This window comes from Spermophilus citellus (genome assembly GCF_964194105.1).
Source record: "Spermophilus citellus genome assembly, chromosome: 3".
Taxonomy (NCBI): domain Eukaryota; kingdom Metazoa; phylum Chordata; class Mammalia; order Rodentia; family Sciuridae; genus Spermophilus; species Spermophilus citellus.
Window position 1 is genome coordinate 178,468,225 of NC_138184.1, and position 144,179 is coordinate 178,612,403.

The 144,179-nt window shown below is 36.3% G+C and overlaps 1 protein-coding gene and 1 long non-coding RNA gene across 3 annotated transcripts; one reads left to right on the plus strand and one right to left on the minus strand.

Moving 5' to 3' along the window:
* Window positions 1-5,179: 5,179 nt before the first annotated feature.
* Window positions 5,180-36,974, minus strand: LOC308645112. The gene is made up of 3 exons (XR_014021158.1): window positions 36,591-36,974; window positions 6,502-6,592; window positions 5,180-5,760 (listed from the first exon to the last, which is right to left on the minus strand). It is a non-coding gene; the product is annotated as an uncharacterized lncRNA (long non-coding RNA).
* Window positions 36,490-85,980, plus strand: ZNF800 (zinc finger protein 800). 2 transcript variants are annotated; one of them, XM_081287117.1, is made up of 6 exons: window positions 36,490-36,629; window positions 37,095-37,213; window positions 42,401-42,496; window positions 50,272-50,415; window positions 51,367-53,059; window positions 80,334-85,980. In XM_081287117.1, the coding sequence occupies exons 2-6, from the start codon at window positions 37,153-37,155 to the stop codon at window positions 80,491-80,493; spliced, it is 2,154 nt and encodes a 717-aa protein (XP_081143243.1). In that variant the 5' UTR covers window positions 36,490-36,629; window positions 37,095-37,152; the 3' UTR covers window positions 80,494-85,980. The 2 variants fall into 2 exon arrangements, with proteins under 2 accessions (XP_081143243.1, XP_081143244.1); XM_081287118.1 differs by lacking the exon at window positions 80,334-85,980 and adding an exon at window positions 54,313-62,991.
* Window positions 85,981-144,179: the final 58,199 nt, after the last annotated feature.

Genomic DNA, 144,179 nt, shown 5'->3' on the forward strand with positions numbered 1-144,179 from the left:
TCTTTAGTTGTTCATGCTACTTGGGGCCCTTGAGTCAGGACAGAAAATAATAAAAGTAATCATTCTAAAATTTTACTGCATTGCTGTTTTATTATTTGTTTTTATAAAGTCTGATGTGTTTTATAGTACTTTCATTTTATAGCTGAGAAAAGTAGAGTTCAAAGAAGTTAAGTGATTCATAGAATCAGTAAGTGGCAGAACTTGGCCTTCATCCAGGGCTTTTGACTCTAATTCTGAGCTTCCTTCACTAAATCATAGTGAAAAGACAATAGCTCAGTATTTGGGAAATGACAAAAATGAACATAAGAAAAAAATGACCATATTTGGGATTTCAAAAAGTTAGTCTAGCAACATTAAACACAGAGTAATCTCTTGGGTAGGAAATTGTAAAGAAATAGAATGCCAAACTTTGTTCTAGCTCAGTAGATTGATACAAGTCAACTCGATAAAAGGCTTTGCTTCATTGGTTTCAGAAATGACAACCACAGCAATACGAAGCATGGGGACTCATAAAATTCACAGGAAGTACCTAAAAGAAATCTAAATGAAAAACATTTAAAGATGAAAACAATAGATCTATGTTAAGGAAAATGCATCTTAAAGAATTGGAGTGAGGAAGGAAAAAAAAAACCAACTTCAATCTTGGTTATTGCAATAAAGAGGGAACAGCTAAAATATGAATCCCTTTTCATTACAAGATAACTGCCAATCAACCAAGAGCATCAGCCTATGGAACTGAGGATCATTAAGCACGACAGAAGATTATATACAGTGACTCTGCGTATTATATAAAGAACTTTTCTGTAGATGCCAGAGCATATTTTTTTTTACTTAGAGTAGGAAACATTTCACGTTTTAAAAAAAACTTTTAGAATGAAAATAAGTCTATTTGGACTTCTTCCCTGGAATAATTCCCATCTAATTCCAATTTAATATAGTTAGTCCATCTGTCACCTATTAGAAGGCAAAAAAGAAAGGTAATAAAAAATATCTCTGTTCAATCCTGTTTATTAAAAGTGCTTTCTGTGTCATTAGCAAAACCTTTCTTTACCTATTAATAGTGGATCTGGCCACAGCCATTATGAATGATGACTTTCTATTAAATTTAATAGAATTTCATATACTTGTTTAACTGTACCTTAATATTTTTCTTGAAATATAAAGACAGAATCAAATTGATCCATAATTCCTTTCCCTAGAGATAATCACGGTTAACATGTTAGTGTAATCCTTATTTAGAGTTCAGAATATTTAATGGAATAGATAATGCTTCAAAAGAATTTCTTCATAGGGATGACACTTTTAAAAAAAGGAATGATAAATAAAAACTTTGACAAAAAGTACCATGATTTGTGATTATATAATTATTTAATCAAGAGATTATTATTTCTCAATGCTCACAGACTCTTGGTGTTTAAGGGCAACTAAGAAATCAAAATAAGCATCTCTTTAATAGGTGGTGCTATGTCTTTGGTGCCAATTTTCTCTTTGAAAGCATTTTACTAATGATTTTGGAGTTCAATATTTAAAGACCTTTTCAAAAATTTTTGGTACTTACAGAATTTTGGTTTGAAAACATACATCTGAATCACCTACTTACTAGAACACAGGTTTCTGAGTTTCTGATTTAGTACACCGGGATGGAAGGCATGTGACAAGTTCCCATTCTAGGGGTTGCTGCTGGTGCTGGCCACAGGACCACACTTGCAGAATCCCTGATACACGCTGTAGCCTAGAGGATGCAATTTCTCCTAACACTGCAATGAATACTTTCATGCTTATAACTTAGCACCTTCCATTTATGAAATTTCATATCACAGTGATAAACTGTATGCCTCGTTAAAGATTTCAAAAGTGATATTTTACAGTCTGGATTTAATGAGAATGTCAGGAGGAAGTCTTAAAGAGGAAAAGTAGTTCTTTTAAAAGAAAACTTCCTAAATTCCATAGTTCCTACTCACATACACATTGTCTATAAAAGGATTTTGAATGTTCCCCACACAAAGAAATAACAAATGTCTGAGGTGATAGAGATGCTAATTGCCACAATCTGACCATTACAATTTATATATATCTGACCATTACATATATATGTTTATATATTTATGTATTGAAATGTCACACTGTGCCTCAAAAATGTGTAAAATTACTGTATGTAAATTTAAAAATCTTGAAAAAAAACTTTTTAAAATGCCTGGACTTCAGAATGATAGGTTTGGGATTCCAGTTGTGAATAAATGAACAAATGGGGAGGAATAAAGAACATTGAGGGCATATTCAAGTTTATGAATCTGTAGGTATGGAAAAAAAACTTTTCCCTGTATTCTAAACTGCACTGAGTTTTCCTCTTCAAACCTTAAACCCAATCATTGTAGCCTCATCTCCTGTGACCCATCATTGATCCTCAAACGCCTCAGATATTTTACATACTCAAGTCCTTTGATGGCTTATGAAATGTTTGTAAATAAATTGCAGAGCATGAAACAGGTCCGGGGATCTCAGGGATTTTTCAGGCAACCATGCACCAGCCTAGTACCTTTCTAAAATTTGACTTCTAAAACATCTTTAGGGTAATTGAGGCAGTATTCTGGTTTGGGAGTCAGGTGACCTCCATTCTAGCTTCAGTTCTGCAATGAGTTAGTTGTTAATTTTAGGCAAATTGCTTAACTCCTTCCAGGGCAATATTTAAGAGGTTAGGTGTTTGGTGTCACCTAAGATTAAATTCCAGGATCTGATGTTCCCTGGAACCAAATACCTGTCGAAATGGAGATAACAATAAATCCACAGGTAGGGTTCATATGAATATATATCTATTTATCTATCTATCAAATCTATCTATCTATCTATCGTCCTCCCTCTCTCCCTTACAGTATCTACCACACTGGGCACTCAGTGCAGCTAGTTATTATTAGCATACATAAAATGATAGAGTTGGATATAACAGTTGATGTTTGGGCACTTCCCTGCTCTATAATGGTACAATTTGAAGTGAAAATATATTGTTAAAAACTAATGATGGCTGAATTAGTTTGTTAGGGCTGCAGTAACAAGTGTTACAAAGCAGGTGGCTTAAATAACAGAAATTTAGTTTCTCTTAGTTCTGGAGGCTAGAGGTCTGAGATCAAGATGTCAGCAGGTTGGCTTCCGCTGAGGCCTCTCTTCTTGGCTTGTAGACAACTGTTTTCTTCTTATGTTTTCTATCGGGCTTTTCTTTGGGCATCTGTGTCCAAATTTCCTGTTCTTATAAGACACTGATAATATTTGGATTAGCCTTATTTTAACCTCATTTAAAGCCAATTACCTTTCTAGAGAGTCTACATTCAAATTCAGTCACATTCTGAGATACTGGAGTTGAAGACTTTAACATACAAATCTGGGAGGGGGGACATAATTCAACCCATAACAATATCTAAGCATATGATTTTGGCTTTTTTTCTCCCCTACTGGGTTTATTAATTAATTATGGTGAATTTATAATTTGTGATGATTATAATGAATTTATCCTTGTCAAGTCATTTCAAAGTGAACTTTTAACTTTCCAAAAGCAAAAAGCAGAATAAACCAAAAATACCACCACCACCACCACCAACACCACCAAAACCCAAAGGCAAGCAATTGGTTGCAACTTTGCTTTTGGTACTGGTGTCCTCACTTTCTACAAATGAATGCCAATTATCCAAAATTAAATGCATTAGTGTTGCAAGAAGCAATTTTCCCATTCTATGTTTTCTCCTATGTGAACATCCATTAACCAGCAAATTAATGCTCTGGTGAGCAGTTGCCTTGCAAAGCTCTGAGATCCACTGGACCTCTTGTTTCTGCTTCATGCTCTTAACTCATTAGATATTAATGATTGCCAGGCCAGTGAGTGTGGTTAAGATATATGATGACATCGTTCATTGGCAAACCAAGAACTTTGATATAGGAGTTTGGAAGAATGCATCAGCCTACCTTGACTTGGGAGCTAAAACAGCAGGGAAATTCTAGGTGTCAAAGAGATCATGCTTAAACAGATACCAAATTTAGTGCCTGGGATGAACTTGTTGATCAGGGAATATTGTTATTCATTCTACCAAAAAGTCTAGTTTGTTGCGGGTTTAAGCATGAAATGATTTTATTTTTTTTCCCAAATTGTGCCATGCCTCAGGGGAGGGTCTTTTGAGGCATGGCAGTATAATTCTACAGCTTCAAAGATACAGCAGTTATTAGAACAAGTCTCTCAACCAGGTTTTAAATGTTAAGCTCATATGAGGCTGAAATCTCTACCACCACCTACACCATATAGATGAGACTTTTGACTCTCCAGTTGTTTGATGCTGGTGGTGGTAGCAATCATGGTGGAGATGCTGCTAGTAGTGGTGTTGATGGTGGTGGCAGCAGTGTTGGTGGTGTCTGCAGTGGCTGGAGTAATGGTCTTGTGGCCTGGCAGACTAGAGTATGGATGCTATCTGATGCCTGTCCCTTCATCCCTCCTTTCTTACCACTGCCCTTCTGGTTTCGGGGTGGGAAACAAGTAGGAAAGTGTGTGGCAGAGGTCTCCTTAGAGAATGGCCAGGAGTGAGATAGTTGATAGTACTCTGTTGGTTGTAAGTGAGTAATTGATTCTCCAACACTGACTAGGGCTTATAAATCCACATTTTGTGGTAGCAACAATATCCTGATTCCTCTGAGGTGTATGTATTAGCCAATTTTCAGCACTGTGACAAAGTACCTGAGAAAAACAACTTAGAGGAAGACAAGTTTATTTTGGCTCATGGTTTCAGAGATTCAGTCTGTAGTTATCTGGCTTCACTGCCTTGGGCCTGAAGCAAGGCAAAATATCATGGTGGAAAGGAATGGCAGAGGAAAGCTGCTAACCTCATGGAAGCTGGGAAGCAGGGGTGGGAGAAAGAGGCTAGGGACATAGTTCCCAGGGGCACAGCCCTAAGGGCCTACTTCTTTCAACTAGGTTCTATCTCTTACAGTTTCCCTTTCCTCCCAATAATCCATTCAGCTATGAATCCCTCTAGGAATTAACGCATTGATGAGGTCAGAGCCCTCATGACCCAATCACTTCCCAAAACTCCACTTCTGAACATTGTTGTACTGGGGACTAAACCTTCAACACATGAGTCTTTGGGTGGACATTCCAGATCCAAACCATATCAGTGTATTTATTGGTTTTCAAAGGGTGCAAAGAGCCAAGTGTGGTGACCCACACCTGTAATTCCAGTGACTTGGGAGATTAAGGCAGAAGAAGTCCAAGTTTGAACCAGTCTAGGCAATTTAATGAGACCTTGTCTCAAAATAAAAAAAATTAAAAAAGGTCTGGGGATGTAGCTCACTGGTAACACATCCCTGGGTTCAATTCCTAGTACCAAAAACAAGCAAACAAACAAACAACAGACCCAAAGGGCGTGAAGAGGAACCTGGTCTTTCTGCAGTCCCTAGCATGGCAGGTCTGGCTTGGACTCCACAAATGTCATGACTGGTGCCCCTGCTATCAGTGGTCTCCTCCACTTGCTTTGTGCTGTTGGGGTCCCTCAGTTGTTCAGTAGAATAGAAGCAAGGTGGAGCATTGTCATCTTGCCCTTCGAGGCTGCCAAAAACACCCTTCCAGGCAAACCTGCTCTCAGATCTATCATCAGTCTTGGAAGTAGCATCAGGCACTTGGTCAATCCAATGACTGATCTGCACTTGGACAGATTCTCCCTCTATCCTCCAGTTTTGTTGATAGGGAGAGTTTGGGAATCTTCAGTCTTTCTGATTGCCTTTCTTTAGCTTTTCAGAGGCAAAGGAAGAGAATGGCTTCATTTCAATAAATTTACAGCTTCCTAAATAGTGATCTTCTCCCTCCCAGGTATTCCCTTAGTTCTTTCAGAATAGTGGAAGCCCTCTGGACTGGTGCTTTGCCTTAAAAAGCTATGGCTTTGACTCAAACTATGGAGGTTTTATGGATCTTCCTTTTCAGTGGTAGATCATAGTTACCAATTCTATCCCCTAGAACCTAAATCCATACTATTGCTTTTTTTTGTTCCCCTAAGCAGAAATAGAAAATAAAGGATTAGATCAGATAGCCTTGAAATCCCGTCTAACTTTGAGATATAAAAATTGCTTGATAAAGAAGAGAGATTACATCTCAAGGAACAGTCTTGTTAAAGAAAGTGTAATACTAGATTTTATAGGGTTGGAACTACAAATATATTGGGTTATGCTCCAAATACAATCAGACTATGTGACTACTTAACAGTTTTTCATTTACTAGACTTAAGATTTCTGTAGTAGCTAATCATTCATTCTATGGATGAAGAAATTGAAGTTCAGAGAAATTAAGTGATTGTCCAAGTTATGTGAACCTCTTAAGCAACAACCTCAGGACGTAAACATGATTGCTCTTATTCCAACCTTTGTACTATGTTATAAAACACATTTTCCCAAACTATACACAGGTAGTTTTAACTGTAGTAACAAATAGACAAAAACACATGAACTCAACATAATAAAAGTTCATTCCTCTCTTACCTAACAGCCCAGGGCAGTTGTTCAGGTCAGTGGAGTGGTTCCTTCCATACCATCATGCTGGGTCCTCTCTCCTAGCAGGCTTCTATTTTTTCTTTAAACATCAGGTTTATTCCAATAAATCAGAAGACATCAAAATCAAAAAGATGTACAGAAAAAGAAACGATTAAGATCATGAAGAGGAAGCTTACAAAATGGGAGAAAATCTTTACCAGCTACTCCTCTGACAGGGGATTAATATTCAGAATATATAAAGAACTCCAAAATGCACGTGCGCATACACACACACACACACACACACACACACACACACACACTACCCCAATCAATGAATGAGCAAAAGAACTAAAACAGAGATTTCTCAAAATAAGAAATACAAATGGCCAACAAATATATGAAAATTTGTTCAACATGCCTGACAATCAGGAAAATGCAAGTTAAAACTACATTGAGATTCCATCTCACTCCAGTTAGAATGGCAATCATCAAGAATACAAGTAACAATAAATGCTGGTGAGGATATGAGGGAAAGGTAGACTTATAAATTGTTGGTAGAACTGCAAATTAGTATGATCACTTTGGAAAGCAGTATGGAGATTCCTCAAACTACTAGGAATAGCACTACCCTATGACCTAGGTTATCACACTTCTTAGTATTTATACAAAAGAATTAAAATCAGCATTCTATGCTGATATAGGCACATCAATGTTTATAGCAGCACAATTCACAATAGTCAAGTTATGGAACAAGCCCAGGGGCTTGTCAACATATGAATGAATAAAGAAAATGTGGTACAAATATACAATGGAGTTTTTCTCAGCCAAAAAGAAGAATGAGGTCTGGGCCTGTGGCTCAGTGGTAGTGTACTTGCTTGGCATATGTGAGGCACTGGGTTTGATTCTCAGCACTGCATATAAATAAATAAAATAAAGGTCTATCAACAATTTAAAAAACTTAAAAGGCTTAAAAAATCTTTAAAAAAGAATGAAATTATGGCATTTGCCAATAAACGTATGAAACTGGAGAACACCATGCTAAGTGAAATAAACCAGACTCAGAAAGTCAAGGTTTGAATGTTTTCTGTCATATGTAGAAGCTAGAGTACAGTAAGGTTAAAAAAAAAGAGTATGCGTGTGTGGGGGAAAATCTCATGAAAATAGAGGACAGATCAGTGGAACAGAGAAAGGAGATCAAGAGGGAGGGAGGAGGGACAGAAAAAGGGAGGAAATGTGGAATGAATTTGACAAACGTATGCTACATATATAGATGAATATGCCACAGTAAATTGCACTTTTATGTTTATCTATAGAGCACCACGTTTATCAAAACAATAAATAAGTAGAAGGAAAATTAGTAGAATAGAGGAAAGGAAATAGAGGGAGGGAGATGAGGATAGAAAGAGGATACACTGGGGACTGAAATGGAGCAAATTAAATTCCATGCATGTATGATTCTATCAAAATGAACCCCACTATTATGTATAACTCTAATGTACTAATAGAAGCAGTTTTAAACAGTCAGGTGTACTTACATTTAATTTACATGCATTATATTTCTCCTTTTTTTAAGCATACCAAGAGTTTTGACAAATGCAGACAGTTGTGTAACCACCACATTGCTCCAAACAGTAAACAATACTCATTTATAGTCAATTTCCTTTTTCCCCTATTGATTTCTATCCCTATAAATTTGCTTTTTCCATAATATCATGTGGATGCAATCACAGAGTAAGTAGACTTCTGTGTCTAGATTTTTTTTCTCCTTAACATAATCCTGTAAGTGTTTCTAAAAATTTTTGTGTCCTTGGCCACTTAGGCAGTCTGATCGAGCCCCAAAACTTTCTTCTTGGAATAATGTATAGATATGCATAAAATAAAAAAAATAAGATCATATAATAAAATTATGCTGAAATATAATTATTAGAATATTAAAATAACCAATTAGTGATATAGTGACCTATACTTTTTATTAACTGCTGTCATATCAAGTAGTATTGATAATACTAGTTAATAAGTCTGAATCTCAGATACAAATCCTGGTCTTCTCATGCCAAATCCTATATGCTTTGTAGGATGTTTTTGGTTTCTCTTATGATGTCATGTGATTGAAGAAAGACTACAAAGATCTGCTTGCATGAAAAATGTTCTTCCTTTTCTATGGAGCCCCTGTGCTTGTGGTTTAATGTTCTGTGGCTGCTGTCTTGAAACCTTTAACAATCAGTCTGATGGGACAATGTAGCATTTGCTGGTGATGTTGAGCCTTCATGCACACAAAATGTTACCTCCTACTGCCTCCCCATTTGCCCTTGTCAGGTGCACTAGGATTCTTCTTTCCACCCCCTGATGCTCTAGGCCCACCTTGCGTCTTCCTTGCTAGTCACTCTCATGGCCACTGCCACTCTCTCCTGGGCCAGCTGCCAGATCACCTCAGCAGATGGAGGAAACCTTATTTCTCTTGTTGCCTTCTGCCCCTGCAGGGGTTCTGGGTGTGGGTTCAAGGAGGGTCAGAATCTGGTACATGTCCTATAGTGTTTCAGGGAAGGACAAGGTGGCAGCTGTCTCCATCCTAGAGTGTTAGTACCATGGCATGCCTGCCGGGTAACTAGGCCGGCGCCTTTTGAATACACGTAATCTAGGTACTGAGCATATGGTAGCAAGGAGGTTACAATTCTTTGGGGTTGCCTGTCTCCCATGAATTGGGGTGCTTGGTATGGGGCCCTGTTTTGGCATTTTGCACTGGACCCTGCATATTTAATGGCTGGCCCTGCCCAAGGATCCAAATAAAAGCTACTATACTGACTTAGACAACAGAGCATCATCATTGTTTCCAGAAGTTCTTTTTTTTTTTTTTTTGATAAATGGATTTATCTAGAAGGTGTGGAAGGATGATGGGTAACTCCTTTATCTGTCTTCTACTACCACAAAGCATTAGTTTTGCTAATTGTGATCAAAGAAGTCATCTTAGAGAGTCTGACCCTAAAGAAATTCAGAATTTACAGATTTCTCCAAGTGAGATCATATAAACCCTGAGTGGCAGAGGCAGGAAGGGCCAAACAGCAAGGCTCAGGCAGAATGACCAGAGGACCCAAAGGATGCTGGCAGTTGGGACATGGTACAGTGCCTCAGGCATGCTGTGCAAGGGGAGGAAGGGAAAGGACTAGCCAAAAAGGCACTTCTCCTTTGCGTCACAATTTTGCCTGGATTGAATTTGGTTTTGAAGATTCTTAATCTTGAGGGAAATGACATCAGGAAGCCAAGGTGTACATCAGCAGTGTTTATATGCTCAAATAAAAAAATTGGCATTAAAGTTTGGCTGGAACTTTGCATATTATCTCATGACAAGTAGCCATATCTCTATTGATACTATATTTTCTTTCACAAAACCCACTCTGACCGACTTATGAATACTTAAAATTGTTCAAGACTTCTGGCATTTTTTTCTTCAATACCAAGAAGAAAAATAAGCAGGACTAGAAACTGAAACTAGAAGTCATACTTGCTATACACTTCAAAAGCACTATTTTACTTCCTTTCCCACAGTCACAATTTCACAGATTAAAAGCATTGTTAACTTTTAGCCAAAAGGTAAATGTTATGAGTTGAATTGTATTTCCTTGCTCAAAATTTATATTTTGAGGTCCTAACCCCTAGTATCCCAGAAAGTGACCTTATTTGGAAGTAGTGTCATTGTAGCATAATTACATACTTGAGATGAGGTCACACTGGAGTAGGGTGGGTCCCTAATGTAATATGACTAGTGTCCTTATAAAAAGGGGAATTTGGACACATGCACACACAGGAAGAACACCCTGTGAGGATTGGAGGAGCTGTTTCCACAAACCAAAGAAATAACAGCAGCCAGGAGAAAGGCCTGGAATAGATTCATTTCTAGTATCTTCAGAGGGTTTCGTACTTCTTGCTTCCAGATCTGAGACAACAAATTTTTCAAGTCATTCAGTTTGCAATACTTTATAATGCTGCTCCTGAAAACTGATACAAAAAGTAAACATATTGCTGAATTGGTAAGAAAAGAAGTCATATTCCATGAAGATTCTTCATTTGATCAAGAAGTGAGTGATTTAGACTAGAGAAAAGAAACACAAAGTATGTGCTAGTAAAGTAAACAGAATAAACCAGAAATTGTAATCACATAATCAGACAGAAAATGACCCAAATAACCTTAAATTCTTCTACTTAAGTTACTATTCTTAATGAATCACAGACTCCTCTGTCTGCAAGGGATAAAGAAATCTAGTACGTTCAGTTCTATCTATTTCTGAGAGAAACAAATAATTTTTTTCTTTTTGAACGCTTTGCATGAAAAGATTCTCCAACCCTTCTCTGGATTTTCTTCTTGCTGGTAATCCTGACTTATATATTCCATAATCTATAATTTATACCCAACCCTTCCCAAAATAATTTGAGGCAGTTGATGACTCTCTCCAGTCTGGAATATCAGAGACATGTCGGTGGCTGGATTAATAATACAATGTTTATTAAACAATTCACATGTACCAATGTGACTCTAGTTTCTGTAAAGCCATGTGATAGTTACTGGAGATGTTTTGATATTGGACTTAATACAATGTTATTAAATCATTTATTAAAACAAATAAAATGGGAGGACTTAGGCAGAGAAGGCAAGATGCGTAAAGCTTCAGTACTTCAAGTTCATGCCCCAGCAACTGGATTCCTATTCTGTTTGGCTTTTATTAGTTGGAGGCTGTAGAGGTCCAGACACAGCTGAGCAACCACATTACTTAAAGATAATCAATACATAGAGTGAGGATATAAAGGAGTTAGACTTTTAAGATCATTAAGCCACTGACCTAGGTCTTTATTTAAATTCTAGTATTGTGCTGCTAATTCCATAAATCTCCAGATTCCTTTTAGTGGTAAAAGATGAATTTAATGATATCTGGTACCATGGGGATGCATAAAGTAAGACTAGGTACATTCATTTGCTCAGGATTTCAAAGAAAACCAGAAAGGCTTTTGTGTGTCTCTTGAGTTGGTACTGGGCCTCTTACAGTCAATTCTCTGCATAGCAGTTGGAGTTTATAGAATCAAACACAATTATGTTACCTCCTACTTTGCTTAAGTCCTTTATAGTTAGCAACCATTAAAGCAACACATTTTAACCTGTCTCTTAAATCATGAGTTTTGTTGTTTTCCACCTCTGAAGCCAAGCCTTGGGGCTTGCTATGCTGGGGATGAGAGGGTAATTACCTGACTCCATTAATCTTGAAGTCAGGCTTGGGTTAGAGATGACTATCTAAATTTTTTCAGCATATCAAGAACCAAGCACACTCACCTGACATCATAGAGCCTTCTGGTGCACAGAGAAGGTGCACTTTCCACCTATGAAAGTCAGAGGAGGATCTGTAGACCATGGGTTCCAACCCTGTCAGACCAAAGTCCCAAGTTCATAAGTAAGGTCTTGTAATGCTTCCTTTATTATTTTGAAAAGAAAACATAAACTACCTCCACAAATAATTCCAAAAAATCAATTTAATAATCTAAGCCTAATATAGAAGAGAAAGAAAGGGTAAGTAATTTATTGGAAAATAAAAAGTCTTTCAATGTGTAAATGCCTAGGCATGTCTAGGCAAGAAGATGTAATGAAGGGATCAGCTGCTTCTATCTTGTAATAATGAAAGTTTGAATGTAAGAGAAGAAACTTTTGTATCAGACATCTGAGAAAATGAAAGAGCAGAAGTATGAGTGAAAATGAAAATATAAACTAGAATTAGGATATATAATCATAGACCAGGCTTATTTGCATATGATAAAAGAAAGGGGATAATCATAGTTGAAGTATTGAAAGAGCGGAGACAAATTACAGGCAGTTGAAAAGAAAAAAATAAGGAAATATGATATTCATACAAATGACTTTGGTCTTTTTGTTAGTATAATGTAAAATAAGTCCCATCTCCTGTCTTAAAATTCTACTGTGTCCAATCTTTGGTATTTAAAAAGACCATTGATAATATATCTTTAGCTAGGCAAAGAGAAAGAAGGTAGATTGGAAAAGAGAATAGAATTAGAAAAGGCTACCAAGAAATTCTGTGAACAAAATCAAAGTAAGATTGAAAAACAACAGAATATTAAAAATTATGTAATTTTAATATGTAATTTTCACAACATGGATTTTTATACAACATTAAATATGTCAGTTGGGAGTGATAAAATATTTTTTAAAACAACACTTTTTGGCGGGGGGGGCAGGTATGGGGATTGAATTCAGGGGCACTCAACCAGTGAGTCACATTCCCAGCCCTATTTTGTATTTTATTTACAGACAGGGTCTTACTGAGTTGCTTAGGGCCTCGCTTTTGCTAAGGCTGGCTTTGAACAAGATTCTCTGCCCCCCAAGCCATAAAACAACTCTTATTGTTAATATTCAATGAGATCTCTGTGTTTCTATAAAGGCTGAAAAGGGTATCATATCTATCTGAGACATTTACATGTCACAGGAACAAATGCAGACTGATTTTTAAAAAAGGCATATTGCACTAAGCAATTCAAGTACCACGAAGGCACTGCCACTGATGAAATGATGTTCTGAAATAATGAATAAATCTTCCAAATTAAACAAGGTATGACCTATGCTCAGTTTACATGGTAATTGCTTCCCTTGAATTCACTGGATATTACAACCAAAAAAGAAATTCTTCATGATTCTATATAAATTGGAGCTAAATTCTAGGCTCAGATAATGGTAAGGAATGTTTTTAGTTTTATAAAAGGATAGTGGGATATTCCAAAGGCATGATATTTCTCCAGAGAAGATAACCAAATGACCAATAAACATATCAAAAGATGCTCAACTTCATTAGCCATCAGGGAAATGCAAATCAAGCCACAATGAGATACCACTTCTCATCAACTAGGATGCCTACAATAATAAAAAATACAACAAGCATTTATTAGGGTGGAGAGAAATTGGAACCTTCATATTTTGCTGGTGGGATAGTAAAATGGGGCAGAGACTTTGAAGAACAGTCTGGCTTTTCCTTAAGAGTTAATTGTAGAGTTACTGCATGACCCAGCAATTACACTCCTGGGCATATACCCAGGAAAAATAAGAACATATGTTCATGCAAAAACTTGTACCTGAATGTTCATAACAGTTTTATTCAAATATCCCAAAGTGGAAACAACTCAAATGTCTATCAGTGGATGAATGGATAAATAAAATGTGGAATAAATATTAACGCAACAGTATATTATTCAGCCACAGAAATGAGGTACTAATGCATTACACACACATGAACCTTGAAAACATTATGCCAAGTGAAAGGAGTCAGACACAAAAAGCCACATAATGGCATTATTCAATTCATATGAAATATAGATAATAGGTAAATCCATAGAGATAGGAAGCAGATTTCTGGTTGCTTAGGGATAGGGATTTGAGGAGAAGTGAAGATTGATTGCTAATAGGTACAGGATTTCTTTTTAAATATTCTAAGATCACTGTGGTGATGGTTGCACAATTCTGAATACACTCAAAACCTTTGATAGTGGGGAGGGACAGGGAGAGGTTGATCAATGGACACTAAGTTGCAGTTAGGTAGGAGCAAGAAGTTCTGGTGTGCTCTTGCATGGTAGGATGATTATAGATAACGATAAGGTACTATATATTTAAAAAAGCTAGGAGAGAGGAATTTTAATTATCATAAAGAAATGATAAACATTGGAAGAGCTAGACTGTTTAATCTGATTTAAACATTGCACAATGTATACATGTATTGAAACATCACGTTTCCCAGTAAATATGTATGACTTTTATGTTTTTCTGTATCAGTTAAAAATAAATTTAAAATTTAATATGTAAGTAATTTTTTTGAGGTTAGAACTTTTCATTTTTTATTTGTTCTTTTTAGTTATGCATGACAGTGGAGTCTATTTTGACATATTTGTACAAATATGGAGTACATCTTATTCTAATTAGGATTCCAGTCTTGTGGTTGTACATGATGTGGAGATTCACTCTGGTGTATTCATGTATGTACATAGGAAAGTTAAGTCAGAGTCATTCTACTAGTTATATTTTAAAATTGAAAAACCAAATGCTGAATGTTTTCTTTGAAATAAGGAGGCTGATTCATAGTGGGATGGGGACAGGGAGCATGGGAGGAATAGATGAACTCTAGGTAGGGCAGAGGGGTTGGAGGGGGAAGGAGGGGACATGGGGTTATAAATGAAGGTGGAATGTGATGATCATTATTATCCAAAGTACATGTATGAAGACATGAATTGGTGTGAAGGTACTGTGTATACAACCAGAGATATGAAAAATTGTGCTCTATATGTGTAATAAGAATTATAATGCATTCTGCTGTCATATATAAATAAAAATAAAAAATGAAAGAAATAGATTCTAAAACCGTGTGTGTGTGTGTGTGTGTGTGTGTGTGTGTGTGTGTGTTGGGGAATCTGTTGCTCTTGGTGTTAAGAATCAGATTTATTTAGTTTTTCTGTCTTTTTACATTTTGTATACTGTTAATTTCTGAATTAACCAACTTAATAGTGTTCTGATTTTAGGTTACTAAATAGCCTAAAGCAAAGATTTTTCCTAGTTTTGGATTTAGGCATTTCAAAATCTCACTGAAGAGAAGCGGGAGGGGGAGAGAGAGAGAGAGAGAGAGAGAGAGAGAGAGAGAGAGAGAGAGAGAGAGAGAGAATTTTTTTTAATATTTATTTTTTAGTTCTCGGCGGACACAACATCTTTGTTGGTATGTGGTGCTGAGGATCGAACCTGGGCCGCACGCATGCCAGGCGAGCACGCTACCGCTTGAGCCACATCCCCAGCCCCATGGTGCACTTTTGTTTAAAACTCAAATTTTGAAAAAACTTACTTCAATGGACATATATTGTTGTATCTTATTCTACATGATTTACATGGATTGGGCCTTCATTCTTCCTTCATAACTTTCTCCTTTATCTCACTATTCATTCCTCTCTATAAATCCATGAAGAGGACTATATTTATCAGACAAAAAACACTTAAAAATTAAATTATGGAAACTATGAGTTAAAGTGGCAACAGATAAGAAAGACCATTGAAGTTAAATAGCAGGAGTAAGCTATAAAAATATAGACAATGGCAAATATAGCATAAGTTTGAAATAAAGTTTGAGTTCTTTAGGTCTATGGGAATCTGAGAACAGAACTTTAAAATATACATCAGAAATAGCAATGAGAGGAAAATAAAAGCCCTCAAGCCATTTTATTTTTTTTTTAAAGAGAGAGAGAGAATTTTTTTAATATTTATTTTTTAGTTCTTGGCGGACACAACATCTTTGTTGGTATGTGGTGCTGAGGATCGAACCCAGGCCGCACGCATGCCAAGCGAGCGCCCTTACCGCTTGAGCCACATCCCCAGCCCAAGCCATTTTAATATTGAACATCTATTGCCACATCTAGAATCATCATAGCTATGTTAAATTACTGCACATTCCATTTAATCTGAAGAAAATGCAAAAAATAAAAGACCCTCTGAATAATACTTTACATAGGTGACTTATACAGTATGTGTATCTCAGTAAAGCTATTACTTGAAAAAAATAGAGCTGGGCATGGTGCCGCATGCCTGTAATCCCAGTAGCTTGGGAGGCTGAGGGAGGACTATTGTGGGTTCAAAGCCAGCCTCAGCAACTTAGCAAGGCACTTAGCAACTCAGTGAGACTCTGTGTCTAATAAAATATAAAAAAGGGCTGGGGAAGTGGCTCAGGTGTTAAGCACCTCTGGGTCAATCCCCAGTGCCAAAACAACAATAAAAAAAAAGTAGAGGCAGAATGGTTCTAAACACTGTGAAAAGCATCTAATGCCCTTGATCCTGTTCAATTAAGTGTCAGTTGCACCACCCAATCATTGTGACAATACTACCATCCCAGAATTCCAAACCATCCTCTAATGAGAATCACTAAATTACAGAAGAATTTATTTAAAAAATCCACCCATTTTGGTGCACTACAAGGGTGGAAACAGAAATGATAGTGGGAAGATTTTTGGACAAGTTCTCAACTCTTTATTCTGAGCCTTGCAACTCAAGAGAGGAGATGAGACATGCTGGCCTTCTCCTCATCTCCCCTATTGTGGACAAATACATCAGATAAATGGGGGAGAAACACTAGGAGAAGATGGGTTAATTCTCTATTAGCTATTGGGATTCTGGGAGGAAACTGCAGGCAGGGTTATCTGGTATTCACTTGGAGAGGTCATATCATAGTTAAAAAGGTGGTGTGGGCAGAGAGAGGTATAGTTTGCATTCTTGTTTTTCCCTCAGTTCCCATGTGGACTGGATGCTGAGTTTAGTTTTGGCAGGTCTGCTATGGATAGTCTTGGCCAGGAGCTGGATGGAGTAAATGGCTAACACACAGTTGCCAGCATGATCCTAGGAGAGGCTAATCTGGGACCAAGGGGACTCTATTGGGTCTAAACAGAGTGAAGAACAGGCCAGAAGTTCATTTTCTATACATGTTCATAGTGGACACTAGCAGAACATCCCACAGACCCAGAAATTCCACTCATTGCTATACATCCAAGAAGAGTTCAATGGCAGAATCAATGAAATTAGGTGGAAGATGGGGAAAAAAGGATCACTTTGAAGTTTATTTTAACCCTGGCATTGTAAAAGAACCAAATTTTCATGCCTCTGAACTCATGAAAATTACTTGACCTGTTAATGCCAGTGCTGGCATTAATAGGTCAAACAATTGGTTTATGTCTCAGGCATTCATGAACTGAGACATAAACCGGTTACTTGACCTGTGAAAATAGCCAGAAATGAAAGAACACATAATATATTCACTTATATTAAAAGTTCTGTATAGGCAAATCCATAGATGATAGAGAGCAGATTAGTGGCTTCCAGAGACTAGAGAGAGAAAGGAATAGAGAGTTAACTGATAATGGCTAGAGGATTTCACTTTGGGGTGGTTAAAAGTTTCTGGAATTAAATAGGAAAGGTGATGGTTGTGCAATTCTGTAAATGAGGTAAATCCCACTGAATTATTCATTTTAAAGGATGAATTCAAATATATGTCAATTATGTTGCAATTTTAAAATATACATATGGATATGTGTATATATATTATAGACACACAAGTTTGTTCAAATTTGCTGTATTTCTACCTATATGAGTTCAGAGGCATGAAAATTTGGTTCTTTTATGATGCCAGGGTTGGAATAAACTTCAAAGTGATCTTTCCCCCCGCCATCTTCCACCTAAGTTCATTGATTCTGCCTCTTCAATATAGCTTTTCTTGGTAATGTTGAAGCAACTAAATCAAATAAATTAATCTTGAAAGTTTTTTCCTAGCTTCTAACCTAATCCTACTACCAAACTTTCAACTCATCTGCAAATTTAATTTTTATAGCAAATCAAGCTATGGGGATCTTTAAGATAAGAACTAGATGTAATAACTATGAATGCTTTTACTGATTTAGACATTCACTATACATCTGAAGACTGTAAAGAGCCAGCTCATTAACTTCCATAAATGATTTTTGATTATTCAAATGATTATGTTCTCTTAATGAATCAGATTCATGTAATTAATTTGTATCTATATGTTATTCATAGTGAAGACTATTATGCATATTTGTACAAACTCCATAAGTGTAACTAGTAATGAATTTTTGGTAGAAATATGGTTTCTTGAATTATGTAAATTGGGTACTCCTAAGTTGATAATGTTGGTTTTTCTGATGAATGAGAGACAAAATTTTTTATTAGTTTCGTGTTTTTAATCTGAAATTAATGAAAGCATGTGCATGAAAATAGTAGACTTAATTTCAACTGTGGGCAATTAGAGTAGACTAAAAACTCCATGAGGGTAGGGATCTAATTGTCTGTCATTGTTTTTCACTGTTGTATCTCCCAACCTGTAGTACTGTGAATGGCAAATAGTAGGTGCTCAATAAATACCTGTTACCTGAATGAATGACAGTACTCTAGTGTCACATTTGATATTTATAAAGGCTAAAATAACAATGCCTCCTACCAGTGCTGGCATTAATAGGTCAAGTAATTGGTTTATGTCTCAGTTTATGAAAGTCTGAGACATAAACCAATTACTTGACCTATTAATAAGAACAACTAGTGAGTAAAAACAATATATTCTAACTTAATCAGCTTACTTTTTCTTGGCCTTTTTAATTCAGGTCTCTTATTGCGTAGTTCATGTAAAAAATGTTTATTTATTTATTTTTCTGCCTGTATGAGTTCAGAGGCATAATGATTTGGTTCAATTACCTGTATATCCTTTTCATTTCTGCACAATTCCAGGGTATGAATCAACTTCAAAGTAAACCCCTTTCCCCAGCTTTCCATCTAAGTTTGAATTTCTTTTATAATATTTCTACCGAGGGACCAGCCAATGGTTCTAAATGATGGGTAACTTACCACCTCCTGAGGCCATCCATTCAATTTTAGGACAGTTTGGTTAGACAGTTTTCTATTCCCTTGCATTGATATTGATCTGGCTGTGCTCCTCATACTCTAGCAAGGATGGGTATGTAGAACACATATATTTTCTTTTCTATCTAACACACCTATGTGTATTTGCAGTCTTTGCTGGCTAAGTGAAACCTCTCCACTTTGTACTTCCACGAAGGACGTAATTTCATGTCCTCTGTATCTAAGCACTCTCCAAGTGAATGTGTCTCCATTTGTTGATTTTAAAAAAAAACTAGTTTGTAGTATGTAGACAAATACTGGTTTCTAGAGAGTCAGACGTGTCCCAGACATTATTCCTCCCCACCCCTCACTCCTGGAGTATAGTAACAATTTTGTGAATTTTCAAATTTCTGCATCTCTCATATATCAGATCTCAAGTATTTTAGTTTGGAGAAAAATTATTCTTTCCTAGGTCACAGAAAAAGTTAGTGGAGAGAATATGTATCACCTGTTATTTCTATGTTCAGAAGACACACGAAGGCTAAACTAAATCTGATTAATGGTTTTGCTTTGCTTATAGGAGGAATAATGAATCTAAAGTGGCCAGCCTAGTGTCGGGTATGAAGAAATGACTCAATAAACCTTAGCTAGCTTTTCCTTTCTTCTTGCTACCTCTTGATATATTTTTTATTGAATTATTTTCTGCCTCTTTTTAACACAAGGATAATGCAGGATTAACTAGTAGACAATGAAATATCTTCTTTAGACTTATTTTTAATTCCCAGAATCAGAATTTCTGTGTTTTCTTTAAGAAAAATCCTAAGGGACAGTTAGATTAAATGCAAACCCAAATATGCTCAAAATTTTCTAGCCTTTAGATTTTCATTTTATCTATCTAGTTGTGCATTATTTTCTATCTTCATTTACAAATAAATACAAATTCATTTGTATCTTCATTTATCTAGCTGGGTTGAGTATTTAAAATGAGAAAAAATTTGAGGGAAGGGGAGGGGGGATAGTAGGGGATAGGAAAGGTAGCAGAATACAACAGTTACTAATAGGGCATTATGTAAAATTGTGGATGTGTAACCGACGTGATTCTGCAATCTGCATTTGGGGTAAAAATTGGGAGTTCATAACCCACTTCAATCTAATGTATGAAATATGATATGTCAAGAGCTTTGTAATGTTGTCAACAACCAATTAAAAAAATAAAAAAATAAAATTAAAAAAATGAGAAAAAATTTTAAAAGTGAGGAGTTTTTATAATACCTTGGTCGTATTATAGTTCTCAGTTTATCAAGTGATTAAGATAAAAGAACTAACATTGATGGGGGAATTTTAGAATATTCTATTATAGTTCCTTCCCCCCCCCAAAAAAAAAAAAAACTTCTGAGAAATGTAAAGAAACTTTGTTCCCATAAGTGAAACTGCCATCACTCAGAGCTCTGGCATGCTATCTCTTCTAGCAATAAGAGCATTAAAAACACAATGGTGACTCACTCTTTTCCCAAAGGTTATTTATTTTAGAAAAGTGAGTGACAGTAGATTTAGGTATTCTCTCACAAAGTACCAAGAAGAAAGTGCCATTGTATGCCAATGAAAACAGCAAAGATGTGGACTCCAGTATCAAGTGGTCACTGGATGATTTAGTGCCCTCTGACATCACAGGTTTTGCTGAGATTCTGAACAATGGAATCAGTGGGGCTTTCTCCTACCTGGAAACTATTGTTCTTGCATAGAAGGAGTGAGTACTTCCCTGATGTCCCTTTCAAATTCCTTCACCAATCTAACCTTTTCTTTACTCTTTAGATGACAGTCATAACACTGAAATTGCTTTATCAACAGTCTGCTGACTGTCAATAGCTAATGATTTGTAACTAGAGCAAACACTCATCAAGTTTCCTGATATCCTGTGAAATATTTTCTTATGTTGATTCTAGAGATTTCTCAGTTACTACTTGCATTTGAGAAAATGGGAGTTTGATTGAGAAAAATTAATGTCAACTTAAAAAGATAAAATATGTGATTATTATGTTCATTGGGGTGCCACTTTAGAAACCATTTTAAAATAAAAGAACTAAAAAACACATAAGCACCATCATCTAATTAGAATATTCTATTCATGCAGTGTTTAGCTGTAAGTTATGGTTTTGTTGATGATTTGTTCCACTGGTGCTAAGTCCTGAGACACGAGTATGGATTGTGAACTTTTAGCTTGGTTCCCATAAACCAAAAGTGAACATCTTTTCTTATACTTTGTCATCAGATAGGAGGCATAATCTCACTGTTCCAGAGAAGATTTTGGATTTGGTAGTTTCAATCAAGATGCTAATGAAGTCAGACTGACAATTTCATGCATATAAAAGAGCTAACTTCATTGTGTCCCACAGTCTTGAGCTTTAGCCTTGTTTTTACCCCTTGTAGATAAACCTCTTTGCCCATGAGGAGAAGCAGTTGAGAGAATGAATGAAAAAGTCAAAATGCCTTTTGATGATATGATTTCAAATACAAAGCTCTGCAGTGATTACCTATTCAAATTCAATCACATAGCATTTACAACTTGTGATTTAAGATGAATTACTATCCAAATATATAACAAAAGGTTACCTATTAGGTTCCTTGACAAAATAGGTCTTGGTAACATTATAATATTTACTTGGAAAAAGTGACATATTATTCATCATCTATTATTTCTCTTCCCTAAATTCAAGTGAGTTGAAAACTGATGCTATTTATATTCTCCTGCCCCTGTCAAATTCTGCTGTTGTCTTCCTGACCTACTTCTTAGAAACCTGATGAGTTCTATGGCCATGGTCATCTCTCTTGTGCTTATCTTGTGTTATCATCATGAAATAATACACATTTTATGCATTTCCCTTATTAGACTGGGAACTCTTCAATAATTAGACTAGAAATTCCAAGAGTATAAGAACATCCTATCTTATTCATGACATCCTAGGACCTAGTACACGGACACTAAGATTAACGTTTTTATTAACTAAAGGGAAAAAATCTTGTCTTATTCATTTGTATATTCATGGTTTCTCATGATGTTGGAATATAATAGTCGATAAATGTGATTTGAATGGATTTACTGACAATAAATCAGCACCAAGGATAATTATAAACTTTGTCTAATTTTGTATTGTATGAGAAATACCCCTCCCAAAGTTTCCAGTTACCTAACTGATCATTAGTTCATTAGTTTCTTATTATATTATTGACTCAATTAACAGTTAATCTTTTACTTCTTTTTTGACACTGATAACTTCTAAAAACTAAGTAGGATTATCAAGATCATTTAAAAAAGAAGCTTCTGTAATAAAACATTTGTTACCTCCCCACAAATTACTTACTAAAAACAAAAGGAAAAATATTAACTATACAGGGGAGAAACTAAATAACCCCTTAAACCAGTGATCAAGATTAATACCTAATGGATATCACATTGCCTCTGGAAGTGATATCCTGAGAAGATACCACATCCTTTACATGGCATTTTATTAAAAAATATCTAAACTCAACAGAAATAGAGTCAAATCCATACTGACTTATACGACAAAACACACTGGTTTGTACTATTCAAAATATCATTGTCAAGTAAGACAATGAAAGGCTCAAGAACCGTTTCAGAATAAAGGGGAGACATGACACCTAAATGCAATGTGATCCAGGACTGACCTCCTACTTAAGAGAAAATTCCATAAAAGGTATAATTAGGCTAACACGAGTATGGATTGTGAACTTTTAGCTTGGTTCCCATAAACCAAAAGTGAACAACTTTTCTTATACCTTGTCATCAGATAAAATTATAACATGGACTGTAGATTAAATGACAGTTCCTGAATTTGTCCTGTGATCATGTAAGAGACTAATAGCCCTCCTTTCAGAAACTACACACTAAAATAATAAGGGATAATAATAATGGGCATCATGTATACAACCTACTTTTAGATGGTTCCAAAAATCATATATGTATATGGAATGGGGGTGGAGGTAGTGGAGAAAAATAAAATAACCATGAGATAATATTACAAAATTGATGAGTCTGGGTAGAGGGAGCTTGGGAATTATTTATTATCATTCTCACAATTCAATTAAATTTGAAATTATTTCAAAAATTAAGTTTAATAATAACAACAAAAATAACCACTCCTCAAATATTAGAAACAAAATCACAGCCTTTACATGATGCTAGTAGTTTCAAATATCCAGTTATGGCATATATTCTATAGCATTTCTAATTCTATACCTTAGGAGATTCCAAATTGTCTTTTTATAGTTGTTCATTACATAAAATGAATGTCATATTAGACACAGGATCTAATTACATCAAAACACTAAAGTTGATTTTTTCCCCACTAAACTTTTTAAAGTATGCATATATTGAAAAAATGTTGTTAGTACAATTTAAATAAAACAATATACCAATATAACCCATACCTCTATCATCTTCCTTTGAAACTCCTTTGTGTTCCACATTCTCTCCCTGCCCCTTTAATTCTTTGCTTTGTTGGTTTCTGCAAAGGGTAAAAAGTCCAGTGTGTTCAGAGCATAGTGTATGCTGTTATAATAGTGCATATTGTATACTGTGTTCTAGGTCCTTCTGTGGCTTTCTTCATTAATTATTCTCTCACAACCCTGAAAGTACTATACAGCTGAGACAACTGAGACTCAGGAGAGGTTCTCACTTGCTTAGAGTCACAAAAATTGTGACTTCTGTGAAAAACTTTGGATTCCAAAATACCTGCTCTTCTTAAGGCTCCTTGATAAAATTTGGCTTATTCATGTATGCAGCTGGCAGTCAAAAGGGATTTTTGAGTTATGCAGTAACATCAGCTTTGTTTGGATTTTAAGTATCTTGATATTGCGGGATATTAGAGTGAAGGAGATTTAGGAGGTAGAGAGATTCTGGAAGTCATTACTTCAGTGGTTCAAAAATGAGGATTGAGACTACAAGATTGATAGTGTGTATGGAGAGAGAAAACTGTTTTATTGGTGGAACCAATAGCTTCAAGTTCTAGTTTCAGTGACGCGGATGAGTGAGAAAAGAAACCTTGGATACAGGCATCCAAAGGTTGGACTGCATCTTTGCACGTGCTCCTCTAACTCCAAAGCTTCTACCTTGAGCTCCTGAGCAGACAGCAACACTGTTATTAAAATATGGAAGAGGAGGAACAGGTTTGGTGAAAAGATAAATTCAATTTTGTTCCTGCTTATTTTAAGATGCCTGAGGATATTCAGATAGTCTGTCTCATGGGTAGTTAGAAATATAACTTAGAGGCTCCAGGGAGAGATCTGAGCTGGAGATAAAATTTTTGGAATCATCAGAGTATATGTAACTTGCTGCACAGGTTCTGAACTCAGATCTAGGGTTAAATCCTAACTCAGACATGGTTTTCTTGTTTGTGAAATATAATACATCCAACCCAGGATCTTCATATGAGTTTGATGAAAAATGCATAGTATTTAATATGTCTGAAATCAGTGACAGATTTATCATTAGCTAATATTAAATTACATTGCAGAATTACTTATGAAAAAACTCTACTATAAAAAGTAATTTTCTGTGGAATTCACTTAAATGCTTTATGAAATACATTAGAATGAAATACCGGTAAGGTATGGTTTGGTGCCCACAAAACAGCATGGAGCATCTATGCATCATGGTGTCACCTGGCCAGCAGGACTTAAGAGTACCTTTAGTACCATGAATGGAGTATACAGAGCCATTATCAGGGGGTCCCAAGTGGGCACTTTATCTCCAGGGAAGACACCCTGTTTTAGTCAATATTTAGCTGCTGTAACCAAAAGTCCTAACAAGAAAATTTTAGAGGACAAAAAGTTCATTTGAGGGTCCATGGTTTTAGAGGTCTCAGTCCATAATAGATAGTGGATTCCATTGCTCTGGGACGGAGGAGAGAAAGACCATGATGGTGGAGGGTTTGGCAGAGAAAAGCAGCTGGGAATATTACACCAGGAAGCAGAGAGCAAGCTCTGCTCATCAGAGACAAAATATGGACCCCAAAGGCACACCCCCAATAACTCATCTCCTCCAGTCACATCCTACCTGCCTACTTGCTGCCCAGTTAATCTCTGTCAGGGGGTTAATGCACTGATTAGGTTAATACTCTCAAAACCTCATCATTTCACCTCTGAACTTTTTTGTATTGTATCACACACGAGCTTTTGGGTGACATGTCTAAACCAGAACATACCCAGTTATAACCTACTCTTTTTCTTCCTTAAAATAAGCATTTTGGGGAAAGTATTATCTTCTTTTTTCATCTTATTTGTACTTAGATGTTAAATTCTACATAACTAAAAACATATTGACAGTTTAATATATGTTCTCCTACATCAATTTGTATATGGCTCTTTCTAAATGCTCAGTCTATACTGTGGGCTGTGCTTAGATTTGTACCTAATTATAGATTTACTTATGTATTGTAAAATGTCACTTTATAATCAAAGCTAGCAAGAGTATATAGATCCTGTAAGAACTATGATTGGTTCTCCTTGATGCTGGATTGTTATTCTGTTATAGTGGGATCTGTTTAGAACAGATGGGAAACTAAGAATGGATCTAAAAGAAAGTAAAGAAATGATGAGAAAAACAAGACCAGTGAGGAAAGTTAAAGAATTACCAAAGTTTATCTTCGGAAGGTCACTAAATTGACCCAATGTCAATCTAAAGAACATATTTGACTAGTATTTGTTTTGTTGTTCCTGAAGGCATACTGAACAAATCAGTTCTAATAAGTTATCATTCTTGAGGTAATTATATATTGTGATAAATTATATGCAAAGTTCATTACAATAGCTCCTTCCATTCTTGAATGTGTACTCCTTTGAATGTGACTTTGCTGCTTTTCTCATCAAGAGGGAGGAGTCTCTCTCTCCAGTTTCCGAATCTCTGGCTGTCTTTTTACCTCCTTTGATGAAGAGCATGGGATGGACATGATGTCATGTAACTGCCAAGCTCAGAGCCTTAAGAGGTCTTGCAGCTTCCATTCTACTGGCTTGGCTTGCTGCCACATGAGGAAGCCCAGGCTATTCTCCTTGAAGATGAAAGGCTACAAAGGGAGAGTTCCAGTCAACAGTCAACACCAGCTGCCAGCCATGACTGTACCCAGTCAAGCTACCAGATGACTCCAGCAGCTGCATGACTCCAGACAAGGCTAGTCCAAATTACTGATCTAAGAATTGAGAGCACATTCAAAGGCTTTAAATCACTAATTATGGGTGGTTTGTTATGCAGCAATTAAATATACACACACAGATATATATGCATGAATGTGTATTGAGGATAGTGTTCTCTCACCTTGAGAATAAGAGGCAATTATTTTTAAACTTAAAGTAGACTTAGGGTTAATCATTAGGAACTAATTCCAGACTTTTAAGGATCAAAAGGGTCTACAAAGAAACTATTAGAGTTAATAAATGAATTCAGCAAAGTGGCAGGATATAAAATCAACACGCATAAATCAAATGCATTCCTGTATATCAGCGACAAATCCTCTGAAACGGAAATGAGGACAACTACTCCATTCACAATATCCCCCCCAAAAATAAAATACTTTGGAATCAACCTAACAAAAGAGGTGAAAGACCTATACAATGCAAACTACAGAACCCAAAAGAGAGATATAGAAGAAGACCTCAGAAGATGGAAAAATATACCCTGTTCATGGATAGGCAGAACTAACATCATCAAAATGGCGATATTACCAAAAGTTCTCTATAAGTTCAATGCTATCCCAATCAAAATCCCAACCGCATTTCTTGTAGAAATAGATAAAACAATCATGAAATTCATATGGAATAATAAAAGACCCAGAATAGCAAAAACAATGCTAAGCAGGAAGTGTGAATCAGGCGGTATAGCGATACCAGACTTCAAACTATACTACAGAGCAATAGTAACAAAAACAGCATGGTACTGGTACCAAAACAGGCGAGTGGACCAATGGTACAGAATAGAAGACACAGTAACCAATCCACAAAACTACAACTATCTTATATTTGATAAAGGGGCTAAAAGCATGCAATGGAGGAAGGATAGCATCTTCAACAAATGGTGCTGGGAAAACTGGAAATCCATTTGCATCAAAATGAAACTGAATCCCTTTCTCTCACCATGCACGAAAGTTAACTCAAAATGGATCAAGGAGCTCGATATTAAATCAGAGACACGGTGTCTGATAGAAGAAAAAGTCGGCTATGATCTACATACTGTGGGGTCGGGCTCCAAATTCCTCAATAGGACACCCATAGCGCAAGAGTTAACAACTAGAATCAACAAATGGGAATTACTCAAACTCAAAAGTTTTCTCTCAACAAAAGAAACAATAAGAGAGATAAACAGGGAGCCTACATCCTGGGAACAAATCTTTACTCCACACACTTCAGATAGAGCCCTAATATCCAGAGTATACAAAGAACTCAAAAAATTAGATAATAAGATAACAAATAACCCAATCAACAAATGGGCCAAGGACCTGAACAGACACTTCTCAGAGGAGGACATACAATCAATTAACAAGTACATGAAAAAATGCTCACCATCGCTAGCAGTCAGAGAAATGCAAATCAAAACCACCCTAAGATACCATCTCACTCCAGTAAGATTGGCAGCCATTAAGAAGTCCAACGACAACAAGTGCTGGCGAGGATGCGGGGAAATGGGTACACTTGTTCATTGTTGGTGGGACTGCAAAATGGTGCAGCCAATTTGGAAAGCAGTATGGAGATTTCTTGGAAAGCTGGGAATGGAACCACCATTTGACCCAGCTATTCCCCTTCTCGGTCTATTCCCTAAAGACCTAACAAGAGCATGCTACAGGGACACTGCTACATCAATGTTCATAGCAGCACAATTCACGATAGCAAGATTGTGGAACCAACCTAGAAGCCCTTCAATAGATGAATGGATTAAAAAAATGTGGCATTTATACACAATGGAGTATTACTCTACAATAAGAAATGACAAAATCATAGAATTTGGAGGGAAATGGATGGCATTAGAGCAGATTATGCTAAGCGAAGCTAGCTAATCCTTAAAAAACAAATGCCAAATGTCTTCTTTGATATAAGGGAAGTAACCAAGGACAGGGTAGAGACGAAGAGCTTGAGAAGAAGATTAACATTAAACAGGGAAGATAGGCGGGAGGGAAAGGGAGAGAGAAGGGAAATTGCATGGAATTGGAAGGTGAGCCTCAGAGTTATACACAATTACATATAAGAGGAAAGGAGGGGTAGGAGAAAAATTATATAAGTGGAAGAAACGATTTATAGTAGAGGGGGTGGAGAGAGAGAAGGGGAGGGGAGGGCAGGGGAGGGGAGGGGAGTGGAGAATGGGATAGACAGCAGAATACATCAGTCACTAGAAAGGCAATTTGTAAATCAATGGAAATGTAACTGATGTGACACAGCAATCTGTATATGGGGTAAAAATGGGAGTTCATAATCCACTTGAATCAATCTGTGAAATATGGTATATTAAGAACTATGTAATGTTTTGAACAACCAACAATAAAAAAAAAAAAAGAACTCAAGGAACACCTTAGACAGATGGAATGGAACCTTAAAGAGGATACAAGACAGCAAGTTCAAGCAGCAAAAGAACACATTGAGAATGAATTACATAAACAGATAAAAGAAGAAGTTAAGCATCTTTATCAGGAGACAGAGATTATAAAAAATAATCAAACAATAATTCTAGAAATGAAGGAAACGATAAACCAAATTAAAAACTCAATTGAGAATATCACCAACAGAGTGGAGCAAGTAGAAGCCAGAACGTCAGAGAATGAAGACAAAATATATCATCTTGAAAAGAGTCTAGCCAACTCAGAAAGGCTGGTAAAAAATCACGAGAAAAACATCCAAGAGTTATGGGATAACATAAAAAAACCAAACTTACGAGTCATCGGGATAGAAGAAGGTACAGAGATTCAAACCAAGGGAATGAGTAACCTGCTGAATGAAATAATTACAGAAAACTTTCCAGAAATAAAAAAGGAAACAGATATACAAATTGAAGATGCATACAGGACACCGAACACACAAAATCACAGTAGACCAATGCCAAGACACATTGTTATGAAGATATCCAATATACAGAACAAAGAGAAAATATTAAAAGCTACAAGAGAAAGGAGACAGATTACATTCAGGGGTAAACCAATAAGGTTAACAACGGATTTTTCATCACAGACACTGAAAGCAAGAAGGTCATGGAACAATGTATTTCAAACACTGAAAGACAATGGATGCCAACCAAGAATTCTGTATCCAGCAAAATTAAGCTTCAGGTATGACAACGAAATAAAAATCTTTCATGATAAACAAAAGTTAATAGAATTTGCAGCCAGAAAACCAGCATTGCAAAGCATTTTGAGCAAAACACTACACGAGGAAGAAATGAAAAACAATAACCAAAACCATCAGTGGGAAGTGCCTTGGTAAAGACAGAGGGCGAGGGGAAAGATGATCATGGAGAAACAAACTAAAGTTTTTAAAAAAAGGATAAATAATCAAACATGGATGGAAGTACAAACCATATATCAATAGTAACTCTGAATGATAATGGCTTAAACTCTCCAATAAAGCGACATAGGCTGGTCTCATGGATTAAAAAAAGAAATCCAACAATATGCTGCCTCCAGGAGACACATCTGATTGGAAAAGACATACACAGGCTGAAGGTGAAAGGATGGGAAAAAATATACCACGCACACAGTCCTCATAAGCAAGCAGGGGTGGCCATCCTCATATCGAATAAAATCAACTTCAAGACTAAGTTAATCAAAAGGGATAAAGAAGGACAGTATATACTGTTAAAAGGAACCATTCACCAACAAGACATAACAATTATCAATATTTATGCACCAAATAATGGTGCTGCGATATTCATAAAACAAATTCTCCTCAAGTTCAAGAATCAAATAGACCACAACACAATAATTATGGGTGATTTCAACACACCTCTCTCACCATTGGACAGATCCTCCAAACAAAAGTTGAATAAAGAAACTATAGAACTCAATACCACAATCAATAACCTAGATTAACTGACATATATAGAATATATCAACCATATTCAAATGGATATACTTTTTTCTCAGCAGCACATGGATCCTTCTCAAAAATAGACCATATATTATGCCATAGGGCCACCCTCAGTAAATATAAAGGGGTGGAGATAATACCATACATTTTATCTCATCATAATGGAATGAAACTGGAAATCAATGATAAAAGAGGGAAGGAAAAATCCTACATCACATGGAAAATGAACAATATGTTACTGAATGATCAATGGGTTAAAGAAGACATAAAGGAGGAAATCAAAAAATTCTTACAGATAAATGAAAATACAGACACAACATATCAGAATCTATGGGACACAATGAAAGCACTTTTAAGAGGAAAATTCATCGCCTGGTGGTCATTCCTCAAAAAAAGAAAAAAACCAACAAATAAATGAGCTCACACTTCATCTCAAAGCCCTAGAAAAGGAAGAGCAAAACAACAGCAAATGTAGCAGAAGGCAAGAAATAATTAAAATCAGAGCGGAAATCAATGAAATTGAAACAAAAGAAACTATTGAAAAAATTAACAAAACTAAAAGTTGGTTCTTCGTTAGCCATGCTAACGAAGAGAAGAAGAGAGAGAACTCAAATTACTAACATACGGGATGAGAAAGGCAATATCACAACAGATGCTACAGAAATAAGAAGACAATTAGAAATTATTTTGAAAACCTATATTCCAATAAAATAGAAGATAGTGAAGACATCGATAAATTTCGTAAGTCATATGATTTGCCCAGACTGAGTCAGGAGGATACACACAATTTGAACAGACCAATATCAATGGATGAAATAGAAGAAGCCATCAAAAGACTACCAACCAAGAAAAGCCCAGGACCGGATGGGTATACAGCGGACTTTACAAAACCTTTAAAGAAGAATTAATACCAATACTTTTCAAGTTATTTCAGGAAATAGAAAAAGAGGGAGCTCTGCCAAATTCATTCTATGAGGCCAACATCACCCTGATTCCAAAACCAGACAAAGACACTTCAAAGAAAGAAAACTACAGACCAATATCTCTAATGAACCTAGATGCAAAAATCCTCAATAAAATTCTGGCGAATCGAATACAAAAACACATCAAAAAAATTGTGCACCATGATCAAGTAGGATTCATCCCTGGGATGCAAGGATGGTTCAATATACGGAAATCAATAAATGTTATTCACCACATCAATAGACTTAAAGATAAGAACCATATGATCATCTCGATAGATGCAGAGAAAGCATTCGACAAAGTACAGCATCCCTTTATGTTCAAAACATTAGAAAAACTAGGGATAACAGGAACTTACCTTGACATTGTAAAAGCTATCTATGCTAAGCCTCAGGCTAGCATCATTCTGAATGGAGAAAAGTTGAAGGCATTCCCTCTAAAATCTGGAACAAGACAGGGATGCCCTCTATTACCACTTCTATTCAATATAGTTCTCGAAACACTGGCCAGAGCAATTAGACAGATGAAAGAAATTAAAAGCATAAAAATAGGAAAAGAAGAACTTAAATTATCACTATTTGCAGATGACATGATTCTATACCTAGAAGACCCAAAAGGGTGTACAAAAAAAGCACTAGAACTAATAAATGAATTCAGCAAAGTGGCAGGATATAAAATCAACACTCATAAATCAAAGGCATTTCTGTATATCAGCGACAAAACTTCTGAAACGGAAATGAGGAAAAACACTCCATTCACAACATCCTCAAAAAAAAAAAAAATACTTGGGAATCAACCTAACAAAAGAGGTGAAAGATTTATACAAAGAAAACTACAGAACTCTAAAGAGAGAAGTAGAAGAAGATCTTAGAAGATGGAAAAATATACCCTGTTCATGGATAGGCAGAACTAACATCATCAAAATGGCGATATTACCAAAAGTTCTCTATAGGTTTAATGCAATGCCAATCAAAATCCCAATGGCATTTCTTGTAGAAATAGATAAAGCAATCATGAAATTCATATGAAAAAATAAAAGACCCAGAATAGCAAAAGCAATTCTAAGCAGGAAGTGTGAATCAGGCGGTATAGCGATACCAGATTTCAAACTATATTACAGAGCAATAGTAACAAAAACAGCATGGTACTGGTACCAAAACAGGCGGTTGGACCAATGGTATAGAATAGAGGACACAGAGACTAATTCCCAAAGTTACAACTATCTTATATTTGATAAAGGGGCTAAAAGTATGCAATGGAGGAAGGATAGCATCTGCAACAAATGGTGCTGGGAAAACTGGAAATCCATATGCAACAAAATGAAACTGAATCCCTTTCTCTCGCCATGCACAAAAGTTAACTCAAAATGGATCAAGGAGCTTGATATCAAATCAGAGACTCTGCGTCTGATAGAAGTAAAAGTTGGCTCCGATCTACATATTGTGGGGTCGGGCTCCAAATTCCTTAATAGGACACCTATAGCACAAGATTTAATAACAAGAATCAACAAATGGGACTTAGTTAAACTAAAAAGTTTTTTCTTAGCAAGAGAAACAATAAGAGAGGTAAATAGGGAGCCTACATCCTGGGAATAAATTTTTACTTCTCACACTTCAGATGGAGCCCTAATATCCAGAGTATACAAAGAACTCAAAAAATTAGACAATAAGATAACAAATAACCCAATCAACAAATGGGCCAAGGACCTGAACAGACACTTCTCAGAGGAGGATATACAATCAATCAACAAGTACATGAAAAAATGCTCTCCATCTCTAGCAGTCAGAGAAATGCAAATCAAAACCACCCTAAGATACCATCTCACTCCAGTAAGATTGGCAGCCACTATGAAGTCAAACAACAACAAGTGCTGGCAAGGATGTGGAGAAAAGGGTACACTTGTGCACTGCTGGTGGGACTGCAAATTGGTGTGGCCAATTTGGAAAGCAGTTTGGAAATTCCTGGGAAAGGTGGGAATGAAACCACCATTTGACCCTGCTATTACCCTTCTTGGACTATTCCCTGAAGACCTTAAAAGAGCATGCTACAGGGATACTGCCACATCGATGTTCATAGCAGCACAATTCACAATAGCTAGACTGTGGAACCAATCCAGATGCCCTTCAATAGATGAATGGATAAAAAAAATGTGGCATTTATACACCATGGAGTATTACGCAGCATTAAAAAATGACAAAATCATGGAATTTGCAGGGAAATTGATGGCACTAGAGCAGATTATGCTTAGTGAAGCTAGCCAATCCCTAAAAAAACAAATACCAAATGTCTTCTTTGATATAATGAGAGCAACTATGAACAGAGCAGGGAGGAAGAGCACGAAGAAAAGATTAACATTAAACAGAGACATGAGATCGGAGGGAAAGGGAGAGAAAAGGGAAATTGCATGGAAATGAAGGGAGACCCTCATTGCTATACAAAATTACATATAAAAGGTTGTGAGGGGAATATGAAAATAAACAAGGAGAGAATTGAATTACAGTAGATGGGGTAGAGAGAGAAGATGGGAGGGGAGGGGAGGGGGGATAGTAGGGGATAGGAAAGGTAGCAGAATACAACAATTACTAATAGGGCATTATGTAAAATTGTGGATGTGTAACCGACGTGATTCTGCAATCTGCATTTGGGGTAAAATTGGGGGTTCATAACCCACTTCAATCTAATGTATGAAATATGATATGTCAAGAGATTTGTAATGTTGTGAACAACCAATAAAAAAATTATCTAATCTCTTTATATCAGTTTCCTCACCATAGAATGGAAGGATAAGAAAAATGCATTGGATTTATAAAGTTAACTGAATTAAAACCAGAGCTTAAAACATATAAACTATTCAGTACACTTCAGATATTACTATTGTCATTACAGTAGAGCGCTAACTAGGTCCCGAACCCAGTTCTGTTACTGACTTTCAGCACATCAATATATTCTCTGGGTCTGTTTTCTCAGCTTTAAAATGAGGGTTACTTGATAAGTTCCATGATTTGTTTTCATCTTTTAAATTCTTTGAATCAGTGTTTAATATTTGTTTCACCCACAGGCACATTTCAATCTTGTCTCTAATTTTTTAGAGATTGTCCGAAAGTTATGTTAGCAAGCAATTCTGAGCACTTCTAGTAATGACCACTTTGAACTTTAATGTTATGTATGACACAGCATATATTTACATTAGAAATAAAAACTCCAAATCCAGTCAGCAAACATTTATAACTCTTACATATCTGACATAAAGTCTTTTCAGGTTTATGGGAATATTCATTTTCTAAGTCCAAACTCCCATAAATTAGAAAATATTCATTTTCTAATCTGTAACAATATCCTTATGCAAAAGTAGGAAAAGATCTTCTGGAAATGATTATATGCCTCCAATTTTACAATTCAAATACCTCAAATATTTGTTTTGTTTCATTTCAATTTTTATGGCATAGTGTCACTCATGTATATTTAGTTTTGTTCTTATGGTTGTGCTTTATTATTATTCTATACCATTTCTCAGTACAGCCTAATTGACTTTTAACTTTTTTTTTTTTTGCTCAAGGTTTTTTTTTGTTTAATTAGAAATTTTTCAAAGTATACAAAAGCATAAAGAAAATAAGTCACATGTAATTGCACTGTTAAGGTGTCACATTTCAAAAAATACTCATTTTTATAGCTAAGCATATTCTATTCAACTATTAGACAAAATGTTATAATGGCTGCATAAGACCATCACATAGAAATGACATAATTTATTGCACATCACTTTATAATCTGTGACAGGTAATGGGTGATGCCTCTTGACCACGGGACAGATAAATATAGCATAAACACTACTTATGTGGCTGGTTAATGTGTATCTAGATTATTTTTCTACTCCTTTCTTGTACCCCCATAATCAAACTGCTACAATTCTGAAAGACACAAATGTTCCACCCGACATTTTTACAGCAGCAAATTCATCAATTTACAAGCTTTCTTTTGGATTTTGAAAACGTATTTTGGTCTTTTTTTTTCCTTTCTTTTTCTTCCCAAACACACAGAGCCTGTATACTAAACTTTACTTTTTCAGGTCCCTGATAACTGGCAGCTTAAGTTAGATAACTGCGAAGGTTTTAGTGATATTGGTAAGGGGGGTGATAAACTAGGCAGATGCTCTTTTTTCTCCATAAAGTTTCCCGACAGTGGACACATTTGCTCTAAGTTATCAAAGGCAAAAGTTTCGTTCTCAGAGTTGGGGAGGAGGCAGAGGGGCTTCCTTAGCACCCTGAAGCAGTCTTGGGTTTGCAGATTTGACAGACGATGGAGATCTTCGGAGATTTTCCGAGCAGGATTTGGGCACCACTGAAGGGGAGGGAAAGTGAGTACTACCCACGTGACCCAACTTCACTTTGTGATTTTAACAGCAGAGTGCTCCTGGAATAAATACTGATCTACTGCGGATAGATTGTTTCTCCCCAGATAACCTGATGAAGATCCCCCCCTCCCAAGTTCCAAGACGCAGAGTTTCAAAACTGTTGGCTAGAGAAAAAAAACGCAAAGTTCGATTTTTGCCATTTATAGACGCACGAATAGCCTTTTTGGATCATCACCATCCACAGCTCACATTATCTGCCAACCCCTTTCCTAAAGTTTTCTTGTAGTGTTTTCCCAACCCTCTCAGGGTCGGTTCCTCTTAAAGAAGCTCGGCGAAAGCAACAGTTTGGCACAGCAGCCCAAACCCCAGCGCGGCGCGAACTGGCACCGCGGGCCCCACACTTCCCGGTGCGCGCAAAGCGGGACTTCGGCTCTGGGTCCGCCGGCGGGATGATGAGTACGCGCGCGCGCGCGCGCGAGATGCCAGCCGGCCGGACATCCCGGTCGCTGCTCCAGCGCCACCCGCTCGGCCTCCTCCCTGTAGCCCGGCCCGGGCGGGAGGCGCGACACCTCCCCACAGGCGGGGGCGCCGACCGAGCGCATGCGCGCGGCGCTGCCGGGCGTGCCGGCCACACTCCCCCCACCCACTCCGTGAGCTTGTCACTTCCTGCCCTCGCCCCATCTCCGTCCGGGGTCAGTCAGTCGCTCTCCGTCGCTGCCGGAGAGTCTCTGCTTCCCCCTTCAGCCCGCTCCGCGGCGGTAGTTCGGACTTTCCGGGGAGGGGGAGACAGAGAAAAAGAAGGACTAAGTTAATAAAGTTTCCTGAAACAACTGCTGCCAGAAAGGCCCAAGGTGGGGGTAACCCCCGTCCTTCCCCGCCCCTCTCCAAAAGCCTGAGGGACCGTTGCAGGTGGAGCGGCGCTGAGGGGAGCCGGGCTGCGGCGGCAGCCGTTGCCCTGGCAAGGGGCGCTTCGGATCTTGCCCACTCCGGTTCCTTCGGTGGTGGCCGCGGCGCTGCTGCCGGGCGGTTCCTCCTGTCAACTGCCCGCGCCCGCGCGCCGCCAGTCCTTCGGCCCCACAGCGCGGAGGGACGCCGTGAGCCGCCGCCGCCTTCTCGGCCAGCGGAGGGACGTGGTGAGCTGTGGCGCTTCCGCGTCAGCGCCGGCGGGGACTCTTTGGGAGCGCGTCGGCCCGAACCCCGCTTCCCCTTGGCGTGGTCCGCGGCGACTGCGCCAGGTGGGGCCCGCAGCCGCCTCCCCGCCAGGCTGTCCCCGCAGCCGCCCGGCCTCCCTACCTTCTTTCCGCCTGGCCGCCGGCCCGCCCCAGGAGTTAAGTAAGTTGGGCGCACTTGGTTTGGGCACCGGGGCTGCGCCAGGGAGACCCCAATGCACGTGCGTGGCGGGAGGGGGCGGCGTGGACCGGCCTCCGGCGGGAGTCGTACCTCGGCAGCCTAGGAGCCCGGCAGCCTAGGAGCCCGGCAAGGTCCGCCGCGCCCCGCGCCACCCTCTCCGCGCGCGCCCGCCCGCCTGCCTAGGACTGCGAGGCCGCTGCCGCCTGCGCAGCCGGCCAGGCCTTCTCCTTGCGCCGCGCTGCGCGCGCGAGGCTGCGTTTCCGGGTAGGGTGATGAACCTGTGCCGATACTTCGGGCTGAAAACTGGTTCGTTTGTTGGTCCGCTTCCTTTTCGAGAAGAAGGAGTGGGTCATTGGAGGGCAAGCTGTGATGGGAACATATCTGGAAGTGCAGTCAGAGCCCCCAGGAAGTTCAGAGTGAGTGATGGGTTTGTGTCTCTTTCTACAGCCCAGCCGCAATGAAGAGCTTCTTGCAGTGAAAGGAAAGTAGGTCGCACCCACTGAAAATGCCTTTGAGGGACAAATACTGTCAAACTGACCACCATCATCACGGATGCTGTGAACCAGGTATGTCCCTTTTTTCCCCCCAATGACTTTGCCCTCCATCAGAGTCACTTTGCCTTTTGGTTCCTTCTGGTTTTCTTTGCCTATTGCCCAAGAAATCATTCTTAAGTAAAATAGGCTATAAGTTTCCCCAGCAAAAAAACAGTTATGAAGCTAAAAGCTTGTACAAACAAGAGGTCACCCCTGCTTGATCTCTTAAAGTACTGCAAGTGTCACCTTCAATCATTTCCACAAGATCAATCACTCAGTTCTTTTTCTGCTCTTTGAAGGCAGTCTGCAGTCAGCAGAGTACCCCTATGCTCTGAGTGTTTAAAACTGAAGAGATAGGAAAAGATAGTAGTAGAATACTAGCATGTATCTTTGTGAAAATTGTTTCATTTAAACTTCAATGCATTCTCATGCATTTTGATTAAAGAATAGTCAAAAATGAGTGTAGTTGGGTTAAAGATGGTTGAACTTGCTGAGAGAATCAGGTTTTGTTAGGACAAAACTATTAGTTTAATTTATGAAATGAAAGGTTTTTGGAGTCTTGTGAAGATTTAACAAACTTTAATTTGATAGATGTGGTATAAAAACCATTGTCAGTTCTTCTAGTTAGAACTTTGATGTGCTTTGTGACATTTAGAGGTGCAGCTTAAAAGGAAATCAAGTATATACTGTCACTAAACCAAATAAAGATGACTCTCTTCTAGTTCAAAGGCAGGTGTTATCATTTTGAACTTAGAAGTTACTAGATTTTTTTTTAACTTTTGTTTGCTTTTTTTATTGGAGTAATTGCACTTATGTACTGAGTGTCATCACAATAAATTCATTTTTAACTAATTTCCTGATGGGGAAGAACAGCAATGCTAAAGGGAAAGAGCTTCCATTTCCAAAAAATTGACTACACATGAGAATAAAATTTGTACTGTGGCCTTATGTCTACTTCACTTTGTTGAGATCAGTAATAATTCACCTGTTAGAATAAAGTAGTCAATCCCATGATGTGATCCAGTTTCTGTTCAACTGTCCCTGACCTAACTTTCCATACCCTTTCACACTGCATGTTTTTTTGTATTTGAGGCTACATTGCTTATGTTTTATGGAGTTGAATGGTGTTTGCTAGTTTTAAAGTTCAGAATGTGAATGCCTTTTATACTATATGCCACTGACCTTGTATTCTAGTTTGTTTCTGAGAACACTTCAATTCATTTGAGTTAAATTAATGAAATTATCTTATTTAGGAAGAAGTGTTTGCATGTTCAGTAGACCTTTATTTTTATTTACCTACCTTAATTAAATAAAGATAATTAAATAAATTATCTTTATCTGAGAATCAAACCCAGTGCCTCACACATGATAGGCAAGTACTCTACCACTGAGCTATACCCCAGCCCGGTGTTTGCTCATTTATTTTTTTAACCAGTTATTGTTGAACACCTATTAGGTGTCAGGTGCTTTCCAGTGCAATGAGGGTATAAATGGTGAATAAGACATAAGGTCTTTCCTACATAAATTTTTTTTTCTAGTACTGGGGATTGAAGCCAGGCCCTTGCATGCCAGAACTCTTTCACTGAATTATATCCCAGACCTTTTTATTTTATTTTGAGACAGGATCTCAGTATGTTTTTTGCCCAGACTGGCTCGAACTTGTGATTGTCCTGCCTCGGCCTCCTGAGAGCTGGGATTATGGGCATATGCCACTGCTGGGCTCCTCATAGAACTTTTGTGTCGAAAGAGATGGATGTAAATAAGATAATTTGTTAACATGCTTTACTTAATATATTCTAGTAATTGATGTTTACTAGAGAATTTTAATTATAAAAATGTTTTTTTAATGTTTTTTAAACAAAAAATGTTTTCTGAAATAGAACTTTTTAATGTATACTGAACTATTTTTGCTTTTTTTGTCTTCTGTTGACAGGAAATTAGAAAAATTGTACTACTTTAAAATTTTATTTTTCTTTTACCAGAAACTTTTCCGTGTAGGTTAATACTCAGATTTATGAGATTAAAAGTAGTTATTATTTCTTTGCTTTCTTAGCTAGAATCAAATACTTTTTGAGGATTTAGTTCAATGGAAAGCTAGAAATTTGTTTACTTAACAGAGTAGTTCATTATTATTTTTTTTCAGGGGAAAGTGTTTGCTAAATGGGAGGATGTTTCCAGGATTGAAAGAAATGTGTTATGGTGTGATAATGTTTAAAAGGATGTCCTCAGTTGGAGGAAAGTAGATGACATGATGTTTGAGAAATTCTTTAATTGGCTCTCTTGAGCAGTCTGTCCTCATTTGGATTATGAATACTGGGTGACTCCTCAGATGAGAGCAGTATTCCTGTGATCATTGTGCCTTGATGGGATGGGTCAATTTATAGTGAAGAGTGAGTGGTATTATAAGCCTGTCAGTGTATGTGAAATATTTTCTTAGTTATGTTTTAAGAATTTTTTAAAATAGAAATTTAAAACCTTCAAAATAGAATGTTTTAAGGAATCTGATGTAATAATTAACACAACTCCATCAATTATCAATACCCAGACAATCTCTTTTCTTCTATATTCACAATTCCTTTCTCTACCTTCCAACTACTTCCCCAAACCCTATTATTTGTAAGCAAATCCCAGACATCATAATTAGAATGATCTTTAAGGAACATTTTAATACAGAAGGCAAAAATGGATGCTATATTCTGGGGAGTTTGTTCTTGGTAAGCTGTCTGAAAAGATGGCTCTGAGAGTTTGTTTTTTGGTTGGAGGCAGTTTTTTTCTTTTTTCTTTTTTTTCTTTTGTTTAAATGGTCATAACGTGGATGGGCCTGATCATGGGAAGAATGATAGGACATTTAAGAGGAGATTTATAGAGTATTAATCTATAAAGTTTTCTAGAGTTGAGAGTGTTTTTTCAAATGAAGAAAGAATTGTTCTTTATAGTGGGAGCTCTACAGATATGGATACATTCAGGCAGAGCTAGGTTAACCCTAGCTTACTTTTAAATGTTGTCTCAGGATGAATATGTGTTCTGGTGGTATCAGTGATCTGAGGGAGATGGGTAGGAAACTTTGTTCTAGCTTTAAAATTAGGTATTGTTATGTGGAACTGGGAGTTGGTGTACTATAGGTGATTTTCTGGAGCATGTACCTGAATGAGGAAAGGGGGCTGCAGGGTGAAGTCTCTTGTCATCACCACTCCCCCTCCAATGTCCCTACCTTATTTATTTTTTCATTCTCTAATACTTGATTTCTTGAATCCTATAGAGCAGACCTAGAACTGATTTTTTCTTTACATTGGAAGGGGTTTCACCCTTTCTTTTGTAGTTAATTATTCTATTTTATAAACAGTTATAAATTGCTATGATGAACAGACACTGAAAAGAGAACCACTGAATTCAAATAAACAGTATTATCAATCTGCTAATAGACTGTCTAAGAGATTGACTTCTACTTGGATTTTGTAAAAAGACTTTTCAGTTTTTGGTGTCAGGCAAGCTGTTGATTTGTACATCATGAAGATAATAGAATGTTTATTGAGCACTTACTATAATCCAGCAGTTTTCTTGCACTAGCTTATTTAATTTTGACACAATCATATGATTTAGATGCTTTTATTGTCCCCATTTTAGAGAAGTGAAAGAATTCAGAGAGTTTATTTGTTCCAGTTATATCTAATAAATAGAATGAAAATGAAAATGCAGGCAGTCCAGATGTGTAGTATTAGGTTCTTTATCATTGCAGTTTTGCCAGTGTCATATGTTCTCAAAATGAGTTACGTGTGTATATATTTTTAATTCACTTAAAACACTCCTAAAGTTTCTCTTAAAATTGGGAAAATTTTGCTTAATGAAATGACTTGGTCCTGCAACCATAGTTCCTTCTGTCTGTGTACACTGAGCACTTGATTTGATGCATCTAAGGCTGCTTCTATATGCATAGCACAGCAGGCATCAGTCCCTTTGTCAAAAGCTAATTGCTTATCCAAGCCAAAGCCCTGAAGCAGTGGCAGCATAAATTATTGAAGTTATCCTTTTTTATTTTCCCATACCAAGCAATGATCTTGGATTATGGTGGTAATACTTGAGTAGAACACTTTACCATGTTTTAAAAAGAGATAATTAAAGTGGCTCACCTTTCTCTACCACAGCCTCTCTCTTTGTTTGATAACTGATGGAAAAAGTCAGTTTTCCTTTTCAGCTACCTTGATTGATATTACCATGAGTAACTATATATTTATACTACTAATCCAAGGATCTTAGAAAGTACAGGTAGTATATAAAAATGAGAATTTTTATCTTAAAATGGAAAAATTATATAAAAATTTTGTTGCTTCTAAAATGTATACTTCTAAAAGCCCAGGCTCTGAAGTAATAGTGATGTGTGAGGCAGAAAGGGAACATCATTCCTATAAGCCAACACTGACAGGAGTTTTGCTAAATTTTGTTTTTCTATTTATATTAGCTTCTATATACACACAAATATATATTGAACTTACGTTTTTCTGTATATTTAAATGTTTTAATGTAAGTGGGGTCATAGTCTATGTCATTTTTGTTGCTTAATAATTTTTGATGTCAGTACATGTAGATTAAGCTCATGCTTTCAATAGTTGTGAGAGATTCTGTTGTATGAATGTTTCATAGTTTCATCTGGTGCCTATTGAGAGACTTTTTAAAAAGTTGCTTGAAATTTCTCTTTATTTTATACAGTGTTGTAGAGTACTTCAGGTGAAAACTTTCTTGTAAATCCATCATTGTGCACTTGTTCAGTTACTTCTTAGAAGGTTTTTAGTTTGCTCTTATAATTGTCCAGAGAGATATACCAGATTATCCAAAGGCTTTTGGAATGGCTAATTGGGTGTAGCTAGCCTTATAATTTTTACTAAACGTAGTGACTCTTCTTTAATGGGAATAAAAAGGCAAATGTATAGCATGTGTACTAAATGATTCTGAAATAGTAAGAAACGTAATTTAAACCTAATGTCTAGCCTTTTGTAGCCTTAATTTAGCCTTTGAGAATTATTTGCTTTTTCTGTTCATTGTTTCATTTTGCCTTACAAAGATGATGGTGAATTATATATGTGTGTGTGTATATATATAAAAATATATGCAAATGTGATTTTTATTAACATAATTGTAGCAAAACCATTGTTTTACTTCAATAGTAAATCACTTAAATAACCCTTTTTTTGTGGGGGTTGGGGTGGGTGTTTGTCTTCCATGTAGTTTATATCCTGGAACCTGGAGATCCTCCTTTGTTACAGCAACCACTACAGACATCCAAATCTGGTATTCAGCAAATAATTGAATGCTTTCGATCAGGTATGAATGTTTTAGGATGTATTTTTCAGTCTTTACACAGTAGTTAAAAACTATCTAGAAATCTTAGACATAATTTTAAAAAATTAAGATATATATATATATTAGTTTTTTAATAGAATATTTTAAATGTTAAAACAAATGAATAAATATTGACTTGATATAGAAAATGTTTTTCAATACTACATACTATATATTAATTTTCAAATAGATTTGTTTAAAGAAACGTATTATGTGGCGTATTTGCTGGTAAAAATGCTTCCTTTTAAAAATCCATTGTTATCTTTTGTCATGTTTATAAATTTGCAAAAGGCATTAAATTTTTTTGGGTCTTCAAAAGCTTTGGTATAGTAGATTACTCTGAATGTCTGAGATATCAATTTATTCTAGATTAATTACATTATCATCTCTGTTTATGTGACTCACCTCCTACCAAATTCTGGAGTTTCTGTATTTTCAATATCTTTAATAGAGCACAGGATAGGGGAAAAAAAGACATTCCAGTTTCCATTAGATTATTATAAGAACTAGCTGTAAAATAAAGATATTTTTACAGTTGTAATTCAATGCTTTAGAATAGATGTTACTACATATAAATGATTAAGAATGATTAGCACCCTTGTGATGTCAGTAATGTCCTAGGTTGTTGTGATTCTTATAATCCCCTTGTCAACGTTTTTATAAATTTGGTTTCTCTGACGTTACAGACTGTTCAGTCAAACAAGAACAAGCAAATAGACACAACCGATGGGCAACTAACTAGTGGACACTTAAAGGTTTAGAATATCTTGTCGTCATTTTATTTATTTATTTTTCTTGACATCATTTTAAAGCTTACTATCTTCCTAAAAAAATTCTGAAATTGAAAGTAACAGATAATTTATGTGTAATTATTGATGAGAATTTTTTTGAGGTGCTTGTTTTTATAATGTAAAGGGGAAATGCATATATTTGTTTTACTTGAGGATTCTAAGAAATAGGTTATCCCTTAATCAAATGAAATTGTTTTCTCTGACTTTCTAAGACACATTTCTTTTTCATCTATAGTCCTTATGATTTTTGCCTTTTTGCATTCTGTATCCACAAATTTTTGCTGAATTAAATGTTAGATGGTGTTATAACCTTTTTCAAATTTTTTTTTAACTTTTGATTATTGTCCTTGGTTATCAAATAAATTACAAGTCATATTCTGCTATAATAAATACAGTATGTTTAATAAATAAGTTTTTGTACAATATTTATATCTGCATAACAGAATAATGATTTATTTTTGCTAATTTTAAACAAATATAAAAGTTCATTTTGTTCTTTCTCATACCATGGAAATGAGATTAATAACTTTTCCTATTTAGTAATATTTCTTGCCAAAGGTTTTTTCTTTTGGAATATTTATTATTAAAGGTTATTTTATACTGCTTTAGCTTATTGTAGTGTTATTTGAGAAGTTAGACTAGATTAACTCATAAATGCTTTATCTTGTTTATTTTATTTATTTTTTTTTTAAAGAGAGAGTGAGAGAGAGAGAGAGAGAGAGAACTTTAATATTTATTTTTTTAGTTTTCGGTGGACACAACATCTTTGTTTGTATGTGGTGCTGAGGATCGAACCCGGGCCGCACGTTTGCCAGGCAAGCGCGCTGCTCTTGAGCCACATCCCCAGCCCATTTATCTTGTTTAAAAAAGCCTTTCAACCATATTCTGTACTTAATCCATGTGTTTTTAATCTTAGAAGATAAATATTTAAAGGTGAAATTGTTTTTTCATTGTACTCTGGTTATACCTATTTTCTTTTTGCCAACACTTTACTATGCAAGCTAAATATCAGGGACTAAAATGGTGTCATTCCAAAGCCATTTATGTTTATCTTTTGAAACGTGTTCTTTAAAAGAAATGTCCCCTGCAAATTTTCCTTTTATTTTTTATGTAGGCAAATTCTGAAAATATTATAATTTTAAATCTATAAATAACCAATAGTTTAATTTATAGGTAATGCTTAAAGATAAAGGTAGAAATGCACTGAATGGCACAGAGAAACTAATTTGGGATTTAAAAAGGATTATTTCTTTATTGTGTCCCATAACTAAGTAATTTTAATTTCCTCAAGGTAGTAAACTCTTGCATATCTGGATAACCTAAATTCTATTAAAGTACCTCTTATTTAGTACGAAGATATTTAAGTCAAGGCTGACTAAAACCTTAAAGTTTGGGCCACATGACTTAGGGACTAAAATCCCTCCCAATCTTAGAAGTGTCAGTTCCTCCCTGTCCCAATCTACTTCCAAGCACATCCTCAGTGACCCATCTCCTTCTAGGCTCTTTCCATTATAACTAGGTTATACACATTGCATCTAAACAACTTTTCTGGTGTTGCTATATATCTTATGCAGATATTTGAAGATAGAACTTGCAAGTCCATGTTTTTGTTCTTGTTAACCTTCAGAGGCCAAGTCAGGTTGGGCAGTAATAATGTGTTAGGATAGCTACCTTTGTCTTTAAGCTCATTCAGTTATCTTTGAGTGTCTCAACTTCTTCTTACACTGGGCTGTCCATAAGCTGGTATTAATTCCTACTTAAGCTAGAAGTTCATAAAAGGTTTCTGTCTGGGGAGGGTGTTGACTCATTTTTAAGGTCCACCAAGCCCTTATGTATTATACCATTTGACCAGTCTTAACCTTTTCTCTTTGCCTTAGTCTTTAGCTTTTGTTTTGGACTCTTTCCCTGGCTTTAAATTAGAAATTCTTCTTCATCCCTGATATAATTTTATTTGATTTGTAAATTAAATAGATATTTCTTTTGGAATAAGTATTATGTGCCTATAGGTGGGGGGAAAAAGGATATAGAGCAAAAAGTTAAGTTTCTTCACTATTCTATCCCCCAGTTCCTCTTTGCTCAAGCAACTACTGCTACATGGTTTATGTGTCTTCTGCCAGGGACCTTTTATACACATACAAGCACACATCCCTCATTTTCTTCCCAGTACAAATGGTAGCAGACTGCACACTCTTGTGTACCTTTGCTTTATTGACAGTAGATGTAGCCGTTTTTTGACATTAGTCCAGAGATAGATGCCTCATATTTTTAAAAGGTGGCCTATTTTGTCATTACAGATTCTGTACACTGAAATCCCTGATGGTTGTCTGACTTGAAATGTGTTGTTTGCTTTAACTCTTTGTTTTATGGACTTTTGCCTTAGTTTTTCTAGGATCACATCTGTGATTTGGTGTCTTCAAGTTTCTGCCCTTTCTGTAAATACTTTTAGTTTATTTTTCTTACTCTTTGACTTCTCTCAAAACAAAAACAAAAATTTAAGTAACAAGTAAAAGGTTTACTACTTTTAGATACTTACTTATATCTTTTAGGTATTTATTAAATTGTTATAAGTAAATTTAGTATTCTTAATTTCTTATTTGATAGAGGTGAAAGAGCTATGGGATGTCTTAAGATTAGAGGTAGAAAAATGGGAAGAAAAGAAAGGGACTCATTTTGGTCTTTAATATGAAGTCGACATCTTCTATTTAAATTCTTGAGATGTTTAATATTGAAAAGAGAAATAATATAGAACATTATATAAAAAAGATTATACAGTATTATAGAATATACTAGACTACAATGTGCAATGAACTCCCTCCTGGAACTCTGCCTTTTTTGATACTTAGGAATAAATTGTAACTTTCATAGTATGGTAGTGAAAAGTAAGAATTAACTTTGTGTGATACTTGCTAGTGCCACTGTTGTTGTCTAAGTGTCATGTCTGTTATTTAGATTTTTAGTGTGAAGAGAGAGGTTTTCCTAGGTTTAGTCATTTAACTTCTTTGAAGTGTTTTATTTTTATTTTTATTCTTCTGCTTAAAGCCATTTTAATTGCACTTAGTATAAGCTGTGACTGAATAATAATGCCTCAGTCCTGACTCTATACAGAAAAACTTAGGATGGAAATATGGTTTAGGAGAGATGCATAGGAGAGTGCCATGTTCTATAGCATGAGTTTTGACTGTTACATAGCAATTGTAATAAATTTAAAATGGGACTAGCTATTTTTCTGGTTTAGTAAGAAAAAAAATATAGATTATTGTTCTGATAGTCATCTTCAGAGCATGTCTTTTGGGTCTTTGTTTCTAGGAAAGCAGCCGTTTATATTAGTCTGTGAATTTCTCAGGGACAGACCATCTTCATGTTGATATTTCTGGTGAATATCATTGTATCTGGTATACTTATATATACCTATATACATATATTTATTATATAAGTATTTGTTAGATTAAACTATAAGATTCATCAAGTAGATACTGTCCTAAAATAATTTGTACTCTACTATAAATTTATTGTGTTATGGAAGTGGTATCTTCTAAGATAATCTTAAAACCTAAGGCAAGAAAGAGAACAATATGGGAAAAGAAATAATTTGGAGGAATGCAGCTTGGCTGTTTATGTTCTAGGATCAAGAGACATGGAAAAATTTTTTGTTGCTGTCTATATGACTATGTCTTGTTGTTGCAGGTGTCAGGGAGTTTTGGCTATTGTCAGAGGTATAGTTGGTTGGCTACGAGTAATTGTGAGAAAAGCAATCAGAAAATGGTAACTGATTGTGACTAAAGTCATTATTCCTACCTTGGAATAGCATAACACATTAATGGTGATTGAAACTAACTTAGGAAAAAAAATTTATTGTCTATATTAAGGGAATAAGACATCTTATTTTTCACATTTGTAAAATGTGTAAGATATCATCTTTAAGCCCCCACCCTTTGATACCTCAATGAATTTCACAGATTTAAAAAAGAAGGTATTCCTAAACAGAGTTCTCCATTGTCATTTGACAGTGCCAATCAGACATTATTATCCTGAGGACTGGGAATACAGTGGTGAGGATCAAAGTTGCCTTCTGTGTTCTTCTAGAACTTCTAGTTTAATGGGAATACCTAAAAGTGATTAATTACAAGATGGTGGGATAAGTTTATATAGATATATAAGTTGCTATAGGAGTACAGATGAATGATTATTAACAAAAACAGAGGGGTCAGAGAAGACTTCCTGAAGGAAATAACATTTGACCTGGGATCCAAAGGATTACTGGAAATGAACCGGACTAGAGAAGTAGGAGAATGTTAGGGTTGGAGAGAAAAAAAATGTAGGTGAAGGCCTGAAAAGCGCGGGAGAAAAAGAACATTTGGCGTGTGTGTGTGTGTGTGTGTGTGTGTGTGTGTATTGGGGGAAGCCTTTGTAATTGATGATTAAGATTGATGTGTAAAATTAGAGGCAGATACATTTTTGCATGTTTATTGGGAATAAATACATATTCTCTACTGATATATCTACTAGGACTAATTAAGAAATTGATAATGTTTTTATTTTTCTGTGATTGAGAGAACTTGGCAGACTAAGTGATATGTCTGATTTAGGGATAATCTTACATTTTTACACCTGTGTATGTATAACCTAATGTTGTTTACAAACTGATTATTTTATGTTTTTAAATCTGTTACTATGTACTTTCCAGTTAAATCTTCTATTGAATTAAGTTAAAATCTAGTTAATTTTATTTCTGTGTTCCTCTTCAGTCTTTTTTTTTTTTTTTTTACCATCTATGGTATGGCTCTTGCAGGTCGTTTAATTTAGAATTAATATACAGAATTTTTCTTTTTTTCTTCCAGTGGAACTTAGCTACTTTTTTTACATGTAGAACAATTAGAGAGGCTTAGGCTCAGAGAGCCAAGGCATTTTTATCCTTGTCTACTTCTCATAGTTTATTAATCACTTGTGGGGTTAACTAGTAAAAAAACTAAACATTAACTCTTATTGTGAAATGGACAAGAGAATATAAACATGAGAATTTACTTTCATATAAATAATGTGCACACTTTTCTCTTAATCTTTAAAATTTGTTTTCAAGTTTTTTACTGATAGAGTCTAGTGAAATAGTAATAGATTTGGATTTGGGAAATGGTGGAAATTATTTTTTTTCCAGTAGAAACTCATGTATGTAATTTAATTGCTTAAGTTTGTATTATTTTTTTAATTCTTCAAGATCGATTTGGTTTCATTTGTTCTGTTTTACAAGATGGGTAAACAAAGTGCAAAAATTATATTTTTAAGGTCTTATAACTAGATAATATCAGATTTGGAATGTCTTAAGTCTTAGTAATGTTCTGATAACTTCATAATCAATCTTCTTTGCCATAGAATTTTGAGGGCTGATCATCATTTTCAAAATGATGATAAAATACATTTTAAAAATTAAATGTGAAAAGATTACAAAAGATTAAATCAGAAATATTTAACTTTTATAGACCCTATAATATTAATAATACTAAGATAGTTTATATTGTTCAGTAGTCCTAGAACTTGATAGTCAAATTCTTGTTCAATGACAGAACACCTTGCACCTAGATGGGTCTTAACGGTATTTTTCAGTGAGCTTTGTAAATATTGAGTGATAAAATGAAATCAGTATTACCATTATTTTCTCTATTTAATGAAACTGAAGGCACATTTATTTAATAGAGGACTGGAAATCAGTTTTGACTGGAGATCATTTTTGTCACCTTACCTGCAGCAAAGACTTGTAAGAAGTAGCAACAAAAGGTTACTTCATTTGTGTTTTATTCCTAGAGGATATTTTTATTTTAAAGACTGGATGTGGTCATGCACAGTAGCGCATGCCTATAATCCCAGTAGCGTGGGAGGCCTAGGCAGGAGGATCTTGTTCAAAGCCAGCCTCAGCAAAAGTGAGGCACTAAGCAACTCAGTGAGACTCTGTTTCTAAATAAAATACAAAGTAGGGCTGAGGATGTGGCTCAGTGGTCGAGTGCTCCTGAGTTCAATCCCTGATGTCTCTCACTCCCCAAAAAAGATTGGATGCTCATTACCATGTTTTTTTTTTCCCCTTATGCCTTTGATCTTCCATCATAATGCTTAGCTATCACAGATCAGTAGCATTCCTTCAACAAATACATATTGAGTATTATTCGAAATGAATACTTTGTAGTTATAAATGTGATAGACTTGCTCTTGGCTGTTTTCAGGGTTTATAATTAAGTGTAAAAGACAGACGTTGAACTGGTAATTATATTGATAATTAGTTAATTACAATTGGGGTAAGAGTTCTGAGAGAGAAAATCTTTGAATAGATTTAAGTACTATCAAAAGAACTAAGCACAAATTGAAAATTCTATCTCAGTATGGACAGAGATTCTGTACTGTCACACTAAATAGCCATAATCCCATGTTGGTCTAGAGCCTGAAATAATGTAAACTGAATTTTAAAAGAAAAGTTTGCAGGCAGCCCTGTCATGAAGTTTTGACCTTCTTTAGGGAACTGGGAATTGAAAAACTCCTTGTTCACTTTCTAGTTCAGAAAAGGCTGAAAGATCCAGCCAAAAAGTTTAGTAGGAAGTGATGGGGAACATTTTCCTGCCCTACTCCAGACCTGTATAATCAGAATATCTAGGGAAGGGTTGCATGTGGTTTTTTCCGAAGCTCATTATAATGATCAACCAGATGTCAGGATGATAGTCGTGGGATATCCCAAGAATTGATTGACTGCTGAAGTAGAAAAAGAGTATCCATCTTAGCTGTCCAGATTTCCAAACGATACTAGGATTTTGCTTAAAACTTAGTTTTATAACTTATTTATAAATATGCTGTGGTAGAAGTTAAAAGTGCCAATATTTTGTTTTCAAGGAGTAACTATACTTTGGGATTGTCAACAGTGGTGGCCTAGTTTAAAAGTGCATGTAAAGTGAACTTTTGTGTTAAATTTTTCCTTTTTTCTCCCCCTAGGAACTAAACAACTTAAGCATATTTTATTAAAAGATGTGGACACTATTTTTGAATGTAAATTATGCCGCAGTCTCTTCAGAGGATTACCAAATTTAATTACCCATAAGAAATTCTACTGCCCACCAAGTCTCCAGATGGATGATAGTAAGTTTTATTCATATATTCAGTTATGCATTTTACAGTTGTATTTTTAGACTGCCACTATACTTTTGTATTAAAATGGTATTGATATTTAATTATAGATGATTTAATGATGGAGAATAAAATTGAATTTATGACTCAATGTTATATTTGATTTCTTAGATAAATACTTTGATATCAATGCTTTCCACTTGGGTTTGTCTTGATATCACGGAAGTTAGATTTATGAGTATACTTTTTTGTATTAAAATATTGGATATTTTGAATGGCTTTATAGTTTTATATTCAGAATATTTATAAGTTGATATTAAGATGTTAGGATATTTATGTTAGGATTGAAAGGAAAAATTTATTGGTGTTTTTTTCTTTTTACTTTAACACTTGTTACCATATTGGATGATCACTTAGTTACAGATTCCTGTTAAGTGAATGAGAACATTGGAAATAAAGAGCAATATTTTTTAGTTGTTGATGGACCTTTTTTTAATTATATGTGGTGTTGAGGTAAACCCAGTGCCTCACACATGCTAGGCAAATGCTCTACCACTGAGCTACAACCCTAGCCTTTGTTGTGTTATTTTATCCATCCTGGGTCATGAGAACTTTGTCTTTGCTAGTCTAAAACTTTCAGACTAAAATATGTGATACTATTTTTATTTTTTAGATTATCTATATATTTATATATTTTATAATAAGGGTACTTAGAAGCAGAAATAACACCTCAGATTAAATTTATCTTTAACATTGTATACCATGATGAAAATTAAAATTAAGAAAATTTTAGTTTAGCTAATACTAGTTTTTATATCCATAAAATACTGAAAAAATAGGTAATGCTCTTAAAAAGTAAATTTGAGCAATAAAGTAAATTTTAAGGTAGAGTTTTATAATATATTTTAAAATATTAGAGCAGGCCAATTATTTCAGATTAAAATGTTGATTTTTCCTTAACAGACCTTCCTGATGTAAATGATAAACAAAGCCAAGCCATAAATGATCTCCTAGAAGCCATATATCCAAGCGTGGACAAGCGAGAATATATTATTAAGCTAGAACCCATAGAAACAAATCAGAATGCAGTGTTTCAATATATTTCAAGAACTGATAATCCTACTGAAGTCACAGAGTCAAGCAGTACTCCTGAACAAACTGAAGTTCAAATACAGGAAGCTAGCACTGAGCAATCTAAAACAGTACCAGTTACTGACACAGAGGAGGAAACTGTAGAGACCCCTCCTGTTGAGATTGTTGCAGATGAAGTTGTACCTACATCTGATGAACAACCCCAGGAATCACAGGCTGACTTGGAAACTTCTGACAATTCTGATTTTGGTCACCAGTTGATATGTTGTCTTTGTAGAAAAGAATTCAATTCTAGACGAGGTGTTCGCCGCCACATTCGAAAAGTGCACAAGAAAAAGATGGAAGAACTGAAAAAGTACATTGAAACACGAAAGAATCCAAACCAATCCTCTAAAGGACGCAATAAGAATGTTCTAGTTTCATTAAGTAGGAGTTGTCCAGTATGTTGTAAATCATTTGCTACAAAAGCGAATGTAAGGAGGCATTTTGATGAAGTTCATAGAGGACTAAGGAGGGATTCAATTACTCCAGATATAGCAACAAAGCCCGGGCAACCTTTGTTCCTGGATTCTGTTTCTCCTAAAAAATCTTTTAAGACTCGAAAACAAAAGTCGTCTTCAAAGGCTGAATACAATTTAACTGCATGCAAATGCCTCCTTTGCAAGAGGAAATATAGTTCACAAATAATGCTTAAAAGACATATGCAAATTGTCCACAAGATAACTCTTTCGGGAACAAACTCTAAAAGAGAGAAAGGCCCTAATAATACTGCCAACAGTTCAGAAATAAAAGTTAAAGTTGAACCAGCAGATTCTGTAGAATCTTCACCCCCTTCCATTACCCATTCTCCACAGAATGAATTAAAGGGAACAAATCATTCAAATGAAAAAAAGAACACACCGGCAGCACAGAAAAATAAAGTTAAACAAGACGCTGAAAGCCCTAAATCAACTAGTCCCTCGGCTGCAGGTGGCCAGCAAAAAACTAGGAAACCAAAACTTTCAGCTGGCTTTGACTTTAAGCAGCTTTACTGTAAACTTTGTAAACGTCAGTTTACTTCCAAACAGAACTTGACTAAACACATCGAGTTGCACACAGATGGAAATAACATTTATGTTAAATTTTACAAGTGTCCTCTTTGCACTTACGAAACTCGTCGGAAACGTGATGTGATACGACACATAACTGTGGTTCATAAAAAGTCATCTCGCTATCTTGGGAAAATAACAGCCAGTTTAGAGATCAGAGCTATAAAAAAGCCTATTGATTTTGTTCTAAATAAAGTGGCAAAAAGAGGCCCTTCGAGGGATGAAGCAAAACATAGTGATTCAAAACATGATGGCACTTCTAATTCTCCTAGTAAAAAATATGAAGTAGCTGACGTCGGTATTGAAGTAAAAGTCACAAAAAACTTTTCTCTTCACAGATGCAATAAGTGTGGAAAGGCATTTGCCAAAAAGACTTACCTTGAACATCATAAGAAAACTCATAAGGCAAATGCTTCCAATTCACCTGAAGGAAACAAAACCAAAGGCCGAAGTACAAGATCTAAGGCTCTTGTCTGGTGAGGAACAGTTACAGAGTTTTGCTTTTTTCCCCCCATCGAACTTAAAAAAAAAAAAATCATTTGACCATAATTTATAGCTGGTTCCATTTTAACACGTATTTGCTTCCATATATACCTTATGGCAGTGGGAACTGCAAGAGTGATGTGCATATTGCATTTACCTCTTCAGTGACCTTTATTCCAGTGTCTTGGGAACAAAAGTTTACTTCAGAACTTACCTTCCACAGGACAATGCAATGTAGTTATAGATAGATGGCACAGGGTCAGTGCTTTGCTTTTTAATGTTGTAAAATATATACATTTATTTTGACTTATGTTTACAATAGAAGTCTTCTGTTTAACTAACTTTGCACAGGTTTAATTTGATTCAGTGACTTAGTCTACTAATTAATGTAGGAAAGTTAAATAGAATGCATTTATGAAGGTGAGTATTATAGGAAATAATCTTTTGAGGCACTGTAATTATTGTAAAAATTAATCTGTGACGGCTAAATAAAGTGCTGCACTCAGAAAAAAAAAAAATCCCCAAATTGAATTTAGAATGATTAGCATTTATTATTTACTTAACCACAGTGCTTCCAGGCAAAGAGGGAAAGTTGGTAAACAAAAGTTTGGATATTTTTCCTTTTCCATGGGAGTGCGTGTTAGTGAATGTTTTTTAGTTTTAATTCATAGAAAAAGGTGATATTTAGGTTCATATTCTCTTTATTTTTCCCTTTCTGTTTAATAAACTTTTTGGTGATAATATTGACATAGTTCATTATTAAATAGGGATTTTTCTATCATTCTTTCTTTCTTTTTTTTTTTTTTGGTGGTGGTTATGCATTGCAAGAAAAGCAAAATCCCTGTTTGGAAGAAAGAAAAACATTACTTTTTAAAGAAGGTTTGGAACAAAAGTAGGTTTTAAAAATGCAGTGTACAATAAGGACTAGACTTCCTAGACTTGTTTTTTACAAGTCTATATAATTTTATAGCTTACCTTCAATTACCTGTGTCCCTCATAATAAGGCATTTAATGTATTTAATAAGTATTAAATTAGCTTCAGATATTAAATTCAGGTTCTAAAGCAAAATACTTAGTTTGAATGCTGAGTAGGTTAAATTGTGGTTTGATTATCACATTTAAAAAAAAATGTGTGGAAAACTTGAGATGAAACCATCCTTTAGAAGTCATTTACTGTTGTGTAATTTTAAGACCAAAATTTTATTGGTAAACTCAAAAGTGTTCATTTATTCCCATTTCTCCTCAGATAACTTCAAGTGATGTACGAAAAGGTTTGGAGTTCATTTTTGTGGAAAGACTTTAAATTGGTGTTAGAACCACTTACGTCTTCACATGGTACTATGAGGAAAAAAACAAGAGAAAAACATTTTCATAAAATTTCAACTGTAATTCTGTTTTCTGACTAAAATAATAGCCATCTAACTACTTATTTCTAAGGCAATGCCTATTGCATCACTTTCAAGTAGCTATGACATTACATACCGTCATCACAGTCCATCAGCTAACCACCTTGACCTTGTGAATTTGGTCTACAGTTTCTACAAAAATGTTGCAAATTTTTGTTTTCCACATACTTTGTTGACTAAAGTGATCAACATCCTGAAAAAAACATTGGTTTAATTGACATAGATTTTATATCTTAGTGATTTTAGTTTTGTTTCACTGTATTTGGCAATTTTTTTTTCTGGATTGTACAGATATGATTTTCTAGTAAGTGTATATTAGGAACAAAAGACAACTTAGTGTCAGCACATTATAAATATTTAGCCTACTAAATATTTGTAATCATTTTCACATCCATTTATTTCTAAATTGTTTTCTAGTACTTGAATGTTTGAAGTTTTATTCTAAAGTATATACTTCAGAAAGTTCCAGCTCATTTTCATGCATGGATCATCACATTTTTCATTTAAACATCTGAGGTTTTTATGAAAATTAAACATTCCCCTATTTAAATTTTATATAAAGCACTTTAATGATAGATGAAACCTTATTTTTCAGTTTCTATTTTTTTAAAGACCACACATTTACTAATGTTAATATGAAGGTAGTAAATAGCTTCCTGATGTTTTATGGATGCAGACAATCCATGCACAACCACTTCTATGATACTAGTTTATTTCTTTAAACATTGCTAAAAAGGAAGATGGGGGTATAAACCCTGATTTTTTTTTTCCTCCCAAGAAAAATTTAAAATGACCACTTTAGCTATTATTTGATTTCTACTGTAAAATTTAGAGAATAATGAATTCTTGTCCATTTTTGTAATCAAGATTTTAGAAAAAATAGAAGTACATCTATCTTTATGAAATTTTGGGCAGGTTTTTGTGTATCAATATTTTGTACTTTTTAGGGAATATTTTATTTTTTAGTAATTTGTGTCAAATTATAATTTTAAAGGGTACAGAAGAAAATATACCATGTTTTTATATAGGTTTACACCTGTACTTAGAAGGGACCCTGTCCACCAATATACTTTTTGTATAAAATTTTAAAATGTTGGAGATTCACAAGGTCATAATAAAATGCTCTATAGCTAGAAAAACATTTACCCTCTTAGTGCTTTGCACTAAAATATACTGTGAAAGGAAATTAGAAAGACTGTAATTGTTGCTGGAAATGTTCTATATTGAATGTACATGCTCTTGTTGGAAAAATGTACTATATGTGATGAAAATAAACCAGACTCAAAGTTATTTCAGCTAAATGTGCTTCAACAAGGGTGCATTGGTTGAAAGTTAAATGTTTTGTTATCAAATTTAAACTTTCAGTGACTATGAGCAGCTACTTGAATTATATCTTGATAGTTTTATTTTTAAGAAGTAATGATTTCTTTTTAATTTAAAAACAGATTACTTTTCCACAGATGGAAAATTTTTATTTGTAGGTTTAACTTTAATGGCTCAGAGCATAATATATTTAGGGCAGGTGGTATTTCATTTATAAACCTTCTTCATTAGTTGCACATTATTAAACCTGTATGTTTTCCCTTTTGCAAGGTGTTATCTTTTATGCATTCCTACACATAAGACATATTCTAAAATATTTTCCAGACTTAAGTAGCAATAATCAGTAAAAAGAATTCTTAAAAGGCTTAGAATAGCTCTTTGCTGTTTGCATCTTCTCATTTCTGTATTAGCCTTTTCCACTCTAGTTTACTAGTTAAATAGTGTAGGGAAGGGAAAAAAATAGCCTGATATTTCTGGTGGGGGTCAATTGCTGGAAGACTCTTAATCCACCTACCAGTTTCCGTAGGACCATTCATAATATCTCTTCTCCTTAATAATTCACAACAGGACTTAAGGAGAAAATGAGTGTTCCAGGGACTGTTGAAAGATTTCATCTGGGTCATATAGAAAAAACAGCACTGTCAGGTCTTGTCTGAATTAGAAAGGCCTAGAGAGATTGGGAACATTTTATAGTAACCATGTTAATGGATCATGACAGATACAACCGAGGTTATGCTGGGACCAGTTTAGAAAGGTAAAACAAACAATTAGTATTTATTCTTATTTCTTTCTGATAAAATTCATCCTCATTTTTTGTTATTATTTTGACTCTTGAGCTCTCTCATTTCAGAATTTCAGGTGTGAGGCTCTTGAGGACAAGAGGTCTAAGAAATTTCTGCCATAATCTTTTCTGCACATAGATGGGTAAAGCAAATGTTTGTGTGACTGCTTTGTTTTAGTGAGGAGTAATTAAGCATAGAAAGCACCATGAGAAACTGCTTATTTTATATTAAGATATGTCTCTGGCTGTAAATTATATCTACTGCTATTACATCAATTAATACGTTTTCTGTAGAATTCATCTTATCTTCATAAGGAGGCTTTCCATTGCTAAGTGTTGTAGAAGAGAACAAATAATAACATGTATGTATAGTTTGTATTTCCTAAGTTTGAATAGTATAAATGAAAACTGGTTGAGGCCCAGCTAACAGTGGCAAAAGTTCATTAGAATTTGTAGATATCACTTGTTCAATCACTTTTGGTTCATGCATCTGTTTTCCCCTTCTCTAATACTTACTTGAAGAAAGAAAACTTTGAAAAAATATATAAATTACCCACCCTTAATTTTTAACTGAGTTTTGTACATATGAACCAAGTTTTTTGATTGAACACAAATTATTTTTTATTGCTGGAAAGTATATTCATTTTTTTTTCAGAGAAATAAACTTGGTGTAAGTTGTTCTACTCAGTTTGCTTTAAAACTATGGATGCAGTAGCAGAAAGTATTATGGTTTTGCTGTGGCTTAAAGTTATGGGTAGAGAAGGAATAGTTTTCCTCTAGGTGCTAAGGCAAAGATGTATGGAAGTAAGCACAAATGGATATCAGTCACTATTGTAAACTTGCAAAAGATCTTTTTGAATAGCATGACCACTCATCACCATGAGATGAGTTAGAAATGCTTCTAAAGTTTTAGAAATTATGTTTCTAGGCATCCTGTAATGGCCCCAGGAAATAGTCTAGATCCTTATTTTGGAGTTATAGAAGTTATTTTTCCAATGGAGTCCATGGTCTGCCCGGATTATGATTTAGTTATGGCATTTAGCTGTTCTGAAGACAATAGGGTATATGCAGCATGATGTTGATTGTGTTCTTAGACAAAATCCTTCTGTACTCTATGATGTTCTTAACCGTCTCTCTGACTTTAAGAGCCAAAAGGACTGTGCATCAGCAATCTTATAAGCAGATGTTAGTTTGGTTTCTTAGGCATTAGGCACATGGTAGAAATACAGAATAAAACCACATTTCACTTAAACTTACCTTATCTAGGCTTTTCCAGCTTTCCAAATTCATTTCTCTTCTCTCTCATAATTTGTTTCTATATCCTTTTCCTTTGAGCTTCAGCTCTTATCTTGTCCTGTTCTCTTCTGTTTAATTAAAAGAGATTCTTGGTACTGAGATAGCTAAAATGTTTTTTGGAAGGAAGGTAAGAGCATGGAAAGTACAGCTCAGTTCCTCTTGAATCCTTGTTGCTCTACACTGGATTTGGGAGGAGGCATATTTTTAAGTGCTTTTATGTATTTTAATACTATTCCACCAGAAGTAGGGGTGTAGGAGTGTTTAACAAAGACCATAGGTGTCTAGTTGGAAAAAAGGCTCAAAAGCTGGATGTTTTGCTGTTTGTGCCAATTCAGAATAATTAATTTACTTGATTATGTGTTTTTCATATCGGGGACTGTCTTGATAATTTCATTCAGTGCCTAGTATATTTTCATGTATACCAGGCACTTTAAATAAATGTTTGATGATGGTATTAAATAGTAGCCTTTCCATTTCAAAGTTATGCTATCATATACTTTGAGATTTTGAGTGTTAATTTTTCATTATCCCAAAATTGATGGATCTTGTTTATTTTAGGACACACCACCAGTACTAAGATGTGAGTTTATGAAAATAAAAATAATTCTTAGTAATAGCTGGTAAAAACACTTATGGAGTGTTTGTTGTATGCCAAGTTATCTACTCTTTACATGCACAATGCCCCTAATCCTACCAAAAGTCCTACAAAGTAAGACCTATTTCTTCATTATCCTTATTTAATAGAAAGAAAATTAAAGCTTAGAGAAGTTCAGTGATGTACTCAGGCTTACATATCTAGTAGGGGAGTTGGTCTTAAATCTCAAAACAAAGTCTGTGCCCTTAGAACAGCCTTACATTTGCACATTTAACTGTTTGCAAAGAACATTCCATATATTATTGGCAGCCTAATATAATGATTGGGAACTAGATTAATTGGTGAAAATTTTGGATTCACAAATTCTTTTCATTGTGACTGAGGTTTATTCAGACATTCTGTGCCTTAGTGCTACCTCACCTATAAAACAGATATAATATTCCCTATTTCAGGTTGATTTTGAGGATAAGATGAAAATTATTTGTAAAGCACTTAGAATAATGCCTGGCATGTTACAGTAAATGTTAGATGATGTTATTATAAGTCACTGCTTAGCATGTTCAAATGTGGAATTTTATTATTACCTACTAAAATATAGATGGAAAAATCTGTGCATTAGGACAGAGAACTTCATTGCACATCAGATTTTATCTGCAGCTTTTATGTTTCACTGGAATATTGAAGATGACCAACTGTGTTACTTGCTACTAAATTCTCTCTTAGTCAGGCATTAATAGTTTATCATTCTTAGAAATTTGTCTTGAAAAGGCATTAGGAAATTTTAAGCTTTGCTTTTATGACTTCTTCCCAGAATAAACCATCTGTCTCAAAATTCTCATTAGTATCTATCACCCAGATATTTTTGGTCATGTGGAAAATATTGACATGGGTCAAAACTTGGAGATGTGTAGTACTATTTGAAAGAAAGCATTCACTTATGGAAAGAATAGATTCCTCAGGAGAGTACCATTTAGCTGAGTCAGAAATTTCTTTGGTGAATGTGTCATGAAGAGATAAAAAGAAATGGCATTCATCAAAAGCGCTACCCATGGTAGTCATTAGTGGCAGTTCTCCAAATTTCAGCTAAAACCTTACTACTGTTAAATTATCTGCTGGGAGAGTTTCCCCATATACCCGACTGTTCTTAATCTTCCTTTTTAAAGGGTAAGGGGATGATTTTAGAATTTCTAGTCTTCTAGGACTAGTATAATTTGCATTACCATAGAACCCTTGTCTCTAGGTTTAGATGAACCTTTATATTTTGAACTTCAGATCTGATGCTGGGGTTCCTACACCTGAATTGTGTGGCCTTTTATGTGGCTTTTTTTTTTTTTTTTTTTGGTACTGGGGATTGAACTTAGGGGCACTAGACCACTAAGCCACATCCCCAGCCCTATTTTATATCTTGTTTAGAGACAGAGTCTCAATGAGGTGCTTAATGCTTCACTTTTGCTTTGAACTTGCGATCCTCCTGCCTCAGTCTCCTGAACCGGGCTTTGTGTCTTTTTAATGGTTTAAGTGTTTCAGGTGTCTGAAGCATATTCCTGTCACACAAAACATTGTAATGTTTAAATGAGAGAAAGATGCAGTTGGAAAAACAGCTAAAACAAAATAAGCCCCCCACCCCAAATACCTCAAAATAAAACAAGTTTAAAAACTCACCACACTTTGAATGCTTGAATAATAGTAACTTGCATCCTATTTGGGTGTCCTGCTATATATAATCTAGTAACACTTTGAATACAAGAGTATGTAATGATGTTATATCCAGATGAAAAATTTTTACATCAGAATGAACCTTAAGTGCATATAGTTTTTATTACAATTTGGCTTTTGAATATTGAACTTTAATCCCTCTGTTTGTGGAATTATACTGAAAAAGAATTAGCTCTAAGAAATAAAACTGTATCTTTTAGTCAGACTTTCTTTCTTGGCTTTGCTAACATGTTTTTAAAAAACCAATTCAGATTTCCTGAGTAAACAGATGCTTTTGGCATACCTGAACCTCAAAATACCTGCTAGTTGTGACAGATAGCTTTTATTTTGACTGGAAAGAAAAAGCAAGGACTACTTGTAAAGAAAAAATAGTGAAGCACTAGGAACACAATGTGAACAAGTGGTTGAATTACATGAAAAAAGACTTTTAGAGAAAGGATTTTTATGTAGTTTAATTTTTGACAGAGAAGTTGTGTTAGGAAGATAAAAGCTTCATATAGGAGAGTCGTCATGTTATTTTAATGCCTTTTGCTTACTAGATACATTGAGTCCCTTGAGATGCAACCCATAGGGCATTTGTAGGTGTTGAATATTCGGAGCACTTTCCTTTGTATGGGCAGGTTTTGGGAAGCTAAGCCAAGCTTAATGGACTCATAAAGATAAACATGAACACATTTAGTGAAATTTATGAATAATTTTCAAGACTCAGATCCTCAAGTTATACTTTCTACAAAACATCTGCATGATTTTCCAATTTGTCCTTTCTTTGCCTGGCCATCTTGACTAGTCAGCTCTTGTTTCAGTGTGATTCTAAAAAGAACCAATTCACTTATTTGCCACAAAATGCCAACACAAACAGATCTATGCATACATAAGAGCAAGAAAAAAGGAGATGCTTTTGTTTTTCTGTAACTGCCCTAGATATCTTTTTAATCTTTAACTGTAAAATTATTATGACATAGATTGTTAATTTTTAAGGTTTAGGATACTTCTTTGAAGGCTCTTCCCTAGGTTTGACAGTGTTCAAACCTCAGATGGCACAAAATGGAAGTTAGATCCACAATACTTGGATTGCCAGCCACCATCCATGTTGTCTAATCACAGGTGTGTGCATGTAAACCTTAAAATAAAAATATTGTGTTATTATGGTGGTTTTTTCTTTTTTCTTTCGGTTATAAGCACAAATTTTTACTTGGTTTGTAACTAGTAATGGGTTTGTTAGGAGGCTTTATGAGCAGAAATAGAAGTGGCCTGGCCTTATAAGAATAAAGGAGTAATTGTACAACTTGGCTTCACCATAGAGATTTGGGTTGCATTGACTTTTCCTAGTTTCTAGGTGTTACAGGAAAATTCAATGGCCTGAATGTTACCCTCTTAGGGGCAGAAGTATTGCTTTTCTGTTGCTATTAGCCCTTTTTAGATTTTGCTTTTTCTTAAAACAATAATAGCAAATGAATAACCTCACTCATCTTCTCAATATGGTTATAACCACCTTATTGCTTTCTCCTACCTGCCTTCTCTGTGTCTTTGAGCTACTTTTTCTCTCCATATAGCTTGAGTCCCAACTCTTGTGAGGAAAATTCTGGTTGGTTCAGATAGTTAGATTGCCTAGTGGGCAGATCTCTTATGCCAGATCTCTTTGTAGGTTGCTGGCCAGTCTGTAGCCTGGCTGCTCTTAGGTCAGGTACTCTATGCTGGTCCTATCATTTGTGATCATGGTAGCAGAGTCAGTGGCATAAGACATGGCCCTAAGCCCAGTAAAAAGAATCTTTTGGTGAGAACTTTTTAAAAGGGCAGTGCTAGAAGGTAATAAGCTTTCAACATATGTGCTTTTCTTCCTTTTGAAAGGTGATAGAGTTAAAGGTGGCCTATGCTCTTGACAGTTATTTGAATGCAGAATCAAAAGTCCTTCCCATACAGAGAAAATGTGGGGACTATTCCTTTGATCTGCACCTGCAGTTCCTTTCTGAACTGCTTGGTGTCATTTTCATCTTTGGCTTTGTAGATTCATAGGCAGCCTGAAGTTTTCAGAGAGAGAGAGCAATTACATTTTCTGAAGCAACATATTAGGCCATTCTGGCAGTTGTTGCTATTTTCCAGACACACACAAATATGCTGCACAGTTTGCGTTGGTAATTTAGTAAATCCTCGGAAGTATTGTTTCTGCTTTTCCACTTGCATTTGGGCTTAGTCTCCATTTGTAGCTATATAAACTGTCATTTATTCCTCCAAAATAGACACTGTAAAGTGTCCATCATAAACCTGGCAACATTCTATTCTTTTTGGGGAAAAGAATCAGTGGTTAAAGCATAGATTTTTAAGTCATGCAGACCTGAGTTCAAGTCCTGGTTCCTGTACTTACTAGCTATGTAGTTTGGGCAAGTAACTTTTTGCTTGTCTGTAAAATGATGGCATTAGAAACTATAGGTAGATTTATTGCAAAATTTATCAAAGTTGTATATAATATATTTAGCATAATGCTTCATTCAAGTAAGAACTCAACAAATATTACTGTTGTAGTGATCACCGAAATTGTATCAATTTGCTGCTGAAATATTTTCCAACACTTAGTTTCTGGTTATCTTGCTTTGCCATTTCATGTTCGTTGCCTCCTTCTTGATATTAATCCAACTGTTTAATGAAAAGTCAGGTGTAACATCTGGATAAAGCCAAGATACACAGCAGTTTATTAAGTTAAAGCATATCATTATTTTATGGACCTTTCCTCTGTGCTGTAGTTTCATGCCATTTTTGGTGGCAGCAGCTTTTAATTGTCCAAGAATTTGTTGACCTTTTTGATATTTTATTTCCTTGAGTAAAGAAACTCGGGGTGGGTGGGTGTGTTGGTTGGTTGGTTCCTGCCTTCATTTGTTTCTTCCTCCCTCCATCCTCCTCTTCCCTCTCTGCTTGCATCTTTCCTTCCCTCCCTCCTTCCTGCCTCCCCTTCCTCTTTTCTTTCCTTTTTTGGTAAGCATCAGGCTGTGGATATATGAATGTATTTTGAGTTTACAAGAAAATTATGTCTTATGTACCAATTCTTTGCAGTGTACCTGGCACATAACAGGTGCTAAGAGAATATTGAAGGAATAAAGAAGGAAGGCCAGAACATTACTTCCATTATCTTCAGGTCTATCAGTAGTCTACAGTCTGTCTTTGCTTTTACTTCTTTTCCCATTACTTCATCTTCTAATATGTGAGTTCCTCTTCATTTCTGTTACTCATGGTCTCCATCACCTTCCTCCTTTGTGTGCACCTCCTAGCTTCTGCCATTGTTACTAGTAGCCATAACAAGTTCAAGCTCATGGCAGTGCTCTTTGTACAAGGCTTTTTGTACAAGGCTCTGTTGGCTCCGCTTGAAATGTCCCTTGTATCACTCACCCTTACTCTCTCAGCACTCATTTCTTTCCTGTCTCCAAGGCAGGAGTAGATGTGCCTTCAGTGTACTCATCTCACTCTTGACCATATTAATCCATAATTAATTACATACTGTGTGGGTATGCATTTAGTGATTTTTGGGTAATTCTTTTTTATGATTTACCTTTGTGTCTGACTAATACAATGCTCTATACAGTGCATCTCACCTTCTTGGGAAACCAAACCTATCTCTCCTACCAAATTTCTCCTATCTCAATTATTCTTACCCTTATCTTCCCAATTACTTAAGCTGATAGAATACTGGCAAATACTTTATTTCCCTCACACTCTACCCAATCAATGACCAGTATCTATCCATCCTGCCTCTGAATGTTGTTCACATTTGGATCCTCCTTGCCATCTCCACCTTTAGTTGGTTTAGTGTGGATTCTTATCTCTTACTTTCACTGTTGTAATAGTTTCTTAACTCTGCTCTTTCCTAATATTTCTTCCATGCTGCTGCCAGAACAATCTTCCTAAACCACAGATCTGTTATTGTATCCTCATCGCTTGAGTAATTTATCATCCTTTAAGCCTCAGCTTAAATGTCACTCCTAAATAAAATTAATTTAAACTATGTCTCATCTGTAGTTCTGTGTCATCTTTTTCTTGTCATTTAATGTAATTTGTAAGTATATTTATATTTATGCATTAATTTGTTTGATGTCTGTCTTCCCACTGAAAAGATTTATGTAAGGGTCTGTGGTGATTGTGTAGACCCAGTGCCTAGCACAATGCTTGGGACATAGTAATGCCTAAAACCTATTTGTTAAGTGAGTGGACAGATGATAACTTATCAGCTCAGGCAAAAAAGATAGGATTACACAGATGTAAAAGAGTCCTAGATTTTCCTTCATTCCCGTAGACCTTGGTCCGTAGGTCTAGCCTTTCTAAAATAGCAGTGGCCTTTCCTTCTGACTTTTGAATTTATTCCCCTAAGGATGAGAATCAACAATTATGTTACTCCGACACTTACACTTTAGTGAAGACACTGTGTACCCTTTCTAACCAGAAGATGGAACCTGGTTTGATCTTGATTCAGTTTAAATCAGTTTTAATGTCACCCATCTCATGGAAACAATTTGCATTTCAGGAGTTTCAATCAAGTAATAGATCACTAGACCTTTTTCCTGTGTAAATATTATTTCTGTGCATTTCCTCCAGAAAGCTTTTTGGAAAGGTGGCTCTTAAGCTGGGGTATAAAATAATTGTAGGAATTGTGCACTGCTTGATGTCAGAGACCTCTTATTATGTGGGGTGTTCAATGTGTAGTGTCTTGTTTATTGAAGATCTTGGGAGATAATCTGTTTAAATTGATATTTCAGGTGACAGCAGCTTCCCCTCAAATTCAAAGCTTAAAAACTATACTGTTGAATGGGGAATTTTCCAAAAGATACACTTTCCTTCTTTATAAACTGAATTAATTTATCCAGAGTCATCAAAAATAGGTTAGATTTGAAATGTATGGAAATGAATAAATACTAATCAATGCATGCATTAGTTCATTGCTAAAGTTAATTGGCCTTTTACATTTCTTTATCTTTCATTTACCCATTTATTCATCCATTTACACTTGAGCAATTATTTTATGCCAAGGTCTATACCAAGTATTTGGGATTTGAAGAAAAATAAGACCTGGCCACTCTTAAGAAGTGTTTAAACTTTTTTCATGACTTTCATCTGATTTATGTAATCAGCTGTCACTATTGTATGCTGATTTTAAGTCTTTTGGTTATAGACCAGGAGTAGGATAGCTGGGTCAAATGTGGTTCCGTTCCAAGTTTTCCAAGGACTCTCCATAATGCTTTCCAGATTGGTTGCACCAGTTTGCAGTCCTACCAGCAATGTATGAGTGTCTTTCCCTCCACATCCTTGCCAACACTTACTGTTGCTTGTATTCTTGATAACTACCTTTCTCACTGAAGTCAGATGAAATCTTAAAGAGTAGTTTTTGATTTGCATTTCTCTAATTACTGGAGATGTTGAACATTCTTTTCATATATTTGTTGATCCATTGTATTTCTTCTGAGAAGTGTCTGTTCAGCTCCTTAGCCCATTTATTGATTGGGTTGTTTGGTTTTTTGGTGTTTTTTGAGTTCTTTATGTATCCTGGAGATTAGCATCTATCTGACGTGGGTGTAGCAAAAATTTGTTCTGTTGGATGTTTCCATGTGAATGTTTCTTAGTCACCATATCAAAAACAACATATCTTCACTTTGTTGCAAATATGCTACCTAGAAATACAAGTTTTTCTTGGCTTCTTCCACCCGTAACATACGTTTCATCATTCTTGTAGTCTGCTGTTTATACTTCTTTAACACGTCTTCAATTTGCTCACTTTTATCCTGAGCCTTGCCTGTTTCTTAGTTTAATTCTTCATCTCATACCTTCACTAGCACTAAGGTAATGGCTAACTGATCTTTCTTCCACTTGGCTCCATCTTGCTCCATTACGCCATACTAAAGCCAGAGTGATTTTTCTTTTCTTTTCTGTTCTGTCCTTTTTTTTTTTTTTAAAGAGAGAGTGAGAGAGAGAGAATTTTTAATATTTATTTTTTAGTTTTCGGCGGAGGCAACATCTTTATTTGTATGTGGTTCTGAGGATCGAACCCGGGCCGCACGCATGCCAGGTGAGTGCACTACCGCTTGAGCCACATCCCCAGCCCCAGAGTGATTTTTCTAAAGTGCAAAATCTTGAGCTGTGCTCTTTGTACAAGGCTCTGTTGGCTCAGCTTGAAATATCCCTTGTATCACTCACCCTTACTCTCTCAGCACTCATTTCTTCCCTGTCTCCAAGGCAGGAGTAGATGTCCCTTCAGTGTACTCATCTTACTCTACCTATTCCTTTAGAGAAATTATTGCCAGATACACAGATAATTTGTCATTTCCCTAAATAGACTGAAAAGGACCTTTGAAGTAGGGCTGCTTGCATCCTTAGTGCCCAGTACAGTGTCTGGTATGTGGATATGTGCCCTGTAGGACTTGTGGAGGGAATGAGTTTTGGATGGAGAATATCAGTTAATTGACCTGCAAAACTCTTCCAGAAGAATGTGAAAATCTTTATTTTTGACTATTATTGAGATAAGTATTACTAGTTTGTCTTTATTCCTAACTTAATTTAGTCTCTAAACACACACTTGCATACTTGGATTACATGCTAATAGTGATAATCTGTGAAGTTGATAAGTAGTTTTTCATATTTTAGTTCTTATGTTTTTGACTTTGTTATTGATTGAATTAAGTATTTGAATTGCTATTAGCATGAATAAAGTTGCCCTCTTGGTTGACTCTTGTAATAAAAAAATCACAAGTTTATGATAGTAGTTCCTTGTGATTTTAATGTATTGTCTTTCAACATAGAACAATTTGGGTCTTTTGGAGAAGGGCATACTTCTAGGTTAACCTCAATTTTTCTATAGAGATTGATTATTGGATCTCCTGTGAAGAACTTTATGTAAATACACAAAGTAACATTTGTCTTCTTTTATTAAACAGAGTGCCTGAAGTATTTTGAATACATAAAATCTAATTTTCAATGTTTGATATTTAAAAGAGTTCTATATACTGGTAAAGCCAAAACTTCTTGGGTTACACTAGTGGTTGTTTGATCAGAATATGAATTCAAATTGCATATAAAAATTGCAAACATAAATATTTGGATTTCCTTTACATCTATCAGATTGCAATATCTGGTTATAGGGACTGAGCTTGTATATATACAGATTGTGTATAGTTCATATATACTTAAGGTTGAGACCAGAAGAGTTTCAGATATTTTTCAAATTTTGGAATATTTGCATATACATAATGAGATAACTTGGGTAGGGACCCAAGTCTGATCATGAAATTCATTTATGTTTCATATATACCTTATATCCATAGCCTGAAGCTAATTTTATATAATATTTTAGTGTTCCTGCTTTTGACTGTGATCTGTCACATGAGGTCAGGTATGGAATTTTCCACTTGTGACATCATGTCAACACTCAAAAAGATTACAATCTTGAAGCATTTCTGATTTTGAATTTTTGGATTAGGGATGCTTGACTTATATTTTATACCAGTTATCTAGCTGATTTGATGGTGTAACCAGAACTACTTGACTATAAACTAAAGAATCTCAAACCTTAACATATATAAAGATTTGAATCTTATTAAAATACATATTCTGACTTAGTAGTACTGTCTGGGGTGGGACCTGAGATTTTTCCAGTTCAAATAGACTTTTCAAGGGATGTCCATGCCTCTGGCCTATGACCCACACTTTGAACTATAAACCTATACAAAATACCTGTATATTTTTAAAGACTTTTTTTTAAGTATGATATACCTATTCCTATTCACAAGATATGCGTTTCTTGGGCTTCAGAACCAGTTTAAAATACTTGTTTTAGATATTATCTTTCAGTAAGGTTTCAATACACAAAGGCTGAACCTTTGTCCTTTTTTTCCTTGAGTATCAGTTGTATAATAAATGTGAATCTGAAAGTTATTTCTCATTTCTGACCCTCCTTACAATGGTGCTTTTAGGTCAAATAAAGACAAGTATAGATAGAGCAGGTTGTCTTTTCAGGGACCAGTTGCCCTTAAGAATAAAACTTGACCCTCTGAAGATGACATGCATTTTATTCTCAGTATGATATTATTGGGGTAGGCGTGTTTATTGGTCTTCTGGTACTGATAATTTTGGTTTTTGGAAATTTTCTTTAAATTTCTTTTAAAAATTTAAGAATGTTTTGCTTGTAGGTCCTCTTCATATAACTTTTAATTTCATATGCTCAGTATAGCACAAACCTTACTGGGGTTGGAAGGAAGCTGAAGGGATCTGAGACTATGATGAGTTGCTGCTATGACTACAGTTGTTTTGGGGCTGTGGAGTTGAGGTAGCAAGATTTGTTTACCTTGTTTTGATGAATAGGTGGTGCCCTAGGTATGCAGGTCAGCAGGTATTTACTAGGTTGAATTAACCCAGATTCCTTGTTAGCTCTTGAGTGATGCAAGCGTTTGTATCACTTGTTAATTAAAGAGTTTATTACTTGTACAGCTAGTTGTGTTTGAAATGAGGTATTTATTTACCTTTTAAAGACTGAAGATTTCAACTTAAACTTTATTGAAAAGATGATGAAATAAATTGCTTAAAATATCATCAGGGGATAGATTAGTACCAATCAGCAAAGTTTTTTTTTTTTTTTTCCCATAGAGCTTGTTCAGGTATCAAAGATCAAAACATTGCATGAGATTCTTCAGATTCCAATTCTCAAACTTGCTTCATTTTGTTCCATAGGCACACTGTACTCCAATGTTGTGGCAGGTGTTGTCAGACTCTTGCCTGGGGTTTCTAAACTCTTTTTGAGTTTTGAAAGAGTTAGGCAAAAAAATTTACAGGTCGGTACAGAGACCTGAAACTGCATTGCAGATTGAGGGAAAGGATATGAGACAAAGCAGTGGCCAAATTTAAAAAGACCTTATGAACCAAGTAAGTAGGTTGAACTAAATTTTCAAAATTAGGAGTAGCTGTTGAAAGGACAGGGTTATGTCATGACATCAAGGAGAGTGAAGAATTGTGGTAAGGAAATCACTTAGGAACCAGTGTCAAAATTCTAAATTACAGAGTGATGGGGCTTGAATTAAGGTAATGGCAGTGAAACTATAGAGGAGGGTACAGATGGAATAGTTATTTCAGAAGTAGAATTTTTCAGACAGCGGAGATGAAAACATTTGTATGGTTTCCAGTTTTCATCATTCCAATTGGGCAGGTGGGTGTTACCATTCTTCAAGATAGGGAATACAGGAGGTGGAACAAGCACTTTTCTAAGGAAGATCTTGGAAATTTTAGACATGTTGGTTTAAGGTGCTTGTGAGACATCTAAGTAGAAATGCTTGATAGGGGCAGGATATGCAGGTTAGCTGCAAGGAAAGAAAGTCCAGGGAATTGAGATTACCAGGAAGAATAAATAGGATCAGTTTTATCTACTACTCCTTACATCTTTTTGGCTTGTTAGTTAATTTAGCAATATCTACTTTCTGTAAATTTCAGTTTTTCACTTTAGAAGTGGTGTTTGGCTAGCACCAATTCTCTCATCTCTATCCCCCCAACCCTTGTATAAAAATATGTAACATGACTTGTATTTGATATTACTTTAAGAAGTGTAATTGTAATATTAGGAAATGTGATTTGATTTGTGTGTTGTATTCAGAGGGCTTTTGAGATAAAATCACTGAGGCCTATTTAAAAGATTTTTTTTTTTAAAAAAGGAAGTATTTTTTAAAATAAAACAATTTATTAGTGTTCTTGGCCTAGACAATATTTGAATCTCATAGCTTTGATTTGTTCAGGTTGCATAATGATTTAATCTCTGTGACTCTTGCCAAGGCAGGAACTGTATCTGTGTCTGTTCCAGTTTAGGCGTCAAAACCAGAGAGAGCCATCTGAGTGACAAGATCTAACAGAATCAGACATGGTCCATGTGATAAATTTAAGTGATTTAGTCTCTATAGGTAGAATCTAAGGGGAAAAGAGATGCTGTTTAAAGTTAAACAGGTGACTTGAAATGTATTAATTTTACTTGCAAAGGTGCACTTTTGGGGCTGGTGAATACTTAATATCACAAATAAAGGTAGGTCTTGCATTGTCATATATCCTCTGGCCCTCACTGGTTCTCCCTTCTTCATCTCCTTTCTGAAGGAAGAACCTACCAATAAAACTTTTCTTGATTTTACTATGTAGACAGCCAGTAGAGTTCAAATGGAAATTTTTGTTCCTTGAGGCATAAATGAAGCAGCCTGTTTATTCCCCAGGCTGGTAGTCTTTAGGAGGGTGTGCAGAATGACTTTTTAAGAGTTAGCCCTGCTTATGATTGAGACTTCTGATTTAATACAGAGGGTAATAAGTCTGTATGCCACTTAAATTAACAAGTTTTTTAATTGTGCCAATAGAAAGAATAGGTAACTATTATAAATATCTATTCTTTTTTCCACCTTTTCTTGGCGAATTATAGCTGTATATAATTCATTGTTATATAATCATACATGCACACAATACAACACTATAATTCAGCCAATATCATTCCCCAGTCTTTACCTTTGCCCTCCTCTCCTTCCTCCCTCTGGTTGACCAGCTTTTCAGATTAACTAATTATCTTTCAATAAAGGAAAGAATTCAGTAGAGTAAATTTAATAGGTGAGTTATGATCCCTAAAAACTGGAGTTAGTGATAGAAATGCTGAGACATTAGAGAAGGATAGCTATAGTAAAACAATTATTTTGTTATTCCTTTGCAATCTTTATATAATAAATGGAAAAGCTCCCTCAGCAAATTCCCATTGTAATGTTTGAAAATGGTTACTCTTTCTCATGTTGAACTTTAATCAATAGGTAACAGCCTAAAAGCCTAATATTCCCACCTATAACCCAAGGCATATTGCCGTAGCATAGAACCGCACTTTTACTCATGTCTGTTTCAAGTCTTTTTAATTAATTTGTTTAAAACACTCGATTTTTCCCTCCAACAAGTCTCTACATATCAATTCCCACCTCAGTAAATTCCTAATAGATTATTGATAAAGGTAATTTTGGTGTTTCAAGTATTGCAACAAAAATGAACAGTGAATAGAATTTTGGAATCTTTGCTTTCTGCATTGAAGACGTCATTCATTAAATAGCCGTTATATTTGTTATTCTTTCTTGTTCTATGCCGATATTTTAGAGGTAAATTTTGTTTATAAATTTCTTACAAAGCTTATCAGTATGTTATCAATAACAGCAATAACAACACACACATATTCTTTATCCATTTATGGTGTGTATTTTGTGGAAAGTTAAATAGTTATAACATTATTCCTTTAGGTTTGCAAGATCACTGGGCAGTAGGACAATTTTTTGTTTTATTTTGTTTTAATTGACTTTTTTTCATGTAGTAAAAGTCACAGTACTCTATGTCATCAACCAGGCCCAATCCATAATCTTAATGGGAAAGTAAAACTGGCACCTCTTGATTTCCTGGTTTTGTGTTTTTTTGGGTGGAACCGACTCCTGAGTATGAAGATTGTGATAGGAAATAATATTAATACCTGCAAGAAAATACGGGAAGAGGTTGCTAAACATCCTGTGTAATTTTCTCATGTCTTGGGGCCCTGCCCTATTAAAAAGTTGGGTTTAGATGCCTGCTAATCTCAGATTTAAGCCTAATCAGTCAATTTTGATATATTACTAGCATGTAATGAATCATTCCTGTATAGTGTTCTATAAAGAAAATTTGGCAGCCCAATGTTTGAAAAATAATTTCTAACATTTTTGCTAGGTTACTGACTTAGAACCAAACGATGACTATAGGTAATCATATTACTACTGACTACTACCATCGCTGCTGCCATCTAATAGAACTGCTTTCTCATGCTGATTTTTTTCACTTTGTCCTTGCTATCACCATAATTTTTTTTAAAAGAGAGAAAAGAGGGAGAGAGAGAGGGGAGAGAGAGAGAGAGAGAGAGAGAGAGAGAGAGAGAGAGAGAGAACTTTTTAACATTTATTTTTCAGTTTTCGGTGGACACAACATCTTTATTTATTTATTTATTTATTTTTTAAATTGGTTGTTCACAAAATTACAAAGCTCTTGACATATCATATTTCATACATTAGATTGAAGTGGGTTGTGAACTCCCAATTTTACCCCAAATGCAGATTGCAGAATCACATCGGTTACACATCCACAATTTTACATAATGCCCTATTAGTAATTGTTGTATTCTGCTACCTTTCCTATCCCCTACTATCCCCCCTCCCCTTCCCTCCCATCTTCTCTCTCTACCCCATCTACTGTAATTCATTTCTCTCCTTGTTTATTTTCCCATTCCCCTTACAACCTCTTATATGTAATTTTGTATAGCAATGAGGGTTTATTTTATTTTTATGTGGTACTTAGGATCAAACCCAGCGCCCTGTGCATGCCAGGTGAGCGTGTACTGCTTGAGCCACATTCCCAGCCCCACCACAAAACTGTTTATCACAGACTTAAAAGTTCTATTTCTTCTGTAAATCTGTTCTTGACATTTCTAATTGGTGGAGACCTCTTCCTTTAATTAACACATATCATCTACTTTACTATTTTTCATTTTCATCCTTTGTGCTATTATTGAATTATTCTTAATTACATTATCTATATGATTAGACTCTAAGCCCTTGGAAACCCAACACTAGCAGTTTTACCCCACAGTATGAATGATATTAGGATTATGAATGAATGGACCACTAGACCTATCCCCATTTTCCCTGTCCTGTAAGGTGTTACAGTTTCTTCTCAGTGTCTTCTTTCTGTGCTACTTTTCCTGGTCTAAGCCATCTATTGTTCTACTTTGGGCTACCTCTGATTCTCTTAGAATCTTCTGTTTAGGAATATTACAGATGTTTTGGGGGGTATTCCTGGACTAATTTTATAGGGGTAATTTATCAGCTTTCCCATCAGGATCTCCCACATAAATCCTACCTATTATACTCATTTTTAATATTGATTCATTTATTAGAATGTTTGGAGAGTGTATATTCTAGAAGCAATAGGTTGGATATGTAAAAATCAAGGAATCAACCAGATTTTTACTTCTGATACAGAATAAAAAGGAAGAAGAAAAACATTGTCAAGTTCACAAACATGAATTTTCTTTCCCAACTCTTTTGCTTACTATGCCATTTTTATAGTTGGATAGGAATGAAGTACAAATAATTATAATATCTTTTTATGTACGTCACTGCGAAGTAAGGCTTATACTTATTTTATTTTGCCACCTGGCATTTTGTATATTCTTTCTTTTGAGCCATAATTCTGTTGATGTGTACATGGAAAATCTAGAGATGTAGTATAACTTAATTTTAAATGGAAAAAATAGAGGTAAGTGCTTGCACAAGGTCACACTAATAGTTAAATGAAGAAGTCAGAGAATCCAGCTAGGTAATAATATGTACATACAAAAAAAAAAAGACAAAAAATAAATAAATAAGAGGTGTACTGTGAAAGGTAAGTTTGCTCCTATCCCATCTCTCAGTTCTTCCATTCCTCTCCTACTGGAGGCAAGCAGTTACCAGTTTCTAGGACTTTCAAGAACTGCTTTATGTCTGTAAACCCATATAAATATATACATTCTCCTTCACATAAGTGGTAGCACATTGTATACATTTATCTACACCTTGCTTTTTCACTTAATAATATATCTGAATATTGTAGAATGCAGGCATTCTTATTTCTTGATCCATGAACTTTCCATTTTAGTGTACTACATATTATTTGGACAAGTGGTTTTTGCTAACATGAAAGACTGTTAAATAATTCTTTATTATCGGCATATCAGTTGAGTTCCTTGTGTTTAACATAAGTATTATTTCACATTTCTTTTAGACAGATAATGGTCATTGATTTGTTTTATGATAAATCACACTGAAGTCAACAAATGATGAGGTCTATATAGTAGCTATTTCTGCTAGTTACTAAATATAGCTAATTGGGATGTTTACTTTTCAGTTTAAAAAAGAAATGCAGAGATGTAGTTTTTAGGAAAATCATTTACATTGAGATTTGTATAAAAGTCTTTATGTGGACAAATGGTATGCATAACACAGTTTATTTTAGGGCCAATGAGAAACATTGTTATAAATATCAATCACAAATGTTTATTTTCTAAATTTTTAAATCTACAACCTCATATGAAAAATGATAAAGATAATTTTTCATTTGTTTCTAAAATAAGTTTGTAATGATATACTCTTGATATAATTCATGATTATCTTTATAAAATACGCTCTTAATTTTGATCATTCTTGTTCCGGTCAGTTTATTACTGCAATTATTGCTTTATTCTTCAGAGATTAATGCAGCTTGTTATACATAGTTGATTTTTAGATCTTTGGGACCATCACAAAAGATGAATCCTAAATAAATGTGTCCCATGCCAAATGTCCATGATAGGATTCACAGAGCTTAAGTACTTAACACTTTAATTTTATTTTAGATAATTAGTTTGTAGTCCTGTATTCTAAAGATTACAGTACTTCTCTGTGTTACTTATGGTATTTATATTACTGGATAATTCTGTGTGAAAATACTGTAGTGTTCATTACAATTTCAACCACTGGTTGGGAAAAAAAGTTAATCAGACTAAAAGTATATTGTCACACCACCATCACAATAGTTAAAATTCAGTAGTAGAACAAATATGATTATGTCCTGAAAATTTATAGCATTAGTGTTATCCTCATTTAGGACACATGGTCCTAATGTTCTTATTGCATTCTGACTTTGGAATTCTTGGTGCAAGATAGTGAATTAAAGTTTTGTCAAGAATTGTGATAAGTCATGTTCGAACTCTGCTATATTCATAGATCTCTTCTTTATGGGGATAACATAAAAAAACAAAAACTGACAAAATATCCTATACAGAAACAATCCCTGAGTAAGAATGTGTTGCATATATTTGAGGACATCTGAAATGTTTTGATATTTATATTTATTCTTTGATGAAAGTTTATATGTCTTAAGTTCTATTTTAATTTTTCCTTTTGCTTAGGTAGCTAATTAAAAAAATTTTTTTTAGTTGTAGATAGACACAATATCTTTAATTATTTATGTGTGGTGCTGAGGATCAAACTTAGTGCCTCACACATGCGAGGCAAGTGCTCTACCCCAGCCCTGCTAATTTTTTTTCAATGAGCAAAACAAATACTTATTGGTGCTATTTTTAAAATGAATACTTTCAGCCTTCTCCACTGTAAAAACTAAACTCTAAATTCACAAAGTGGTGCTCTGGAACATTAAAAAACACCATATTTTGTCTTTTCCATCATTTTCATTTCTAAAGAAATGACTTTCATTTTTATATGTGCATGGTGAATGCATGTGTAAAATAATATGGAATGATAATTCAAAGAAATTGCATAATAGGATAGAGCAGGCTAGCCTACCAGACCAGCCTCATAGATAACTTTGACGTGGCCACTATTTTCTAAGGATGTCCCTGATTATTGGTTCATCTAGAGGTGACTGGGTGCCAAAGGACCATGTCACTTACCTCATAGATACTGATGAATAAATTCCACCATGCCAGTTCTTTAATTTGCAATGAGAAGTTTCAGGAACAATAGCTTCTCATGTTTGTGGGTCAGTTCATTTTTTCCCAATAGGCAAATCTACAGAAAAAATATATCTGGAAGATTGCATGATGAGCATTGAATCAGATCTCAATGTGATACATCCCGCTTCCCATAGAAATACAATTGCCACTTGGACCATATGTTAAATTTTCAGAGCATTCTTTCTACTAGTTCAGGCTGCAGATAACTCACCATCTTTTGCTTTCCTGATTTCTAATGGAGGTGTAACTTATTGTCTTTAACACATTTTTTTCAGAGTTTTTAACAAAATTGATTTTATTTATAAGATAGATCTACTGTATGTAAAACATTTAGCCCAATGCCTAACATACAGCTAATAGATTATAATTCTTATTAATTAAGTATAACTGGTACCTGAGTCTACCTCACGTTGTTACTTGTAATGTCAAAGACAGTCTTTTGGACCATATCTGTAGACATACATCCATCTCATCTTTTACATTTTGAATTATTTTTATGCTTTTAATTTTTATTTTTGTTTACTTTCTTAATTCATTTATCCTCAATGTTGAATCTGTGAGCTAATTGGGACCATATTTTTTGGCTCTGCATGATTTGAGGTCTATTTTATTTTATTTTTTGGTCCTCATTTACACTATTTTCCATTTCCCATAGTTCTTCCATCTGCAGTGTGAGTCTGTTGTAGGATATGATCTTGAAGTTACTGCTTGCCTCCAGAAACATTTGATTTTGTATCTTATTTGAGTAGATGATGTTAGTTGTGAGTTTTTCTGTCTCACTGTTTACCTTCTTTACAGGCTCTGCTGAAATTCTCAGGGTGGAAAGTTAGTTTGAGAATGGTAGCAGCATCTTAGAAAGTTTGCCATGGCATTGGAAGGTAATGATTGAAATTCCACTGGTGGAGGTAGTACAGTAACTGCAGATCTGATAAGTACATTACTGACAAATCAAAACTTTTTCCGTGAAAATGATTCAGTCTAGTCATCTTGGCAACAATAGACAGCCTTCTCTCCATCCATCAGGAGAATGAGCTATCCTTTTAAGAGCAGCAAAATAGATTTGGGAAAACAGTGGACAAATTGACATCAGCTCTTTCTGTTGTTTGTGAAAATACAGATCATGGGGCATTTTTAAAGCTAGTGGTCTCAGAAACCATACTTTGAGAAAGTCTAAGAAGAACCATTATAAGTGTTCAGAAGAGGGATAGATTATTTCAGACTGCAGTAATTAGGGAAAATTAAAGAGACTGGCTTTGGTCTTGGTCTTGAGAGATGGACAACATTTGAATATATAAGAAAGGGAGAAAACATTTTTTAATGGGTAAATGCCAAGAATGAAAGCATATAAATGAGAAATAGCATATGTCAGGGGAATGGAGGATCAAATAATTTATCCCAAAAGTTCTTAAACGTGTTCTCTGAAAGAAAATTGAGTTAGGGCTCTTCATAACTTACCAGATGCCTCTTAGTATATAAAGCTTCATGTTTCTATGTGCTTTCTGATGTTATCAAATCTGTTTTTGAATACTTTTTGGAAGCTGAAGACTGTCAAAATTTCAAACTGCTCTCTTATTCTTGCTCTTACTGAAAATATTCAGGTGGGGGGTAATATTAGCACTCAGGGCAGATGGTACACCTGGAATGTCAGGTACACAGCATGGCTTTGCTGCTTGAAGAGGAATGGCCTGAGCATGTCATTGGGCCTCATTACTTTTTGTATCAGCAGATGTCACCATCCTTCCAAGAGGTATTGCCAGGAAATTGGAATAGAATATGATGTTTTCCTCTACTAGTCAGAAATTTGCTGACTTTCCAGAAGTTTTATTTGAACTTGAAGGCTGAGTTGATAAGTTGAAATTTTTGAAGGAATTTGGTGTTCCATTATACAGGCTACTTTAATCTGGCAAAGGATTATATGGAATTCTGCTTTAGTTCATAGAACTAGATTACAGATTTACCTTTGTGAATTAAGGATTTCAACACTTGTTGCCTTGGGGAGAAAAGTCACAATTGATTATCAAAGATGAATTAAATGTTCCCTCTGTCAAAGGTTATATATATCACAGTTTTATCTCATTTTAGCTATATCATTGAGATTTGCTACTGAGAAGTTAGAATTTTTTAAAATTATGTACTTTTTCCAAGAGGTAATTTTTCTTTCATAAAAAATAACAGTGTAAGGGAGGATTATGCCCAGCATAATTCCTTGTAAGTTTTGCTTTTTATATATTGGTTATGTTCAAGAAATTAGTTTCCAGAGCATTTCTGTACATGGTTTTGAAGGATAAAGGCCACATTTTAGTCAGAGTCTCAGGCTGGTCCTTGGTTCCCCTCAAAGCTTAACTAACAACAATTGATTTAGCTAGTGTGGAGTCAGTGGGATGCTCTGGGTGAATTTGAGCAAAGGAATGACAGGAAATGAGAAAATTCATCTGTATGGGAAGAAAAGCTTTGGTAGAATCACAGGGTGATATGGGGATTCAGGTTAGCTCCCAGGTGTGAGTCACCCTAATGATCTGAAAATAATATTCTAGGTAGTGCTTCTCAAAGGTAGGAACCTTGTGTTATCTTTTTTGTTCTTAGTGTTTGAGCTTAGTGTCAAAACAAGACAGGCATTCCAAAAATGTTGAATTAAGTTGGAATCAGTATATGATCATGAAAACAGAACTGTAGTACTGCTAATAAATGCTTCTTGGTTTTATCTATATTTAATCTTGTTTTAAAGTCATTTAGTGAATAGTAAGGTTTTTGAGAGAGAAGGCTTATAACAAACTCTTACAACCTTCATTTTTCCAGGAATAATTAATACAAACTATTGGCCTCTTAGGATTATTCTCTTTGTAAATTTTATTTCTGATAATTTTTATTAAAGTATTCCTCCAGACATGATAATTCTATCCAGTACATTTAGAGGGAAAGAAACTTGCAGGTCATCATGATTAATTAGTTGATCATCTATTTAAGCAGCAAAGTAGCATTCCCATAAACATCTAATTTTTTATTTGCTCATCATTAAATAAATTAGTCTGACAATTTTGAGGTAACTTTGACTTAAAGTACCTTTGGAACTTATGTGTTTTCTATTAAACCCCCTATGTTGTTGTTATTCCCTTTAGGCATTTTCCTGGAATAAAGTTTAGCAAAACAGATTCCCTAGGTTTTAATAACTTAAAATTTAAATTCATTATGATTGAAAGAGGAGAATATTAAGTTCAGGCCCAAGTTCATTGTAACATTTTATTATTGCTTCCATTGAATTCTTTCAAATAGAGTAAAGAGAAAATTATTGAATTACTATAAAACATTGGTATTATCTAAAACACGTTCCAAAATATGGTAAAATTTTCTGTTTTTAGTAAACTGTTTTCCCAAGTCTGTGGAAATTACAAATCAAATTACATCTTTCAAAAGTCCAGAAACAGTTTTTTTTTTTTACAGAAAAATAAAGTAGAAAGTAATAGAGACAATAATAGAGTAAAAGTATGGCTTCATAAAAGATACTGGTTTAATTGTGTTAACTATTAAGGGATAAACTACTCTGTAATGTTGATTTATTAGGAACTTTTGAGGAAGGTACATGACTATGGTGGGGTTTTCTTTTTTCTTTTGGTACTGAGGATTGAATCCAGGGGTGCTTTACCACTGAGGCACTTCCCCGGCCCTTTGTATTTTTATCTTGAGACAGGGTCTGGCTAAATTGCTTAGGGCCTCCCTAAGTTGCTAAGACTGTCTGGAACTGATCCTCCTGTCCCTGTCTTAGCCTCCGGAGTCGCTGGGATTACTGGGGTGTGCTACCATGCCCTGTGGACCATCCATTCTTGAAAATCTTTTACTGTCCACCATTTCTGTATACAACATAAAAATACTATTTTCAAAAATTTTAATTGGGATAAAGTCAATGGGTATATAAGAATGGAGAAAAATTCCTTATTTAGTATATAGATAAGATGAACCTATTGTGTAAAATTTGGGAGACATAAATTAGAAGATCACCTGCGACCTGGAGATGACTGTTTTAACATTTTGGTTTGTTTTTCTCCATTGTTTTATACATGTGTGTTGCATGTATAAACACATAAGTGCACACATCCACACACAACAGAGGGAGATGAAACGTTTTCCCGTCACGTTTAGTATGTTTCCCCGTGTCATTGGGCATTATTTCACAGCATTAGTTTAACAGCAGGTTAGTATCCACTCTATGAAGAAACTAAGGCCTTTTAGTTGGCTGAACACTTTGCATTTTTTGATCCCAGTCCCCTCGGTTTCGCCTTCCTTTTGCTCTTGCAGCGATGCCCTGGGCGCCTCGTTTGAACTCGTGCGCGCTCCCTGTTGACTCCGCAGGGGACGCTCGCACGGGACTTCATGAGCCGAGGGCACAGCTCTCTAGGGGTCCGGATGAGTCCTCACACTCGGTGGGAGTGTCGTGGGAGACCCCGGGGTGCCGCCCTCCATCGCTCCGTCACGTGGGCACACCTGAGGGCGACGGTTGCACCTCGCCGCCCGCCAGCGTTTCCGCTCCCGCTGAGCTGCGAGGCGCCGGCGGTTTCCTCCGCGTTTCTAACCGGCGTGTCTTTGTCTTTCCTCCCTGGGGTCCGCTGCTGCCCGTGCCCGCCGGCCGAAGCCTGGCGAAGCCGTCGCCCCGCAGCGCCGCAGCCCTGCGCCCGCCCGCGGGCGCCGTCACCACGCGCCAGGCCGCCGCCAGCTGCAGAGCCAAGCTCCGCGGCGGCGCCGCCCGGGAGCGCCAGCACGCGCGCGGCCTCGGCAGGCCCTCCGTCCCCTGAGCGCCGCCGACCCGCCGACGCCGCCCAGCGCAGCCGCCAGCCAGCCCGCGATCCCCAGCCTGCCTCGGACCTCGCGTCACCCCTCGCCCCGCCGGGTCTACCCCAGAGTCCTTTGCCCCAGCCCCTCAGGACAACGTGCCTTAGGGCCGGGCCGGGAGGGGCGGCCCCGGTGCTAGTCATCACCTTACTCCTTCCTGCTTGCCTGACAGAATCCAGCTCCTTGGAGAATCTCGTCACCGCACATTCCTTTTCCTTCCTGGTGGTAATTTATGTACTTCCTATTCATAGTTTCTTTCGTTGTTAGTTCTGCAAGGTCATCCCCCCCACCCCACTTCAGTCTTCTCCACCTCAAGCCCTGTCATCAGCCAACCATCCCCCGCTCCTGCCGCAGTCCTCTAGAAGATTGTTTTAATAACGTTCCAAATCCCCAGCGACTGTGGGGTGTTTGACACAATTTGAACTCTAGCTTTCAGTCCTCCCCGCCACCTTCCTATAACTTCATCTCCCAAGACTATTTCTTCCCTTCAGAAACAGCCCTTGCCCCCATGATTCTAACTTTGTCATCGTTAGAAACTACATCTTCCTTAGAATTTTGTCTGTGGAGACCAAGGGAATGCACCTTTCAGGTCTCTTGCCCCAGGTAGCTTTCTTGATTGGTGGCTCCCCCTGCCTGTTCAGGGGATCCACCAGGGTTGCCATGGAGGTGGTGCTTCTCCTGTGCTATTCCCTGTTATAGCATAATTAGAACGTTGGTCATGGCCCATTCATGTGAGATGCAGGAATCTTCTAATGAGCAGTTTTGGCTTGGGTACACCTCAACACCTGACTGGAACTTTCTTAGAACTGTGCTGCATGCAGTCTGAGGCTCTTCCTGCCCAATCCCCCTCTCTCCTTTCATAGATGGTTCAGACTGCCTTTTGGTATGAGCCTTTCTTCCCCTCACCCTCCTGCTTCTTTCCCTTTATCCTTCACAGGGTAACCCCTTAATAGAACTTTTGTACCTTGAACCCTGTTGTGATGTCTGCTTCTATGACCTGAACTAACACATTGTCAGACATTCCACTCTAATCACCTATTTCCTATCCTGGATTCTTTGCTCACTGATAGCTGGTTCATTAACCTCACACCTTCCATTATTAATCAGCCCTTGCCTTAGATGCATGTCCTGTCTAGCCTAGATTCCATGGCCCATCATCATAACCACTCTCCTTGAAATGCAGTGGTCTCAGCACTATTGAACCTCAGTTTCCTCCAAGTTATTTTCCGGACAAAATCCCAACCCCAGATGAACCTTACCATCTGCTTTGCCTGGACCTGACTAGGATGACTCCGCACTTTTTTTTTTTTTTTAAGAAAATCACAAAACTCAGTGAACTAGTCTTATTTTCAATCCATTTTCTCAAACCTCAAATTGGTAGTGTTGTTCCCAACATAGTCTGTTTCCCACTTCTGAAACTACTGTTCATATTTTCATCTCCTCAAAATGTTTTGATCTCCTCCTCCTCCCCGTTTTATCTTTTTCTGAGAAAATGGGAGCTATTACATACAAATTTCCTCATCTTCCCACCACAAGACCCTCCAACCCAGCTTTCTTGGGAACCAGTTCTTCCTTTTTATAACTGTGGAGGAAGCTTCAAAAGACAGCTCCTCCTCCTGTGCTCAGGATACCAGGATACCACTTTTCAAGCACTTGCTCTTTAGGTTTTCCCTTTCTCTGTTCTGCGTCATCAGTTCCCTCTCCTCAGTGGATCATTCTCATCAGCTTGTACACATGCTCCAGTGTCCTTCATTTTAAATAAATCTTTCCTTATGTACATCTTTATCATCTATAGCCATTTCTCAGCTCTTCTTTATAACCACCCTTCTTTGAGAGATTGTCATTATCTATTGTCTGTATTTCCTAATCTTCTATTTGCTTTTTAAATTTTTTTTTTAGTTGTAGTTGGACACAATACCTTTATTTAATTAATTAATTAATTTATTTTTTGTAGTGCTGAGGATCCAACCCAGGGCTTTGCATGTGCTAGGCAAGTGCTGTACCACTGAGCCACAACCCCCAGCCCTCTATTTGCTTTTCAGTCCACAAGGATGCTGCCTTCCCAGTACTACTACTGACCATGCCCCTGTTAGGGTCACCCAAACAAAAGAGCTTCTGTGAATGTTCTTTTTCTTTTTTCCATATCTAAACCCTTATTCTCTCTTGGTTTTCCTTCTGTATCACTAATCACCCCCCAGTTTTCTGCTCCCATCTTCTAATTTTGAAAAGTTAGGGCTGACTCCTTTCTGGTTTCTCTCTTCTTCTTGTATTCTTTCCAAGGAATCTTACCAACTTTCATAGACTTAAGTACCGTGTTTATGCCAAGATGAGTTTCAAATTTATGTTTCCCACCTACACCTTTTATCTCTGTTGTAGACTCACATATCTAATTGGTAAACTTATCTACTTCTTTTCAAATTCAGTGCCATCTCTTAGTCCTGATCAATATTTTTTTCTCACCTAACTACTATAATAGCCAATCTTATGGGATCATTTACTCTTGACCCACTTCATTAGATTTTTGATTAAGTCATAGCTTTGACCTTTATTTTAAATTGAATCAAGTAAATTGTTGCTTAAAGGATAAAATCAATCCCATATCATGGTTAACATAGCCCAACACAATCTGATTCATACCTATGTCTCCAATCCCATCTGTAATCTTCTCCTTATTGCTCATGATCATCCAGACTCGTTCCTTCAACATGCCAAGATCCTTTCTCCTTCTCAGTGGCTTAGTAAATGCTGATCTCTCTGCTCATGCTGTTCTTCACAGCCACTTTTCCCCCCACCAAAACATATCCTTCAGATGAATACTCATACAATATTTTAAGAAAGGCCTGATCGGAGCACTCTATTGAAAATAGTACCCACCTTTTCCTTTTCCCATTTGCTATTTTAGTTCTTTATTTGTAACCTTATTTATTTATTTACATTTTCTTGGGGGCAGGGTGTCTATTTTCCCTACTAGAATGTTTGAGGAAAGAGACTTGTGTGCAGATGTCTACATCTTTCAATATTGTTTTCTCATCCCCTAACACAATATTGTGCATGTATTAAATGTACAATAAATACCTGTTTAAAGAATGAATGAATGCATAAGCTAATTTTTTGGAAGGGTTTATTTTTTATTGATTAGTAAGAGCTCTTTTTATAACAAACCACTAACCATTTGTTTCTTCTGTATGCTGCAGACATTTTGCTCCTTCTCAGATATATAAAATTTAATCCATGATGTATTTGATATACAGAAATATTGCATTTTTCCATTTAGATAAATCTTTGTAAAAATTCTTCTTTTGGTGATATGTGCCAATGTTATATAAATATATGTCTATGTTTCCTTTTAGTTTTTTAGATTCAAATCTTTATTCCAAATGGAATTTATTTTTGATATAGTTGTAATTAAGGGTCAAAATATTTATTTAGTTGTTACATTATCATTTATTGAAAACTCTTTTCTACTGTTTTGAATATTTCTCATTTGTCAAATATTAAATTCTTACATATACTTAGAGTGGTTTCTGGATTTATTGTTTATTTTTTGGTATCTCTATTCCTGAACTATATTATTCTAATGTTGCCATTTTGTCTTTGCTTTACTGTGATGTTTAACTTTTCATTGGGAGTAAATATTGCTCTTATTCTTCAAAATACTTTTGGCTGTATTTGTGCATTTATTCTTCCAGATAAGCTTTAGTTATAGTCTAGTCAAATTTAAAAAAAAAAGAATTCTATTGACTTTTTTAAAAAATTGCTTTAACATTATAGTTTATTTGGGGGATAATTGCCAACTTTGTGATAGTGTTTCCTGTTTAGGAAGTTGTCACATGTCAAGTTTACTAAAGACATCTTTTATGTTCTTCAGTAATTTTTTTAATGCCCTGCATATTTCTTCTTATTAGTTATACTATTAGATGTTTCGTGTCTTTGTTGTTTAAGTGGGATCACCCCCCCCCCCTTTATAACTAACCTGATTACTCCTTTTGGAGTCAAGCAATTGATTTTTTGTATTTGGCTACTTTACTCAACCCTTTCATTAATCTTTCTTCTTGATTCTCTTCTAAATAGCCAATCATTTGTAATTAATGATACTTAATGATACATAAATGTAACTAATGATACTTTTCTCTCTTCCTTTACAATATTTATACCTCATATACTAAATAAATGATGGTGATAACTTTGTTCTTATTCCTTACTTTTTAGGAATGTCATTAATATTTCACCAGCTTTTGATATTAGCTGTTGGACTGAAATATAGGTCTTTATCAGGTTAAGGAAGTGGTTTCCTAGCTCAAGAATACTAACCATTTTATTGGAAGTTGAATTATATTAAGCAAGTCAAATAGAGATCATCATCTGGTTTTACTCTTATGGCCTATTATCATGATAAATTGTCATGGATTTCTTAACATTGTTTTATTTCTGCATGAGCTATACCCTGATTCATCATGGTGGATTTTTTCCCTTTTTCAGTATATAATGTTGAATTCAACTCTTTACGTTTGACATCATTGCATTTATACTCATGGAAACAATTGGACTATAATTGTACATTTTGTATTCTACTTTGTCAGCTTCAAAAAATGATTTTTCTAGTGTGTTCTATGTTCTAGATTAGTACATAGTTAGGAATTGCCTGTTCTTTGATGGTTTGGAGGAACTTACCCATAACACAATTTAGGCCTCAAGCTTTTTCAGAGTGGGTGAGTGAAAGATAATTCTATGAAAATTTTAAAAACTTCTTCTATGCTTTTTTCCTAAGCAGGTTAACTACTACTTCTTGACTGTCAATTTTAAAATTATATTTTAGAATCATGAATTTTTCATAGAATTTTAAAAGTTGATAGCAGATTTGTACATAAAATTATCTTAAAATTAAAAAAAATTTTCTCTATATCTGAGATTATATCTTCTTTCTTATTCCTAATCCTTCTAGTTGCATTTTTCTTTCTTTTATCAGAATTTCAGTCTTTTTAAGAAACCAACATTTAGAAATTTCATTAATTCTATTTTTCCTATTATATATAGCAATATAATTATTCATCTTTAATTCCTCACTTATTTTTTATAGGTGTATTTTGTTGTTTTATGAATGTTTCTTTGTAATTGATGGTTTAGTTCATTTATTTTTATTTCTTATTTAATAATAGGACACGTAAGACTATAAATTTACCTCTGGGCACAGCTTTGACTACATCTCAAAAGTTTTGTTATGTAGTCTCTTATTGTTACTATTTTAAAATAATGTATTATAATTGCTGTTTCTATTTCATTTTTGACTGGTGTTACTTAGTATAGTGTTATGAGGCTTTTGTTATTGTTAATCTTGCTTTCTTTAATAAAAAGTGAGTTTATTAATATTTATGTTGATATTTTAATAAAGAGCTAATTTTGTTCCTAAAAGGTGAACTCATTTGAAGTGGTCTAATCCAGAGTAACACACTACTGTACAGTCTACCAATAGCACCAGCTAGTGGTGATTATACTAATTACTGACAACAGGGAATTGAGGCATTACTAATATTAATTTGCTTGAATAGTGATTTCCTTAATGTCCTGTTTACCCATGTACAGGTCAAGAAAGAGCTTTAAATATGTTTATGGCATCAGTAATCCTCAAGTAATATGAAACTTAGATCATCACATAATTAGAAAAATTCAAGTTTAGGAAATCAGGAAGGATTTGAATACTGTGAACATGGACTTTGTCACAAAATTTTGCAAATTTTGTGAGAAAGTTCATTTAATTTAAACTCTCAAAGAAAAAAATCCTTTTGGACTTGGCAAAAGTAATTTTTAAATATTTGTTTTTTATAGTTACAGATGGAATTCATGCACATAAATAAAATAAAAATTACCTGTGAATTCATCACCCAGAGTAGAGACTGTTAACATTTTGTTTTAGTTCCTTTCAAGACTGTTTCTACATGTCTCATTTCTTTTTGGTAGAACGGACTCACATTATTTTGCATTGTCTTTTTTTTTTTTTGTCTTTTCATCTATTTTTGAGCATTTCCCTAGGACATGAGGAAGTAGATATTGTTGGGAGTTAATTTATCTCAGTAATAGCATTTTTAAGGACAGGGTCCTTTCTGCTATGGTTGATACCCTCCATGCTGCTCACTTTCCAAGCCTGACTTGTGGATTCTCTTATTATTCTTCTACTTAATTCCTCTGTTTCTTATATTGGCCATAAATAGTTCACTTACACCCAAGAACTCTGATTGATAAAAGTGGTTGCATTTTACTTTATAGATAGCACTTTTAGAATTCTAGTGCCAAAAGATATATTATGCACATTTGTACAGGCATGTGTACACACACATAAGCGCGTGCGCACACACACACACACACACACACGTGCTTGTGCGTATGCCCCATTCAAACTTGGGAAACAGTGAGTTGGTATGTTAGTTTAGCAACATCCTGATGGCTGTTTAGCTTGATTTCCACACATCATATCCATTAAATTAGCATTGATAATTTAAACACTCGATTAGTTTAGCATGTAGCAAGAGTTTATTTTGGGGTATTCTTATTGTTGTGTACTGAGAAGTTGCCTTCAGACCAAGGTAAGAGAGGTTCCTGTATTGGACCCGTGTTTCACAGGGCCCTCTGGCCTTCATTTGGTCACTTATATTCTGCCAGCATGAAGAGACAAGGCAACGTGTCCACCTGGAACCTGAGCCCTCTTCTCAGACTACATTCTGGCTCCTGGGACTCAAATCTAAGAATTATTAATTTGAATTTGAACTTCTAATAAAATAAAAGATGTATTTATGACCATAGAATAAGAGAACACTTTTTATTTAACAGCTCATTGACTTGGTTTGTAACTTTGAAAATATTTGGATATATGCTATATAAACCTCCATTTTTCTCTTGTGGTGGCCCCTGCAAATGTTATGGGTGAAACTGGTGCTTGGAGGCTAAAGTAGAAGTTGCAATCCTGGGGCACTGGGAAGTATTAGAGCCTCAGAGGAAAGTGGCTACAGAGAGCCACTTGGGAAAGAATTCTGGTTTTCATGACACCCAGCCTGAAGGATCCCTAAAGCTTGGTGTGAAGCAGCAGAGCCTTCTGTTTTGGAATGGACCACAAACTGGATGATGAGAAGCTCAGCAGGAACTGTGGACCACAGTGAATTGAAGACCAGAGACCCTTATCCCAAATCTTAACATGACCGAATCTTCCAAAATTGTTCTGTGTTCTAACAGCTTGCCATAACATGACTGATTTTGATTTTTTTTCCCTGCTGGTGAGATTTTGTTTAGAACATTAAAATAATAATGCATCTTTTACACCTGTGTACAGTGGCAAAGAAGTCACACTAAATTATAATAAATACAAAATGGTATTAAAAGAAACACAAGATATCATGGAAAAGTAAAACAGACGAACCTCTCTTGGTCTGCAAATTCAGGGAAAGTTCCTGGAAGCAGTAACATTTAACTAACAGGTACAGCAGGATTCCCAGGGACAGAGTACAAGGAAGAAAAGAGGAAGAGCATAGTATATGAGAGAGAAGATCCCACAGAAGGTTGGAGGTAGGAAAGAACATGACATTATTAGCACTGAATGAAGGCCTACCTGGTCTCCAGGTGAAAGCAAGCTGGAGTGGATAAGACAAAAAGGAATTCAGATGAGTCCCGAACTTCTCCAAGAAAGCAATCAGAATGCAGTCTTTACCTTCAGTGAACTCATGGTCTCTAGTAAGAAAATAATTCAAAAAATCAAAGAGGTAAGTGCTTCAATAAAACTGTGCTCACTGTTATCTGGCAACATGGAAAAAGGAGCACTTAAATATTGCTGAGTGATTCAGAAGGGTTTTCAAGACTGGAGTGCATGAGTTGAGACTGCAAGTTGAGTGGGAGTTTTCTAATAAACTGAAGGGGCACAGGAGAAAGAAGCAGCAGGGCAGAGGCTTGGGGAAGAAATAATTCAGTATGGGGGGAGGCTAGGAAATTATGTCCTGTAGAACAGTTTGGCTGTTTTACTCTGGGTAATGCCTGGTGTTTAAAGACTTTTTAAAGAAAGATCATTCCAAGAATACTGAGGGAGTTTGAGGGCCATGAAAACCATGCAGGAGAACATAGTAAATTATATTGCCATTAATGTAGATGAGAGATGGAGTTACTGATAGACCTGGTATTGGGAATTGGGGAGAAGATGGGCTCAAGAGATGTTTTGGAAATGGAAGGGCCTAGCAGTCTTCCTCCAGATTTTCATGCCTCACTCTCACCTGGGCTTTATATAATCAGTGAATCAGTAATTGGCAAATCTGTAAAAGAAAGAAATCTGATGACCCTCACACTTATGTATCAGTGACTGATAATAGTTCAGTGTCCTTTCTCATATGAGAATTGAAAGAGTGTGCCTTTAGTGGGCAATGATTGTGTTGAGTGACGGAGTTTCAGATACTTTGAATATTGATTGTGGGGGAGGGAGGGCTGGAAGAAGAAACTGCTTCCCCTGTATTTTACCACCAGTATACATTTGGCAATGTCTGGAGACAGTTTTGGTGGTTACACAATGGGGTTACAGCATTCATCACTAGGTATTAGAGGTGAGGAATGCTGTCCAATATCCTACAATGCAGAGGACAGGGCAACCCCCTCACAGTATAGAAGTACCTAGCCTGATACCGACATAGTACCTGCCTTAAAGCATTGCAAGTGGCTGCTTAAGAAAGTATGACCTGTCTCTAAGAGTTATGTAATTATCAGTAAGAACAATCACAACTTAAGGAATGAAGCCATAAAATAATTTCCATTCTGATCTTCAAATGTTCCTTTAAAATGGTTCTGTGGGACTTATTCTTGCATGAAAACTTAGGAAGACCTCACTTATTGTGCTATGCAATGCAAAAGCCCTATGTTCATTTAAAACCACATAGCACATTCCCGATTCAATAATTTAAATGTCTAGTATTTTATAATCTTATAATAATGAAAACTCCAAACCTGACTTAAAAGTGAGCTGCTCACCCCTCCTTGGGGAAGGCTGCCCTGGGGGAGAAGGAACTGCAGTATCCTCTCCTTTCCAAAGCTGAGGGGGTGCGTTCCTTAATGGACTAAGGGTATATGTAATGAGTTGGTGGGGCCTCCGTGAGCCTAGCAGGTGCCTAGCAGGTGTTTAGAGCTTATTCTGTCTTCTTGGATACTCTCAGGGGATCTTTTACCCCTTTTGTGAGTAACATAGGGCTTCCTAAAAAAATCAGCCAGGTGATGAACCCCACAGGTTTTTGTTTTTGCTTTGTTTTAATTTTCAATATGCCACAGATTAACACTTTTGAAAGACACAGTAAAAAATAATTACTGGGAAGATGAAGTGAAATAAAGGTTTCCAAAACAGAGACCCACATTTAAATGATAATATTCAATAGACATAAAATTAATCTGTCAAACTGCTATAAAATTTTCTAAAAGCTTACTTTTCATTTCTGTACTTTTTCAATCATAGATCAGCAGTAGCCCTCAGGCCCCCACATGAAGAGCTTGGATCTGGCTGTTGACTTCCTTCTTCCCTAGTGCCTGGGTGATAGTCACATTTGATCTCTTTACTCTGAGGCCTGTCTTTCCCCTCATGCTGAATGTCTGTCTCTCTGCTGTAAGACACTGAGGCATCCCTTGCCCTGACACTGCCTTGGAGTGCAGATTGCCCAGTGGGACATCTCCCCTGGTTTACATCCCAGCAGCTAGCCAGCAGATGCTCCTCAGGCATGGTTGGCAGAATAATTGCTCCCCGTCCGTAAAGATATTCACGCCTAATCTCTGGAACCTGTAAACATGTTACTTTACATAGAAAAATGAACTGTGTAAAAGGGATTTGATTAAGTTAAGGATAGTCAATGGGGAGTATCTTGAATTCCCAGTGGACCCAATGTAATTGTAAGGATCCATAAAAGTGAAAGAGTAGGTAATGTGGTGATGGAAGCAGAGGCTCAAGTGAATATTTCAAGGAATGCTGGCAGCTCCAGAAGTTGGGAAAAGCAAAGGAGTGATTTTCCTCTAGATGATGAATTTGTCTTATTTTGAGTCACTAAGTTTGTGGTAGTTAATTATAACAGCAGTGGGAAACTAAGAGACACATCATAATTAATATAGGTAATTTTTTCAAAGTTCTTCTACTCCAACTTGTTATAAACCAGATTTTAGTTTCATTTTTAAACAGCATGGTGCTTGGCTCATTGGCATAATTCCCTTTTAAGCAGCTTCATTGCTTGTTTGTGAGAAAAGAAAAAAAACCCCACAAAATTAAAACTTCAATTGCCAGTGCTTAATGATCAGTTTACCAATTTTGAGCTGAATTGAAAAAATTCTCAAAATTGCAAACCTTGAATTTGATTCCACGTTTTTCTTTACTATCCTAATTGTTTTCAACTAAAAAAGGAGATGCAATTGGCAATTTCATTTATTCGATTCCTTTAATAATTTTCTCTGACACTTTTATCCAAATATTGTGAAGTGCTGTATAAAAATCAGATTTCATGCAAATAATATCATTAATCCCCCATGTAAGTTTTTGTTTGTAGCACTAGGAGCAATCTGAAAATGATATATGCAAACACACATTTCTTAGGTAAAAACAATGCTTAAAAGGAAACACAGTTATTGTTTTACTTACCTCTCACTACTCCATGATATATTATTTGTATCATTGTGCATAATAAATCAAACACAGTAGTCTACTACTAATCTTCTGAAAGTACTTCAACTATTATTTGATTCCATTTTTTTAAGTCAGTAGAAATTCTGTATTTAATAGAGAAAGGCTGAGTTTCCGAAAGAAAGAACGGTGAGGGCAAGACTTAAAGTTCACTGTGCTCAGAAGTATTTCCATTGACACTTCATAGTGTAGATATTTGTTGATGATTTAGTGTGTATGACAATACATTAAATTCAATAGAATGTCAGAAATTATTTCTCTTGATTAATTGCTCAGGAAATATCTTGAAACAATTGGAGGATCATCCTTTTGAATATAACTATTTCCAGTAGTTGCTCACATCAGCACTATATCATAGGCATAAAATCAAAGAGTCCAAATTAAGAACTAAAGCTGAGTAACCTGAGAAAACCTATTATGAAAAGACTGACTTTTTTTTTTGGCTGAAGCAAGTGCTTTAGAATAATGAAACTTTTAAAAAAGTGTTACACTTTCATTATTTTTTTTTCTTTTGGACCTCTGAGTTCTCGTGTAAGTTGAAAAACTGATAAAGGAACTAAAAGAAGAGAAATGGTTTGCTTGGAGTCACTTTTCTGCAGCTCCCATTAAAAAAAAAATCAGTTCATTTTGATTGAACAAGTTAATAAAAATGAAGAGAACTAAGCACAAGTGGAAAGAGTATGGTTTAATAGGATAAGCCAACTTTGGGCACATGGATCTGTGATCTAAATTTTTGGCCATAGACACCAATATTATTTTTGCTGCCATCTTATTTATGAATAAAGTAGAATCCATGGAGCTCACTTAATTCAGTTTTCCTAGAAAACACAAGCTAATAAAAGTGAAACTCTCTTAAGACAAAAAGAGGCATAGGAATTCCAACTACGCCGTTATGGTTAAAGCCTGAAAGAAAGCTGAAGTTCACAGTTAGGCATTCAGGTGGGTTATCTGCAGCTCTATTCTTATTAAGCTTTGAATTTGCTCCAGTTATTCCACACATAGTTATGCAGAAGAACAGAGAGGCATTAGCTCCAAATGTTAAACCTTTTTCTGTTCTAGCAGCAGCCTCAGGATGTGGCACAGAAAAGAGATTAAGACCAGGGACTTTGGAGCAGTTAGGCAAGCATGGGTGGTACCACTGACTTGACATGTGGTCTTGATGAAGTTACTGTCTGTGTCTCAATAGTGTCACCTGTAGAATGATAATAATACAGGAGTTCCCATACAATGGGGTTGTGTGTTTAACACAGTATCTGACATGTAAATGCCCAGTGAATGATATTGTTAGTATTAAAGATAGATAAAAATCATTGTTTTGCTCCTCAAAATTATCAGAGGAAAATGGATGGGAAATTATATGAGTGAGTTTTAGTCACCAGAATTATAAAAGCTGGCAGCACCAAGTGTTGGTGACTATATGGAGAAATCAGAACTACATTTGTTGTAGATGGGGGTGCAAAGGTATAATCACTTTGGAATACTTCTAGCAGTTTCTTATAAAATTCAACAGAATTCTACCTGATGATGCAGAAATTTTACACTTTACCTAAGGAAAATAGGCATATGTCTACCCAAAGATTTTCTAGTATGTTTATATATTTTTATTTATGATTGCTAAGTACTGGAAAGTTGTTATGGATGGCAATTCTTTGGGCCATGCAAATTCCTGTTCTTAGTAGACATTAACCATATAAACTTGAGTCTCTAGAATTCTGCCAGGGCTCCCTGCATGGGATGGTTCTTGTTCCACAGCACCCAGATGCCACCTAAGATAGCAGGTAGAGGGAAGAACCAGGGGCTCACCTGGTGGCTTGGTCCCTCCAATGTGACTTCTTAATGGATATATTTATGTGTGCTTGATGATGTGCCTCATGGTGGCATTTTTTTTCACTCTAGGAATTAGAATATGAGATTTATTCCACCAAGGATAAGGATAGTATCAAGTATACTAATCTAGAGGTCAAGAAACTTGACTTCTTGTCCCGCTCTTCCACTAATTCTAGCTATACATCCCTGGATTGAATCATTTGCACTCTAAGAGTTTGGATTAGAGATGATATAAAGGCTGTTTCAGTCCTAAAATTACAAGGCCAGGTGTTTATATTGGGGCCCACTTTACCACTTTTTAATTATATGGGTCTCAGGCAAATTATTTAAATTTTTGAAGACAGTTTTCTTATCTCAAAATGGTAATAATAATAACACTCATAGTACAGTTGGCCTTCTGTGTCTGCAGGTTTTGCATCCATGGATTTAAAAAAACTCTGGATTTAAAATATTAGGAAAAAAATTGTGTATGTTCTGAACAGGTACATATATTTTTTTCGGTCATTTCCCAAACAATATGCCATACAACTACTTATTTAGCTTTTACATCATATTGGGTATTATAAGTAAGATAGGATGATTTAAAGTGTTTTGGAAGATGTGCAAAGGCTATATACAAATTGCTATATTTTGAATCTTGAAATTCCCCGAAGGCCCATGTGTTGAAGGTTTGGTCCCCAGCCCATAAGGAAATTATGTCATTGGGAGTGTGCCTTTGAGACCATAGACTGAAACCTCTGAATCTGTGAGCCAAAATAAACCTTTTCTCTTTATAACTGATTTATTTCAGGTATTTATTATAGTGACAGAGAGCTAACACACAAATATTAGACAATTTATGTAAGACTGGAACACCTGCAGATTTTATTATTTAAGGAGGTCCTGAAACCAATCAAGTGAGTATACTGAAGGATGACTCTATAGAAGGTCTCCAATTTTCCATTGTTTAAATTGACATTTTTCAATTTTACAATTATGTTATGATTTGTACCTTGAATGTCCTTTGAAAAACTTATGTTTTAAAAGCATGATTTCCAATATGGCAAGGTTCAGAGATGGCACTTTTAGGTAATGTTAGATCATGGAGGCAGTATGCCCATCAGTAGATTAATCCATTTGGTGGATTGATGATTGATGGACTACTAGTGGTAACTATAGGCAGGTGGGGCATGGCTGGAGAAAGGAGTGCACTGGGGGTGTGCTTTGGGGATTATATTTAGTCCTCACTCCTTGCTTCTTCTCTCTCTACTTTGCAACTGCCAGAGTCTGAACCCCTTTCCTCCACCACACTCTTCCACCATGATGTCCTGCCACACTTCAGACCCAGAGCAATGAAATCAGCTGACCATGAACTGAACCTCTGAAATTGTCCACCTCCTCTAAGTTGTTATTGTCATATATTTGGGTCACAGTGACACAAAGTTGACTAAAATGAATGGTGTAAAAGCAGTATTTGAATTTTGATCTTTCTCTGGCCTAGAGATAGGTGGCACTGTGCTCCCTCCTGATACTGGGCAGTGACAGTAAGCTGCTGCTCCCAGTTAGCCACGAGGGTGAACAACTGTTCCTCCCCAGTGAACTATGCTAAACTATGATGTTGTGTAGGTTGGGTATATTCAATACCTTTTGGGCTGTAACCCCATTGTAAGTGGAGGAACATCTGTATTTTCTCTTAGTGTTTCCCTGAGGATTAAAGGAAATGAGTACTTGAAGACCTCAGCACATAGCCTGGCAAGTGGTAAGCAAGCACCCCAATGTTAGCTGCCACCACTATTGCTACTAGGGCTACTGCAACTTCTCTTCTATTAGGATAAACTGGAAAGCTATCACAAATATATTTCACTGCAAAAGTCCTCTAAGACCTTCATGTTTCTTTCTCTTTCTTGGAAAGATCTTCATTGTTATTCTTTTTCAATTGAAATAAAGTTAACTTAAATGTATTTGCCCTGATTTAGAATTGCCAGATGTATTTGCAGTAACTTTAAGGGATGTGATTAAAAAAATCCATATTGATTTTTCAGAAAGGATATCATATTAAAAATAAGGATCCATTTTAATTCCACATTCTTTTCATGATCTTTCATCTTCTGAAGGCAAAAATCTTCATATTCTTTCTTCTGTGAATCATAAGGTCTAAACTGAAAAATCAATTCTTCCTGTGAAAGGAGAAAAGAACTGTTATTAAGAAGTAAAGAATAGTCTGAGGATGGTGTGAGTGGAAGATCAATGGAACCATCGGAGATGTTGTTAGTTCCTTACTAAAAAGTAAAACATCACCTCAGGCTGTGGATGATGAATGTTTGTCCTCATCAGAATCAACCTGTGGAAAATATAGGCAAATACTCATCAGCCTCAGCCCTCAGAGCTCAGCCTTTTACTTTTCACTCAAAACAAACAAATAACAACAACAACAACAAACAACTTACACACAACAACTAGGAATATTAATCTAGTTAGATAAAGGCAGTGTATTTAAAAAATAATTTTAGCCTAAGATATGGGTGTTTTCAACTGTAAAATATTCTATTCTAATTAGTAGCATTTAAATAGAGCTTTTAGAAGCCAGAGAATACAACTTTTACCCCAAAAGTTGAATTATATTTATAAGAAATAGTAATAAATTATCCCAGTGTGCTAGGAATCTAGAATCATATGTGAAAGTAGCAGTATTTTATCAGAAGTTCCTGATACATATCACATTTTTCTTGAAGCAACTTGCCATCTCTTCAAGAGACTTGAAGGAAATATAGGCACAGAGTTAGAATCTCTTGTTAACAATGGCTGAAATCCTGAAGTAAAGCCTCAGAGGGGAGAATTCCTTTGACTGTCACAAGAAGCAGCTACGAAGCTTGTGCCAAGGCAGGCTAAAAAGAATATTCTTTTTCTTAAGCTCATTTCCAAGTCTCAGGTTCCATCACCAATAGCAAGGAAAGGTCTTTTCAGAGAAGCTCCTGGGTCCTTTCCTTGGTCTTTTTCTTCTAGCACAAAGTTTATTGGCTGGGAGGAAGTTTATATTTCAACTTGAGAAATACCCAGACCCCAGTGCACTAGACATAATGGAAATATGGGGATGGGGTAGAGACAAGATGGTAGTCAAGAGCGCAATGGCTATGACTGGGTCTTGAATGAGACTTCCCTTCATAACCCAATGGGTGAGAAGGTTACTGCTATTGCTGCTATGAACACACTTGCAGGTAATTCCTGAGCTTACAGGTGAAGACCATCAGTCAGTCAGTTGGCAGAAGAGGCAAGAGAGAAAATGAATCAGGGGCAAATCCATTCCAACTATCTCTTTGTTCTTTTTCATTTCCATGGCTCACCCAGGAACTTGAGAGTGATAGTGGCTATATTCCAAAAGATATCCCAAGAAAACCTCATAGAAGAAACTGTAGAACATCCCTGACAGTCTGGGCCAAAGTTCTTCTTTCTTCTTTTTGCCCTTTGGAAGGGAAAAAAGCCACCCATTTACATTACTGCTATGGCTAGGGACTCATTGGGAGTCCAATATTGGGAACATCATTATCTTTTCTGAGGAGACTGACACAGGTGCAAATACATAGATTTGCAAGTAATAGTTTTTTTCTTTTATAAAATTTAAATATAGAGTACCTTTAAGAAATAAACTTCCCAAATGCAGTTGAAATTTGAGTTGGTTTATTACATGATTTTTCAGGAATAAATGTATGTCAGAAATGGCAAGAAAATTATGCTATGTACATAAATGAATATACCACAGTGAATTTCACCTTTATATATATCTATAAAGCATCAATTTAAACAAGTTAATAATGAATAAAATAAGACCAGTAGAGTGGAGGAACAGGAGTAGGGGAGGGAGGAGTGGAGAGAAAGGGGAAGCGAGGACTGAAGTGGAGCAAATCATATTCCATGAGTGTATGTCAAAATGAATCCTAATATTATATATAACTATAATGCACCAATAAATTTTTTAAAAATATATGTCCATTTTGAAAGTAGAGTTAAGATCTTGATTTTGGTGGGGGAACCCCTCCCAGTATGTCAGATGTATTACTAGATGTTTCAGAGAGGTCAAATCAAAGCTTTGGTTCTCACCACGTATATGGTATGTAGACCAATTTTCCTAGACACATAGTCCATCAGGAACCAGAATAATATGACCAGAATAGTAATATTAATTTTCCTAACCATTTATAAAATCAGAAGTTTTGTTAGATCTATAAAAAGACTGGAGATGACAGAATTCCTATATTATTCCCACATTATTTCTATAGGCCAAGTCAAGTCAAAATCACTTATTCTGTCATAAGACTAGTTCCTGACATTGTAAATGTGACTTGGAATACATATAACAATAGATATTAGCAATCATTATTATCATGAAAATCCCACAGAGCATTATGATGTCAGTGCTAGATTATATAAAAGAACAAAGGTGATGTGAATTGTACTCAAGTAACAGCTTGGGTAGAGCAAGGAGTTAAAACTACTCATTTTCATAAAGAATATAAAGTTTGAATTTGTTGAGTATAAACCTGTAAAACAAAACATTTATCCTTTATTCCTCAAGTACGAACAGAAGACTGCATATTTAATGTGAATCATTCTCACTTGGAGAAGGACATTCAGTGGAGAATTTTGTCTTTCCATCATTAAGGTCCCCAGGCTTCCAAGGCACAAAAGCACATGAACTGTTATGAGATAAAGATGTCCTCCATCACTTGCCTGCCACTCCCTTGCTGTCATGTAGACCACGTGTGGCTGGGAGAAGAGTCTCTGCTAAAGGGCAGAAGCACAACTTGGTTTCCAATCTCTCTAATTCCAGTTTTCTAAACAACCATGTTGTTTCTAAAAAAATTTTACCTCAAGTGATTCTAAGAGAATAGACAAGTTGAAAGGAGTGGGGAAAGTTCACAGTTAAAAGCAAAAGGCTGCAGTTTTACCAAGTTCATGTTCCTCTTGGGGTTGACTATGAAGTCTGAATTTCTGGTCTGCAGCACAAAGAGGGGTGAGATGTGAGAGAAGATACCTGAGAAATATGAAATGAATGTTTTATTTGTGGCAAGACATGATATTAGCATACTATCAAGTGGCCAAAACATATAATGGTCTTTAATCTAGAACAAAATAAATATGGGGAAAGTTATTCCTGCCAATGCAAAGTAACTCAACCATTGTCAAATGCAGTCCTCCTTCTTCATTTCCTTTTCTCCTTGATGTAATCTAAGTCCCTGAGGGACTTGTCCATCACCCTGGCCACTACAAGGGCACATGGGCTACCTTGCTCCTCGATGGGCATCTGCATCCAAATGGTTCATCATCTGTTCTCTTTTAAAAACAGGGCATACAAAATGAGCTTCTCTAGAAGCTCAGCATCTCTCTCTCCATTTTTGGCCCCAACCATGGTTCTTGTTGGGACATGCTATTCTGAAAGTGAGCAACATCCTCCTGGTTCCTATGGTCCATCTGATGCCTCAGATAGGAGTCAGCTTGCCTGGAACCACAGTAGCTTTGCTGACTTTAAATTCTCTGCTACATTCAGTGCTTCCCTGGATTTCTTGGAGATCTCAAGTTGGGACTTCTGACATATCAGCTGCCAGCTTCTATTCTACTACAGTTCCATGCTGATGGGGAATATGCTGAGGCAATATTCATCAGAGATCTGGGATGGCAAGTAGAGCACAGTCCCTTCTTGTCTTTGATCTCCAACCTATTGAAGAATTTTAACTCATTTCCCTCTGGCTTTTACCCACAGGGCACAGGCAGGGAAGAATGTGTCTGCTAGTCCCAATGTTTATGTACTGCACAACAATATCACATCCAAGTGATTCTGATTCACATCAAAGACATCATTGATTTATACATTTATTTTGATGATTGTCTGGAAATAGAAGCTGTTATGTCTTGAGGAGGGAGTGCTTTTTAAAAATTTATACAAATACCCATGTAAATGGTAGTTCAGGTGTCCTGGTCAGTATGGAAATCCTCCTCCTCCACTCTCCAGTCCAGAATCTGCTCTTGTGCAGTAGAAAATTGTCTAGTGTGTTACATCTGCATATGTGGTTTATTGTTTTAATGCCTTCAAGGGAACTCTAAGCCTTTATCTTGGCCTTCAAACTGAAGTCTTGAAATCCAACCCCTTGATCCCCTATCCCCTAAATATCTTGTTGCAAAAATGCCAGGTTCTTAAAACAAAGAGCCACAGACACTTCTCTGAAGATGATATATAATAAATCAACAAATATATGAAAAATGTTCAATTAGAGAAATGCTAGCAATTAGAGAAATGCAAATCAAAACTACTCTAAGATTTCATCTCACTCCAGTCAGAATGGCAGCTATTATGCATTCAAACAACAATAAGAGGATGTGGGGGAAAAAGTACACAGTATGAAGATTTCTTGGAAAATTGGGAATGGAACCACCATTTGAACCAGCTATCCCTCTCCTCAGTCTATACCCAAAGGACTTCAAAACAGCCTACTACAGGGACACAGCCGCATCAATGTTTGTAACAGCACAATTCACAATAGTTAAATTGTGGAAGCAACTTAGATGCCCTTCAATGATGAATGGATAAAAAATGTGGCATATATACACAATGGAATATTACTCAGCAATAAAAGAGAACAAAACCATGGCATTTGCAGGTAAATGGATGGAACCAGAGAAGATAATGCTAAATGAAGTTAGCCAATCCCAAAAAACCAAATGCCAAATGTTTTTTTCTGATATAAGGAGGCTGATTCATGGTAGGGTAGGGAGGGGAGCATGGGGGGAATAACTCTAGATAATGCAGAGGGGTGGGAGGGAAAGGGAGGGGGTATGGGATTAAAAATGATGCTGGAACATTCTTATCCAAAGTACATGTATAAAAGACAAGAGTTGGTGTGAATATACTTTGTATACATCCAAAGATATGAAAAATCATGCTCTATATGTGAAATAAGAATTGTATCCTGCTGATATATATATATATATATTTTTTTTAAACAACAAAAAGCCAGATTTCAAGGCTCTAGTTTGGAAGTCAAAGCTGGGAATTTGACTGTTGTTGAACATGATGTTTCACCATGGACAAGAGACTGGGTGATGAAAAGACTAGAAGCCACACTTGCCTTAGGACAGATAAAGAAACCATCATGATTCTCTGCAACTGTTGAGCTGCCAGAGCAAGGAGAGACATTGCCCAGTGACAAAGGCAAGGTGCCGCTGGCTGGTGGGCTGGTGGAAGGGGGTCCCATGTGCTCTGCCTCACCAGAGCTCATTGAGAATGTGATAGACTAGGACCAAGATTTGAGACACAGTACTATGATTCCATTGCAGTTAAAGTCACTTTTAGTCCATCAGGCCTTGAGACATGACCTTTTGCTTTTGGGAAACAGCTCTGTAGGTGGAATTTGGCTATGAGAATCAGGCTGTTTTTGCACTTAGGTGTGAGATTCATGGAAAAGCCATAAATAGAAATAGATAGGGCTTGTTACAGCTCCCAAGGCTAACTAAGGCACACACTGAATGTACCAACAATATAGCACAGGCAGCAGGCTACTTGTGACCTTTGATCTCCTTCTTACCTGTTGGGAAACCGCATTGCCAGGTGTTTGTTTCTTAAAAAGGAGGATGACATAGTATAATCACCTCCCTGCAGTACCTCTGCAGAAGCACCCGAACTCCATTGCTACTTGGCTTGCAGCCTAGGTTTGTTTGAAAGCATGGTTCTGGTCCTGCTTTCTTCATCTTTTTTTTCCTCTGCTTTGTTCATCCCCTCCTACCTTACCACCAAGAACTAAGCTGGCCATAACACCTCCACCCAGCCGGGAAGGGAAGTGAGGTTTCAGAGCTCCATTATTACCTGTACTTCCAGAGAAATACAAAAAGAACCCTGTTGTGATACAGCTAAGCTTTGCTAAGAAGAATAAGCTTACAAAGAAGTCTTTCTAAGAAGATAAAGATTTAAAAAGTAACACAAAGCTTGTACTGTTTTAACTATTGTGCTGAAATTTTATTTCTTCTAATAATGGAAACAAACTAATCATTAGACTTTAAGGGAATAGTTTTTTGGAGTAGCTAGAAGATCAAAATTAACCTTTTCTTGCACTTTATTTGAATGTTGAATGTGTAATGAATGTTTGCAAGGACAAATTTCCATATACCGCCATCCTCTAAGTTCAGGTTAGTGAGTCTCTTATTGGGGAGATGCCCTCATTTGGCCTTATCTTTTTAATTCTGGCAACTGTTGTTGCTTGTGTGGGAAAGAGAGAAGAGAATAAATAGGTGTTTCAAGATGCAGTGCTACGTGCTTCACATTTGTTATCTCATTCCTTTTATATGCAATTTTATAAAGTATACAACAGTATGCCCATTTTATAGGTGGGGAAAAGGAAACTCCGAAATTATGAACTGAATCAAGAATAGTCAGTTAGTAGGATTTTTTTAATTCTTTTTTTAATTATTAGTTGTTCAAAACATTACAAAGCTCTTGACATATCATATTTCATACATTTGATTCAAGCAGATTATGAACTCCCATTTTTACCCCGTATACATATTGCAGATTCACATTGGTTCCACATTCATTTTTTACATACTGCCATACTAGTGTCTGTTGTATTCTGCTGCCCTTCCTATCCTCTACTATCCCCCCTCCCCTCCCCTCCCTTCCCCTCTCTTCCCATCTTCTCTCTGTACCCCATCTACTGTAATTCATTTCTGTCTCTTGTTTTTTTCCCCTTTCCCCTCACTTCCCCTTATATGTAATTTTGTATAACAATGAGGGTCTCCTTCCTTTACCATGCAATTTCCCTTCTCTCTCTCTTTCCCTCCCCCCTCTTGACCCTGTTTAATGGTGATCTTCTTCTCATGCTCTTCCTCCCTATTCTGTTCTTAGTTGCTATCCTTATATCAAAGATGACATTTGGCATTTGTTTTTTGAGGATTGGCTAGCTTCACTTAGCAGAATCTGCTCTAGTTCCATCCATTTCCCTGCAAATTCCATGATTTTGTCATTTTTTAATGCAGAGTAATACTCCATTGTGTATAAATGCCACATTTTTTTAATACATTAATCTATTGAAGGGCATCTAGGTTGGGTCCACAGACTATCTATTGTGAATTGTGCTGCTATTAACATCGATGTAGCAGTATCCCTATAGTACGCTCTTTTAAGGTCTTCAGGGAATAGTCCGAGAAGGGCAATAGCTGGGTCAAATGATGGTTCCATTCCCAGCTTTCCCAGGAATCTCCATATTGCTTTCCAAATTGGCCGCACCAATTTGCAGTCCCACCAGCAATGTACAAGTGTACCCTTTTCTCCACATCCTCGCCAGCATTTGTTGTTGTTTGACTTCATAATGGCTGCCATTCTTACTGGAATGAGATGGTATATTAGGGTGGTTTTGATTTGCATTTCTCTGACTGCTAGAGATGGTGAGCATTTTTTCATGTACTTGTTGATTGATTGTATGTCCTCCTCTGAGAAGTGTCTGTTCAGGTCCTTGGCCCATTTGTTGATTGGGTTATTTGTTATCTAATTATTTTATTTTTTGAGTTCTTTGTATACTCTGGATATTAGGGCTCTATCTGAAGTGTGAGGAGTAAAAATTTGTTCCCAGGATGTAAGCTCCCTATTTATTGTTTCTCTTATTGTTTCTCTTGCTGAGAAAAAAACTTTTCGGTTTAAGTAAGTCCCATTTGTTGATTCTTGTTATTAACTCTTGTGCTATGGGTGTCCTATTAAGGAATTTGGAGCCCGACCCCACAATATATAGATCGGAGCCAACTTTTTCTTCTATCAGACACAGAGTCTCTGATTTGATATCAAGCTCCTTGATCCATTTTGAGTTAACTTTTGTGCATGACGAGAGAAGGGGATTCAGTTTCATTTTGTTGCATATAGATTTCCAGTTTTCCCAGCACCATTTGTTGAAGATGCTATCCTTCCTCCATTGCATGCTTTTAGCCCCTTTATCAAATATAAGATAGTTGTAACTTTGTGGATTAGTCTCTGTGTCCTCTATTCTGCACCATTGGTCCACCCGCCTGTTTTGGTACCAGTACCATTCTGTTTTTGTTACTATTGCTCTGTAATATAGTTTGAAATCTGGTATCGCTATGCTGCCTGATTCACACTTCCTGCTTAGAGTTGCTTTTGCTATTCTGGGTCTTTTATTTTTCCATATGAATTTCATGATTGCTTTATCTGTTTCTACAAGAAATGCCATTGGGATTTTGATTCGCATTGCATTAAACCTATACAGAACTTTTGGTAATATTGCCATTTTGATGATGTTAGTTCTCCCTATCCATGAACAGGGTATATTTTTCCATCTTCTAAGATCTTCTTCTACTTCTCTCTTTAGGGTTCTGTAGTTTTCATTGTATAAATCTTTCACCTATTTTGTTAGGTTGATTCCCAGCTATTTTTTTTTTTTGAGGATATAGTGAATGGGGTGTTTTTCCTCATTTCCGTTTCTGAAGTTTTGTCGCTGATATACAGAAATGCCTTTGATTTATGCGTGTTGATTTTATATCCTGCCACTTTGCTGAATTCATTTATTAGTTCTAGTAGTTTCTTTGTAGATCCTTTTGGGTCTTCTAGGTATAGAATCATGTCATCTGCAAATAGTGATAATTTAAGTTCTTCTTTTCCTATTTTTATGCCTTTAATTTCTTTCGTCTGTCTAATTGCTCTGGCCAGTGTTTTGAGAACTATATTGAATAGAAGTGGTGATAGAGGGCATCCCTGTCTTGTTCCAGATTTTAGAGGGAATGCCTTCAACTTTTCTCCATTCAGAATGATGCTAGCCTGAGGCTTAGCATAGATAGCTTTTACAATGTTGAGGTAAGTTCCTGTTATCCCTAGTTTTTCTAATGTTTTGAACATAAAGGGATGCTGTACTTTGTCGAATGCTTTTTCTGTGTCTATCGAGATGATCATATGGTTCTTATCTTTAAGTCTATTGATGTGGTGAATAACATTTATTGATTTCCGTATATTGAACCATCCTTGCATCCCAGGGATGAATCCTACTTGATCATGGTGCACAATTTTTTTGATGTGTTTTTGCATCCAATTCGCCAGAATTTTATTGAGGATTTTTGCATCTAGGTTCATCAGAGATATTGGTCTGTAGTTTCCTTTCTTTGAAGTGTCTTTGTCTGGTCTCGGAATCAGGGTGATGTTGGCCTCATAGAATGAATTTGGAACAGCTCCCTCTTTTTCTACTTTCTGGAATAACTTGAAAAGTATTGGTATTAATTCTTCTTTAAAGGTTTTGTAAAACTCCACTGTATACCCATCCAGTCCTGGGCTTTTCTTGGTTGGTAGTCTTTTGATAGCTTCTTCTATTTCATGCATTGATATTAGTCTGTTCAAATTGTGTGTATCCTCCTGACTCAGTCTGGGAAAATCATATGACTTAAGAAATTTATCGATGTCTTCACTATCTTTTATTTTATTGGAATATGGTTTTTCAAAATAATTTCTAATTGTCTTCTGTATTTCTGTAGCATCTGCTCTGATATTGCCTTTTTCATCCCATATGTTAGTAATTTGAGTTCTCTCTCTTCTTCTCTTTGTTAGCATGGCTAAAGGTCTGTCGATCTTATTTATTTTTTCGAAGAACCAACTTTTAGTTTTTTCAATTTTTTCAATAGTGTCTTTTATTTCCATTTCATTGATTTCCACTCCGATTTTTAATTATTTCTTGCCTTCTGCTACATTTGCTGTTGGTTTGCTCTTCCTATTTTAGGGCTTTGAGATGAAGTGTGAGCTCATTTATTTGTTGGTTTTTTTCTTTGTTTGAGGAATGACCTCCAGGCGATGAATTTTCCTCTTAAAACTGCTTTCATTGTGTCCCATAGATTCCGATATGTTTTGTCTGTATTTTCATTTATCTCTAAGAATTTTTTGATTTCCTCCTTTATGTCTTCTGTAACCCATTGATCATTCAGTAACATATTGTTCATTTTCCGTGTGATGTAGGATTTTTCCTTCCTTCTTTTATCATTGATTTCGAGTTTCATTCCATATGATCAGATAAAATGCTTGGTATTATCTCCACCCCTTTATATTGACTGAGGGTTGCCCTATGGCATTATATATGGTCTATTTTTGAGAAGGATCCATGTGCTACTGAGAAAAAAGTATATCCACTTGATGATGGTTGATATATTCTATATATGTCAGTTAAGACTAGGTTATTGATTGTGATATTGAGTTCTATAGTTTCTTTATTCAACTTTTGTTTGGAGGATCTGTCCAATGGTGAGAGAGGTGTGTTGAAGTCACCCATAATTATTGTGTTGTGGTCTATTTGATTCTTGAACTTGAGGAGAGTTTCTTTTATGAACATTGCAGCACCCTTATTTGGTGCATACATATTGATAATTGTTATGTCTTGTTGGTGAATGGTTCCTTTTAACAGTATATAATGTCCTTCCTTATCCCTTTTTGTTAACTTAGTCTTGATGTCTATTTTATTCGGTATGAGGATGGCCACCCCTGCTTGTTTACAAGGACCGTGTGTGTGGTATATTTTTTCCCAACCTTTCACCTACAGCCTGTGTATGTCTTTTCCAATCAGATGTGTCTCCTGGAGGCAGCATATTGTTGGATTTGTTTTTTAAATCCATGTTTCCATCCTATGTCGCTTTATTGGAGAGTTTATGCCATTAACATTTAGAGTTACTATTGATATATGGTTTGTACTTCCATCCATGTTTGATTATTTATCTTTTTTTTTAAATTTGGTTTGTTTCTCCATGATTAGCTTTTCCCCCACCCTCTGTCTTTACTGAGGTACTTCCCACTGTTGGTTTTGGTTATTGTTTTTCATTTCTTCCTCGTGTAGCATTTTGCTCAGGATGCTTTGCAATACTGGTTTTCTGGCTGCAAATTCTTTTAACTTTTGTTTATCATGAAAGATTTTTATTTCATTGTCGTACCTGAAGCTTAATTTTGCTGGATACAAAATTCTTGGTTGGCATCCATTGTCTTTCAGTGTTTGATATACATTGTTCCAGGATCTTCTCGCTTTCAGCATCTTTGATGAAAAACCCGTTGTTAACCTTATTGGTTTACCCCTGAATGTAATCTGCCTCCTTTCTCTTGTAGCTTTTAATATTTTCTCTTTGTTCTGTATATTGGATGTCTTCATAACAATGTGTCTTGGTGTTGGTCTACTGTGATTTTGTGTGCTCAGTGTCCTGTATGCATCTACAATTTGTACATCCGTTTCCTTTTTTATTTCTGGAAAGTTTTCTATAATTATTTCATTCAGCAGGTTGCTCATTCCCTTGGTTTGAACCTCTATACCTTCCTCTATCCCAATGACTCTTAAGTTTGGTTTTTTATGTTATCCTATATCTCTGGGATGTTTTTCTCGTGATTTTTTACCAGCCTTTCTGAGTTGGCTAGACTCTTTTCAAGATGATATATTTTGTCTTCATTATCTGACGTTCTGGCTTCTACTTGCTCCACTCTGTTAGTGATACTCTCATTTGAGGTTTTAATTTGGTTTATAGTTTCCTTCATTTCTAGAATTATTGTTTGATTTTTTTTATAATCTCTATCTCCTGATAAAGATGCTTATTTGCTTCTTTTATCTGTTTATGTAATTAATTTTCAATGTGTTCTTTCATTGTTTGAACTTGCTGTCTCATATCCTCTTTAAGATTCCATTCCATCTGTCTCAGGTATTCCTTGAGTTCTTTATTTGACCATTTTTCTGATGCCTCTAGGTCCTCCTAATATTTAGGCTGTCCTGCATTGTTTGTACTCCTTTTCTTCCTTGCTTTTTCATGCTGCTCATGTTACTTCTTGTTCTGTTTGACTGCTGAGTTACTGTTTACTCCTGTCGCCGCTGGTTTAAATGAAGTTATCTCCTCTGCCGCATTCTGATGACGTCAGTTCTCTGCCATGGTGGTATCCCATGCAAATGGCGACAGTTCGTTCCCTTTGCCAGGTGACCAATGCAACGGGTGGGTCCTGACTGGCTCTCCCAAGCCCCGTCTCAATCCTGTGGCCACTGCCTATGAAGGCTCAGTTGGTATTAACCTCCACATGTTCAGAAAGGCAGACCAGTTGTTTCAGTGGGATCGTTTAGTGCTGAGTCACAGCGGTTTGTCTGCGAGACACAGGCGAATGAGAGCTTGAATTCAGCCGATCCAGGCTCGGTGTGTGTTCTGAGAGGCCCAGACTGTTCACCCCAGATCCACATCAGCTCAGCATTGCCTAGTAATCCTGAGCAAACAGCATTTAGACGGTTTAAGACTCCCTATGCCCACACAGCTGAAGAGTTCAGAGACTTGATCTCTCCGAGCCCACCGCCATGTTGGATCCCCCAGTTAGTAGGATTTGAATCTAGGACTGTTTGACTTCAAAGCCTATGATATTTTATTATTGGTCCTAAGTGGTCCAAATGGTCCAGCCTTGTACCAGATTGAAGTACATAGAGATATTTTAACATAACTTTGGGAAAAACATTAATCCCTCTTAGTTGTTCTTGGTTCAAAAAATTCATGTTAATTCTGTTCTAGTAAAAGATGTTCTGCATTCATCCTCTTTAGAGCTACCCACCAACTCTTAGGCTTGGACCAAGATTTTTAAAAATAGTAATCTAAATCCTACAGAAAGCTATTATTCAATTAGGACACTGATGTTTTATACTAATTAATCCCTTACTTAAATAACACTTGTTACACAATAAAGTTGTATTTAGTTTCTTTTTTCTTTTGGAACTAGGGATTGAATCCAGGGGCACTTTACCACTAAGCTACATCCTCAGTCCTTTTTATTCTTTATTTTGAGACAGCGTCTTGCTAATTTCCTGAAGCTGGCCTTGAACTTGCTATCCTCCTGCCTCAGCCTCCCAAGGTGTTGAGATTACAGGCACGCTCCACCACACTTGGCTAAGACATATTTAGTTCCATTAGTCCAACATTTATAATGATTCCCCCACTATTCCTCTCAGTCCTATCAATTCTTATCATGAGAAAATGATTGGCTTTGAAACAGTACATCATAAAAGGAACATGTACATATATTACTCATGAGAAAAATGCTATCTAGGTAAATGAACTTTGTTAACATTTTTTTATTTTAACATGAATTATACCATTCATAAATGGTATAATTTGTTAACCAAAAGATATTTGTTAATGTGAATGGTAAATTCTATTTGTTAACATGAATGGCAAATTGTTAATACTATTTTGATGCACATATTTAAGGTTTGTTTATTTGTTTATTCATTCTTTTATTTATTCAGGTATTTATTTTCTTTTCTAAAGACAATTATAGTCTGGAATACTGGTCAGAAAAATAGTAGAAGCTTTACTTAAGTGAGCAGACTGTTAGGACTTTTCTATCAAGGGCTTTAACCATTCCGTGGTGGGTTCATCTGCCAGGAATGGAATGTTGCCAGCAGAGTGGCCATACTTCAGAGAGGCCATACTCATCTGCCAACTCTGATTTCCATTTTTAGAATTGGAAAGATAAGGAACCTATTTAGCCATCTAGAGAGCCTATGTTTTATCAGTTCCTCTCCAAAATCAGTGGGTTTTACTTGTAGAAGCTACAGTATGGTCTAAGTTAGTAAGTTCCCAGCTGTGATGGACAAAATAATCACCTGGGTGCTCTTTGAACTCATGGATTCCTAGACCCTATCTACAGAATTCAGATGTGGTCATGCTGGGGTGGGATCTAGGAATATTTCCTTCCAAGTGCTCCCTCTGCCTCATGATCCTGAAGCAAACATTGGACCAACTGTGAAATACACTATTTTATGCATTTATTCTCCAAAGTTGGAGAAGAAGGGGGGTTGGATTCTGAGGTCTAGGTGCTGGTTCTCTTGCATTCTTTTTTTTTTTTTTTTTTTTTTTTTTTGGTACCAGGGATTGAACTCAAGGGTACTCAAACACTGGGCCACATTCCCAGCCCTATTTTGTGTTTTATTTAGAGACAGTATCTCACTGAGTTGTTTAGCACTTCACCATTGCTGAGGCTAGTTTTGAACTTATGATCCTCCTGCCTCAGCCTCCCAAGCCACTGGGATTACAGGTGTGCAGCACCTCGCCCAGCTCTCCTGCATTCTTTTGACTTTCACCAATTATGTAACCACTTTTGCTTTGGTTTCCCAAAGAAGAAAGGGTGAAACTAATTAAAGGAGTGGTTGTTAAATGTGTTAATCTATTTAGAGCATTTAGATGCATGCTTGGCTCATAGTTGATGCTCAGAAAATGTAATTATTGTTCAGAACCAATGGGAAAATTCATTACTCTGGAACTTCATTGCAATTTCTCATTCCAGAATAGACCAGCAATCAGGTTTGTTATGGTTTGGATATGAGGTGTCCCCCCAAAACGTGTGAGACAATGCAAGAATGTTTAGAGGCATCATAATTAGATTATAAAAGCTGCAATATAGTGGATTAATACACATGAATGGATTAACTGTGTGGTTGCTGTAGGCAGATAGGGTGTGGCCAGAGGAAGTCAGTCACTGGGGTGTGTCTTTGGGGTTTATATTTTGTCCCTGATGAGTGCAGCTGTCTTTGCTTTCTGGCTGCCATGAACTGAGCAGCTCTTGAGAAACAGAGATATAGAATTGACTGACCATGGACTGAACCTCTGAAACCTGAGCCCAAATTAACTTTTCCTCCTTTAAGTTGTTCTCATTGGGAATATTGGTCACAGCAATGAAAAATTGACTGAAACAAGACCACTCAAGACGCTTGTACCTTCCTGGGGGAATGACTCCACAACTAATCGTGTACTTTTAAAGTTTGTTTTCCTTTTTCATTTAAGATTATCAGAGGCAAATGCAAAAAGTGGTGTATTTGCCCATAGTGAAAACCAGTAAAGCCCTGGACTGAGCTGTCTGACAAGGGAACATTCCCATAATGAAATTATTTGGGCAAAACTGAACAACATTATAAAACTAAGAACGAGGTGCTGCTGTAAGGTTTAACTTTGAGACTATGTTAGTCTAACATCCTCTGAAGAAGCACATTTCATCTCTTCACCTTAAGTGTGTTTATTTTATGTATATTGTCTAGGTTTTTATATTACTTCCTGGAGGATGGGGAAAAGTGTGTCTACTCTATATCCTGGAAGCAGAAGTCTTTTAAAAATTATCTTAGAAACAGAAGATTATTATATGTTTAATGCATTAAACTGATTAACACATTTCTGAAACCATGTTGCTGGGAGTGAAAAGTTCTGTTTTCTGGTAAGAAGGCCAGCTTAGCTTTTCACAGCACAGAACTCTAGGAGATCCATAACAAATCATCTCATTAAAAAAATGCTAAATGCTTACATTGTTTCTTGCTTAAACAACCAACATATGGCTATAGCCAGTCTTTAACTCATTGATAGTAACTAATTTTCACATTATTATTCATGCTTTTTCCTTTATTGTACCAGAAGAAAATAGCTTCTGCTCTGAAGTATCATAAATGTGAAGCCCAAGAGCAGAGCAGAACTCCACACATGCTGGTCTCCACCTTCCTTCCCTACCCTACTCCTCAGTCTGACTCTGAAAGTCCCAGAGCAGCATGGGGGTTGCCTCTTTAGCTCCCCCCCCCCCAGCAAGAAACAAGCACCTAAAAGGAAGCTTTTGTCATTGGTTTTCCTCTCAATCTGCATGGCAGTACATCATGCAATCCATAGATCCTGAATTTGCATTGTTCTGGGCAGAAACTTGTTCTTCTATCCCCTTACCATTGTCTGTCTCTTAAAAAATATGGAAGTTAGGGGGTATGCTTAAATTTTTCTGGAAGCATCTCTGAATACAGGATAGAGCTGAGAACTCCTAAGGCACTTGTTAATTTATTTTAATATTTATGCTGAAATAGGATATTATGTCCAGTTTTCACCTCTATATTAACAGGTGAGCCAAGTGGTTATGTCACAGATTGTATAATACAGTCCCAAACTGTATTATAAAGAAAGTTCATCCAATAATACAGTCTTTTAAGATTGTAAACTCCTGAAGTCTGTTCTTTTAATCATTATACTAGTCATACACACACACACACACACACACACACACACACACACACACACACTTTTTTGTGGTGGTGCTAGAGATGAAACCCAGGGCTTCCCACATACCAGACAGCTGCTCTATCACTGAGCCACATCCCCATCCCTGAACTCCTGAAGTCTTATAGTTCAATTTAATCCAATAAGCATTTATCTAATATCTATAATATGTTATAGCCCGAGGCAATGAAAGATGAGCAGGCTGTATCCTTGCCTTCCAGGGGTACATGATCTGGTAGGCAAGAGAGGTATGAAACTAGTAAAATAATTCTGATATAAAGAAAGTTTTGATAAATGCCATAGAGGCAAATATTATAATACAAAGATTACATGGGATTTACTGTAAAAGCAAATGTTTCAAAATATTTCTGATTAATCCAAAATGTTATCTTGTCAAAATTATAAAACTATAAGAATATTTGGAAGTCATCTAGTTCAAATCCTTTATATGACTAAGAGATGGCACTCGGTTTTACAATTAGTTTCCTAGCTTAGTGAGACACAAAAGCTCTGCTTTTTAATGAGATGATTATTTGACCCTAAAACTATATACCACCCCTAATTTTAGAAAAAAGGCCTATCTAGCAGAGACAGCAGCTAAGGTAAATTGTGCTGCAACTGTAGCCCACATATATCTCCCTTCACTCAGAGAAGACATCCACTGAGAAAAGAGAGAAATTGGAGTTGATTTTTTTTGTATGTGTGTGTGTGTGTGTGTGTGTTGTATGTGTGTATAAGAGAGGTGTGGAGGAGAGTGAGAGAGAGAGAGGGAGATTGGGAGAAAAAAAGAGGCACACACACACATACACGCACGCACACACACACACACACACACTCTTGATTGTCTATTTTTTGGTCTTGATTTTTCAGACCTGGTTCTCCTTATACCTTATATAAGTCAGTTGAATTAACTGATAATGTGCTTGGCTGTATGTGGAAAGAGTAGACATTTGCTGAGCACCTATGCTGTACTGGTCACTGTCTTAGGTGTTGGGTGATGGTTGGTTACATGAGTGTTTGCTTTATAATATTTACTGAACTATACATGTGCTTTTCTGTTTTATCTTACAATAAAGAGGCAAAAGAAATTATATTCAGCCCTTGCTTTCTAAAATCTAAGCCCCATGCCATTCAGCTTCACTGAGAGCCTCAACCTCAAAGTGTTATCTTTATCCTCAAATTCTATTTTTTATTTTTCAAGTTCTCAGCTTATGTATGAGCTGGGCTACTTAGGGTGACTATACACACTGGTTTGCCAAAGACAAGTCCCCCCATTTTGCCTGTGGTCCTGAAGTAATTATTAATAGTGCTCCCTTTCTTTCTCAAAAGTATCTCAGTTTGGGCAATAAAGTATATGGTCACCTGCTAGTAAATATTATTATCACATCTCTGTCCAGGTTCATACCTATTGAGTAGTAGTCCAGAAATCAGACTGACAGCAAATTTCAGCTTCCTAACTGATAAGGCTCTAGAGGAATGCAATTCTTGGCCTTGCTAATATCATACCCCAGAATTAAGAGATGAACTATGTGGCCACCAGTATCCCTGAGCACCACCCCACCATTACTCTCCCCATTCACCCATTGTGGGATATGATCATATCGTGTAAAGTACAGGAATGAGTAAAGGGGTGGAAAGAAAGGCCAGCAATATTACTCTGGGGAGCTTCCTCAGCACGGGAGCATGGAGCTGTGAAGAAGAGGTCTCCTCTGCAACTATCACACATGTAACATGAGGGCTGTTGTATGGTTTTCTGAAGTGCCATTCCTGGAAGTGGATAACTGTTTAACTTGGGTTGAGATTTTGGTAGTTGACTCTTAAGAGCCAATATCAACCAAATGTAATCTATGAAGTCATTTATATCAGACATGTCAACTACATAAAATTTAAATAAGTGAGGAATTGAATATTTGATATTAAAAATTGAATACTGATATAATTTTGCTTTCAAAGTGATAGTGGTAATTGTGGTTATCTTTAGAGATATATAAGGAAATAGTTATGAATGAAATGGTGCTTTGTCTGGGGTTGCTCTGAAAACAATCTAGTGAAAATGTGATTAGATGAACAAGATGGTCCATGAGTTAATAAATATTGACACAGTTTTTAAGAAAAAGCAGATGCCCATATTGCCATATGCTGAAACACACAATGAGAGTGAAAGCTAAGAAAGAGCTCTTGGGTTGAGTTGCTAGGGAGTCCCTGGCCATCTTTACAAAAGGAGTTGCATAGACTAGTAAGGAGTCGATGGGATGGGAGTATAAGCCATATTTCAAGTCTTAAGGAGTGAGAAGTTAGGAAATTGAAAAGCAAGTGCTATCATGAGAATTTAAAGATAAAGGGACATTGAATTGACCACAAATGGGGAAAAATAATGTGCAGTACATTTTTTTCCCTTTACTTAAAAAATGTACACAAAATAAGTTTAAATTTAGAATTGTTTTGACAGTAAACTTAACATTATTATGGAGGTAAATATACAATTAGAAAAATGCATATTTTTCTTACATACATTTAGAAAAAGGGACCTTGAAGTATTAAAGGTATTTTCTTCTGAGTTTCTTGGGATTTGAAAATAATTGCTCATTTTTTAACTTTTCATTTGGAAATAACTTCACACAAAGAAGTTTTAAAACAGAACAAAGTATTTCTGCAAGCCCTTCATCCCAATTCTCAATAGTATATACCTTACTCTGTAGAGGTAAAAATATTAAAATCAGGAAGTTAACATTAATTTAGTATTATTATTTAATACATATCAAATTTCATCAACTGTTCCACTAACATCTTTTCTGGTCCAAGGTCTAATTCAGAATTATATGTTGGATTTACTTATTATGTTTCCTACAGGTCTTTTGTTTTATTTGTCTTTCAATGGTTTTGACATGTTTGAAGAGTGTTGACCAGTTGTTTTGAAGAATGTCTTTCAGTGGGCACTCTGGTCTTTTCTCATGATTCTATTTAAGTTATGAGCTATATTTTGGCAAGAATACCACAAAAGTGACATTCAGTGGGTCACTTTGAGAAGCACATGCTATCAATTTAGTTCATTACTACTGATATTAACTTTAATCATTTGTTAAGGAGGCCTCCTCTAAAAAGTTACTCTTATCTCTCTTGTAATGCAGACAAGTCTTATAGAGTGATTATTTGGAACTCCGAAACTGTCTTGTCTCTCATCAAACTTCCACCCACAAATTTAAGCATTTATCAGTGATTTTTTTGTCTTAAACCACGATGTCTGTGGTGTTTGCCAGATTGATTTTCTAGTTTCACCATTCCTTCATCCAATATTTATTAGTTGGAAATCTACTGTAAGGAAGATTTATTTATTTATTCAATCATTATGGACTTTGGATTCTTATTTCAGTCCATGGGTTATAATCCATTCCTATCATTTTATTCTTGTTACTTAAATTGTCTCTGATATGAATACTGTGAACCCCTCCCATTTGGCTTCTGTGTCCTTTTGATGCATTTTTGAAGTAGTTCCTATTTGAAACAAGTACACAGTAAAATTATTGGCTCAGAACCTGAGAAGATAAAAATCCATAGACTTCTGGAGGCTCTTTCTTTCTCTCTTAAAAGAGAGACTTAGAAAGAACCTGACTCCACCTAGGAGCAGGCTACCCAAGAGGCTGAACACAGCAGAGGCTCTCTCTCTAAGACATCTCATGTCTCTTGAAGACCACTGTCTCACATGTATTCCAATGCCTCTGTGTAAAGTGGCACAGGCTCCAGGGCCTTCCTCCAGAACTCTGGCCATTCAGGACCCCAGGTTGCCTCACTTCAGGACAGCAAGAAGACAGAGCACATAACCTCTGCTTGTTCCTTTGCTTGTAAGATTCTCCTAAAAATCTTACTTTGCACGTAAATGGTATCCATCACCTGTTTTCACAACAGATCACTAAATACAACACTATCATGATGATTTCATGTAATGATTTTAAAAACTATTAAACTTTACTACATGAGGAAATTAATCATTGTAAGTACCTTATCAGACTAATACATACACTTAAACAGTAAATTTTATCAATATTTTATGTAACATTCTATATTGACTTAAAGTATTTGTACATTTTTGTGGCATAAAAATAAAATGCTTCTAAAATGACATGAAGGAGAAAGTAAGTCCATAACTAGTCTAAGTATAATATATAATAAAAAATTGCCCAATCCAAGGTAAGTCTTCAAGTTACTTAACATGAGATTATTTTCAGAGGGAGCTACTAAGAGGCAAAAACATCAAGTGCAAATTTACCAGTTTTTATAACAAAATGTTTTGTTCAATTTAATTGCTTTTTAAAATTTCTCATTGCTTTATGTAATAGGGCTCCACTTTCTAAAAATGATTTTTAAGAATCGAGAAGCAAGGATTGCAATTTCTATTTGAAAATTCTGATGTGTATTAGTTTAAAATAATAAATTTAACTTAAGAATGCTCCTATTTTGTAAGGTCTTGCCTTAACTATTTTTTCCCAGTGCTGGAATTAAACCCAGGGAAACAGGGTACTACACATATTAGACAAGCACTGTGCCTCTGGGCTACATCCCCAGAGCTTGAGGCTCTAGGCATTTGAAAGGGATCAGAGATTTCCTAAGCTGAAAGGAGAAGAGACATGCTAAAAAAGGAAAGAAGGAAAGATGTCTCAAGGTGGAAGATATAATATTTATTGAGGGTCAAAACCATATTTGGTTTTGAATTTGGGGCTAAAAAGTAGAAGAGAATGCAGTGTCCTACTGTTTTACTTAATTAGGTGGTAGAGGTAGTGATATGGTCTGGTGGGTCAAGAGTTGAGGCTGGGAGCCAGACATGCTTAAATTTAGTCCCAGCACCGCCACTCAGATATTTTCCAAACCTTCCTGAGGCTTATGTAAAGTGACCATGTTTGTGTGCTGAGCACAGTGAGTAGACCATAATAAACCCTTGGTTAAGTGTGAGCTATTACCTCTATCCGAGGCCAAACAATTGGGCAGCGATTTAATTATACATTTAATATCAGTCTGAGACTATTAAAATGAAAGTGATGCCAATGAAAATGATCAATAGTTTTGTGGTTTTACAGAAACATGGAACTGGCTCCATTTACATACATAAATGCATTTGAGATTTTAAAAGCTCTCTGCCTGGGGCATTCTCAAGGATCCTGCCTCTCATATATCAAAATTAACTCCATTGTAACCACTGAGCTGAAGCTGTGGATTCATTAGTGCCTGAAAAGCTGACATTTAAAACACGTGTTTGGAGCAGGTCAGCAGGAGAATGAGTGTCATGCTGAGGTAGAGCAGGACCTTTGAGAACAAGGTGCCACCTTTCCTTACACAAAGTTTGACCACTCCAAGTTCAAATGAATGTGGGTCAATTTAAAATGCCTGGTGGTGTCATTCAGCTGTTTCTTAAAAAGGCTTTTGAAGACTTTAAGCTGAACTTTTAAGCCTGTGGAGCAAAACATGCTTTCAGGGACTGTGTGAGTAATGTTCTCCTGTATCCTGGGTCATAACTCATCAGATATTGCCCTAGTGGCCTGGAAGAGGCAATATATCTCTGAGTATCATGCCAGATGATGTGGTTCAGCCTGAAGTGAAAATCCCTATGGGAAATCCACGATTTAAATAAACTTCTCCAACTACCTATCAGTTCCCAAGGCATTATGCTCAGAACAGAACAAAACTGTTTTAAGAGCAGAATTACTACTAACTTTAACTTTTCAGTAAAAACATTAGCAGTTTTGTTCAATAGCAGTGATGCAGCTGAGTCCTGGTGGTGTGAGTTGTTTTTGTGTTGCAGATGGCCATGATGCACATATTTTAGTGTATTTTTGCATTTACCCACGAGTTGCCTCAAATTATTGCTTTAATGGGATATTGCTTTGGCTAGTGTTAAGCTGCTGTGATGATTTTAGGAAATGTTTGAAGCATGAGACAGGTGTAGCTAGTGTAGCCACCTGCCTGCTCTTCTGCCCACAAATGATCAGTCTAGTGGTTCAGTTAAGAGAAAATGTGTCCTGAGAAACTATCAGCCTGCTTTGCTGAATGGGGTGCTGTTGCATAGAAGACAGGATCAGACCTTGGGGTATTTTAATTGAATTCACCTTCCTAATATTAAATAACTTCTTCACTACTCGCCATAGGAAGAACATAGGCAGAGAAAAGAAGGCCGAAACAGAGAGAAGGTGTCAGAAACACACAAATAATATTCTCTACTCCCTGACTCAGGTACTATCAATTTTCTAAGTGGGGTTCTCAGTGAACTGCACTAGTTCTTCCTTCCCAAACTATTCTCTTTTTCTTCTTATTTTTTTTCTTTTTTTTATTGGTTGTTCGTAATATCATATTTCATACATTAGAATCAAGTGGGTTATGAACTCCCATTTTTACCCCAAATACAGATTGCAGAATCGCATCGGTTACACATCCACATTTTTACATACTGCCATATTAGTGACTGTTGTATTCTGCTACCTTTCCTATCCTCTACTATCCCCCCTCCCCTCCCCTCCCATCTTCTCTCTCTACCCCATCTACTGTAATTCATTTCCCTCCTTGTTTATTATCCCATTCCCCTCACAACCTCTTATATGTAATTTTGTATGACAATGAGGGTCTCCCTCCATTTCCATGCAATTTCCCTTTTTTCTCCCTTTCCCTCCCACCTCATGTCTCTGTTTAATGTTAATCTTTTCTTCCTGCTCTTCCTCCCTGCTCTATTCTTAGTTGCTCTCATTATATCAAAGAAGACATTTGGTATTTGTTTTTTAGGGATTGGCTAGCTTCACTAAGCATAATCTGCTCTAGTTCCATCCATTTCCCTGCAAATTCCATGATTTTGTCATTTTTTTAGTGCTGCGTTAATACTCCATGGTGTATAAATGCCACATTTTTTAAATCCATTCATCTATTGAAGGGCATCTGGGTTGGTTCCACAATCTAGCAATTGTGAATTGTGCTGCTATGAACATCGATGTGGCAGTATCCCTGTAGTGTGCTCTTTTAAGGTCTTCAGGGAATAGTCCGAGAAGGGCAATAGCTGGGTCAAATGGTGGTTCCATTCCCAGCTTTCCCAGGAATCTCCCTACTGCTTTCCAAATTGGCCGCACCAATTTGCAGTCCCACCAGCAATGTACAAGAGTACCCTTTTCCCCACATCCTCTCCAGTACTCGTTGTTGTTTGACTTCATAATGGCTGCCAATCTTACTGGGGTGAGATGGTATCTTAGGGTGGTTTTGATTTGCATTTCCCTGACTGCTAGAGATGGTGAGCATTTTTTCATGTACTTGTTGATTGATTGTATGTCCTCCTCTGTGAAGTGTTTATTCATGTCCTTGGCCCATTTGTTGATTAGGTTATTTGTTTTCTTATTGTCTAATTTTTTGAGTTCTTTGTATACTCTGGATATTAGGGCTCTATCTGAAGTGTGAGGAGTAAAAATTTGTTCCCATGATGTAGGCTCCCTATTTACCTCTCTTATTGTTTCTCTTGCTGAGAAAAAACTTTTAAGTTTAATTAAGTCCCATTTGTTGATTCTTGTTATTAACTCTTGTGCTATGGGTGTCCTATTAAGGAATTTGGAACCCGACCCCACAATATGTAGATCGGAGCCAACTTTTTCTTCTATCAGATGCAGAGTCTCTGGTTTCATATCTAGCTCCTTGATCCACTTTGAGTTAACTTTTGTGCATGGTGAGAGGAGGGGATTCAGTTTCATTTTGTTGCATATGGATTTCCAGTTTTCCCAACACCATTTGTTGAAGATGCTATCCTTCCTCCATTGCATGCTTTTAGCTCCTTTATCAAATATAAGATAGTTGTAGCTTTGTGGATTAGTCTCTGTGTCCTCTATTCTGTACCATTGGTCCACCCGCCTGTTTTGGTACCAGTACCATGCTGTTTTTGTTACTATTGCTCTGTAATATAGTTTGAAATCTGGTATTGCTATGCTGCCTGATTCACACTTCCTGCTTAGAGTTGCTTTTGCTATTCTGGGTCTTTTATTTTTCCATATGAATTTCATGATTGCTTTATTTATTTCTACAAGAAATGCCATTGGGATTTTGATTGGCATTGCATTAAACCTGTAGAGAACTTTTGGTAATATCGCCATTTTGAGAATGTTAGTTCTGCCTATCCATGAACAGGGTATATTTTTCCATCTTCTAAGATCTTCTTCTATCTCTCTCTTTAGGGTTCTGTAGTTTTCATTGTATAAGTCTTTCACCTCTTTTGTTAGGTTCATTCCCAAGTATTGTATTTTTTTGAGAATATTGTGAATGGAGTGTTTTTCCTCATTTCCGTTTCAGAAGTTTTGTCGCTGATATACAGAAATGCCTTTGATTTATGTGTGTTGATTTTATATCCTGCCACTTTGCTGAATTCATTTATTAGTTCTAATAGTTTTTTTGTAGACCCTTTTGGGTCTTCTAGGTATAGAATCATGTCATCTGCAAATAGTGATAATTTAAGTTCTTCTTTTCCTATTTTTATGCCTTTAATTTCTTTCGTCTGTCTAATTGCTCTGGCCAGTGTTTTGAGAACTATATTGAATAGAAGTGGTGAGAGGGGGCATCCCTGTCTTGTTCCAGATTTTAGAGGGAATGCTTTCAACTTTTGTCCATTCAGAATGATGCTAGCCTGAGGCTTAGCATAGATAACTTTTACAATGTTGAGGTAAGTTCCTGTTATCCCTAGTTTTTCTAATGTTTTGAACATAAAGGGATGCTGTACTTTGTCGAATGCTTTTTCTGCATCTATCGAGATGATCATATGGTTCTTATCTTTAAGTCTATTGATGTGGTGAATAACATTTATTGATTTCCGTATATTGAACCATCCTTGCATCCCAGGGATGAATCCTACTTGATCATGGTGCACAATTTTTTTGATGTGCCTTTGTATCCGATTTGCCAGAATTTTATTGAGGATTTTTGCGTCTAGGTTCATCAGAGATATTGGTCTGTAGTTTTCTTTCTTTGAGGTGTCTTTGTCTGGTTTCGGAATCAGGGTGATGTTGGCCTCATAGAATGAATTTGGAAGAGCTCCCTCTTTTTCTATTTCCTGAAATAACTTGAAAAGTATTGGTATTAATTCTTCTTTAAAGGTTTTGTAAAACTCCGCTGTGTACCCATCCGGTCCTGGGCTTTTCTTGGTTGGTAGTCTTTTGATGGCTTCTTATATTTCATCCATTGATATTGGTCTTTTTAAATTGTGTGTATCCTCCTGACTCAGTCTTGGCAAATCATATGACCTAAGAAATTTATCAATGTCTTCACTATCTTCTATTTTATTGGAGTATAGGTTTTCAAAATAATTTCTAATTGTCTTCTGTATTTCTGTAGCATCTGTTGTGATATTGCCTTTTTCATCCCGTATGTTAGTAATTTGAGTTCTCTCTCTTCTTCTCTTCGTTAGCATGGCTAAAGGTCTGTTGATCTTATTTATTTTTTCGAAGAACCAACTTTTAGTTTTGTCAATTTTTTCAATAGTTTCTTTTGTTTCAATTTTGTTGATTTCTTCTCTAATTTTAATTATTTCTTGCCTTCTGCTACATTTGCTGTTGTTTTGCTCTTCATTTTCTAGGGCTTTGAGATGAAGTGTGAGCTCATTTTTTTTGTTGGTTTTTCCTTTTTTTGAGGAATGATCTCCAGGGGATGAATTTTCCTCTTAAAACTGCTTTCATTGTGTCCCATAGATTCCGATATGTTGTGTCTGTATTTTCATTTATTCTCTCTTTCTTCTGAAGGTTTCTTATGGTTTTGAAAAGAATAGAAGAAAAAAAGAAAAACTAAAGGGACAGAAACTTTATTTATTTATTTTTTTGCATTAAAAAAAGAAGAAATGTTAACTTTTAAACTTACAGGTATATTATATCATGGGGCTCAATGCTCATTACCTTAGGGGAGAGACAAATGAAGACAGATAATTTACTTTTAATTTTCACTAGTTCATTTCTTGATGTTCATGGCAGAGTCAAGGATTTAAATAGGAGAAGTTTAGGTTTTTTTTTTTTTTTAAAAGAGAAAAGGTATTTTGAGTTTCAAAAGGCAGTCTGAAGAATTCAGAATATAATGTTTATACAATAGACACTAGATTGGAAAGACAGCATGAGGCAACAGCTAATTCTTGCACTAAAAGGCTGGGAGGTAAATGCTGATCTGGTTCTAGATGAAGTGGGGGTTGTCCCATCCTGAGCCTTCACCATGGACTAAAAGCAATAATACCCAACACAGGTTGTACTTACTATGTGTCGGGTCTTCATCTAAATGGGTTTCATATTCCATTTGCTCTTTTTAGCAGTCTTCTGAGATGGGTCTCATTTTGCAGATGAGAAACTGAGGCATAGAAGAGTCAGCAGGTTGGCTCAAAGTCACATAGCTTGTAAGGGGCAAAGCCAGTGTGTGTGCTCAGGCAGTCTGACTCTAGAGTCCTTGTTGAGTAGGAAGTAAGTTCTGGGTGAGGATGAAAGTTCAGATTTATTTGGAGGATTCTAAGAGCAGGGAAGACCTTGGCTTGGTTCTTGTGTGAAGCCTGAGAGAGAGTACAACAAACCTCATGCTTGTATCAAAGCAGTTGCAAAGTAGAGAGAGCAGCTTGGCAAGGCCAGATGAGAAGGGCTCTGGAGGTTCAAAGTTTCCTGCAGCTCAGAGGAGAGCCCACAAGAATTTTTAGTGTTCCTGAGAGGATTGTGGACATGTCTGAGAAAGTTTGTGACAAGGGTTCATTATCAGCAAAATATAGAAAAACCAGAGGCCAAGGTGGTCCATACACATAGGCAAGTGTCTTACCCTGTTTTCTGTTGTTTAATTGAATATCACAGACTGGGTCATTTATAAAGAATAGAGATTTATTTAGCTCATAGATCAGAAGACTGGGAAGTCTAAAAGCATGGTGCTGGCATCTGGTGAGGGCCTTCTTATTGCATCATAACATAGTGGAGGACATCACATGGTGAGACAGAGCAATGTGCGACCTTGGATCTCCTTTTTTTCTTTTATAATAAAACCACTAACACCGTCATGGATGTTAGGTGCAGGACAGGCTGAATAAATTGTCTGCAGGGCATGCCAAACAAAGTTAGCTGCAGGATGACCTGGCCACTCAAACCTGGTTCTTTATCACCTGTTTGCTTCAAGCCCAAACACCCAAGCCCCCGCTCAAGGCCGAACACTTAACCCCCTTGTGTGCCAACAAGGCAGCTTGCAGACCCAGAGACCCCATTATATTTGGGTTATAAAAACTCTCTCCTGCCAGGCCTCTCTTTTGCTCTCTCTCTCTCTCTCTCTCTCTCTCTCTCTCTCTCTTGCTCTCTTGCTTTCTCTGTCTCTCTCTTGTGCGCTCTCTCTCTCTCTCTCTCTCTCTCTGTCTCCCCTTCTGTTTCTCTCTTTTCTCCCTTATTGCACTGCTGCAATAAAGATCTCTTGGTCACTCCGAGTGTTGTGGTCACTTTCCTTTCAATGGAGGCCTCACTCTGATGACCTTATCCAACCCTAATTACCTCTGAAAGGTCCCTGATCCTATTACCTCTTCAAATACTATATGCACATGAATTCTGAGAAGACACCCAATCCATACCAGCAGGGGAGCTGTGGAGAGGCAAATCATCAAACACCAGCAGAGGCAATCTCACTGGATGCCAATGGGTGCCCATCACCAGGGCCCATTCAGACCCACAGAACTCTGCTGCCATCCTAAGAGAATGAAGCAGATAGCATGAAACTGAATTTGCTCAATTTTGTCCTTGAAATGACTGAAGAATGACTAATTTGAATTAATTTAAAGTGGAGAGATTAACTTCCCTGCTAGAGAGGGGAGTAAGAGCTTGAGATAGAAGTTCAATTATAGAAAAAGTCAAGGTTGTATTTTTATACACCTATTATTGGCTTGTAAAACCTGTATTCAGTATATAATTCTACTGAAACTATATAAATCCAGCACAAGAAGCCACCATAGGAACTTTCTGTTATGTTTCCAAATAGCAAGCACTTGGTATTGAGCCTGGGAAAACGACATGAAGTTTTGATCCCTCTCCTCACACTTCTAGTGCAGACACAACTCTTTGAAAAGCAATTTCTACTCAATTGCATTTGCTTTTCCATGGGTTGTAAGCAGTTAAGGGAAATTGTGGTACTGATGCTATATTTGTTCCTAATAGGGAATTATTTCTGGATTAGGAGCACTGTGGTCCATGCTGTAGCAGTAAAAGTGCTTTACATCCCATCTATGGACAAGGCTAATGTGTCATTTTATAGATCTTACATTCCCCAGGGTGCCCTATAAATCTGTGAGTTGTTTCCAAGTGCTCTATTTTGCCTTTTGATTCTTGAGAGAGCTGGAAAACCAAATGAATAAGCACACACATGCAAAGAGGTACCTGGTTAATTGTGCATTTCAGGAACTAGACTTGCTCCATTTCTTTTTTCTGGTTTCTTTCATAAAGTTTTCAAAATTTGGGGGAAGGAAACACTTTCTGATGCAAAAGTAACTTCTATTTCTGAATACAGGTGAACAAAATGCCCCAGTAAGAGTTGTTTTTTGCCTTGTAAAGGGCCAAAGTGGGCCTGGGATAGGCTCCCAAGCAAAGAACAACCAGATGCTTATTGTTGTTTAGTGATTTAATAATTATTGAGACTCTATTTTGGACTTACTGCATCATTATTTCTTAGTTTTGTTGCTAGTAAATAAGCATGTTTTAAGTATTTTCCATCAAAATGCTCTTCATTGAGCTTACATGCATGATCTTTTGCTAAATTAATGTTCTAACTGGGGGCCGGGGGAGGCTCCAAGTTGTTCTCTGACTTTATGCTTCAATTTCTTCCTTATTGCTAAAATGGAGATAATATCTTCTACAGACACATATCACAGAGATGTTAGGGTAATTTGTGAGTTATTACCTGAAAAGTACTTTAAGTGGCTTAGGAGAAATAAATTGTAAAATGGAGACAAGCATTACTTTCACATTGCCCATATGGAGAGATTTCACCATATAACAGATCTCCCCAGGAACAGGTAGTGGTAATTCACAGGTCTCTGAATGCATCTCACATTTTATAATATCTCATCCCAGCACATGGAGCTGCAGGACCCAAGGGTACAGGTCCTCAGCCTATGACATAATCTCAGCATCTTAGTTTTCTAGTCTCTCAACCCAGAAAATGTCATTCACAGGATTGCCATATGTAGCAAGCAACCAGAGTGATTGGGAAGCCCTTTGCAAATAGAAAGTGCTGTATGTGAATGAAGAATAACACTCAAGTGCATACATTTTGAGTGCAGATAGATGGGTGTCTGTTCAACCCTTTATTTGCAGGAAATGAGTATGCTGACTGAACTAAAGCTGTCTGTAGCTTTTAAGATGACAGTTGTGAGATACTTAAAAACATATGCTGCTTCACATTTTGTCTGCTTGACACTGACACGTTGAAGATTTAAAAAGAGTTTCAAAAAGTTTTAAAGAATTTCCATGGCACTGCATATTTTGAAAGCTTCTTTTTTAAAAATAAAGAACATAGTTATTAACAGTCTATTTTATATTAAGCCACCTTTATAACATGTCTGCCATGGAAAATCCTACCAAAGGAACAGTATGTATACTGGGTGATCTAGGTCTCTTTGGACATATAAGAATTCCTTCAGCCTACAACAGGGGCTACAAACATAGCTGAAGAACAGCACCAGGCTCTTCTGTTCCAAAGTAGCACGAATCTGTTGGTTTGGCAGAGTATGGCTCGTTTTCCTTTGTGGTATTATAACAGTGATAGTTTCTCCATTATGTTTCTTAGAGTTGGGAGCACACATTGCATTCTGGACTCAGGGTGCCGATGTGACTATCAGGTTGTGATCGTATGTGAGGATAGTGAGAAGGCTCTGGAAAGGAAGGGAAACTTGGGTACAGAGTAGGGGTATTCCAATAAAATAAAAATGCATCCAGCACTTTAGAAATGTGGCCAGTGGGGAGAGAGGGAGATGGAAAAGGAATAGGAGATAGGGGACAAAATTTCAAAATGAAATAAAAGAGATACTTTTCTGGGGCCAACGAAAGCAATGTGTACTATCAAGTACAATTACTCAGTCCTCTGCTCCTGAGGTTTACAACAAGAATGAAAACAACTGGATGAGGGGTTTTGGCCCCCTACATCCTCTGTCTATGCAGCTAGGAGTGTTCCCAGGATGGGGCTCTGACATTCTGAATTTCCCAAGGCAGAAGCAACTTCTCTTGGACAATGTCTTACATGTTGCTTTAAATATTCTAAACCTAATACCCCACCCAAACTTAATACCCCATCAGGACTTGATCTACTAGATGCAACTCTGTAACTGAGCTAAATGGACCAAGTGCAAGGTTTATAATCAGAGTACTATTTCCATTATTTTGAGGTTTTTAAGCAATGCCCTTTCGGAAACTACTGTAGATTTGGGAATAGAAGTAAAAGCCTCAATTAAAATACATAAAACCAGAAAGAAGAACACTGTTAAAAAGATCCCAAATGACAGGGAAAGGCCCACTGAATAACACTGATGCTAATAAAATCAGCAGGAGAGAAATAATTCTTGAGTTAGGCAGATAAGTGGGACCCTATTCTGCTGTCATTATGAGGATCTGAATCGTCTTCCTTCATTTTTAGTGTCTCCCAAGATACTTTCAGTACAATTTTATCCATCCTCTACTTTTTCCTCCCTTTCACCCATTCCTAATATTTCCTAGAACAGTTTGTACCAAGAACAGAGTTGGATAGGAGCCTGGGAATTAGAATAAAACCTGTTTTTTCTTGCTAAGTTCACTTATTTTTTGCCCCCATTTCTTTCCATTAAAAAAAAAAAAAAGCAATCAGTGAAATCCACGTAGGTGGCCCATGAACAACATTATCTTTTCTTACCTGTGTGATGGTCTTTCCATTTTCAAATATTGTTCCATGAAGAGTTGACATTTTAATACTAAGTGATATTTCCTCCCACTTCCTGCCATCCAACTGAGAAAAGGTATCCTTTTACAAGAAGTTTGATGTGTGAGATTTTGTGCAAGGAATTGTAGCTAAGACAGCTATAAATTTTAGGTATGTATGCACATTTTTTTAAGTTTGTGAGAAGCAAAATGTGGCAACATTTATGTCTGAAAATCATGATATCAAACATTTATATGTATAAACAGTGATTCATAACAATTTCAGTCCTGAGAAGATGGAAATTGATGTTTCAAGCTTGAGAATCCCATCAGAACAGTTATGCTGTCCTCTTATCTGCAAGAGATATGTTCTAAAATCCCCATTTGATGTCTGAAATTGAGGACAGTACCAAACCCTATACATGCTATGTGTTTTTTTCATGCTTCCATTCCTGTAGTAAAGTTTACTTTATAAATTAGGCACAGTAAGAGATTAACAATAACTAAAAATAACATAGAACTATTAAAACCAGATACTGTAATAAAAGTCATATGAATATGATTTTTTCCTCTTAAAGTATCTTAGTATCTTGTACCATCCTTCTTTTCCTGATGCTGTGAAATGATACAATGCCTATGTGTTGAGATCATTGAGGTGATTGGAGTGATTGAGGTGATTGATTGAGGTGGAGTTCCTTATAATACAAGTTCCCGTTACCTCTCCAGGCAATCTGATAACTGGGAAGGTTCTGGAGGGACTAAGGAGTGAGTAGTTATACAGAGAGATACATTGGACAAGGGGATGATTCAAGTCCCAGGTGGGACAGAGCAGGATGGTACAGCATGAGATTTCAACATGCTACTCAGAACAGCCCACAATTTTGAACTAATAATTTATTGATTTCTGGAAATTTCCATTTAATATTTACAAACCAGAGTTGACCACAGGTAACTTAAACTGAAAAGCAACATTGCAGAAAAAGGGGCTACTGCGAGGAGACTTAATGGTGTTTGTATACAATGCTGACTTTCTTTGGAGAAATAAACAAAGTTGTAATATATGACAGGCTCAGATGAGTTGTTCCAAATTTTTGTGCCTAATTTTGGTCATTTTTGTCTCATTAAGCAGGAAGTAAAATTACTTGTTCCCCTGTTAAAATTTCTGATAAGGAATAAAAAATATGGTTTTTGTATCACATATGAGAGAGGCTTTGTAGAGCTCATGGCAACTCTCTGATAGGAGCTGAAGGTGCCCTTCCTTCATTTCTATGTGAGGAGAGGAGCTGTTGGTGTGCGTCAGGAAGGTCAGACACAGATATGGATTAGTAAGGAATAATGTAGGCAACATAACCCAGACGTTCCAGGTCACATTTGTCACTGGGGAATAAGCTGTGGTGCCTTGGGTTCCCCACCTGTCTGACCTGGCCTCTCAAATCTGTTTGTGTTGCCTTGAGGTGTTTTACTCATATCTTCCCAGGAGCTCAGCCATGGTGACCACTGAACCTCCCATTGGATCATCTCTAACTCTCAGGTGATAATATCACTTGGTGTCCCTTGTTGCTGCCATGCCCAGCACAAGAATTCCAGGACCTGTCCAGGCTGACTTTACACATTTCCAATGTTTCCAGGGCTTGGTGTGCCTGCCTTCTTTCAAAGACTTGGGGAATTGCCCCTATGACCCTGTACTCTGTCTCCTGGGCCACCAAATTGTCCTGCTTGCCTGGAGGTGCACCGGGTTTCTCCTGAACTCATCAACCAGGTTCTGGCCTTTCTTCCTTCATAGGAGGCCAGCGAGGTATGAGGGGCAAGAGGTGGAATATATACCTTGCCCTTTGTTTCTTCTTCTTTTCTTATTCCTCTCACCCCACTTCCCAGTCTCTCCCAGGTAGAAGACACAAATATTATGCATAATACATGTGAGTGAAGGGACACAGGGTCTGGGGTTGAGAGACAGTGTAAGCTAAGAGAAAAGGCAGTTTAGGCTTGACTGCACTCAGGATTTGAGGACCCCTCAGCCAGGAGGAATATTGTTGCAAAGAACTGGTAGTTGGTGAGAAGTTCTGGATTCCACCATTCTCTCATTTTTTTTCTTTCTCTCATTCTCTTTATTTTTGTTTCTGGTGACCTCTGTGCTATGATGAGATGCAGGCTCCTCTTGCTTGGGTCCCCTTACATTTCTGAAGCTCAGGGAAACCAGGGGATAGTCTGGCTGGCAGACTGAATCATCTCCTCCTTGGATGGGAGAAAAGGTCTCATGGTACGGCATGAGATTTCAACATGCTACTCAGAACAGCACACAATTTTGAACTAATAATTTGACCGTGCCTTGCTCAGGCCTGGAGAGAGGGTATGGTTTCTGAGGCCTCACATGGTCCAGGAGAGCTAAATAGGCTGCTGCAAAGGCTACAGATTTTGAGAAAACAGAGTGGACAGTTGTTTTGCTGGCCCTGGCAATAGTGTACCCAGAGTTCGTGGCTGCAAGGTGTTCAAGGCACATCAGCGAGATCTGGTAAGTCTAAATAATATTTCAGAGATCATGTTGTAGCTATTTAAATAAACTTCTCCAGCATCTAAGAAATGCTCATTTACAGAAAGTCAATAGGCTAATTATTCTTAGTTATTTATAGAAAAAAATCTTGCAAGGACAGAAAGCTACTTGACAACATTTTATTGGATTATTGCATATACTTAATGGTAAAAAACAAATTTCTTTTAAAAATACCTTAAGAGTTTAATTGTCCTCCCTCCAGCAAGAGAAAACTGGAATGGCTAGAAATAATAATTACATCTCAACCTCTATAGAAATGTAATGTTGGCAAGGCACTTTCTAATATACAGTCTTGTTTAATCTTTACAACAGTCCTATAAGACAGCGAGTAACAGGGCCACTGAGGGCTTTGCCCAGGGTCACACAGCCAGCAGGGAGCAGAGCAGGATCATCAGCTTTCAAATCTTATTTCATGGTTCTTAAGTGCATCTCAGAGTGAACTTGACCAAGGTGAATATAAAGTACTTAGCACTTCCAAGGATCCATAAGCCACTGCATGCACAAACTGCAGATGGTTAAGCATCTTTATAGTTCTTTCCTTCCTCTGGGAAACCCCTAAACACCTCACTCACTCCCCTCTTAGTATGTATATGTACATATGTAAAATTTTTTTTCCTGTGAACTTTTTCAGAAATTTTTGCAATTTTGTTTCTGAGTTATTTGGCTGTGAACACTCATTTCAGTTAAACGTTGGCTCTGGTGCTTTAGCAAGCATAGCCAATACTCTGGAATTCTTGCAAGTGAGAAAAATCTATCCTACAAGCTGTTTTCAGATGTAATAAAGATTTTAAGTATATTAGATTCAATAATAGATTCTATATAATATTTTATATGGTAGACTTTTTTAAGCATTTATTTTGATTTTGTAGTTTGCTTTTCATATTATTTTAGAGATCATATTTTTTAAGGTGTTCAAGAAACACATTTTTAGTTTTCTTATCTATATATTGGATATAAGAATAGTAATCACCTCACGGGGTTGTTATGAAGATTAAATCAATTTCAATTAATAAGCTTGAAGCTGTCAAATCAGTACCTAGCACATAGAACTCAATAATAGTTGACTGTTATTATTATTACCCCTGTTAGAAAAAAAAAGTGCCTTCATTTTCACCACAGAACAGATTTATAGGGAACCAGTAATTTGACAATTTGAATCCTAACACATGACTGCTAGTTTTGCTGAATATTCAAATAATTTTGGAATATAAGTGAAATGATTTAAGAGAAGAGTGTATATATTATAATTGTAGTATCCAAAAATACTAATGGAAACCTTTTAATAAGAGGCAAAACTCTATTCTTTCTAGTACAGTAAAATCAAATGGTTAAGAGGAGGAATATCCTGTTTCAATCTTGACTTTGTGTTTACTCTCTGTATGGCTTTGGGAAAGTTACTTGAGTGTTGGAAGCAGCTATTTCTTCATTCATAAAAAGGAAGTACTAATAGCATGTACATGACAAAGGTGGGGAAGGATAAGGTGAGAGCAAGCCCAGTCCAATCCCTGGCACAAAGTGATGACTCCAAATCTCAGCTGATACAACTATGATTGTGAACACAGGGCCAGAGCCCAGACAGAGAGTGGACCCTTCATTAGATCAAACAGCTTTGATATTCACTCACCATCTTTTTGTCTTTCATATGCCAATGTTTGGAAACTCTTGGAATTTCTTTCCTACAATTGATTTAAGAAAATTCACATCTTTTTTCTCCTTGTTTTACGATTTAATACCCCTATTCCAGGGATGAAACAGAATCACTATATATTCTGCATGTTTATTCCAGCCAAGAAAGGGTTTATTTCTGTAGTTTTTACTATGAAAAAAAGTAGAGTATATACACACACACATGTTTACATTTCTGACTACACATACACACACATATACACACATATGGTTAAATAACATAAAAACATAATATATAATAAATTTTAAAAACTGTACAGCTATATTTTCTCATTTCTTTATACAATTTGGCTAAGTCATAGCCTATCTGCAGGAGAAGATAAAATGAAAAGGACATTACTCAGTTCATTAGGTTAAAGCAATTTATTTTGTGTTATCTATACACATTCATATGTAAATACATACTTAATGTGGTCATATGTCACTTTTTGGCATACTTGTTGTCAAAGGTAATTTTTCTTTTGAAGATATTGATAATTGGGGCTGAGGCTGTGGCTCAGTGGTAGCGCATGTGCCTGGTATGTGTGAGGCACTGGGTTCGAGTCTCAGTACCATGTATTAAAAAAAAATAAAGGTCTATCAGCAAATAAAAAATATTTATAAAAATATTGATAATTACTTCTCTCTTTAGGGTTCTGTAGTTTTCATTGTATAAATCTTTCACCTCTTTTGTTAGGTTGATTCCCAAGTATTTTATTTTTTTTGAGGATATTGTGAATGGAGTGTTTTTCCTCATTTCCGTTTCAGAAGTTTTGTCGCTGATATACAGAAATGCCTTTGATTTATGCGTGTTGATTTTATATCCTGCCACTTTGCTGAAATCATTTATTAGTTCTAGTAGTTTCTTTGTAGACCCTTTTGGGTCTTCTAGGTATAGAATCATCTCGTCTGCAAATAGTGATAATTTAAGTTCTTCTTTTCCTATTTTTATGCCTTTAATTTCTTTTGTCCGTCTAATTGCTCTGGCTAGTATTTCAAGGACTAAATTAAATAGAAGTGGTGATAGAGGGCATCCCTGTCTTGTTCCAGATTTTAGAGGGAATGCCTTCGACTTTTCTCCATTCAGAATGATGCTAGCCTGAGGCTTAGCATAGATAGCTTTTACAATGTCAAGGTAAGTTCCTGTTATCCCTAGTTTTTCTAATGTTTTGAACATAAAGGGATGCTGTACCTTGTCGAATGCTTTCTCTGCATCTATCGAGATGATCATATGGTTCTTATCTTTAAGTCTATTGATGTGGTGAATCACATTTATTGATTTCCATATATTGAACCATCCTTGCATCCCAGGGATGAATCCTACTTGATCATGGTGCACATTTTATTGATGTGTTTTTGTATTCGATTCGCCAGAATTTTATTGAGGATTTTTGCATCTAGGTTCATCAGAGATATTGGTCTGTAGTTTTCTTTCTTTGAGGTGTCTTTGTCTGGTTTCGGAATCAGGGTGATGTTGGCCTCATAGAATGAATTTGGCAGAGCTCCCTCTTTTTCTATTTCCTGAAATAACTTGAAAAGTATTGGTATTAATTCTTCTTTAAAGGTTTTGTAAAACTCTGCTGTATACCCATCCAGTCCTGGGCTTTTCTTGGTTGGTAGTCTTTTGATGGCTTCTTCAATTTCATCCATTGATATTGGTCTGTTCAAATTGTATGTATCCTCCTGACTCAGTCTGGGCAAATCATATGACTTAAGAAATTTATCGATGTCTTCACTATCTTTTATTTTATTGGAATATAGAAGAAGATCTTAGAAGATGGAAAAATATACCCTGTTCATGGATAGGCAGAACTAACATTATCAAAATGGCGATATTACCAAAAGTTCTCTATACGTTTAATGCAATGCCAATCAAAATCCCAATGGCATTTCTTGTAGAAATAGATAAAGCAATCATGAAATTCATATGGAAAAATAAAATACCCAGAATAGCAAAAGCAATTCTAAGCAGGAAGTGTGAATCAGGCAGTATAGCGATACCAGATTTCAAACTATATTACAGAGCAATAGTGACAAAAACAGCATGGTACTGGTACCAAAACAGGCGGGTGGACCAATGGTATAGAATAGAGGACACAGAGACTAATCCACAAAGTTACAACTATCTTATATTTGATAAAGGGGCTAAAAGCATGCAATGGAGGAAGGATAGCATCTTCAACAAATGGTGTTGGGAAAACTGGAAATCCATATGCAACAAAATGAAACTGAATCCCTTTCTCTCGCCATGCACAAAAGTTAACTCAAAATGGATCAAGGAGCTTGATATCAAATCAGAGACTCTGCGTCTGAGAGAAGAAAAAGTTGGCTCAGATCTACATATTGTGGGGTCGGGCTCCAAATTCCTTAATAGGACACCCATAGCACAAGAGTTAATAACAAGAATCAACAAATGGGACTTACTTAAACTAAAAAGTTTTTTCTCAACAAGAGAAACAATAAGAGAGGTAAATAGGGAGCCTACATTATGGGAACAAATTTTTACTCCTCACACTTCAGATAGAGCCCTAATATCCAGAGTATACAAAGAACTCAAAAAATTAGACAATAAGATAACAAATCACCCAATCAACAAATGGGCCAAGGACCTGAACAGACACTTCTCAGGGGAGGATACACAATCAATCAACAAGTACATGAAAAAATGCTCACCATCTCTAGCAGTCAGAGAATTGCAAATCAAAACCACCCTAAGATACCATCTCACTCCAGTAAGATTGGCAGCCACTCTGAAGTCAAACAACAACAAGTGCTGGCGAGGATGTGGAGAAAAGGGTACACTTGTACATTGCTGGTGGGACTGCAAATTGGTGCGGCCAATTTGGAAAGCAGTATGGAGATTCCTGGGAAAGCTGGGAATGGAACCACCATTTGACCCTGCTATTGCCCTCCTTGGACTATTCCCTGAAGACCTTAAAAGAGCATGCTACAGGGATACTGCCACATCGATGTTCATAGCAGCACAACTCACAATAGCTAGACTGTGGAAGCAACCCAGATGCCCTTCAATAGATGAATGGATAAAAAAAATGTGGCATTTATACAGCATGGAATATTATGCAGCACTAAAAAATGACAAAATCATGGAATTTGCAGGGAAATGGATGGCATTAGAGCAGATTATGCTTAGTGAAGCTAGCCAATCCCTAAAAAACAAATACCAAATGTCATCTTTGATATAATGAGAGCAACTATGAACAGAGTAGGGAGGAAGAGCAGGAAGAAAAGATTAACTTTAAACAGAGACATGAGATGGGAGGGAAAGGGAGAAAAAAGGAAAATTGCATGGAAATGAAGGGAGACCCTCATTGCTATACAAAATTACATATAAGAGGTTGTGAGGGGAATGGGAAAATAAACAAGGAGAGAAATGAATTACAGTAGATGGGGTAGAGAGAGAAGATGGGAGGGAAGGGGAGGGGGGATAGTAGGGGATAGGAAAGGTAGCAGAATACAACAGTTACTAATAGGGCATTATTTAAAATTGTGGATGTGTAACCGACGTGATTCTGCAATCTGCATTTGTGGTAAAATTGGGAGTTCATAACCCACTTCATTCTAATGTATGAAATATGATATGTCAAGAGCTTTGTAATGTTGTGAACAACCAATAAAAAAAGAAAAAAATATTGATAATTAATTTCTACTAGATATTTTTCTTTTTTTTTCTGTGTAACAACTTTCTATTTCAACCCCAAACTTCTTTCACTTAAATGCAAAATTTGTGAGTCAAATATGACAAATGATATAAAATGCAAAATTATCTTTAATTCATTACTCTTCAATTTTATTTGTTTCCATAATAGGCTTTATGGTGGGAAAATACTGACCAAGTCAATTAATTTAGAAAAGATTTCTACTTCTAAGACATAATATTGACCCCTAGGCAATTCTGTGATTCATTACTTTAAAGCATGATTAAGCCTCAATGAGATTTTGTAAGAAATGAAAATGGGAATAAAATAAATATGTAGACATTGTGTTGAGTGGAAATTTGTATATCACTGCTGGGCAGAGATATAGGAAAATAAAGTGTTCTGGAAAGAAAGAAAAAGAGAAGTCATGGCTTCATGCACTTGAGTGGGTCGAAGATAAAGGAATAATAACATTAGAGGCCCCAAATCATAATTATATATGAATCATAGAGAACACTGAGTTTTTTAGCCCATGTGAGTCATGCCAAAAATCAATTGAAGGACAAAAGTAAATAATTTGGTATAAGAAACCGTCTATGCTTAAAAATGATTTTTCATGCTGATGTTAAATGTAAAAATACCACAAAAGTCAACACAAGATATGTTCCTGAGCCTTTTTCTAATATATCCCAGACCATAGAAAGGTTATCTGCTCATGAACTTCTGTGTAGATTTTACATTATTTGCTTCATGCAACAAATAGTTTTCTGAAAAACAAATCACAAAGTAAAAACTTTTATAAACAAAAAAAATTTGAACATTTGAGGAGCTCTCAATTGAAAAGAACTCAAGTAATTATTCTTTGATGTGATAGTTCTGTAAGTTCAACTATATCAGGTTTTGAAACTGGGCAAAAGACAAAGCAAAGATACAAGAGCTCTATATTTATTGGCAAATGCGAAGTATCTCTGGAGGATGTGCAAGACAGTGATAACATTAGTTGCTTTTAGGAGAACAGAATGGGTGGGAGATGGGATAAGATTTTTCACTGTACATCCTTTGTGTTACTTGAAGGTTGACCCTCATGCATGTTAATTCTTCCCTTCCTTCAAAAGGAGGTGATAAACACCGTACAATTGTTTTGTTTGTTTGCTTGCTTTGTTTTTCTGGCCTTGTGGCTTTTTGGCTAGATAATGTTTGGCTCTGTGAGAAAACAGATCATTACGTTAGCTATCTCTAACTATTTATTGGGTATCTTTCATGTGCCAATTACTGTTCCAGACCCTAGATTGATCACAGGTGGCCTTTGTAGAGGAGGGAATATATTATTTGGAATGAACTATTTCCAGGTAGAGGAACCAAGTGCAGAACTCACAGGAGGGAGATAGGCAGCAGGACAAACAATTTTTGAATGAGTGGTCACTGTGTGTGAATGTGAATGAATGTGTGTGTATGTTGATTTGTACATATCCCTCTGGTTCTAGTTCACTTCAACACTGATTCGCACCCCTGTGGAAAGGCAGGATCAGCATTTCTACAGGGTGCCAAAGAGCTGTAGATCTATAAGACCATGTTGGGATTCTATTCTTCATGTCTTCAGGGTTTGTCACTCTAGGTAGTTTCCATAACACCACAGGCAAGCATATTAAATCTTCTTTCACAGAGACAAATCCTAGATATTCTTACCCAATAATCAGAGAGAATGTTCAGAAAGGAAGAGAAGAAATGAAAGTTTGGCCTCATGTTCACAATCACCTGTGTGGATACTACCTTTGCAAAGAGGAGGGTATAGGCCCCATACTTTTGAGGATCTGAGAGAGATTTAATAAGACTATGTGGTAAATAGGGAGCCTACATCCTGGGAACAAATTTTTACCTCTCACACTTCAGATAGAGCCCTAATCTCCAGAGTATACAAAGAACTCAAAAAATTAAACAACAAGAAAAACAAATAACCCAATCAACAAATGGGCCAAGGATCTGAATAGACACTTCTCAGAGGAGGATATACAATCAATCATCAAATACACAAAAAAATGCTCATCATCTCTAGCAATCAGAGAAATGCAAATTAAAACCACTCTAAGATACCATCTCACTCCAGTAAGATTGGCAGCTATTATGAAGTCAAACAATAACAAGTGCTGGTGAGGATGTGGGGAAAAGGGTACACTTGCACTTGCTGGTGGGACTGCAAATTAGTGAAGCCAATTTGGAAAGCAGTGTGGAGATTCCTTGGAAAGCTGGGAATGGAACCACCATTTGACCCAGCTATTCCCCTTCTCGGACTATACCCAAAAGACCTAAAAAGAGCATACTACAGGGATACAACTACATCAATGTTCATAGCAGCACAATTCACAATAGCTAGACTGTGGAACCAACCCAGATGCCCTTCAATAGATGAATGGATAAAAAAATGTGGCATTTATATACAATGGAATATTACTCAGCACTAAAAAATAACCAAATCATGGCATTTGCATGGAAATGGATGGCATTAGAGCAGATTATGCTAAGTGAAGTTAGCCAATCCCTAAAAAACAAATGCCAAATGTCTTCTTTGATATAAGGGGGGCGACTCAAAACATAGCAGGGAGGAAGAGCATGAGAAGAAGATTACCATTAAACAGGGACGAGAGGTGGGAGGGAATGGGAGAGAGAAGAGGAATTGCACGGAAGATGGAAGGAGACCCTCATTGTTATACAAAATTACATATAAGATGGTGTGAGGGATAAGAAAAAAAAAGAGAGAGAGAAATGTGTTACAGTAGTTGGAGTAGAGAGAGGTGATCGGAGAGGAGGGGAGGGGAGGTGGGGATAGGAAGGGCAGCAGAATACAACAGACACTAGTATGCCAGTATGTATAAACATGGCTGTATGACTAATATGATCCTGCAATCTGTACACGTGGAAAAATAAGAATTCATACCTCATTTGAATCAAATGTATGATATGTTAAGATCTTTGTAATGTATTGAGCAACTAATAAAAAAAAAGACCATGTGGGCTATGAAAGTAGGTGGCAAAATAATGCTTGAGGTAGCAATTTTCTAATCTCCACCTCCCCCCACACACACCAGTTCTTATTTATAGTAGGTTGTAAAGGAAGTAATTTGATTTAAAATTTTTTTTTCAGTTATTTAACAACATATCTCATATCTCGTTCTAATCTAAGTGCTTTCCTATATTAATTCAATTTATCCTCTTAACATCATTATTGTTATTGTCATTTCACTGATAATGGCACTGAGTCACAGAGGTTAGTTATCTTACCTGGGCTCCTAAACCTGTGGGACAGGGCTAGGCTTCAAGTCAGGCAGAAGGTTCCAGGGCCCATGCTCATATCACACATAATGGCAAAGGAATACATCTGACCTTCCATATTTTCCATCTTAAAGGATATCAATTCACTTTGAATATTGATGTAAACACCCTTATAAAATAATTCAAACACCCTTAGAGAATCATTTAACAACAGTGTCAGCATTCAGATCCCATGACATTAGAAGGAAGATAGAGAAGAGAGTTTATTAGCTTGTATGCTTGATCAGAAGATTTGACTTGGCTTAATTCAATTTTCCAGATGAATAAAAATTAGCATAGGGTGATATTTTACTGCACTTGACTTTTATTACATAAACATGTTGATATACTGCAATTGTTCCTTTCTGCATATGAAGTTTTAATAGTTAAAGACCAGTGCTCACCATACAGGCACCATCTAGTAGCAAACAAAGGGTGGGGAGCTCATGGTCCCCATTCAGTAGCCTTGCATTTATCTGTTCCATTGGACATATTTTATCTTACTGCGCCATTACATTTTATTCAGGGAATATTAGCAAGCACAATACACTGTAAAGAAAAATTAATTTACAATAAAGATATCAGGAATGAAGTAAAATATGAGAAGTTAATAGCTTTGCCGTTAGGCTCTTTAAAATGTCCCACAAAGTTCTGGTAGTAAAATTTCTTTGAAATACATAGCACTCATGACAGGGCTTCTGTGGAAAAATTATATGCGAAGAATACCCTTTTACCCTTGCAGCTGCTTCCCAATATTTTGAAGATGGTGTGTTTCCTCCTAAATGCTTGCCCGTTTCCTTCATGCACAAGATCTAACATTATATCATCTTTCATTTAACAATGAAGAATGGATAAAATGCATAATTTATAAATCCTTTACAGAATAACAAGTAACCTGTGTGTTTCTAAAGCTGAATTTTCATTTCTTGTACAGGTATAATAGCCCATAGCTAGATGTTTAGGGATTATGGCTTCTTCCTCAGACCCTGCTCCACACCCAGGAACATGAATTTACACCTAGATATAAGAGGGGGGGTGGTACTTGGCATGAGATCCAGGTAGGGTTACAGCATCATTCAGGTATTAACTTGGGAATGTGTGAGCAAGTATGTACACACATACACACCATGCACAACTATCATCATATACGCTTAGACACACACATACCACATTCACACACATCACATAAGCAGTCACTCACACACCTAGACACATTCATACTCATAAACAGCATATGATGCATTTGCACATACTTAGACACATTCACACATATACCATGTATATGCTTTCATACATGTATTTAGATACATACCATACATATATATTCACATACATAGTTAGACATATTCATATAAACACACAAATGACACACAGAGCATTCTCCAGAGATGTCATATTTAAAGATGGTTATGCAAACATGTATAACCCCTTGGCAAATTGAGTCTTAAAGTCCTGTTGGGAAGAATGATTATTGTAAACCCAAGCAGAATCCATTGCTCTTATAAAGTTCTCATCTATGAAAAACTTTCTTGGACTGAAGATAAAATCTTAGAATGTGTAATTGTAGTGCATCATCTTTAATATCCAGAACCCCATGACTACTATCCAGTTACCAGAGGAGAAACACAGTTCCTCACAGTGGCTTCTAAGGCACCCGTCCTGCTCTCCCCACTTAGGGCCTTCCTTCCAGCTGTTCTCTTCCTGGATGCTCCTCCTCTGCCTGCTCTGCTCCAGTCAGCCTAATCTCACTCTCTCAAAAGACCTTACCTTGACCTATCTTCCACTATTCCTGTGTTGATCCAATTTGCCTACCCTTATATATTTTTTCTTTTTAATTGCTTTCATCACTTTTAACCTGTGGTATAATTTCCTTATTTATTTATTGTTCACTATTTAGATTCTTTTTCTAAAATTGCAAGCTCCACGGGGACAGGAACCTTTGTTTCTCTCACCTATGGGTCCTGAGGGCCCAGCCCAAGCCCTGAGAATGCAGTGGTGCTCAGTAAAGGTTTTTTTTTTTTTAATAAAATTATATTTATTATTTTTTCTTTTTTTTATTGGTTGTTCACAACATTACAAAGCTCTTGACATATCATATTTCATACATTATATTGAAGTGGGTTATGAACCCCCAATTTTACCCCAAATGCAGATTGCAGAATCACGTCGGTTACATATCCACAATTTTACATAATGCCCTATTAGTAATTGTTGTATTCTGCTACCTTTCCTATCCCCTACTATCCCCCTCCCCTCCCCTCCCATCTTCTCTCTCTACCCCATCTACTGTAATTCATTTCTCTCCTTGTTTATTTTCCCATTCCCCTCACAACCTCTTATATGTAATTTTGCATAGCAATGAAGGTCTCCCTTCATTTCCATGCAATTTCCCTTTTCTCTCCCTTTCCCTCCCATCTGATGTCTCTGTTTAATGTTAATCTTTTCTTCCTACTCTTCCTCCCTGCTCTGTTCATAGTTGCTCTCATTATATCAAAGAAGACATTTGGTATTTGTTTTTTAGGGATTGGCTAGGTTCACTAAGCATAATCTGCTCTAGTGCCATCCATTTCCCTGCAAATTCTATGATTTTGTCATTTTTTATTGCTGCATAGTACTCCATTGTGTATAGATGCCACATTTTTTTAATCCATTCATCTATTGAAGGGCATCTGGGTTGGTTCCACAGTCCAGCTATTGTGAATTGTGCTGCTATGAACATCGATGTGGCAGTATCCCTGTAGTACGCTCTTTTAAGGTCTTCAGGAAATAGTCCGAGAGGGCAATAGCAGGGTCAAATGGTGGTTCCATTCCCAGCTTTCCCAGGAATCTCCAAACTGCTTTCCAAATTGGCCGCACCAATTTGCAGTCCCACCAGCAATGTACAAATGTACCCTTTTCTCCACATCCTCGCCAGCACTTGTTGTTGTTTGACTTCATAATGGCTGCCAATCTTACTGGGGTGAGATGGTATCTTAGGGTGGTTTTGATTTGCATTTCCCTGACTGCTAGAGATGGTGAGCATTTTTTCATGTACTTGTTGATTGATTGTATGTCCTCCTCTGAGAAGTGTCTGTTCAGGTCCTTGGCCCATTTGTTGATTGGGTTATTTGTTATCTTATTGTCTAATTTTTTGAGTTCTTTGTATACTCTGGATATTAGGGCTCTATCTGAAGTGTGAGGAGTAAAAATTTGTTCCCAGGATGTAGGCTCCCTATTTACCTCTCTTATTGTTTCTCTTGCTGAGAAAAAACTTTTTAGTTTAAGTAAGTCCCATTTGTTGATTCTTGTTATTAACTCTTGTGCTATGGGTGTCCTATTAAGGAATTTGGAGCCCGACCCCACAATATGTAGATCTGAGCCAACTTTTTCTTCTCTCAGACGCAGAGTCTCTGATTTGATATCAAGCTCCTTGATCCATTTTGAGTTAACTTTTGTGCATGGCGAGAGAAGGGGATTCAGTTTCATTTTGTTGCATATGGATTTCCAGTTTTCCCAACACCATTTGTTGAAGATGCTATCCTTCCTCCATTGCATGCTTTTAGCCCCTTTATCAAATATAAGATAGTTGTAACTTTGTGGATTAGTCTCTGTGTCCTGTATTCTATACCATTGGTCCACCAGCCTGTTTTGGTACCAGTACCATACTGTTTTTGTCACTATTGCTCTGTAATATAGTTTGAAATCTGGTATCGCTATACCGCCTGATTCACACTTCCTGCTTAGAATTGCTTTTGCTATTCTGGGTCTTTTATTTTTCCATATGAATTTCATGATTGCTTTATCTATTTCTACAAGAAATGCCGTTGGGATTTTGATTGGCATTGCATTAAACCTATAGAGAACTTTTGGTAATATCGCCAATTTGATAATGTTAGTTCTGCCTATCCATGAACAGGGTATATTTTTCCATCTTCTAAGATCTTCTTCTATCTCTCTCTTTAGGGTTCTGTAGTTTTCATTGTATAAGTCTTTCACCTCTTTTGTTAGGTTGATTCCCAAGTATTTTATTTTTTTTGAGGATATTCTGAATGGGGTGTTTTTCCTCATTTCCGTTTCAGAGGATTTGTCGCTGATATACAGAAATGCCTTTGATTTATGCGTGTTGATTTTATATCCTGCCACTTTGCTGAATTCATTTATTATTTCTAGTAGTTTCTTTGTAGACCCTTCTGGGTCTTCTAGGTATAGAATCATGTCATCTGCAAATAGTGATAATTTAAGTTCTTCTTTTCCAATTTTTATGCCTTTAATTTCTTTCGTCTGTCTAATTGCTCTGGCCAGTGTTTCGAGAACTATATTGGAATAGAAGTGGTGATAGAGGGCATCCCTGTCTTGTTCCAGATTTTAGAGGGAATGCCTTTAACTTTTCTCCATTCAGAATGATGCTAGCCTGAGGCTTAGCATAGATAGCTTTTACAATGTCAAGGTAAGTTCCTGTTATCCCTAGTTTTTCTAATGTTTTGAACATAAAGGGATGCTGTACTTTGTCGAATGCTTTCTCTGCATCTATCGAGATGATCATATGGTTCTTATCTTTAAGTCTATTGATGTGGTGAATAACATTTATTGATTTCCGTATATTGAACCATCTTTGCATCCCAGGGATGAATCCTACTTGATCATGGTGCACATTTTTTTGATGTGTTTTTCTATTCGATTCGCCAGAATTTTATTGAGGATTTTTGTATCTAGGTTCATCAGAGATATTGGTCTGTAGTTTTCTTTCTTTGAGGTGTCTTTGTCTGGTTTCGGAATCAGGGTGATGTTGGCCTCATAGAATGAATTTGGCAGAGCTCCCTCTTTTTCTATTTCCTGAAATAACTTGAAAAGTATTGGTATTAATTCTTCTTTAAAGGTTTTGTAAAACTCCGCTGTATACCCATCCGGTCCTGAGCTTTTCTTGGTTGATAGTCTTTTGATTGCTTCTTCAATTTCATCCATTGATATTGGTCTGTTCAAATTGTGTGTATCCTCCTGACTCAGTCTGGGCAAATCATATGACTTAAGAAATTTATCGATGTCTTCACTATCTTCTATTTTATTGGAATATAGGTTTTCAAAATAATTTCTAATTGTCTTCTGTATTTCTGTAGCATCTGTTGTGATATTGCCTTTTTCATCCCGCATGTTAGTAATTTGAGTTCTCTCTCTTCTTCTCTTCGTTAGCATGGCTAAAGGTCTGTTGATCTTATTTATTTTTTCGAAGAACCAACTTTTAGTTTTGTTAATTTTTTTAATAGTTTCTTTTGTTTCCATTTCGTTGATTTCCGCTCTGATTTTAATTATTTCTCGCCTTCTGCTACATTTGCTGTTGTTTCGCTCTTCCTTTTCTAGGGCTTTGAGATGAAGTGTGAGCTCATTTATTTGTTGGTTTTTTCTTTTTTTGAGGAATGACCACCAGGCAATGAATTTCCCTCTTAAAACTGCTTTCATTGTGTCCCATAGATTCCGATATGTTGTGTCTGTATTTTCATTTATCTCTAAGAATTTTTTGATTTCCTCCTTTATGTCTTCTGTAACCCATTGATCATTCAGTAACATATTGTTCATTTTCCGTGTGATGTAGGATTTTTCCTTCCTTCTTTTATCATTGATTTCCTGTTTCATTCCATTATGATCAGATAAAATGCATGGTATTATCTCCACCCCTTTATATTGACTGAGGGTTGCCCTATGGCATTATATATGGTCTATTTTTGAGAAGGATCTATGTGCTGCTGAGAAAAAAAGTATATCCATTTTATGATGGTTGATATATTCTATATATGTCAGTTAATCTAGGTTATTGATTGTGGTATTGAGTTCTATAGTTTCTTTATTCAACTTTTGTTTGGAGGATCTGTCCAATGGTGAGAGAGGTGTGTTGAAGTCACCCATAATTATTGTGTTGTGGTCTATTTGATTCTTGAACTTGAGGAGAATTTGTTTTATGAATGTCTCAGCACCATTATTTGGTGCATAAATATTGATAATTGTTATGTCTTGTTGGTGAATGGTTCCTTTTAACAGTATATAATGTCCTTCCTTATCCCTTTTGATTAACTTAGTCTTGAAGTTGATTTTATTCGATATGAGGATGGCCACCCCTGCTTGCTTACGAGGACCGTGTGCGTGGTATATTTTTTCCCATCCTTTCACCTTCAGCCTATGTATGTCTTTTCCAATCAGATGTGTCTCGTGGAGGCAGCATATTGTTGGATTTGTTTTTTTTAATCCATGATACCAGCCTATGTCACTTTATTGGAGAGTTTAAGCCATTAACATTTAGAGTTACTATTGATATATGGTTTGTACTTCCATCCATGTTTGATTATTTATCCTTTTTTTTTTAAATTTAGTTTGTTTCTCCATGATTATCTTTCCCCCACCCTCTCTCTTTACCAAGGCACTTCCCACTGATGGTTTTGGTTATTGTTTTTCATTTCTTCCTCATGTAGTGTTTTGCTCAAGATGGTTTGCAATGCTGGTTTTCTGGATGCAAATTCTTTTAACTTTTGTTTATCATGAAAGATTTTTATTTCGTTGTCATACCTGAAGCTTAATTTTGCTGGATACAGAATTCTTGGTTGGCATCCATTGTCTTTCAGTGTTTGAAATACATTGTTCCATGACCTTCTTGCTTTCAGCGTCTGTGATGAAAAATCCATTGTTAACCTTATTGGTTTACCCCTGAATGTAATCTGCCTCCTTTCTCTTGTAGCTTTTAATATTTTCTCTTTGTTCTGTATATTGGATGTCTTCATAACAATGTGTCTTGGCGTTGGTCTACTGTGTTTTTGTGTGCTCGGTGTCCTGTATGCATCTACAAATTGTATATCTGTTTCCTTTTTTATTTCTGGAAAGTTTTCTGTAATTATTTCATTCAGCAGGTTACTCATTCCCTTGGTTTGATTCTCTGTACCTTCTTCTATCCCAATGACTCGTAAGTTTGGTTTTTTTATGTTATCCCATAACTCTTGGATGTTTTTACCAGCCTTGATTTTTTACCAGCCTTTCTGAGTTGGCTAGACTCTTTTCAAGATGATATATTTTGTCTTCATTATCTGACGTTCTGGCTTCTACTTGCTCCACTCTG

Coding starts and splice junctions, on each gene's coding strand:
- ZNF800 (XM_081287117.1), top strand. CDS start 37,153: ATGCCTTTGAGGGACAAATACTGTCAAACTGACCACCATCATCACGGA. Junction 50,416..51,366: donor AAGTCTCCAGATGGATGATA/GTAAGTTTTATT, acceptor TTTCCTTAACAG/ACCTTCCTGATGTAAATGAT. Junction 53,060..80,333: donor AGATCTAAGGCTCTTGTCTG/GTGAGGAACAGT, acceptor CGCCGGCCGAAG/CCTGGCGAAGCCGTCGCCCC.